This window comes from Hevea brasiliensis, chromosome 16 (genome assembly GCF_030052815.1).
Source record: "Hevea brasiliensis isolate MT/VB/25A 57/8 chromosome 16, ASM3005281v1, whole genome shotgun sequence".
Lineage (NCBI taxonomy): Eukaryota > Viridiplantae > Streptophyta > Magnoliopsida > Malpighiales > Euphorbiaceae > Hevea > Hevea brasiliensis.
The window spans coordinates 66,315,979-66,458,234 of record NC_079508.1 but is presented as its reverse complement, the minus strand read 5'-3'; the positions used below and the strand labels follow the sequence as shown (position 1 = coordinate 66,458,234).

Here is a 142,256-nt window from a genome sequence, read left to right as displayed (position 1 = left end):
AATATAGATTACCCAATCAAAATCCACAAAATATCCCAAATATTACAACCCTTACTCCAGAATCAAAAGTAAACTACTCACTATCCATAATGCTTACAAGATATGATGAGTTTAAATGGAAATAAAGCTTTAATCTAGGCTAAGAAGTAAGTAATTAAACACTAGAAGTGTAGAAAAGTGTAAAGAAAGAAAGAAATCTGCAAATCTTAGTTGAAAATGGTGTGGAAGGTGAAATGACTCCTCAAATTCTGCTTAGCCTCCTCCTTTCTTCCTTTGCTCCTTGCCTCCCCCTTCTAAAATGAGAAAATGGGACTATTTATATCATTTTTCTGACATGGAGCCCTAAAATAGTATGTTCTAGGAGGAATACATTAAGGGAATCTTCTGCCAGCTCATTAATGAGCTCTTTTTGGGACTGCATAAGTTATGCAGTCCCTTATGCACATTTCGGCTGATTCTGGGTTACTTATGCGAAGCTGCATGACTTGGTGCATAGGTTATGCACAATTTCGTGAATCTGCATAAGGGAGGTGAGAATGTGCATAAGCTGTGCAGTCTCCTTATGCACATTTCGGCTGGTTCTGGAACAGTGTTCTTCCTCCTTATGCAGAACTGCATAGCTTATGCGGCAAGTTATGCACGCTTAAATCAATGCATATTTCAGCTTGAAAACTTGTTTTTGGCATCTTTTCTGTAGAAGACACTCCTCAATGGCAAAATTCTCTTTAGTCCTTCAAAACACCATTTTTTCCTACAAAACAAAGCAAAAATTAATCCAAAGTTGACAATTATGAAAAACTAACTAAATAACTAATGAAATTAGCTAAAAATGACTAATAACCAAATAAAATGATTGTGAAATTAGACCTAAATGACTATGCAAAATATGTGCATCAAATACCCCAAACTCAAGCTTTTGCTTGTCCTCAAGCAAACTTTAAAATGTGATGCAAAGTTTTTAGGGGTGCCTTATCCAAAGAGTTATGAAAATCACTCATTAAGGTAACTTAACACACCTTTAGCCATACCAACAATCCATATACCCATCCTTCAAAATGCAAAGAATTTAATGCTTATCCAAGCTTTCACCGCTTAGCCATCAAGTCAATTATCATTCAAATCCCCAAACCAACTAGTCAAAAGAGAGAGTCATGCTCAAAAGGAATTCTAGGACAATTGATAACCAAAGTATCTCAACATGGAATGATAGAATTGAATGAATAGATGAATAGTTTTCCAATCCCATAGGCAAATTCCCTACTCCTATCTCCACTAATGTAGCAAGTACTATCAAGAGATCAAAGGTCTTTTTAGGGATGTAGTGGGGCCATGGGGTTCAAAATGAGACTAAGAAGAAAGATAGGTAAAAAGGATTCAAAGCATGAGAATATTTTCAATTTTGAAACATAAGGTACACTTTATTATATATATATATTTTTTATATGGGAGAGAAGAATACACAATGAGGACTGTCAAGTGCTAGCATAGTTTACAAAACACATAAAATGGAGGGACATTTTGATACTTTAACTTGTATTTTGTATTTTCTTTTGATGATTGTCCCTAAAATTGCCACCCCCAAACTCATTTCTTTTGATACTTTGGGTGGATTTCTTTCATTTTGAATGGCAATAGTGAAAAGCACATATACTAGCACTTTTACAAGGTGACAAGTATTTCTTCTCCCTTTTATTGTATTTTTTTCTTTTCTTTTCTTTTTCTCTCTTTTTTTTTTTTTTTTTTTTTTTATGTACCTAATATTGTAAATAATTATTCTCATGAAAAGGGTTGGAGTGTTTGGTTCATTGGCTAGGTAACAATAAGGATTTCAAGAAAAATTAGAGGTAAAAAGGCTCAAAGGGGTTTGCAAGGGTCAATTTTAATTAGGAAAAGGGCCAAAGGTTTAAAATGAGAAGGTTTAAATCAATGAATGCCTAATCATCTCTCTTTTCAAGTACAAGCTGGTATTTCGCCTTGAAAGGTTTAGAAAATTTGTTCTAGGATTGGTGAGACATCATTTGACTACCTTATATCCAATAATTCCTCTAAACACTTCCATCTCCAAATGACTAATTGGGTGGCTTTTTGGCTAAGAAGATATAGGCAAGAGATAGACACTTCAAAACTTTGCACCTCTTAGGAAACTTTCAATCCACAAACCCAACTAAAGGTAAGTCAAATCACTCTCATAGGCAACTTTTCAATACTCAAGGGATTTGGCAAAAGATTTTAATGCATGATGCATGATTCCTAAAATGAGTAATGCATGAACTAAATGGAGGAAGTCTATTTGTATGCAATTTGTATAATTTCTAAGTGATGTATAATGTGTGTGTAGATGTGTTATGTATATATATGTATGGATGTATATGTAAAATATTTACAATATATGTAAATGAAATGGGATGAGATGTTCCTATACTCAAAATGTAAAAATGAAGCAAAAATCAAAATGAATGTGCACCCCAAACTCAAAATTGACATTGTCCTCAATGTCTCAAGTAGTGCATTATCAAAATTCAAAGTAAAGAGAAATTACCAGAATTGTGAAATTTAAGAGCAAAAGGAAAGAGTTACCCGTATAGAGCATTCAAGGTAAAGGGATGCATAAGAAGTCGCATGTGTTATGCGGAGTTAAGTGTCCCTGCACATGTGCATAGGTAAGGTGCATAAGCCATGCAAGGTCGCATAAGAGGCAATAGATGTGGCATAGGCTATGCAGATGCTTGCATAAGGGAAATACAACCTGCGCTCTGCAGTATAGCAAAGGGTTGCACAAAGCTATGCAAAGGTTATGCATGAGGAAATTCATAGTCAGGCAGGTATACAAAACCGCTGCATGGGAATTGGCAAGGGGAAATGTACAACCAAAGCAGAAAAGTATGGGAATATAGACAGAGTATGGGCAAATATGTACAAAAAGGCAATAAGTGCAATAAAAATCAAAGAAGACGAATGTAATAGCTATTCAATAAAACTTCAAAGGAAACAGAATTTAAAAGAAACTAATTCAGAGCAAATCAACAAAATCCAAAACAAAGTATAAATGTTTGAACATATTTACAAAGAAAAGGTCCTACAAGATTGAACAAAAGTAAACTAAACACTAATCTATGTCTATTGTTTTTCCTTTGTCCAAGGATGTTGCTATAATGGTCACCGTCGAAATGATGGTGCAGGAGGAGGTGATGGAGGTGGGGGTGGCATGCCCAGAAAATCATGAGTTGCTTCACCATTTCCTTCGCTTCTTCTCGCTTGTCCTCGGTTTCCATGACAAGGTCAAACAGCTTGCTCATGACGATCCTTTAGTGTATCAAGACCACTGTCAAGCTTCCTATCCACAAAGTAGATATCATCACTAAGCCTGTCGAGGTAGGTGAATAAGGCTTTAGTGTTGAATGGAGGAGGTGCTGTGGATGAGGTAGGTTCAGCTGTAGGAGGAATGGGCTGAGCAGAGGTAGCTGGAGTGTCCTGAGTAGGCTGAGGGGGTGGGGTAGGGGTAGTAGGGAGCTGTGGGGCTGGTGTGAAAGGTTGGGTTTCTGGTTGTGCAATAGGCTCGGGCTGCAGGTGGTGGCCATGTCATCAAAATATGATAAATGGAACCTGCTTTGGTTAAGTGTGCAGATCAAAATAGGAAGTGTCCTCAAGTCGGGATTGAGTGCTCACAGATTAAAGCCAAAATGTTTGGCTATGACAGTTGATGAGTCCACCCAAAACAATATCACCAATGGATTTGGTGGCAATATGCAGACATGTTCGCAAAAGAAGTAACCTGAGACACCTTAACTTTGTGAAATGCACACCATAACATAAAAGTTCAGATTTGCCCACAAAGACTGTAACTAGTCCCTCCGCCTAATATGGTGCTAGCCATCAACCTATGAATAAACCTAAGTGCAGGGTCAAGGATTTGGGATGTTTTGGACCTACCAGCAGAGAAGGTTTGGGGTTGATTTGTTATGATTCTCCAAAATTGGGCAGGATTCCAGATGCCTTTATTGGCTACCTCTACTCCAAAGATGTGGTACTCTAAAGAACCCATCAATTGCAAAACCAAAAATGCTATGAAATTGATCCAATGACAGCTCTATGTTGCCCCAAGCATCTAAATGTCATAATTGGCTTATGGTCTACATCATGCAAGTTGAGGGTAGCAGAGAATGAAGAAATAAACTCCAAAACTAGAATTGATAAACTACCTCTTGCTTATGCACAAAATCTCACCAACACATACCGTCAAGAAATGCAACTACATTATCAAATAAACCCAGAGATTGTAGAGCATCAGCAGATATATACCTAGTAGGTTGTACTTTCCTATCCTTGAGTCTTTTGAAAGCGGCTTTTTGAATTGTATCAGGGAGAGGCCAAGGCAGTTTGGATACAAATGGGGTTGCTGAAACTGTCCTTCTACTGGAAGAAGGTGTAGAGGCTGGAGCCTTTGGTTTTTTAGGAGGTGGTTCCGAAAAAGGGGTGGCAGGGTCTTAGCGATTTGACAGAGGAGGAGCAGAGGGCATGGGTCGCACGGATTTGGACCTAATTTTGCGTTTGTATGTGGTTGATGGAGGTGGTGGTGGGGTCGTTTGTGGTGGAGGATTGGAAGGGGGATGTATCGAAGACAATGGAGTGACTTCAAGAGGAGAGGCGGGGCGGGAATGGGGAGGGGAATCCATGGTCGATTGGAGAAGAGATGGAAATGTAGGGGGATTTAGGGTTTTTGTGATTAGAGCGCTGGAGAAGATGGGAGAGAGACGGCGAGAATGCCGGAAAGAAATGGAGGATGAAGGGCGGTCGTGGGGTTCAAGAGTCGGGAAGTGGAGGTGGTGGTAATGGCTTTTTCTTAAAATGAATTTGAATCGGGTTGTAGGAGATTGCATAAGGAGAAAATGATTTATGCATAACTTGTGCGTGTTTCAAAAAGGATTTATATTTCAGAAAAGTGCTTATGCACAAGTGCATAGGTTATGCACTGTCCTTATGCATGTTTCGGTGACCCTGAAATGGTGAGGAGCGAAGTCATGCGGGAGTGCATAAGTTATGCACTCCCCTTATGCATCTCTCGCAATAATTGTTTTTCGTAAACTTGTCATGCAGATGTGCATAAGCTATGCACTCGCTTATGCACTCGCGCAATTTTGGGATTCGAAATTTTGGTTATGCGTATGCATAGGCTATGCACATTCCTTATGCAGTCTCGCAACTTTTGGGATTTTCTGCTTCAGTTATGCAGAGTGCATAGGCTATGCACTCGCTTATGCACTCTTCTGCTGAATTGATTTTTTTGGAGATCTTGGTTATGCAGAGGTGCATAGGCTATGCACCTTCCTTATGCACCCCTGCAAGGATGATTTTTCTGGTTTTTGGTCATGCGTATGCATAGGTTATGCACTCGCTTATGCAACCTTCTACGAATTGAGCCGTGGATTTTGGTTATGCGTATGCATAGCTTATGCACCTTCCTTATGCAAACTTCGGCAGAGAGAGAAAATGAAGGATTTGAAGTTATGCAATTGTGCATAGGTCATGCACTCACCTTATGCAAGTTTTGACAGATATGAATTTTGACAAAATGAGGTTATGCAGGGTTGCATAAGCTATGCACTCTCCTTATGCACTTGCAATAAAGGTGAAAATGGCAAGAATTTTGGTCATGCAGATTGCATAAGCTATGCAGCTTGCTTATGCACAAGTTTAACAAGATCAAGAATGCAATAGAACATGGATTGCAAGTGTGAAAGATACCTGAATGATGAAATATAATTCTATGAAGCACAAACCATGAGAAATTTTCACCAAAAACACATCAATATATTCAAAATTCATCAAAAGTGCATCACATAAGCATGTAAAAATGGATCCTACATAAAAGACCTTTGAGAGCTATGCCATTTTGACTCAAATTCTGCAAATCAACATTTAGCACATAAAACTCCATAAAAATCAGATAAAGTTGCATCAAACCACAAATGAGAAATGAAATCTCCAAGATTTGCCAAGAAAATTCAACATTTCTACTTTGAATCCTACAACCCAAAGAAGCTCAAAACTGCAAAAATGACTCACTTACCACCATAATATCATTATAAGCACAAATATTAGAAAATTACCCACCCAACCTCACCAAAAACACATGTAATCATGCAGATTTTATTGTTCTCGCTCGCATAAACCAGATAGCAATTTCAGCAGCTTCACCAACCTTTCTCCATTGATATACATCCAACCTCATCAAAAATACAAGTCATTGGCTGCAGACACCCCTTTTGTCGCAGATTTTATTTTTCCTCTGCATGAAGTTGATTGCAGCTCCTGCTCAGATTTTGCATGAATAGCTTTTCATTTCTTTTGATGGAGTTAATTTGTCAAGTTAAGAATTACTTCCCAATAGTTCACCAAATTCTTCTTCATTGAATTACATCTACAAGAGACAAAATTTAACAATGTCAAAAATTGAATTTGGGGAGATTTAAGATAAAAACAAAATTAATGAAAATGAAAGTAAATCAACAAAAGCAAAATAAAAGGACTTGGGATGCCTCCCAAGAGGGCTAATTTATAGTCCTTAGCTGGACTTTTCATGAATTTCACTCAAAAGAGGTGAGGGATTGGAGAGCTTGTAATGCTTGCTCCTAGTATTGGGTCTCCGCTATGTAATGCTTCAATCTATGCCCATTGACCTTAAAATTCCCAGATTTTTCACTCCAAATTTCTATTGCTCCATAAGGGAAAACCTTAGAAACTCTATATGGACCACCCACCTTGACTTGAGTTTTCCAGTGAACAATTTCAATCTTGAGTTGAACAACAAAACCGAATCACCTTCTTTGAATTCCTTTTTCCTCAGATGCTTATCATGCCAAACTTTAGTTCTTTCTTTGTAAATACTGCACTTTCATAAGCATCCATCCTCAATTCCTCAAGCTCATTAAGTTGTAACAACCTTTTCTCACCAAATTGCTTAAGATCAAAATTCAAGGTCCGAATGGCCCAATATGCTCTATGTTCTAGCTCCACAGTAAATGACAAGACTTACCATACACCAACCTAAAGGAGTAGTTCCTATAGGGGTTTTGTAGGCACCCTATATGCCCATAAAGCATCATCTAGTTTGATAGACCAATCTTTCCTAGAATTGTTCACGCTTTTCTCCAAAATATGCTTGAGCTCTCTGTTAGAAATTTCAACTTGTCCTGAAGTTTGAGGATGGTATGGGGTAGCTATCTTGTGCACTACACCATACTTCCTCATTAAGCTCTCAAATTGCTTATTACAAAAATGGGAACCCCCATCACTAATTATAGCCCTAGGAGCTCCAAATCGCCAAGACAAATTTTTTCAAAAATTTTACTACCACTCTAGCATCATTAGTTGGAGTTGCAATAGCTTCCACCCACTTCGACACATAGTCAACCCCAACTAAGATGTATCTATTACCATATGAAGGAGGGAATGGCCCCATAAAATCTATTCCCCAAGCATCAAATAATTCCACTTCAAGAATATTATTTAGGGCATTTGATCTCTTTTGACAAATTTCCACTCCTTTGACATTTATCACAATCCAACACAAATTTCCTCACATCCTTAAAAAGATTTGGCCAAAAGAAACCAGCTTGCAAAATTTTACTAGCTGCCTTAGAGATGCCAAAATGTCCTCCATAATCGTAAGCATGGCAATGATGCAAAATACTGGATTTCCTCTTCAGGAATACATCTTCTAATTAGACCATCACAACATCTCCTAAAGAGTAAAGGATCATCCCATCTATAAAACTTCACTTCATGCAAGAACTTTTTCTTTTGTTGCCATGTCATACCTAGAGGTAAAACTCCACAAGATAGATAATTCACAAAGTCTCAGATACCAAGGTAGTTTAGCAACAAGAGAGAAAAGTTGTTCATCCAAGAAAAACTCATCAATAGGATTTCATCCAATTCTTCACCATCCAATTTCAACCTACTAAGATTATCAAGAACTACATTTTCAGCTCCTTCTTATCTCTAATCTCCAAATCAAACTCTTGTAGCATCGTAATCCACCTAATGAGCCTTGGTTTGGCCTCCTTTTACTGAGCAAATACCGATGGCCGCATGATCTCAAAATATAACCACCTTTGAGTCAATAATGTAAGGTCCGAACTTTTCCAATGCAAAGACAATTGCCAAAAATTCCTTTTCGCTTGTTGCATAATTTGTTTGAGCCTCATCCAGTTGTTCTACTAGCATAATAAATAGCATAAGCCTTTTTGTCCTTTCTTTGACCAAGAATGTCCCCAATTGCATAGTTGCTAGCATCACACATAATTTCAAAAGGTAGGCTCCAATCGTGTGGTTGCATGATTGGTGCAAGGATGAGAGCTTGCTTCAACTCGCAAAAGGCATCCAAACACTCTTGGTCAAATTCAAATGGTGTGTCATTACTTAACAAATTAGACAAAGGTTTAGCTATTTTAGAAAAATCCTTAATAAAGCGCTCAGAGAACCCGGCATGTCCTAGGAAACTTCGAATTCCCTTGACATTGGTAGGAGGAGCCATCTTCTCTATCACTTCAACTTTGGCTTTATCAACCTCTATTCCTCCGTTAGACACCAAATGTCCAAGCACTATCCCTTCCTCGAACCATGAAATGACACTTTTCCCGCTTTAACACAAGGTCAGATTCGCACATCGCCGCAAAATTTTAGAAAGGTTAGCCAAGCATATATCAAAAGAAGATCCATAAACAGAAAAATCGCCCATAAAAACCTCCATTATGTCTTCAATGAAATCGAGAAGATTGCCATCATGCACCTCAAAAGTGGTGGTGCATTACACAACCCAAATGGCATCCTTCTATAAGCAAAGGTTCCATATGGGCAAGTAAAAGTGGTTTTCTTGATCATTTGGATGGATAGGGATTTGAAAAAAACCTGAATATCCATCTAAATAGCAAAAGTAAGAATGCCTAGCTAGTCTTTCCAACATTTGATCAATGAAGGGAAGTGGACAATGATCTTTACTAGTGGCAACATTTAATTTTCTGAAATCTATGCACATTCGCCAACAAGTCACAGTTATAGTGGGAATTAATTAATAATTTTCATTTATGACCACCGCTATTCCACCCTTCTTTGGGACAACATGTACCGGGCTTACCTGGCATCATTCGAGATGGGATATATGATCCTGCATCAAGCAACTTCAAAATTTCCTTTTAACAACTTCTTTCATATTTGGGTTCAACCTCCTTTGATGTTCAATAGATGGTTTACAATTTTCTTCCAAACCGATTCTATGCATGCAAAAATGTGGGCTTATTCCTTTAATGTCATCTATGGTGTATCCCAAAACTTTACTAAATTTTCTCAACACTCTTAACAACTTATCAGCCTCTAAAGTACTCAAGTTTGCATTTACAATTACTGGATAAGTGTTATTAGTGCCAAGAAATTCATACCTGAGCTGAGAAGGAAGTTGCTTAAGTTCTACCTTAGGTGCATCTTCTTCCTTGAATGATGATTGCTTAAATTCAGCTTTTTCCTTTTGTGTGAGTTGAAAACCGGAGCAGAAATGAATGGTGGACTTCCTCTAAGTGTTGAGTATATGCAGCTACATGAGGGTTGTCATAGTCTATGCCTCCTCCATGAACCAAACAATTTTCAAGTGGATCTTCCGATATTTCTTTCTCAAGTGTTCTTCAACCACCATCAATAATATCAACTCTCAAGCAAGTATCACTTGTAATGATGCTTTTTCATAGTGTTATTGATATTGAAAATTAATCGCTCTTCACCAACTCTAAGAGTAAGCTTTTCTCCTTTCACATCAATCAATGCTCTCATTGTAGCTAGAAAGGGTCTCCCAAGATAATTGGAATATTAGAATCTTCCTCCATGTCCAAGATGACAAAGTCAACACGTAAATAGAACTTTCCATCCTTCAGGGCACATTCTCCAAAATCCCTTCAGATACTTGATTGTTCACACCTAATCAAGAGAAATGTGGGTTGGCTTTAGATCTCCCATGTTGAGCTTTTCATAGATAGAAAGGGGCATAAGGCTAACGCTGGCCCCTAAATCACATAGAGCTTTTGTAGAACAAGACTCTCCAATGTGGCATGGAATTGAAAACTCCTGATCCTTAAGCTTTGGAGGAAGTTTCCTCCGAGGATAGCACTACATTCTTCTCACAAAGCTACAGCTTCATCATCTTCAAGTTTTCTCTTATTTGAGAGAATTTCTTTCAAGAATTTTGCATAAGAGGGCATTTGTGAAAGAGCATCAACAAAAGGCACATTTATGTAAAGTTTCTTCAAAACCTCTAAGAACTTCCCAAATTGCCTATCAAGCTTGGCTTTGTGAAATCTTTAAGGAAAGGGAAGTTGTGGCTTGTAGGGCTCAGGAGGTATATACTTCTCTTCTTTTTCTTCAAATTTCTCCTTACATTTTTCTGCACTCTCTTGTTTTCCACTCTCATCGCCTTTCTCATTTTCTCTCTTCTCACTGCTTTCACTCTTCTCATCATTTATAACTTTACCACTTCTTAAAGTAATAGCTTGACAATGCTCTCTTGGATTTTCTCGTTGACTTGGAAGCTTTCCAAAAGATTTGGCACTTGAGGAAGATGCTTGTTGTGCAACTGGTTTTCCAAAGATTCTGCTGTGTGTTTGCATTTGTTCCACCTTTGCTTTCACCTCTCTCATCTCCTCATCATGCTTATTTTGGTTGGCAAGAATCATGCAATAAAGCTTCAGTGGTGGAATTTCGTTCTTCTTTGCTTTGGTGGAGGGTTCATATTTTTCTCACAAAATTAGGCAATGGTTGCCTATTTTGCTGATATGGAACTTGACTTTGTCGTTGTGGTTGAAAATTCGATTTTGAACTTGATTTTGCTGATTGCCCCATGAAAAGTTGGGATGATTCCTCCAATTTGGATTGTAAGTTTGAGAATAAGGATTCCCATTTGCTTGTTTCCATAATTACCAACATATGCCGCTTGTTCTCCATAATCTACTCCACACCGTAGTTTCTCTGCATAAGCCACTTGTTGTGAACTTCCACCGATGATGTTGAACTAACCAACATACTCAAATCTTCCATCTTCTTAGCAAGGACATTTGTAAGTGCATCAAACTTTGCATTAATCATGTTGAATGGATCAAGATCATACATCCCAAAGAAAGAAATTTGCCTTTCTCGAGTTGGAGCTGGTCCTCTTGGACTACTCCAAAGATGAGTATTCTTTGCAATTTTCTCTAATAACTCATAAGCTTCATCTTCATGCTTTATAATAAATTCTCCTCCTGCTTGAGCATCAATAATTCCTCCGATTGCAGGAGTGACATTTGTGTAGAAATTCGATTTATCATCCATTTTGGAATGGCATGATGTGGGCACAATCTTTCCAATTCCTTCCATCTCATCCATGATTCATAGAGAGTTTCATCTTCTCTTGGTCCGAAAGATGTCATTTGATTCTCACTCTTGAGTTTTTCCAGTGGAAAATATTGTGCAAGAAATGCATCGCTTAGTTGCTCCCAATTTGTAATGGAGTTGTGAGGTAAAGAATCAAGCCAATCCAATGCTCTATCTTTCAAAGAGAATGGAAATAGCTTCAATCTTGCTGCATCATCGACACTCCAGTTGTTTTTGCATGTCGCAAATCATAGCAAATTTCTTCAAGTGTGTGTGTGGATTTTCGTAAGGATGTCCTCCAAATTGAGAGTTTTGGATCATTTGAAGAACTCCAAAATCCATCTTGTAGCTGCTTGCATCAATCCTTGGTCTTGCTATGCTCTCTCTCAAGTCATCAAAACGAGGAAAAGCATGATCCATCATACTTCCCTAGGCACGCTTGCATTAACAACTTCTTCTCCTTGGGCTTCATTTTCATTGTTTTGACCATTTCCAAAGATTACCAACACCAATTCTAATTCTTTCATCACCATATTTGCTTCAATTTCGGTTTCTCTCAAGCTTCCTTCCTTCTTCTGGTTTCTTTCTTGTTTGCCTTGCAAAATTTCTCAATTTAAGGATTGAAAAGTAAGTTTGTGTCACTTGAGCTTCTAGCTCTTCTCATAAAAGATTAAAGTACCTGAAAAAGAACAAACAAACACAAAATGAAAAGATAACAAAGATAAAACTAAAAACAACTAAAATAATCAAGAATTCAATCTTAAACAAACAACTCCCCGGCACCGGCGCCAAAAACTTGATGCGTCCCAACCGCAAGTGCACGGTCGCATAAGTAGTATAGAAAATATCGATCCCACGAGGAGTTGTGTTAATGATTGAATTTTCGATATAAAAGTTGACTAAATTGAAGTATTTATGAGATTAAAATGATGAATTAATGGGTAATGGAGTGTGAAATCTAATTGTGCAAAATTAATATTCTATTCAACAATGTATTAATTAAACTAAAATTGCATCAAATAGAAATAAGCAAGTTCAAATATGGCAATATTTAAATTGGCAAATGATTAAATTCGATTAGAAATTAACAATGGTAAAAAGGCGATTCCGGAGTTCGGGATTTCATATTCGAGCTATTTTGGGATTTTAAATTGGTTATCCAATCTTGTGAAACTAATGGGTTTTAAGGAGATTAATTCTTAAATCCTTTGAATTCCCTTTCGAGTGAGACAAAGAGTGCCTTAATCAAACTAATCCTACTTTCGTGGAGTTAGAATTAATTAAGACCCATTAAGTTCTTTAATTAATCTATGAATCCTCTTAATCCTTAGCCTATTTCTAGGTCTAAGTTAATTAAGTCCAATTTCCGATTATCTATCACAAGGCCTTCTCCTTTCTGCTTCAACCATGGATTAAGAACATTACTCAATGGGATCCTACATTAAGCATGTCATTAAGCATACAAGAAATGAATAAAACTCATTAAGACCACAAAATATAGATTACCCAATCAAAATCCACAAAATATCCCAAATATTACAACCCTTACTCCAGAATCAAAAGTAAACTACTCACTATCCATAATGCTTACAAGATATGATGAGTTTAAATGGAAATAAAGCTTTAATCTAGGCTAAGAAGTAAGTAATTAAACACTAGAAGTGTAGAAAAGTGTAAAGAAAGAAAGAAATCTGCAAATCTTAGTTGAAAATGGTGTGGAAGGTGAAATGACTCTCAAATTCCGCTTAGCCTCCTCCTTTCTTCCTTTGCTCCTTGCCTCCCCTTCTAAAATGAGAAAATGGGACTATTTATATCATTTTTCGACATGGAGCCCTAAAATAGTATGTTCTAGGAGGAATACATTAAGGAATCTTCACAACCATTAATGAGCTCTTTTGGGATCAGATAAGTGGATCGCATAAGTTATGCAATCCCTTATGCACATTTCACCGATTCTCGGGTTACTTATGCGGTCGCATGACTTGGTGCATAGGTTATGCACAATTTCGTGAATCTGCATAAGGGAGGTGAGAATGTGCATAAGCCGTGCGCTCCTTATGCACATTTCGCCGGTTCTGAACAGTGTTCTTCCTCCTTATGCAGAATCGCATAGCTTATGCGCAAGTTATGCATTGGTCAATGCATATTTCAGCTTGAAAACTTGTTTTTGGCATCTTTTTGCTGTAGAAGACACTCCTCAATGGCAAAATTCTCTTTAGTCCTTCAAAAACACCATTTTTTCCTACAATACAAAGCAAAAATTACAAATTAATCCAAAGTTGACAATTATGGAAAACTAACTAAATAACTAATGAAATTAGCTAAAAATGACTAATAACCAAATAAAATGATTGTGAAATTAGACCTAAATGACTATGCAAAATATGTGCATCATGACCCTCCATCTCCCTCAAAATAAATCTTGACCTTTCACGGGGAGCGCCCGATTCCTATAAATACCTGCATGAAAAAAACTGTTCAGAGGACGGACGGACAAAAAGAGAGGCTATTATTATAGCGGAAGAACTCTGAAAAATTCATTCAGTTTGTTATTCCGCTACTCTGAGGTGTTGATTGGAAAAACTTTTGAAACTAGTTTTCTGAAGTGTTTCTTGAAAAGGATTCTGAATACTGGAACTCTACATTTCCAGTTTGTTCATTGTCTGGTCACACCCTCACTTTCAGCCCTTTATCATCTCTGTTTTCATTCTCACTGTCTAAGCTAAACTTCATTCCACTCGGCTTTTATCTTAATCTGATTATATTTTAGCTAAGCTCCCTTCACTTCCCGACGAACATCAGCTCTCAGGCTAATCAGTCCACTGTCTTATCTCTATTTGCCACCCCGTAGCTATTTCAGTAGGTTTGGCTCCTCACAGGTAAGAGCTCATATTGCTGTTTTACTAAGTGTTTACATTTATTTTTCGCACTTTCTTTGTTCTTCTTACGTATGTGATTTTCTCCAAGTTCATTTTGTGCAAAAGGACCCAAAAGAATGTTACTCTCGAGTTATCTCTTTAGTGATTAGTCCGTCATTTTATTAATCTTCGTCATTTCTGAATGCAAGTTCTCTAACTCCTAATAGCGTGTAAATGGTCAGGTAAGACGTAGGTAACTGCAACTTAAGGATCTCTTTTAAAAGAGAGAACCTGAATAACGCATCAGGAAGATAGCCAAACTATTAGGCTGATGTAAACAGCAATTCGACAAAGATGTCATAAAGTGGAATAAAACCAAAATAAACAAAACAGAATAGATCGGTCATTAATAGATATTGGTAAAATGAATACATGGAAGGTCGGTAAATCAAGTCTAGTTTTCCCCATTTAGCCAAAAGGTATCGAGAAGCCTTATCCCCAGCATCTTTGAATGCCAGAATCCTTAGCTTTAGGCTCTTATGTCATGTAGCTGAAATTAAAATCCGGGAGATTGGAAAAGTCCCTTTCAGGCTCCTGTTAATCTAAAAGAGATCGGAGGAGAGTTCTTATCCGGTCTCAAACTCAAAATTTTAATGACTATTAAATAGAGATCGGAGGAGGGTTCTTATCCGGTCTCCACTCAAAGTTTTAATAAATGACCATTAAAAAGAGATCGGAGGAGAGTTCTTATCCGGTCTCAACTCGAAAATTTTAATAAACATTAAAAAGAGATCGGAGGAGAGTTCTTACCCGGTCTCAACCAAAATTTTAATAAACGTCTAGAGTAGATCGGAGGAGGGTTCTTATCCGATCTCCCTCCAAAATTTTAATAAATAAGTTAAAAGAGATCGGAGGAGAGTTCTTATCCGATTCTCACATCAAACCTTAATCTGTACGTAAAATAATCCCAAAACCAAGATGATTCGCGACACCAACTCACTAAGGTTGTCTCATTTACTTGTGTATCTGGGTGATCCAAATTCAGTGAGAAATCAAATGTTCCTTTAGCCAAAAGGATTAACATTCCCATTCAAGCCCTCCTAACTAATTTATAAAGAACGCAAAATTAAATCTACTTACCCTTATTAAGGGACGAGGTGGGGTGCCTAACACCTTCCCCACCCGTTTACGGACGCCGAACCTAGAATCTCTGTTTTGAAGTGGTTTCATTTTTAATTTATCTTCCCAAATGGTTTTCTTTAGTTTCCCTCAAAACTAAGGTGGCGACTCCTCACTTTTCCCACTTCGGTGAGTGATCGTCCAGGCGACCGCAAAATCCCTTGCGACAAAAGTGACACAAGCTGAGATGAGAATTGTTACCTCATTGAAGTGCAGCCAATTTAATTAAGTAAAATTTGGACAGCTGCTGCACTTATTGCAAAAGAAACAGTGCAATGGAATCCATTAAATCAATTAAACTCAAAAAGTTGGAATAAAGAGGTTAAGCTCAAAAATATAGCCATCAAGTGTAAATTCCGAAGGAGCATATCAAAGCAAGTGAGCAATGTACTAAAGATATAAAAGAAAAATGTATTTTATGAGGAACTAAAAAAAAAAAACTGAATAAGTAAATGGTTCAAGTAAAATAAAAATAACACAAGCAAAATATTAACTAAATAAGTTCAAAATACTAAGTAATTAAGAAATGAAATTAAAGACATGAAATGTAAATGGAGAATAAAAGCTGGTCAGTCAGGTATGAGAAGTCCTTTGCCCTTGTCATCTTGTGGAGGTGGTGGTGCTTGTGGTGGCTGCTGTGGAGAGATGATGCTCAAAATCAGTGCCTGGTTTGTTTCGATCTTCTCCAGCTTAGCTCGCATGACTTTCAACTCGTCTTGCATTTCAGCACTTCTATCCAAATATATGTCAGCTAAATCTTGTAGTGTCTGAAAAGAGACATCCGTCATTTGCCGAAAAGAATAGATTTCATCACTGAGATTCTCCATGAATGACAAAAGAGTTGCTATGGATGGTCCAGAAGCTGTTGATGAAGCAGGTTGAGCAGCTGGTGGAGCTCGGCTTGCAGGTTGTGTAAAAGGCTGCTCAAATGGTCGCTCGAGATCTTGAGGAGGAGCTAATTGCGTGGGAGAACCAGTGGTGGTTAATGTCAGAATCTCATACAGCTTGGTAGTCTCATTTTTGATACAAAATTTTTGGTTGGCCAAATGAGGTCCATCTAAAAATAACAAACCCGTTGGAAGAGCAGGACACTTGTGCATTTGAGGATTAAAGCCAAAATAATGGGCAATGGGTGTGACCAATCCTCCAAAGACAATGTTACCAGTACCCCTAGTGGTCTGGCGGATCACATGACGGCAGAAATAATAACCGAGGAAGCTTTTTGCGCTTTTGCACACCACAAAAAGAATAGATCATACTGTGACATTGTGCCAACACTAGATCCTCTGCCTAAAATTGTATTTGCAATTAGTCGCTGAAGCAATCTCAAGGCATGATTCTCAATCTTGGAGGCCTTACTGTGTCCTGGTTTGAAGGTACCTGCTGAAGGTGCAATTCGCTTCCAAAATTCACACGCATTATAGTCCCATTGGGTAGTAGGTATTTTGAACAGACCATCAGGTGGAAAGCCAAATATATGGTGAAAATTATCCATAGACAGCACCCTATCTTGACCAAGGCATCTAAAATGGATTGTCAAGTCATTATCCAAGGTAATTTTATGCTCATTAGTGGACAGGGAGGCCATAAATTCCTGCACTAAAATGGGGTAGACCAGTTCCTGTATATGTGCAAATCGCACCCAACCTAAAGCATCTAACAGAGTCTGCATTTCATCATATATCTTCAAGGATTTAAGTGTAGACACATCCAAATACCGAGTTTGAACCATTTGTCGGGCTATAACTCTTGCCTTATTTTTCTTCATGTCGGCAGTAGGTAATATCCAGTGTGTAGCAGTAGGCAAAGAAGAGGGGAATGCAAGGTTACCTTTAGATGTACCGGGGCGCTTAACCGCCGACTTCGGGATGCCACGTCGGACAGCAGGTGTGGCTGGCATTGGAGGCGGGATTGGGGGTTGTTGTGTGGCCGGTTCGGGTCGCTTCCTCTTGACGCCGCCAGTTGATTTGTGAGGTTTAATCTTTTCGCCTTTTTCTTCTTGAATGTGGCGATTGGAGCGTCAGTAGAATGGGCCGGCGATGGGTCGGCGTGCATGGGCGGGGTGCCTTGGGGCTGCGGCGGCTGTGAGGAGTGGGGGGGTGAGTTTTCGAAGGATAATGGGGATTCAGACATGGCGAAATGGAGGGGCGTGATTGGAAAAGGAGAAATATGGGAAGAATGGTGGGTGGTGGAGGCGACGGTGAAGATGAAGGTGACGGCAGGATGGGAGGGTTGTGTCGGGGGTGATGTCGAGAGGAAGAGGAAGGTAATGGGTTATCGGGTTAGGGGCTTTAGGTTTTGGGTTGTGGGCTTGGGTGTAGGCTTTGGGTTTTAGTCGGTTGGGTTTTAGGTTTAATTTCGGGCTTGGGCTTATGGGGTACGGTTTTTAGGGCTTTGGGTTTGCTGCTGGCCCATTCCGGTGAAGGGAGTTTTTATCCTGCAAAACAAACAGGCGACACAAGTTAGAACATAAGGATAGGGGGGTTGCGTCGGAAGTTGTGCAACAATCTGCCCAAAAGTGTGCCCAGCGGACATAAGCGGTGACACAAGCAAACCCGGTTATGTCGCAGGTTGTGTAGTCTGCTGCCCAATTTGACCAAATTTCATAGCACCTAAAAATTTGAAACAAATTAGATTTCAAATGATTAAACCTTCATAACATGAATTCTAATTGTTCAATTTGTCATGTTCATCAAATACTCATAAAAAATAATTTTTCAAAGCACCAATTCACACATCCAAATTCAAATAATTTTCCTTTTAAACCAAGATGTCAAGGTTTGGAAAAATTTTCTCTTAAAATTAAGAAAAAGGGCAATGAATCCAGCAATATGCACCAGCAAATACTCAACAAAAGAAAGATAAAAATTATAAGTAAACAAATTTGAAACTAAAATTTAAAGCTAACACAAAAACAAATATATTTTTTTTTTATGCTCATTTGCTTGCAATTAATTGCATCCCATCTGCACAAGGAAATTAGAACAATGTTAAACTCTGAATAAGGAGTATAGAAAAACTTAAAACAAATATATATATGAAAGAAATGAAAAATTATGAGTTATGTACAAAAATGCTAAGTTTAGGTCTTTAGCTTGACCATACTCACTCAAGATTTTATGGAGAATGAGAGAGATAGCAAGTTGCTATCTTCTCAATTGGCTCACCAACTGAATAGTGCCTCAATCTTTGCCCATTTACCTTGAAATTACCAGATTTTTTACCAAAAATTTCCACAGCACCATGAGGTAAAACTTTCACAATTTTAAATGGACCTGACCACCTTGATTTTAATTTTCCTGGAAAATATTTTAACCTTGAATTGAATAAGAGAACCAAATCTCCTTCTTTAAAGTCCTTTTTCTTGATATGCTTATCATGCCATTTTTTAGTTCTTTTTTTATAGATCCTAGCATTTTCATAAGTATCAAGTCTCAATTCTTCTAATTCATCAAGTTGCAAAAGTCTTATGTGTCCAGCAGCTTGTAAATCAAAATTAATTGCTCTTATGGCCCAATAAGCTTTATGTTCTAACTCTACGGGCAAATGGCATGATTTCCCAAAAACTAACCTATAAGGTGTAGTTCCTATGGGGGTTTTAAATGCTGTTCTATATGCCCAAAGAGTGTCATCTAATTTAAGGGACCAATCTTTTCTGGACTTGTTGACAGTTTTCTCCAAGATTTGCTTGATTTCTCTATTTGTGATTTCTACTTGGCCATTTGTTTGAGGGTGATATGGTGTGGCAATCCTATGCTTTACCCCATATTTTCTCATCAATTTTTCAAATTGGTGGTTGCAAAAATGGCTACTACCATCACTGATTATGGCACGTGGGGCACCAAATCTAGTTAAAACAAATTTTTTCAGAAATTTCACCACAACTTTTGCATCATTGGTAGGTGTAGCAATAGCTTCTACCCATTTAGATACATAATCCACCCCTACCAAGATATATTTATTTCCATAAGAAGATGGAAATGGCCCCATGAAATCAATTCCCCACACATCAAACAATTCAACTTCTAATATGGACTGTTGGGGCATCTCATCTCTCTTGGAAATATTGCCTACCCTTTGGCACCTATCACATTTGCTTACAAAATCTCTCACATGTTTAAACATATTAGGCCAATAGAAACCTGATGTCAAGACCTTTTCAACAGTTTTTGAGACACTAAAATGACCACCATATTCAGAGGAATGACAATGGTAAATAACATCATGTATTTCTTCCTCTGGTATACATCTCCTAATTATTCCATCATTACATCTCCTAAACAAAAGAGGTTCTTCCCAAGAATAAAATTTAACATCATGCAAGAATCTTTTCTTTTGCTGCCAAGATAAATCAGGTGGCAAGACACCACAAGATAAGAAATTCACAATATCAGCAAACCATGGAAGTGCAGATTTCAACACATACAACTGTTCATTCATGAAAAACTCATCAATTGGCACAATTTCATCATCTTTATTTTCAGTTTTTATCCTAGAAAGGTGATCAGCCACCACATTCTCAACACCTTTTTTATCTCTTATTTCCAAATCAAATTCTAGAAGTAACAAAATCCATCTAATCAACCTAGATTTAGCTTCTTTCTTGCTCATTAAATACCTTATTGCTGCATGATCAGTGAAAACTATTACCTTTGAGTTGACCAAATAAGAACGAAATTTATTGAGTGCAAATACTACCGCAAGGAACTCCTTTTCAGTTGTGGCATAATTGACTTGAGCTTCATCAAGGGTTCGACTTGCATAGTAAATGGCATAAGGTTTTCTATCTTTTCGCTGGCCAAGGACAGCTCCAACAGCGAACTCGCTTGCATCACACATGATTTCGAATGGTAAAGTCCAATCCGGGGGTTGCATGATAGGAGCTGTTGTTAATGCCGTTTTTAACCTGCAAAAAGCAACCATACAATCTTGATTAAAATCAAATTTAACATCATGATTCAAAAGATTTGTTAAGGGTTTAGCAAGTTTAGAAAAATCCTGAATAAATCGCCGGTAAAACCCGGCATGTCCAAGAAAACTCCGCACTCCTTTGACAGTGGTTGGAGGGGGCATTTTTTCAATAATTTCTATTTTAGCTCTATCCACTTCAATTCCCCTATTTGAGATCAAATGCCCTAAAACGATCCCCTCTTGGACCATAAAGTGGCATTTCTCCCAATTCAACACCAAATCATTATCAGCACATCTCTGCAAGATTTTAGACAAATTAGTCAAGCATGAATCAAAATTAGTGCCATATACTGAAAAGTCATCCATGAAGACCTCCATAATTTCTTCAATAAAATCAGAAAAAATGGCCATCATGCACCTTTGAAATGTGCCAGGCGCATTACACAATCCGAATGGCATCCTTCGATAGGCAAAGGTGCCATAGGGACAGGTAAAGGTAGTTTTTTCTTGGTCATCAGGATGGATTGGAATTTGAAAGAAACCAGAATATCCATCTAAGTAACAAAAGAATGAATGCTTGGCTAATCTTTCTAACATTTGATCCATAAAAGGAAGGGGAAAATGGTCTTTTCTTGTAGCATTGTTCAACTTTCTATAGTCTATGCACATTCTCCAACTCAATAGATTCTAGTGGGTATCAATTCATTATTCTCATTTTTAACAACTGTCACCCCACCTTTTTTTGGTACAACATGCATAGGACTCACCCACTCACTGTCAGAAATGGGGTAAATAATTCCAACAGCTAGTAATTTTAGGATTTCCTTTTTCACAACATCCTTCATTGTAGGATTCAATCTTCTTTGGTGTTCAATGGAAGGTTTACTATTTGGCTCTAGGAAAATCCTATGCATACAAACTGTTGGGCTAATTCCCTTTATATCATCAATTGCATAACCCAAAACTCTTCTATATTCTCTCAAAACTCTCAACAATTTTTCTTTCTCAATATCAGTCAAAGATGCATTAATTATGACAGGATATGTTCTATTTGGTCCAAGAAAATCATACCTGAGGTTGGAAGGAAGAGGTTTAAGATCTACCTTTGGGGCATCCTCTACCTTTAATGATGGTTGTTTGATCTCCAAATTTTGCACTTCTTCAAGTTGAAAAATTGTGGCTTCAGGATGTGGTGGAGAGCTCTCCAAGTGTTGTGCAAAAGTAGCTATGTTGTGATTATCATCATCAATGCTCCCACCATGGACTAAGCAATTTTCAAGTGGGTCTTATGGATAGCTTTTTCTGAAATGCTCTTGAACAATCTCATCAATAATGTCTATCCGCAAACAAGACTCAACTTCTTTATGTTTCCTTTTCATGGCTGGATTGATGTTGAATATCATTTGATCATCTCCCACTCTAAGTGTCAATTTCTCACCCTTTACATCAATTAATGCACCAGCTGTTGCCAAAAAGGGTCTTCCCAATAAGATAGGAACTTTTGTGTCTTCTTCCATATCTAGAATGACAAAGTCCACCGGAATGTAGAATTTCCCAACCTTGATAGGCACATTTTCTAGAATGCCTTCTGGATACTTAATTGAACGGTCAGCCAATGAAAGATACATATTTGTGGGCTTTAACTCTCCCATATTCAACTTCTCATAAATTGAAAGTGGCATTAGGCTTACACTAGCTCCAAGGTCACATAAGGCATTTGCCACACAATTATCACCAATATGACAAGGAATGGAAAACACACCCGGATCTTTGAGTTTGGGAGGTAACTTCTTCTGAATTATAGCACTGCATTGCTCTCCCAAGTTGATGGTGTCATAATCTTCTAGCCTTCTCTTGTTGGAAAGAATCTCCTTCAAAAACTTGGCATAACTTGGCATTTGGAATAGTGCCTCAGTGAATGGCACATTGATATACAACTTCTTTAGCACTTCAAGAAATTTGCCAAATTGTTTGTCTAGCTTATGCTTGATGAATCTTTGAGGGTAGGGAAGGGTGGGCTTGTAAGGTTCAGGTGGGATGTATGGTTTCTCTCCCTCATCTTGCTCACTTTTGCTTTCTTCTTCTTTTTCATTTTTCTTGCTCTCAACTGAATTTTCTTCTTTTGTGCTCTCTTTTTCTTCTCTCTTGTTTTCACTCTCTTGACCAACTTTCTTACCACTTCTCAAGGTTACAACCTTACATTGTTCATGAGGGTTTTGTGGTTGGCTAGGTAGTTTGCCATAGGAATTGCTTCCCGATGAGCTTGCTTGTTGAGCCAATTGAGTCTCCAACATGCGGTTGTGGACTTGTAATTGATCCATGGTTTGTCTCATGTGTTGCATTTCTTCCTCCAATTTGCTATTCATCTTACTTTGTTCAGCAAAAAATTTCTCCATCATGCTTTCCAAGGTTGGCTTCGGTTCATGAGGTGGAAGGGATTGTTGTGCTCTTGCTTGATATCCAGGTTGTGGCTGCCTTGGGGGCTGAAATTGAGGCTGAAATTGAGGCTTATTCTGCTGCATAAACTGCTGGTTATGAGCATAGTTTGAGCTTTGACCTTGTTGAGCAAAAGTTGCTTGTGGCCTCCATGTTGAGTTATTCACATTAGAGTAAGAATTTCCCATAGGTTTCTGTTGATAATCTCCTGCATAAGCAGCTTGTTCTTGCAAATAATCATCACCATAAGAAGAGTAATCAACTCCACAACTTTGAGTTCCATCTGTGAAGGCAACTTGTTGCATAGTTGTAGGAGTTGAGGTTGTTGCCTTTGTGCAAAAATCACTAAGAAGCTGAGTCAACTGATCAAATCTTGCATTCATGTAGCTAACTGAATCAAGTTCATAAATCCCAGCCTTCTTTGGCTCAAGTGCTCTAGGATTTCCCCACAAATGGGTGTTATGAGCAATCTTCTCTAATAGATCATAGCATTCTTCACTTGTCATTCTCATGAAATCTCCTCCTGCTTGTGAATCAATTGTGTTTCTTATGGCTGGAGTAACTCTGGTGTAGAAATTCTGAACAATCATCCATTTGGGTATTTCATGATGAGGACATTGCCTTTCAAGCTCCTTAAATCTCATCCAAGATTCATACAAAGTTTCATCATCCCTTGGTTTAAAAGCTACCATCAAATTCCTCAAATGAGTGGTCTTCCCAGGTGGGAAAAATTGAGATAGAAAAGCTTGAGATAGCTGCTCCCAAGTAGCTATAGTAGCTTGTGGAAGTGAGTCATACCACTCCAATGCTGAATCCCGAAGAGAGAATGGAAATAAGGTGAGCCGAATCACTTCATCTGAAACTCCAGGTTGTCTTTGTGTACCACATATCATCAAAAATTTCTTCAAATGAGAATGAGGATTTTCAAGTGGACTACCTCCAAATTGTGAATTCTGAACCATTTGAATGAGACCAGTCTTTAACTCAAATTGATTAGCTCCAACAATAGGTCTGTTATCTCTCACATCTGCACATCTAGGAAAAGCATAATCTAACATGGATCTTCTTTGAGGATCATTTTGATTAACCACTTCATTTTGCCCGTTTTGCTCATTTCCTCCATTGTTTCCACCAATAGCTCTATTTTGATTCTCCATATTTTCAATTGTCTCCTCTTGCTCAAATATTTGTTGTTCTTCTTTTTCTGCTTCTTTTCTTCTTTTGTATTCCTTTTTGTTGGCTCGATAGAATTTTTCAATTTCAGGATTGAACAACAATTCAGTGTCACTTGTGCTTTTCGATCGTCTCATAAACAAGAAAAATACCTGAAAAACACAAGGAACAATAGTGAAAATAAAAGAAAATAAAAATTCTAATTAGCTTAAAACAATTAAAATCCAACTTAAAAACAAACAATTCTCCGGCAACGGCGCTAAAAACTTGATACGGTGTGTCCGCAAGTGCACGGGTCACAGTAGTATAGTTTTAAAAATGATATTGATCCCACAGGAAATTGTGCTTAAATTGGAAATAAAAGTATAAGCTAATTAGAATGACAAAAATTAAAGATGAAAAATGAAATTTGGAATTAAAATTGGTATTTGAGGAATTAAAACTAAATCAAACAATTAACTAAAATTAATTAAACTAGATTACCAAAAATTAATTTGAAATTTCTATTTATGAAATTTGAGAGGAATTAAATCTAAATTCAATAAAAATTAAAGTGATTCTAGAGATTGGATTTTTCAATATTGTTTGCATGTGGTTTATCCCTAATTTAGCTAAACACATGAGAATTGTAATTTTGAGGGAAATCAATTCTTAAATTTTTGAAACCTTTTTCAAGCATCTCAAAGTTGGTTTTCATTAAATCAAACCCTGTTTTCACGGTATTTCAAACCTAACAAAAACCCAATTAATCCTCTAATTGATTTTGGAAAGTCCCCTTAATTCTCTTAGCTTATTTCTAACACCAAGAAAATAAAGTTTATTGCAAGATTATCTATCCCTAATATTCACTTTTCAGTCCATCTATTAAGGATTAAAGCTTAACTTAATGAGGGCCCATTCATCAAGCAAGGCAACAAGCTCACAAGCAATAAATCAAAATGTAACAAATCCCATTTAAATGGCTAAATCAGTTCAAAACCACAATACAAATCAATATTTACAAACCCATCTCTAGAATCTCAATCAACTACTCACAAATCATTGTTTAAAGACAAACCCAAATGTATAAATGAAGAAATAATGGAAATGTAAGCTAAGGGGTAGAAAAACCCAGAAAAATGCAGAAGGATCTGCTGCAGAAAAGTGCAGAAACGTGATCCTTGCTGCTGCTGGAAAAATGCAGAACGTGCTCCCTCCTTCTCTCTTTCTAATCTTGCCAAAAATGCCTCCCTTGCTCTCTATGGAAAGAAAATGATAAAATGAGACTTTATATAGGTGAGGGGACTGCCCTAGAATGGGTAAAAGGGGGAAGGTTCCAGAGAAAGTGAGGTAAAAAGCTGGAGTAACGGAAATGCCACGTCAACCATTTCCAGTAAAAACGACATAAGCTGGATTGGTTATGTCGCGGGTTGTGTCGCTGGTTGTGTCGCTCTCGGCCATTTTTTGCTCAACTTCAAAAATTTTTGCAATTCAACTCTAATCTCCTCCAAATGGCTACTCTGATCAAAATACATCAAATTTCTCCAAATTTAACCTACAAAACAAATAAATTCCAAAAATTAAACTAAGAAATGTGAAAATTATAAAATTGACTAAATATATGCTAATATCTATAATAATAGCTATGAACAAGGGTAAATTATGTGCAAAAATTACTCCTAAAAGATGATATAAAATGCATGCATCAATCCCATGGTAAGATCAAGATGCAGAGCTTCAGAGTCCTGAGCCGTTCATCAAAGAAAACTCCTTTTACCTTTCTTAAGAGAAGCTTTTGCTCACTCAAGAATGGCATTAATGGTCATGAAGATCTTGACAACTTGGTGAGTCATCGATCACCAGAAACTGCACCTTCTGCTTGAAGATTCTTGCCTAAAATTATAGTAAATGCAGGAGGCTATATATATATGCAGCTGCGGTGACTTGTAATTACTGTTTCTTTTCAGGTGCTGGTTGAAGAAAGAGCTCACTCAAGAACTGTGATTCTTAACAGACCACATGTTTTTAATGCTCTCACCACTCCAATGGCATCTTTGTTCTAAATTTCCCTCCATTGCTTTTGGATCTTTGTTTCTAAATTGTTTCTTGAAGCAAAACTATTCTTTTAAAGATTTCATCAAATCTTTTTCTTTCAGTTTTAAATGTAATGGCTTACAATAGATCATACATTGAGATAATGTATAGTACTATAGCACTTTAACATATGGTCATCGATGATTATTAAAAATTAATAGCAAAATATTCAATTTAATTGATGTACTTATTGAAAAAATTCAATTTTATCTATTTTTAATTTTTTATTCAAATTAACTTAAAAATTTTAATTTAAACTCAATTTAGTTTAAAAATTAAAATTTATGAACTAAATTTCTTGATTTAAATAAAAAAAATTAAGAAGTTCAATTTCTTAATTTTAGAACTAAGTTTTTAATTTCTTAATTTAAGCAAAAAATTAAATAAAGAAAATAAGAGGACATCAAATATTTACAATATTGATAAATGCTGAAATTATATATCGATAGCAAATGTCTTAATAAGGCCAGAACGAAGAATGACTATTTTTTTTTTTTTTTGAACAAAGAGAATTACTATAATTAATACCAACACTAAGAGATATAATTAACAAAATTAAAAGGAACAGCTAAAATTAACACCGATAATTTGGCCAAGATTATAATGCTTTATCTATTTGTCTCCCCTTTCATGGTCTGGATCACTTTTTTTTTTTTTAATTTTTTTTAAGCTATCATATATTGCTTTTTCAAAGAGTGCGGATTATATAGTCGTGTACATGAAGAACTTCAATTTTCATGTGATCAGGGGGTTCGGCTTAGTAAATTATATAAATCCTGGGAAGAAGATCCCCTTGTTGGTTTTGTTATGATGAAGGTAAGCACTGGATTTTTTTTTTTTTTTTTTTTAATATTCATCTGGTTTATGTTTATTAGTACTAAATGGCCAAAGCAACCGTTATAACCTAATGAGTACTGTCTTCAGTTTTTGAAGGGAAATGGCAGAGCATTTTGTGCCGGAGGTGATGATGTTGTTAAACTATATGAGCTAATCACTGAAGGTTGGAGACAATTTAATATTTCTAGGAATTTTTTTCCCTACTATTTCCCTCGGCATTTCCTTTCTGATGAGTATTGATCATAAGGGACATAATTTACTGTTATACAAGCATGTAAGTTGGTGCTTATTGATGGATGCTGAACATATCTTTCTATAATTTTTTGCTTTACAGGAAGATTGGAAGAATGTAAAGATTTTTCCAGGACATTTTATAGCTTCATGCATCTTTTAGGCACATATTTGAAACCACATGAGAGTATTGTATCAAATTAAAGCTCAACTCGTTTGTTACCCTATTTTGAGATGATATACACAAAAAATTTTGCATTGGGTACTATGTAGATTGCTATATTGGATGGTATTACAATGGGTGGAGGTGCTGGGATTTCAGTCCATGGTTCATATCGAGTTGCAACTGGAAAAACTGTTCCTATCAGAAATCCAAGCAATTTTTCTTCTCATTCTTTTGCCATGGAAGCTGTCTGATTCTAATGTTGAGTTTTCTAGCAATAATTGGGGTTACATTTTCATCTTTTCTTGGACTTTAGTTAATTGTCACCATACTTAAAATTCTATAGTTTTCTATAAATTTATGTGTTTTTCAAGATAATTGCAGGTTTTTGCTGTTCCTGAAATCCTCATTGGCCTTCATCCAGATGCTGGAGCTTCTTACTATATTTCACATCTACCTGGATACTTAGGTATATGTATAAATGTTCTTTTGTTTCTCATTTAAGCATGGTCATTTTTTGCTGCAGGGGAATACCTGGGTCTTACTTATGATGGGTTTAGTGGAGAAGAAATGATTGCTTGCGGATCGGCTACCGACTTTTCACCAAGTGCAGTAAGCTCTTCTTCAAATCTTACCTCTTCCTATACAGTTTATCAATCTGTTTCAGCTAAGTGATATGATTCTCAACAGAAGCTTCGTTTCATGGAAGAGCAACTTGATAAAATTGCCACAGATGATTTTTCTGCCATGGATGCTTTTCTGGCTTGTTATGGCCGCATTGGAAATCTAAAGAAAACAAGTGTTCTTCCCAGGTAAATTTAAACTTATATAAGGCTCAAAATGATTATCTAATGGAAGACAATTAATTATTACTTTGCCTCTGCTGCTTCCAGGATCGGCCTGATAAACGAATGTTTTGGCCATAGCACGATTGAGGAAATTATCAATGCTTTGGTATGTTTTAATTCTTTTTGATTACTTAATATGAAAAGCTGGGATGTTAAAATTCTAACTCTTGCTGTAATAATTGGTGAGAATAACAAGAAAATACTGCTAGCAGAAGTGTTTGAAACTACACTAATTAGGCACATGCAGGCTGCAGCATTTTTTTTTCCTTCTGTGTGTGCTTCCTGATGATGAATAGCTTCTCAGGAAGTGAAGCTGCAAGAACAAAGATGAGTGGTGCATTTCAACACTTAAAAGACCGAGACAAGTTCCACATCTGAGCTTGAAAATGTCTTTAAGATCTGTACGTACATTTATGTTTCTCATCAGTGTACATCATTAACATGGGCTCATGATCTAATAGATAGCTTGGTCACGTACCGTATTCATATTTAGATAAGAGAAGGTAGATTTCATATACACTTGAACAATGCCTTGCCCGTGAGTACTGGATGACACTTCAGGCAATTTCTAGACAGATCTCCAATGACTTCTGCTTGGTAAAATTGAGACCCTCGCCATTGAATTAGGACAATTATATGTAAGAACTGCACAAGTAATGAATATTTTGTTTTCCTCTGATAATTAATTAATTAGGGAGTTCGAGCACGATTAGTCGATAAATCCTTTGCACCAAAGGTACGTTTACTTGTTTATTAATCTCCTGGATTCATAATAATGTATAAATTAACAGATTCCATTTCTGTGTTGTAATTTTCTGGAACCAAGTGCAGTGGGATTCTCCTTGTTTAGAACAAGTCTCTGAAGACATGGTGGATGCATACTTTTCACCTCCTAATAAATAAAAGCCTGGCCTAGAGCAAACCTCTTAAGTTAAGAGAAGCCTTTGCTTAAATTATATTTATGTATATGCCATTATGCACAAACCATCTTCTGCTTAGAGTTGCTGCATTGAAACCTGTGTTTCTTGCAAGAAACGGAATCCAAATTGCTGCCAAATATATTATAACTAGTTTTCCTTTGATTTTCCCGATTATTTATCTCCAATCCAAATTAAAAAAAATACTTAATTTAATATATGAAAATTGATCTATGATATTATTTTATTACAAGTATTGATAAAATAAATAAATACAGGGTATAGAAAGGAAATTGAGCACAAATTATATATTATAAATATTTTATGATTGTGTTGTGTGTGAATTCAAATCTACAACTTCCTAATAAAGGTGTGAAATCTTGCTGCAGTATTTATTATTTTAATTTAAAAAGAAGATGTTTTGCCTTTAAATTTGAAATTAAAAATGAAAAAAGAAACGTTTCTTCTACAGATTGCTTTCTGAAATATATTCATTAGTTGTTGTAGCATAATGGCAAACATTGCTTGCTCAATTCTCATTTGTGAATTGTGATTTATAAGTTTCACACGCATATATATATATATATAAATTAGTCATTTTACTTGCGTATACATCAAATTCAAGATTCATATTGATCCAAGTAGGATAACAAGATTCAAGTCTTTCACATGGCGTATTCTTATTCTTTAAAATTCTTCCTATCAAAATATGCATCACATGTATCAACAACTTAATCAGATACATAAAGATGATTCTTCTATTTTTGCAAGTGCAAAAATATATTTTTCTTACGATTCTTTTAGCCATATCAAAAATAATATATGCTTTTAATTAAAATGAAAATAACTATTATGATATTTGAGAAAAAAAAAATCACATACTGCAATGGTAAGCAATCGGTATTTTATGTCCATTATATAATAATGTTATCATAAAACTAAGTATTCTGATAGCTTTTAAGTTTCTTTTATGTTATTCAACAATCTCATGTTTCTGCTAGTCAAATTCAAACAATATCATGTTTCATAAAACTATAATCACACGAGTTTCAGGACAAAAGAAACAAAATATGATCCCAAAAATTGAAAAAAAAAAAAAAATATGAAACACACAAGAGTGCTTATATATACTTGTCCAACCCCAGCATGAGCTACAGTTTCTGCGTAAGGCAAACAATTTGTGCTAAAAAATATTGAATCATAGAGAGAAAAATGCAAAGTCTAAAAGCTTTCTATAATTGTCTTAAAAAATCTCGATTTATCTCCTACACTAAAACTCTCTCCACCATCAACAATGCTACTGCTCGCTCCAATGACCTTGACATTAATGAGGTGAGTTCTCATGAGCTGATTTAAACTCTGCTAATCTAGCTAGCTCAACGGATTCGCCTAAAATTTTCAAGAACATACATATATTTATCATTTTTTCTTTTTACATGAACAAAGTAATACTCTTATTTTATGTAATATAGATTTTTTTTAACCATTTGTTTTAATTTCCAGATACTCGTTGAGGAGAATGCCAATTCACGTACAGTAATTCTCAATAGACCACGAGTCTTGAATGCTTTTGATAACAATATGGTTAGTTGAGCTCTTGATTTCGAAGTTATTTTTCTATATATATTATTATTATTTGATATTTATTATTAAGGCAATAGTTTATTATTTGATATTCAGCTTGATTGTGTTACATCTTAATTAAATATACTGCAAATAATACATTAATCAACTAATTAAATCAAGATTTCGTCATCTGTAATCAGATAGTTCGCCTTAAGGAACTGTATAGGTCTTGGGAAAGAGATCCTGACGTCAGTTTTGTTGTGTTGAAGGTAAATATACACACACTACAAAATTTTTTTTATTATGATTAATAATTATTATCATATTGGTGCTGTTTCGATGTGAAAAAGGAGAAAAAGTAATTGTTAGTAACACGAGATACGGACTTGCTTAATTAGCCAACATTTTGTGTGTTTTGAAGGGCAATGGAAGGGCATTTTGTGCAGGTGGAGATGTTGTTAGTGCATACCGATTAATTAGTCAAGGTGATATTAGTTTAGCCCTTTGATTTCTATTTCACTATCATTAGATTTGTTCATGTCCTTTGAGCCGAGATGAGCCAGATTGTCTCAATTAAGGTTGACATCACCCATGGGTCCAAACTCGGCTTGGAAGGCTTGGCATATGAAGCATTTGAGTTGTTTCTCGATGCAATTTGCGTTGGAGTAAGTGATGAATAAATTATGGTTTGTTAATGCAGGAAAGGAGAAAGAATGTAAAGAATATTTTAGGACATTATATAGTTTCATGTACCTCCTAGGCACATACTCGAAGCCACATGTGAGTGTTTTCTTCACATCTCTATATATAAGAGTTAAACAAAAGCGACCTTATTAACCTAATTTCGATTCAAATTTCTGTCCATTAATTTGCATGAAGGTGGCAATCTTGGATGGCATTACAATGGGTGGAGGTGCAGGGATTTCTATCCATGGAGCTTATCGAATTGCAACTAATAAGACTGTAATACACATAGACACAGCTCTGCTTCCTGAGTTAATTATTTTCTTGAATATAATTTCAGCCTTATATTAATTGTTGCACAGGTTTTTGCTATGCCTGAAATTCATATCGGCTTCCATCCTGATGTTGGTTCTTCTTATTATCTTTCACGTCTGCCTGGTCACTTCAGTTCGTAACTTCTTCGAGAGCTATACATATAAAAAAAAAAAAAAATTTTATTTATTTATTTTTCTTTTTGTATATGTAAGGGAATATCTGGCTTTAACAGGAGATACTCTGAGTGGAGAAGAAATGTTTGCTTGTGGACTTGCAACTCACTATTCTACCGCTGCAGTTTATTTTCTTTGCTCACTATTGTTTATCAGTTATATTTTTTAGGTAATTAATAATTAATTAACATCAAATTTTCATTTTAACAGAGGGTTTCTTCAATGGAAGAGCAACTTGGCATGTTAATTACGGTTGATTTTTCTGACATCCGAACTTTTCTAGCAAAATACGCCAACTATGCATTTCCAAGTGAAAAAAGCGTTCTTCATAGGTATATTTATATATGATAAACAACATTACTTTCGTTCACTTATATTATTAATTTGTTGTGTATTTTGATGATTCTAGGCTTGAGATGGTGAATAAATGTTTTGGCCACGGTACAGTTGAGGAAATTGAAAATGCTTTGGTAAGAGTTTTGCTCCAAGAGAATGAATTAATAGGGGAAAAAAAACTAAAGTCAAGCAATTGTCAATTAGTGACACTAGCTTTCATTAGAAAACCAAATTAATTAACGTTAGTTGTCAGGAAAATGAAACAGTTAAATCAAATGATGAGTGGTGCATATCAACACTCAAAAAACTAAAAGAGGCACCGCCACTGAGTTTGAAGATCTCCTTCAGATCTGTAAGTTTTAATTGCACCAAATATATCTTTATGTATGATATGTCACTGATTAATTAATCTTACTCCACAATGAGATTCTTAATTACGTCCTAACTATATAATTAATCAATTGTACGTATCTCATAGATACAAGAAGGAAGATATCAAGCACTTTCACAATGTCTTGCCCGTGAGTACCGAATGACAGTCAAGGCAATTTCCAGGCAGATTTCTGGTGACTTATGCGAGGTATCGAACAATATATAGCACTTTCTTCAAGAAATTTTTTTTTTTAGGTGTATCTATAGAGAATTCAAGATCATACGAGGATGAGCTTAACAACCATTAGATCAACTCGTTCTCATATGAGCTCGATATTATATTAGATATACTCTTTTTTCTTTGGAGCTCTCTTTAATGTCTCTTCTTTCCCTTCCTGCTTAGGGAATTCGGAGCCGATTGGTGGACAAATGTTTTGCACCGAAGGTAAATGCTCATTTCTTCTAAATTTTATACTATTAACACATGATTTTTTTTTCACCATTTAACTATTATCTTGATGGGAAAATTTTAATTATTTAAAATATTTTTATAGTGGGATCCGCCCTGCTTGGAACAAGTATCTCAAGACATGGTGAACGCATACTTTTCACCTCTTCCTACAAACGAGCTTGACCTGGAGTTACCTTGTTGCTAGTGAAGCCTTTGCGTAGATCATAATGCAGGTATAATAAATGCTTTCATATTAATGTTGACTCTGATTGATTTCTTGCCCTAGACGGCATGTTCTTGGCCAAGGTCAAGATTACTATTATATGACGCCCAAATCATTGAAGAATTTCAAGAAATTATTAAGAGAATGAACTACTGGCTTCTTCTCTAGGATTGGATGAATTGACGTGTAATTTTTATATTTCATCCTTGAATTTTACCTCGTATTTTACTTTTGTCTTTTAAATTTAATTTATTATTAAAAAATTTATAAATTTTAATTTTATTTCACAAAGAATCCCTCTAACCTGTAATAGTAGGTTTCTATATTAAAAAATCTCTCTATGTTACTGTGTAACATCTATATATGTAGTTTTAGCCCTCATTTTCAAGAAGCACATTATTGTGATAGCATTGATATATTTGTGATAAATTTAGATGGTGGTTAAAATGGTCAGTGTTTTTTGAGTGTGAGAGGAAATGAGGTAAAAGGTATTTCATTATTTTTTTAACCTGGAAATCTACTATATATATATATATATATATATATATATATATATATATCTTATTAGAGGGATTTTTATAAAATAAAATTAAATTTTAGTGATTTTTTAATGATAAATTAAAGTTAAGAAACGAAAATGAAATAAAGAACAAAATTAAAGTAGAAAGTATAAAAATTACTCATGAATTGACAGAATATTGTGAATTGCATATGAGTTTGTGTGACAATCATTATAGCATATAGATAATGGTACCATTATCGTTGAAAGATTATTAGGTACATTTGGTACATATATATCATCTCTTATAATTATATGGGACTCACTCTTCACATTATAAGGAGGACTCACTTTTATGTGCACCGAAAGTATTCTATAATCTTTCATTATCGTTTACTTTGTTGGATAAGGTCGCACATGCATAATCGGCGAAAAACATTAGCGTATCTTTCCACTTTCTTTTCAATCTAGTTCGAAATTGGATTCCTAATTTGTGACTGTTGGATTTCCGCTTTGCAATCCACAGGTGCACCTACAGTTTCTGTTTGCATGGGCCTAGAAAAAGAGCCACTTTAGAGATGTCTTCTTCAAAGTGTTGGAGCAATAAAACCCGGGTTTCTTGCTTGAAACCAAAAATCCGATTTGGAATGGATTATTATAAATATTGTCTATATTTATTGTATATACTCGTAATTTAATTTTATTTATATGTAATTTTAAAAAAATTTGTATGTTGATTAATTAAAACTAGCATAAATTTTCCTTCAAAGCAAATGTATAATACAATAAAACTAAGAGGGTCAAACGTAAAACTATGCAAACAATAAAAAAAAAAACACACACTTTTATTATATTTTAGTTGTTTATCAATAATATCTGTCATTTTATCTAAGCAAAATTGAAAATATCTGTCATATTAGGTATAATATTTTTTGCTTCCAAATTGTTTTTATTATATATAATTTTTAAAAAAATTTAAATTAGTCATGATAATAAAATAAAAATTTTCAACTTTGTGATATTTAATTTTAAATATTTATTGCTTTTTAGTGAACAGTAAAAATTAAAATAGCTTAAAGATTGTAATATATCAATTAATTTAAAAAGAGACCAACAGTCACGTTATTTGATTTAAATCAAATTTTCATAGAGGGTTAAAAAACTTTAAAAACACTTTTACAATCAAGCTAACATTGTCAAAAAAAAAAAAAAAAAAAAAAAGGCTACAATTGTAAAAATTTCAAAAAAATTAATTTTTTTTACCAATAAGTCTTTAGATTACATAGTATTAATAAAATTATTTGTAAATTGGGATATCTATAAGTATTTTTCGAAATAGAATTTGTAATAAGATTAAGATTTTAATATATTAATTATTATTTATTATAAAATAAAAAATATAAAATAATTTGACCATTTCATAAATTCTTCCATTCATATTTTTATATTTAATAATTAATTATTAAAAAAATAAAGAATTTGATTAATGATTGGATGATTATATATATATATATATTAAAAAATTTAATAAATTGAAATATTTATAACAAAAAAGTACATACCTGATGAAAATTTAAATTACATAATTTTAAAATATATTGTTATAATCATATATTTTATATTAATTTTATTATTAAATATAAATTTAAGTACTTATATATTTGAATAAGTAGAGAATAATCTAAAACTTATTTAAGTTGATAATAATTTGAAATTAATGAGCATTTAAATTTGATATTATGATGTTTTATTATATTTTAATATAGAATTAATTTTTTTTATTTCAAGTGCTTTATTATCCAAATAAAGTTCAAATGATTTTTGTGAATAGTATTTTTAATTTTTTAATAAATTTATAAATTTTAATATTTTAATGACAAAAAATCTAAATTTTATTTGAAAATGGGACCAATTAATAAAAAAAATTAGGAACTTTTTTAATTTTATTCAAATTTATTATTTGTTTAATTTTATCAAGATTGTAAAATTAGTGTTAATTTTATTCTATTTATCAAATTAGTCAAAATTTAAATGAAATTCTAATAATTTTTCCAATAAAATTATTTTTTAATTTATTACACACAAAAATTATTTAAGAATATAAAAATGTTTTATTTTTATTTTTACTGAAAATAAAATAAATAAATTTTTGTATATATAAATAAATTCTAAGTTTGGTTAAAACTATATATATTTTTATAAATATCAGTAATTTTTTAATAAAAAAAAAAGTTATAAATTTACCAGTAAAGGGGTTGTTATACTTATATTGGATTAGAAATTTAAATCCTTGATTTTAATATTTAGTTAAAACTTATCCGTTATTATAAAAAAATATTACAAATTTTTTTTTAAAAAATATTTATCATTAAATAAGATTAAAATTTCATATATATTGATATAAATGAAAATTTTTTATTTAATTAAATAGTTAATTTTTATAATAATTTTATAATTATGTTAATTATATAATATACATATATAATTAAAATAAAATTTAACATTATAAGTTTGTAATTATGTAGAATAATTAAAAAAATAAATTAGTAGAAGTGAGATTTAGTGTTTAAAGTTTCTTTATTAATTTTATTTTAATAAATTAAATAATTTTTAATGAATTAACAATACTAGGATTAAGATTATAGAATTATTATATTAATGAATTATAATAGAATTCTTTTTATAAGTATAATTATTATTATTAAAATAATATTAAAATATTAATTTATATTAATTATTGTAACAATATAAATTGAAATTATTTAAAAATTTAGTAACGAATATACCATCGTTAAAATTTATTAGTGACGCATGGCATAGGTATGGATGAACCTCTTGTCAATAAAAATATTAGTGATTTTTGTTACTAAATGTTACTAGTGATGAAATTATGTGAATTAACTACGTATCTTTATCTTTAAAATATATTATTAGTGCTCAGTTTATATATTTATTATTATAAATACGTCTTTATTAATACTTTTGATAATTTCAATATTTCCCCTTTACACTTTTATGTATACCAACTAGCTAGTCTTTCAATTTTTGGAGTAATATTTGGGTAGGACTTTGTCTTTCATTTTTTAGAGTAATATTTGGGTTGAACTTTGGCACTTGTAGAAACCATTCCTGAAACCAATCGACATCAGTCCTTTTTTATGATAATTTTACAAAGTTTCGAAAGATCCCTCAAATTTCCTATGGAAGGTCTATAAATCATTTTCGCATCATCGTAAGTTTTACTCATCCAATTATTTTCCAAGTAAGACCTAGAAGTATTGCACGAATTTTAGGCAAATAAAAGAAAATCCACATGCTATAATCACAAAAATTGAAAAAAAGGGGTGATATGAAACACACAAGAGTGCTTGTATACACTTGTCTAACCCCAAGAAGCATAAGGAACAATTTCTATATAAGGCAAACAATCTGTGCTAAAAAGTATTGAATCGTAGAGAGACAAATGCAAATTATATATATATATATATATATATATATATATATATATATATATCAATATCAATAATTTTCTTATAGAAAAAAGTTATACTTTTTATCCATCAAGGGATTGTTATAGTTAAATTGGATTAAAAATTCAAATTTTTAACTTTAATATTTAATTAAAATTTATCGTTATTATTAAAAAAAAGCTATAAATTTATGAAAAAAAATATTTATCATTAAATAAGATTAAAATTTCATATCTATCTATATAAACGGAAACTTTTTATTTAATTAAATATTTAATTTTTATAATAATTTTATAATTATGTTAAGTAAATAGTATATATACATATATAATTGAAATTTAACATTATAAGTTTGTAATTATGCAAAATAATAAAAAAAATAAATTAGTATAACTAAGATTCAATGTTTAAAGTTTCTTTTTTTATTTTATTTTAATTAATTATATACTTTTTAATGAATTAATAACCCTAGGATTAAGATTATAGAATTATTATATTAGAAATTATAACAAAAAAAATTGAATAAGTACAATTATTATTATGATTAAAATAATATTAAAATTTTAATTTATATTAATTATTATAATAATATAAATTAAAATTATTTAAAAATTTAGTGACGAATACACCGTGGCTAAAATTTATTAATGACGCATTGGTATGGATGAACGTCTTATTGATAAAAGTATTAGTGACTTTTGTTGCTAAATGTTATTGGAAATGAAATTATATAAATTAACGGAAATTATATGAATTAACGGCATATCTTTATCATTAAGACATATTATTAGTGCTTAATTTATATATCTGCTATTATAGATATGTTTTATTGATATTTTTGGCAATCCCAATATTTTTCTTCGCACTTTTATATTGTCACGATTCAAATTATAGGTCGGACCGGTATTAAGACTTGAGTCAGTATAAGGCCCCCAAAGCCCGTAGTAAGCCTAATTAATTTTAGTCTAACTATAAAGCTAATACATATAGCCAATTTTTAAAAAATTAACCGGATAGAGTCCGATCATAAACTGGACTACCCAACGGAGAGTTTTAGCTCAGCCGACCTGTGATAATAAAATATATAAATTTAAGGAGTTCTGCTCACCCTTACAATTCTCAACATAACAATCATGTCAAATGGGAGCTTAGCTCCCTCATCTAAGATATATATTCATCCCATTCAATTATACATATATAAATATAAGTTCACAATTTTAAAACAAATAATCTTTTATAGTCCCACGCCAAATATAATATTTCTAATATATGCGGAGTCTAAATATTTAATCAATACAATTAAATACTAATATTTGCTGTTAGTAAACCTGCGAGAAAAGAAACAGATTAATCACAAAGAAAGAGAACCTCCTGTTACTAATGTATCCCTAATGATGAAATGCAACATATATCAACACATTCAATAAAGTTCAAATAATATTCTTACAAAAAATAATTTGGAGCACTCACACACTCGTGTATCACATCAATCAAATATATATATATATATATATATATATATATATATATATATATATATATATATATATATATATATATATATATATATGAGAGCTGATCCCCTACACAACTCTCTTAATTTCAACCTCTATCAGTGAGATCAACTCGAATCGGACTTTTTCTTAATAATCCAAATACGGGGGTCAGTGAGATCAACTCAGTGAGATCAACTCAAAACCGTACTCACCCCGACTTATTACAAAAAGGATCGAGCACTAAGCAAGATTAGTTCAAGTCGATTTGCCCATCCTACCCATATCCAGTACCACACCTCAAGCACGCCGATACACGCACACAGCTCCAAATTATCCTATGACGAGACCCTCATCAATTTTATCAAATAATAATACAACATAAAGCGTGCCTATAATAGCTATATATATATATAATTATAAGTGAATGTATGAGCATACCTTATATATATATATAATAATATTGAAAGTATAAACAAAATCAATATCTACTCACAGTACACCGGAAACTACTATAGCGGCTGAGTGGAAGAAGATAGTTAATCCTAATTACCTAAATAATTATATTATGAATTTATTAATATCAACACAAAATAATTATTTAAAAATTTAGGGTGTTACGTGTATAAACTACTAGTCCTTTAATTTCTGGAGCAATGTTTGAGTAAGACTTGGTCTTTCATCTTTTAGAGTAATATTTGGGTAGGACTTTGGCACTTGGTAGAAACTACTCCTGACACCAATCAACATCAGTCCTTTTCGATTGATAATTTTACAAAGTTTTGAAAGATGCCTCATTTCCTATGGAAGGTCTATAAATCATTTTTCACATCATCGTAAGTTTTACTCATCCAATTATTTTCCAAGTGAGACCTAGAAATATTGCACAAATTTCAGGCAAAGAAAAGAAAATCCACATGCTATAATAAAAAAAATTGATAAAAAAAAGGGTGATATGAAACACACATGAGCGATTATATATACTTGTCCAACCCCAAGAAGTATAAGGAACAATTTCTGTATAAGGCAAACAATCTGTGCTAAAAAATATTGAATCATAAGGAGAAAAATGCAAAATCTAAAAGCTTTTTAAGACTGTCTTAAAAAATCTCGATTTATCTCTTACGCTAAAATCCTCTCCACCATCAACAATGTTACTGCTTTCTCTCATAACCTTAACATTAATAATGCGGCGAGTTTGGTTAAAACTATATATATATTTTTATCAATATCACTAATTTTCATATAGAAAAAAGTTATAGTTTTACCAATAAAGGGGTTGTTATACTTAAATTGGATTAAAAATTTAAGTTCTTAATTTTGATATTTAGTTAAAATTTATCTGTTATTATTAAAAAAAAGTTATAAATTTATATAAAAAAAATATAATTAATAAGATTTAAATCTCATATGTATCGATATAAATGCAAATTTTTTATTTAATTAAATATTTAATTTTTATAATAATTTTATAATTGTGTTAAGTATATATATATATATATATATATATATATAAAATTTAACATTATAAGTTTGTAATTATGTAAAATAATTAAAAAATAAATTAGTAAAAATAATTAAGATTTAATGTTTAAAATTTCTTTTTTGATTTTATTTTAATAAATTATATAATTTTTAATGAATTAATATTACTGGGATTGAGATAATAGAATTATTATATTAGAAATTATAACAAACTTTTTTTATAAGTATAATAATTATTATTAAAATAGTATTAAATTTTTAATTTATATTAATTATTATAATAATATAAATTGAAATTATTTAGGGATTTAGTGACAAATATACAGTTGCTAAAATTTATTAATGATGCATTGATATGAATGAACGTCTTATCAATAAAAGTATTAGTGACTTTTGTTGATAATTTTGACATTTTTAATATTTTTCTTCGCATTTATATATATATTAATTAATTTTTTAATTTTTGAAATAATATTTGAGTAGGACTTTGTCTATCATTTTTTAGAGTAATATTTGGGTAGGACTTGGACGCTTGGTAGCCACTCTTGACACCGATCAACATAAGTCATTTTCGATTGATAATTTTACAAAGTTTCGAAACATTTCTGAAATTTCCCATGGAAGGCCTATAAATAATTTTTGCATCAGCGTAAGTTTTACTCATCCAATTATTTTCCAAGTGAGACCTAGAAATATTGCACGAATTTCAAGCAAATAAAAGAAAATCCACATGCTATAATCACAAAAAATGAGAAAAAAGGGTGATATGAAACACACAAGAGTGCTTATATATACTTGTTCAACCCCAAGAAGCATAAGGACTAATTTATGTATGAGGCAAACAATCTGTGCTAAAATATATTGAATCATAGAGAGAAAAATGCAAAGTCTAAAAGCCTTTTACAGCTGTCTTAAAAAATTTCAATTTATCTCCCACCATCAACAGTGTTACTGCTCTCTCTGATAACCTTGACATTAACAATGCAGTGATTTTGGTTAAAATTATATTTTATTTTATCAGTATCAATAATTTTCTTATAGAAAAAAAGTTTTAGTTTTACTAATAAAGGGGTGTTATACTAAAATTGGATTAAAAATTTAAATTCTTAATTTTAATATTTAGTTAAAAATTATCCATTATATATTATTAAAAAAAGGCTACAAATTTATATAAAAAATATTTATCATTAAATAAAATTAAAATTTCATATTTATCGATGTAAATGCAAACTTTTTATTTAATAAAATAGTTAATTTTTATAATAAATTTATAATTATGTTAAGTAAATAGTATATATATATATATATAAAACTAAAATTTAACATTACAAGTTTGTAATTATGTAAAATAATTAAAAAAATAAATTAGTAGAAGTAAGATTAAGCATTTAAATTTCTTTTTTGATTTTATTTTAATAATTTATTTAATTTTTAATGAATTAATAATACTAGGATTAAGATTGAATTATTATATTAAACATTATAACAAAATTTTTTTATATGTATAATAATAATAATAATTATTAAAATAATATTAAAATTTTAATTTATATTAATTATTATAATAATATAAATTGAAATTATTTAGGGATTTAGTGATGAATATACCGTCGCTAAAATTTATTAGTGACGCATTGGTATGGATGAACATCTTATCGATAAAAGTATTAACGACTTTTGTTGCTAAATATTATTAACGATGAAATTATATGAATTAACAGCAAATTTTTATCATTAAAATATATTATTAGTGCTTAATTTATATATCTATTACTATAGATATGTTTTTATTGATATTTTTGACAATTTCAATATTTTCCTTTGCACTTATTTTTATACTAATCAGTCTTTTATTTTTTGGAGTAATATTTGGGTAGGACTTTGTCTTTCATTTTGTAGAGTAATATTTGGGCAGGACTTTGGCACTTGGTGAAAACCACTCCTGACACCAGTCAACGCCAGTCCTTTTTTATTGATAATTTTACAAAGTAACGAAAGATGCCTGAAATTTCCTATGGAAGGTCTATAAATCATTTTCACATCAGCGTAAGTTTTACTCATCCAATTATTTTCCAAGTGAGACCTAGAAATATTACACGAATTTCAGGCAAAGAAAAAGAAAATCTGCATGCTATAATCACAAAAATTGAAAAAAAAGGGTGATATGAAACACACAAGAGTGCTTATATATACTTGTCCAACCCCAAGAAGCACAAAGAATAATTTCTGTAAGAAGCAAACAATCAGTGCTAAAAAGTATTAAATTATAGAGAGAAAAATGCAAAGTCTTAAAGCTTTTTACGACTGTCTTAAAAAATCTCGATTTATCTCCTACGCTAGAGTCCTCTCCACCATCAACAATTTTACTGCTCTCTGTGATAACCTTCACATTAATGCGGTGAGTTTGTTTATAATGCTCTTATTTTATGCAATAATTTTTTTTTATGTTTAATATAATTTTGAATTAAGTATTGATTTTAATTTCCAGATACTCGTTGAGGAGGATGGCATTTCACGTATAGTAATTCTCAATAGACCTCGCGTCTTGAATGCTCTTAATAACAGTATGGTTAGTTGAAATCTTAATTTAGATAATTATTTTTTATATTCTTAATAATAATATTATTATTTGATATTTATTATTAGGATGATAATTTATTAATTGAGCATCTATTTCGTAGTTTAAAGGAACAAAAAGGATTTGATATTTAGCTTGATTGCGTTATATTTTAAGTAAACATACTGCAAATGATGCATTAATTAACTAACTAAATCAAGATTTCATCATGTGTTATCAGATAGTTTGCCTTAAGGAATTGTATCAGTCTTGGGAAACCCATCCTGACGTTAGTTTTGTTGTGTTGAAGGTAAATAATATACACACATTGTTGCAAGCTAACTGTCGACTTTCATTGCTATATTTATTAGAGAACTTTTATCCAGCCAATTTTTAATTTTTATAGAATTTAATTTAAAATTTTCATTTTAAATTTAATTTAACTAAAAATTAAAAATTTTTAACAAAATTTCATAATTTTTAGATTTAAATAAAAAAATTAAGACATTTAATTTCTTGATTTTATAATTAAAATTTTTAATTTCATTTTTTTAATTAAAATAATTGAAATTGAATTTATAAATTAATTTAAGCAAAAAATTAAAAAGTTGGGTATTAAGTTTTTTTTTTTTTTTTTTTTTTTAAACTATTACCTTATTGTTGCCTTAGGAAGAAAAAAGTACTTGTTAGTTACAAGGGATGGAATTGCTTAATTAGGCAACATAATGTGTGTTTTGAAGGGCAATGGAAGGGCATTTTGTGCAGGTGGAGATGTTGTTAGTGTATACCGATTAATTAGTCAAGGTGAGATTAATTTTAATTAGCCTTTGATTTTTATTTCAATATCATTGGATTTGTTCGTGTTTTTTGAGCCGAGATGGGCCGGATTGTCTCAATTAAGGCTAACTTGGCTTGGAAGGTTGGGCATATGAAGCATTTGAGTTGTTTCTTGATGCAATTTGCATTAAAGTAATGAATAAATTATGGTTTATTAATGCAGGGAAGGAGGAAGAATGTAAAGAATATTTTAGGACATTATATAGTTTCATGTACGTCCTAGGCACATATTCGAAGCCGCATGTGAGTGTTTTCTTCACATCTCTATATATAAGAGTTGAACAAAAGCGACTGTATTAACCTGATTTCGCTTCAAATTTCTGTCCATTAACTTGCATGAAGGTGGCAATCTTGGATGGCATTACAATGGGTGGAGGTGCAGGGATTTCTATCCATGGAGCTTATCGAATTGCAACTAATAAGACTGTAATATACATAGATACATACATCTCTTCTTCTTCTTGAATTAACTATTTTCTTGCATATAATTTCAACTTTATATTAATTGTTGCACAGATTTTTGCTATGCCCGAAGTTCATATCGGCTTCCATCCTGATGTTGGGTCTTCTTATTTTCTTTCACGTCTGCCTGGTCACTTGGGTTCGTAACTTCTTGGAGAGCTCTATATATCAGAAAAAACAAAAAAAAATATATTTTTTTTATTTTTCATTTTTTGAAATTAAAATTCTATTAATAAAATCAATAAAAATTTAATATTACATCGTGTACATGTCTACTTTTCATTAATTATACTACCTATTAATCCAATTACGCTCAATAGAACTCTTAAATTAACTATTTACAGTAAATATTTTAGTTAATCCATCCGTTTAGACATAATTTAATATATTTATTAGAATTTTGAGTTATAAATACAACAAGTCAACAGATTAAAAATGCTAAGTGAAAAAATTTGGTAAAAAAAAATCACTATTTATTTATTTTTCTTTTTGTATACGTAGGGGAATATTTGGCATTAACAGGAGATACTCTGAGCGGAGAAGAAATGCTTGCTTGTGGACTTGCAACTCACTATTTAACCACTGCAGTTCGTTTTCTTTGCTCACTATTGTTTATATTTTTTACGTAATTAATAATTAATTAACATTAGTTTTCATTTTAACAGAGGCTTTCTTCGATGGAAGAGCAACTTGGCATGTTAATTGCGGATGATTTTTCGGATATTGAAACTTTTCTAGCAAAATACGCAGACTCTGCAATTCCAAGTGAAAAAAGTGTTCTTCATAGGTGTATTCATATATGAAAAACAACATTATTTTGGAATCTATATATCAGTAATAATCATGCTTCCTATTTCAAATTTCTTTTCATTCATTTTTATATTATTAATTTGGTGTGTATTTTGATGATTATAGGCTTGAGTTGGTGAATAAATGTTTTGGCCATGGCACAGTTGAGGAAATTGTGAATGCTTTGGTAAGAGTTCTCCTCCAAGGGAATAAATTAATAGGGAAAAAAACACTAAGTCAAGCAATTGTCAATTAAGAAAAGCTATTAAAAGATTTAAATCTTGATAGTTTTTTTAGTCTAATTGTCAATATAAAAATTTTTCTCAAAATTGAGTGAAATAAGTGACACATGCTTTGATTAAATGATGAAATTAATTAACATTACTTGTTAGGAAAATGAAACCGCCAAATCAAATGATGAGTGGTGCATATCAACACTCAAAAAACTAAGAGAGGTTTCACCGCTGAGCTTGAAGATCTCCTTAAAATCTGTAAGCCTTAATTGCACCAATATTTCTTTCTGTATTAGATGTCATTGATTAATTAATTCTATTTACAATGCGATTATTAATTATATGCTAACTATAATTAATCAATTGTACATATCTGATAGATACAAGAAGGAAGATACCAAACACTTTCACAATGCCTTGCTCGCGAGTACCGGATGACAGTCAAAGCAATTTCCAGGCAGATCTCCAATGACTTTTGCGAGGTATTAGAATAGGCAATATATAGCACTTTCGTAAAATATAGATTTTTTTTTTCTTTGGAGTTCTCTTTAATGTCTTTTTTTTTTTTTTTTCCTGTCCTGCTTAGGGAATTCGAAGCCGATTGGTGGACAAATGTTTTACACCAAAGGTATTTGCTCATTTCTTCTAAATTTTGTACTAATAACACAAGATTTTTATTTACTATTGAGCTATCATATCTTGATGGAGAAATTTTAATTATTTAAAATATTTTGTAGTGGGATCCGCCATGCTTAGAACAAGTGTCCCAAGACATGGTGAATGCATACTTTGCACCTCTTCCTATAAATGAGCCTGACCTCGAGTTACCTTGCTGCTAGAGAAGCCTTTGCTTGGATCATAATGCAGGTGTATATACATAAATATAAACGCTTTCATATTACTCGTGTTGAGTCGACATGTTCTTGGCCAAGGTCAAGATTACTGTTATATGATGCCCAAATCATTCTCCATGGAAAAGAAAAGAATTTCAAGAAATTATTAAGAGCACAAACTACTAACGTCTTCTCTAGGATTGATTTCACTTGAAATCTTGATTATAATATGTGGGAGTTTTGTCTCTATATATAAACTAAATTTTGCTGCTAAGACTAGGAGAATTGATAGAATGTTGTGAATTGCATGTGAGGTTGTAACATTATCATAGCGTATAGGCAATGGTGTTATCGTCTACTTTATTGGATGAAGGTCCCACGCGCATAGTCAGAAGATAACGTTCTCGTTTTCTTCTCATCTTCTAACTTTCTTTAATTTATCAGCCTATTCCGACATTCGATTCCCTAGCTTGTGGTGTTGGATTTCTGCTTTTTCAATCCGCAGGTGCGCCTAAGATTCCTGTTTGGATGGGCCTAAAAAAGAACCACTTTGTAGAGATGTCTTCTTCAAAGTTTTGGTGATAGTGAAAGATACCGGAAGCATCACTAGTAGTGCTTTAGCCAATGCTTCTTTACCATACACATACATGTGCGTATGAACACACTCGTGTGCATGTCATAATTGATTAGATTTCTTATATTTGTTTCAATATCCTCATTGGCAAGAAAAAGATGATAAATAAGAGTTCTCATACCATATCCAACAAGTAAAGGATAGCTATCAATTTCCTCTTTGAATGCTATCAAAAAGATAAAAATTTAAACCATGTTCCACAAAAGGAAGAAAACTAGCAAAACCAAACCATTAAACAACTGGTGAATCTAAATCAATTCACAGGGGGTGGAGAGAAATAAGTCCATTATTGGGGTGAAGCTACCCATATGGAAAACACAAGAAACTAAAAGGGGTCTGTAAATGTGGTCTGAATTTATTATAATAAATTCCTTACTTTTCCTTTATAATTAGACAAAAGACCCAAGCCAAGTACAGACTGGCTTGGTCAAATCATGTTATCGCTTGATATGCTTGAATATTGTCTTCTTCATATGCATAATTAATGCAAAACTGTTAGGGCCCTGTTATGCTTTTTCTGATTACAAGTTCTTGAAGATAAGGAGATATTGATGCTTGCAGCTTGCTTTTTATCAATGAGAGGTGTCATCCCAAGATTTGAAATTTGAGCAAAGTCAGGATATTTGCCTGAAAATGGCCCTTGAAGAAGCTATAATTTGACTAGAAAAAACGCTTTTTTTGTGTCCAAACGTGAACCCTCCATTGGGACAACCCTCCATGAATTGAAATGCGATAAAGGCATGAAAATTGTCAAGTGTGTCGGTGTGCCAATGCCACCATACGTACATTTAGATTTTTGAGGGCAATTATAGAAGATGAGAACAGTGTACTTATGCACACTATAGAAACAGTGATTGACTACTGCCACATTATTTGTGGTCATTTTTCTAGCATAAAATTAGCAGCCTAATTTGACAAAAGGGTTTTCATTTTTAGCCGCATGGCCTTATTCTGTTCCTTAAAAAAAAAAAAAAAAAAAATACAGATTTTATGGTTATCAAGTTATGTGCATATGTGGCTAGCTAGCTAGCAAGCGACATTACACCAACTTTGAAAACGAAATATGAGCTGAACACTAAGTATTTTGAAATGCTCTGACACTATAAGAATCTATCAATAAAACACCGGATTTTATCAATGGATTTCAATTTGTTGCTAGCTATCAATGGATTTTAAAATTTATTGATAAATTATTAACAAATTATAAATTCATTAATAAATTATTAATGAATTTCAAATTCATTAATAAATTATTAATGAATTTCAAATTCATCGGTAATTTAATTCATTCAAAATTTGTGAGACATAAAAAAAATTAGGGTTTAAATTATTAAGGGATTTGAAATCCGTTCATAATTTAAATGTCAATTTTTTTTCTCACATAAATGACTAATGTATTTTAAAATTAATTGATAATTTACAAATGAATTTTTTAAATTACTAATGAATTTTAAAATTTATTTATAAATTTTAGAAAAAAAAATCATGCATTTCTTTTTTAAAAGCTTGCCTTTTATTCAATCACCAATAGATTACCAATAACGCCTTTTATTCAAAATCCATTTGTAATGGAATTTTTAGTAATTATTGGAGGAAATTTTTTTAAAAATTTAGCAACAAATTTGTAATTCATTGTTAAATTGTGTATATATACCTATAAACACCATTTTTTTTTTCTGATTTCATTATTCTCTCCCATTTCAATCTTTCTTTCTTTTTTCTCATTTATTTTTCTTTTCCACTGATTTTCTTTTCTCTTCTCTAAGTCATTTCTTCCATTCTTTTTTATTTTCTTTTATTCTTTCCCTCTATCCCTTTTTTTTCCTTCTCTCATCTTTTCTCTCTCTTTTTTTCACTTCTCTCATCATTTTCTTCTGCTTTCTCTCTGTCTTTTTTTTTTTTTTTAATCTTTTCTCTCATTTTTCTTCTTTCTTTTTCTTATTTTCTTCATTTTTTTATATTTTCTTCATTTTCTTTTTTTTTTCTCTCTTTTAATTTTTACTTTATATCTTCTATTTTCATTGATATAATTTCCCCTTGTTATTTTTTCTCATCTTTATTTTTTCTTTTTTAAATGTCACTTCTTCTCTCATTATAATGTACTTACAAGAATTATTAATGATAAAATAAAAATAAATTTATAATAACAAAATAATTTGAAAGATAAAATACTCACAATTAATAATAAAATTTATTATTTTAATTGAAAATAGTTTTTTCTTAATTATCAATGAATTTTAAATCTATTGATAAATTTACCAACGTAATATTTGATTTTTTTTTAATTTTTCAATTGATTTATATGATTATTAACAGACTTTAATCCATTAGTAAAAAAATTATCAATGAGTTTCACTGTAACTAATCTCGTCCATTGGTAAACCAATAGATTTCATATGATTACCAACGAAAAAAAAATCTGTTGATAATCCGAAAAATAGTTGTTCTCTGAGCAACGCTCTAAATAGACGCAAAGGGCTAGTCCTGCAATTAAATATATCTTGCCAAAAGCCGGTTTTAGCTTGGTTCAATTCGTGGTTCAATCAAGTTTGAATAGGATTTAAGGGCCGACTTCCCATAATTTTTTTTTGTTTTATTTTGATTTGGATTAAGGCAATTCAATGGTAAAAAAATATTTTTTTTAATAAATAAATTGACAGGTCAAATTGAATTCAACTGTCTATTTCAATTTTAATCCGATTCAATTCAAGATTTAAGGGAAGAAAAACTAAGACTAATTCTAAAATAATTTTGGTTCAATTGTAACTATTAAGACGTTATTCTAATTCCAAATTTGATTGAGTCGATTTTGAGAGTTCAAAATAATTGGGAAAATTTTTTAATATTTATGTGAAAGAACTACACTCATATTAATGATCCAAACCAACACAAACAAAAAAAAAAATTTGAGACAATTAATCTGCTAATCCTTCTTAATTACTAGCAAGTCCTTCATTCATTTTATAATGTTTAACTCTACACAACAGACACTTTACATTTACATATCATCGACGGCTAGCACTATAGGACCCATTGAATCATTATTAATCAATTCTAATTAAAGAGTAACACAAACACGGAATTGAGTGAAGACACTAACAGGAACCATCTAACTTGTACGTATCAAATTTCTATGTAGTCATCAGTTGAGTGCATGCATCAGGACCATTTCATTACTTAGAAGAAGGGATGAGGGCGACTCCCCAGATAATTAATAAAAGGAAATGTTACCCCTGAAATGAATTAAGTCGAGGAGCCTTTGGGCTCCCACATTAGTTGTTGACGTGTATGTATAGGTTTATAAGCATTGCCTTATGTTCCCGTGTGCACTTATGTTTCACGAAAGAAAAGCTAAAACTCGAGGGGGTGAGGCGAGTGACCGGTGTGGTCTAGTGGTTGAGGTTTGCGAGTTAGCGGGCGTGCCCTTTAGGGGTGCTCAGTGAGGCTGAGCCTTCGGGCACCCACATCAGTTATGGACGTGTGTGTGTGGGTTCATAAGTGTTGCCAAGGCTCATCTTAGTCAGCAATTGCCTAGGAGAGAGTGTTGATACAGTAAGTCTTATGTTTCCGTGTGTGCGTGTGTTTCATGAAAGAAAAAAATTAAGTCGAGCAATGAGTTTTTGGCAATTTTTGGTTTTCTATGTTCACTTTACGATTTATCGAAGACTAATCTTTTTAAAATTCGCAGCTGCTTTTCGTAATAATATCTTATCTAAAGATCGAACTTGAATTCTTAATGATTCTTGTCATTATGCCCAACACTTATTGATTGAATTTTTAGTAATTCATTAATATTTAAAATAGAAAAATTCTTATCTAAATTCGATTCATCATGAACTCAAAATATAAAATGTATGATGAGACTTACCTATTTAATAAGTGAGATTCACATGTTTGTATCTTTAGCTTATAATAAACCCAATTTAAATAAGAAAAATCCTTTAAAACAATATAAAATATGTGGTAAAATATCCGTCCAGATTGTCGCCCAATCATCTATATCTTCGCATGATATATCTTAGCATAATAGAGAGGCACGCGTTCTTACAAAATTTTTAGTGAATTAATGAAAATTTTAAAAGTAAATTATAAAATAAACATTTAATTACTGATTTACTAATAACATGTTATAAACTTACAGTATCCTTGATGTTCTTTTAATTTTTGATTAATTTTTCAACATATTATGAAGAGGACAATAATATAATATAGAACTGAAATAAAATTTAAGGTTTATAATATTATGGAATTTATTTTCTCCAAGAAAAATTTTGGGTATCTTATCTATGACTCTTGCCTAAAAATGATTCAATCCTTGTTGATGATGTTCAATGAGCTATAGTAACACAAATTAAAGTATTTAACACCAAAATATAATATATGTTATTAACTTATTATATAGTATTTTGGTATTTAAAAAAAAAGATTTAAATATTGAAATTATTAGATATATCTTACAATCAAATAATTAAGCCATAGTTATTTGAATAATTCCTTAAAATAAACTATAGACTATTTGATTAGAGGAATAAAGAAGGATATCGACCTCTAGTAGTGTACAAAATATGCAATGCATTCGAGTCACCGTTGAGGAAAGCAGGAGGAAAGTGGGAGACTAGCTCCCAAACCGTCCCCACCGTCCAGCGAAGTTCATGCAAATGCCAGTGGGTGGTCCTGCACAGACTTCCAAGTTTCGAACTGCCAAGTGCCAACCACCGAAAGCCCACAACAAAAAAAAAAAAAAAATCCAGAGAGCCAGAGCATAATAATCTACTATTTACGTACCTAACCAGTCAAATGACGCACGAGGAAAAAAAGAATATGCGAACCATTCTTGTAGTCTTGTACACGCTACAAACCAATATATAGTACATAAATCCGAGATTTCCTTGTAGAAACCTGTGCTTAATTGCATGAGCGTCAAGGAACAATCCCCGGTTATTAAGGATATTGTTGTTTCTTCTCATTAAACTATTGTTATATATTGCTTTCCGAGTTTCGTGAATTCTGTTTGTTTCGCTTCTCTCTGAATTTTTTTGATTCCTTTAACGAAACCCAACCTTATTTCATGGAGGTTCAAAGCACTAGATTTTGGTAAGTGCTTTTGCAATCTATTTTGTCCCCTAGATAGGTTCTTACTTGCTCTTTTTGTTTGTGTATAAAAGAAGTTTGTTCGGAAGGAAGTTATGGCCGTCTGGGTTTGTTTAGTGGGCATGGAACCTTTGAGATTGAAAGGTTAGTGATTAAAGCAGGTGTCTTATTTCTATATTCTCTGAGGGGTCTAAAAGAAAAGAAAAGTGAAGAAGTGAGCTTTTTGAAAACTTCTCTTACTTTTCTTTTAAGTATTGAATCTGAAGTACTCAATACGTTGGAGAGTTTTCTATTGGATATGAAGCTGCAATCTTTATGGTATCACTTGACTATATGCACAGATTAGTTTATAGCCTTTGAAGTTGCTTCATAAAGAGACTTTTTTTTTCTTGCTTTTTTTTTTTCAAAGTGAAAACTTTGCTTCAGACAGCAAGAAAAGTATTTTCCAATCTATAAAGCTAGTCATCTAATACACTGCTTTTTAGTTGTTTTTAATACATATCACATCTCCTATTTTGAGTTGCTTAGTCCAGCTAGCATCCAATATGTTTGCTCAATGACTTCTTGAACGACATGGCAGGAATCACTGGAGTCACTGAAGTTTTGATGCGATAGATCGATTGATCATACAAGAAGTAGCCCAAGGAAGAGACAGTTCCTGATTCGATTGTAATATTTGGATACAAATTTAAGAAATGAATAGTGGGTTTTATTCTGGTTGGAAGCATGGTTCTTTGCTGGATTATTTGGAGGAAGACCAACAGCTGAAACCGGTGGTATCGCTTCCAGCAATCCCTCAACCACAAACCCCAAAAGAGCCTATGGAGTTCTTATCTAGATCTTGGAGTCTTTCCGCTTCAGAAATTTCAAAAGCTCTGGCTCAGAAACAGAGACAATTTTTCACTGACATCCAACCCAGTATGTTCTCAGCAGATACAGTTGCAGCACCACAGTTAGTAAGTTACCTTTTTAAAATTCTTTGTCTATGTTCAGATTTTCTTAAATCCTTTGTGCAATAAGCAGAAAAGAATACCCTGGTCTTTTACTCTGTGATTCTTAACTTGCTTAGTTACTCAATTATGAAAATCACAATCATTATAGCATCCCCATAGCTTAATTTTTCAAATTCAATTCCTATTAATTTAATTATGTTGCTTACTTTGCAGACAAGGAAGATAATAAATTCGTTAAATTCAAGAAAGACAGGATCAATAGGAAAGTGGTTCCACCACAAGGAGCTTAGCAGCAGCACAGTGAAGAAGAAAGATAAGGCACGCATGGAAAATGCGCGTATGCATTCTGCTATATCAGTTGCTGGACTAGCTGCAGCCTTGGCTGCTGTGGCAGCCGAAGGAAACTCTAGTGACTCTGGATCTAAAATGAGTATGGCTTTGGCCTCAGCTACAGAACTCTTGGCATCACATTGCATAGAATTAGCAGAATCAGCCGGAGCGGATCATGATCGTGTGGCTTCTGTTGTGAGATCAGCTGTAGACATTCAGAGTCCAGGTGATCTAATGACCCTTACTGCAGCAGCTGCAACAGGTACTTCATTGAAATGATCACTGGACCTCATATTTCTTTAATCTCTGATCATTGATTAATAACGGCTTTGCACTTGTTTAGCTTTGAGGGGAGAAGCAGCACTAAAAGCAAGGTTGCCGAAAGAAGCAAGAAAAAATGCATCTATAAGTCCTTACGAGAGAGGAATGGCAGAAACTCATTGGGGTTCTGCTAACATTGGTGAAGTAGAAGAACTGGCTCCCTGCGTCGGTGAAGTATTGCAACACACAAGAAAAGGTTTGTACTTTCTTTGTTGTTGCCTTGGGACTTAGCTTGAAATGTATGGAAATATTAAGGAATAAAATTGCTGCTGTGTAATTTAGCTGCCAAGGCTAAATCAGTTCGTTCTTGGAATTGCCAGGAGTGTTGCGATGGAAACACATTTCAGTCTACATCAACAAGAAATTACAGGTCATAATTAAGATCAAAAGCAAACACGTTGGAGGAGCCTTCTCCAAGAAACACAAATGTAAGCAATTCTGTTCAACTGTGTAAATTTTGCTGTGTTTCCAGCCTTTTCCATCACAAATATCTATTATTTACTTTGTTTTTCAATTTTCCTTGTCACAATCTAAAGTTTGAATGTGTTCTGCTGATTTTAGGCGTTGTTTATGGGGTCTGCGATGAGACTACAGCATGGCCATATAGAAAAGAAAGGGAAAGTTCTGAAGAAGTATATTTTGGCCTTAAAACTGCGCAGGGTCTTCTAGAGTTCAAGTGCAAGAGCAAGATCCATAAGCAAAGATGGGTTGATCGGATTCAAAATCTTCTTCATCAAGTCAACTGTGTTGAAGAAACTGAACGTTCTCTGGAATTTCTAAGCTTAAGCAATAGCGTATAGCGTGATTCATTTTTTTCCAAGACCGGGAAAAGGGACACATTAACGTTTACTAAGGATCTATAATATGTCAACACGGTCTACATATGAAAATTTTCTTCCCCTTTACACATATAATATAAGGAATTAAACCCAATATTTGATCTTATGTGTTGTTACTGGAAAATGGAATTGGTCCTCTAGCATCAGATTGCTATTTTGGGCTTTTGGAGGAAGCCCCTGGTGCAAAAATTTAGCATACCAGAAGAATAACAATCAAATCATAATGGACCTCACAGCAATAGCATACTGCATATTCATGTGTCGATTTCAGTTTCAATCAAAGCAAACTCACCCACTAGTCAATTTGTGTGTAAATACACATTATTGTCTATAAGGCAGTCTGTTATATTACAAATTTCTTTAACACAAAACGAACTCCACAAACCCTTAATTCAATTGCTGGGTTTTTATGCATTGTAAGATGAATGTATAGTTGCTATCCGACGCAACCTCCTTTGGGATATCACAGAAGAAACAAAAGAGAAGGTGAAACCTCATAGACAAAAGGCACTGTTGAAAAATTCCGACATGGATTCTTGAACAGTGCAAACTAAAGTTGCAAATGCAATGAAGGTGGACAAAGTAAGAAATAGATAGCAATGAATGATAATTTCAGTAAGCCAATCAAAAATGAAAAGTTGAATTTTACTAGATGACTTTCACTTGTCGGCTATGTACAAACATATTTCTACAAAGTGGTGCCAATAATTGACTGAAAAGCTGTAATGAATAATTGAATGTACATGCAAAATTCAACTATTTTCACTGCTTTGCTCCATTGGTTCACCTCAAAATATTCGTCTTGTTTTCCTCTAAAGGCAACAGCCGCAATTCAGAGTATGACTTTATAGCTTTTGCAAGGCATTGCTTCTCAAGGTTCTCTGATTTCTGCACAAAACTCTGCAAATTATCTCTATGAGAAACTCTCTCAACCTGCAAAAGTTAGTGAATTTGCAGAATCGGTAAGCATATCATCCAAACAGTTCCAGAAATGTACGAGATCAGCAGATACATAGAACAAAACGGGCCAAACACAAAGTCAAAGACATTCTAATAAGAGTTAATGCAACTTAATCCAGCAGTCTCCTGGTTTTCAGTCTGATTTCATTCCTAAACCGTACAGATGATTTGAGGCCCAAGTATCATAAACCAACGTCCCCCTACTCCAGACCAACATGCTACTAAAATTTGTCAGTTAGGATTTCATTTGATGGCCTTTTATTATAGAAATGCACAACAAATCTATATTCTATTAATGGATTTATTGATTTTTGATAAACAAATGATAATTGATTTTAAGAAATTGCAATAATATCATAGTTAAGGAAGCATAAGCCAAGTCAGTGGCAGCTCATGTTAAGAAATTTGGGCATCTGCATATGAGCTACTTTATTTGCAGAAGAGGGCAGGTGGATGACTATTTCTTTCTTCATAACTTATGTTACTTCTTACTATACTGTCCCGTACTATTCAGCTCCATGCTGCAGTAAAGGAAATAAACAGTGCATAATGCAAACAACAGTGAACAAGAATATTCACCACTAAGTACAATCAACTAAAATATCCGTGTCAGAACATGAAAAATTTAAATGAATCTAAAATTATTACCATCTGCTCAATAATAGGCCCTGCGTCAAGTTCTTCAGTCACCAAGTGACCAGTCGCTCCAATTAATTTCACACCCGAATCAAAAGCCTGCCAACATTGTCTAACAAATCAAAACATGTGTTGGAATCATGGTTAAAAGGGGATCATTCGGCATCACATGAATGAGGTAGAAACTAACCTGTTCAGATGGATGGCCACCCCTAAACGATGGCAAAAGGCATCACATGAATAAGGTGGAAACTAACCTGTTCAGATGGATGGCCACCCCTAAACGATGGCAAAAGGCCATGGTGAATGTTAATTATATATTTCCCATAGCCACGCAAAAAGTAGCCGGATAATATCTGTGGTAAAAAATAAACCTTTGTAAGTGAGAAATTATTCCATGCAAATAAGAACTCACCATAATCAATAGTTATAATGAAACATACAATGATAACCCTTTAAAATTGGACGGTGCTTTATAATTAATATATGATAATGAAAGTCCTGATATGAACATCCATTCATTTGCAGGTTAAAAGTAACCAGAAGAAGCTTGTTTCTTCTATCAGCTTGACCTTTTTAATATAAAACCAATAACTACCAAATCTTCATTGATATTGACAAGAAGCAAACTGATTAAATTTACCTGCATATAGCTCGCAAGTACTAAAAAATCAGTATCCTTCACCAAATCCAATATCTCCTTTTCTCTCTTATTTTCTTTGTTTAAAGCGCAAATAATGATAAGGAATACAGTTCCTATCAAGAAAGCGAATCACGTGTGTGTTTGGGCCTCTTTCATGATTACTGTTATAGAAAATAAGAAGAACCCACCATCAGGATCCATAAAACCAAATAGATTACTTAAGAGGGTGGCTATCTAAATCTTCACCTGATTACACAAGTTATCGCCATTGGAAATCGTCCATCCGGCCACCTATGTAACAAATCAGTTAGGCAATGCTCCTGCAACAAGAAGAAAAATGTAGTTTTGAAACAAGCTAAGAAATACAACCATTGTTGTTAAAAATGTGATGCGTCCTACCGCAAGTGCACGGGTCGTACAAGTAGTATAGAAAAGAGATATCCCACAAGGAGTTGTGTTAATGATTAAATTTTTGATATAAAAAATTGAGTAAATTGAAATATTTTTTTGAAATTAAAGTGATGAATTGATGGGTAATGGAGTATGAAATCTAAATATGCAAAAATTAATATTCTATTCAACAATGTATTAATTAAACTAAAATTGCATCAAATTGAAATAAGCAAGTTCAAATATGGCAATATTCAAAATGGCAAGTAATTAAATTCGATTAGAAATTAACAATGGTAAAAAGGCGATTCCGGAGTTCGGGATTTCATATTCGAGCTATTTTGGGATTTTAAATTGGTTATCCAATCTTATGAAACTTATGGGTTTTAAGGAGATTAATTCTTAAATCCTTTGAATTCCCTTTCGAGTGAGACAAAGAGTGCCTTAATCAAACTAATCCTACTTTCATGGAGTTAGAATTAATTAAGACCTATTAAGTTCTTTAATTAATCTGTGAATCCTCTTAATCCTTAGCCTATTTCTAGGTCTAAGTTAATTAAGTCCAATTTCTAGATTATCTATCACAAGGCCTTCTCCTTTCGGTGCTTCAACCATGGATTAAGAACATCACTTAATGAGATCCTACACTAAGCATGTCATTAAGCGTACAAGAAATGAATAAAACTCATTAAGACCACAAAATATGGATTACCCAATCAAAATCCACAAAATATCTCAAATATTACAACCCTTACTCCAGAATCAAAAGTAAACTACTCACTATCCATAATGCTTACAAGATATATTGAGTTTAAATGGAAATAAAGCTTTAATCTAAGCTAGGGAATAAGAAATTAAACACTAGAAATGTAGAAAAATGTAAGGAAAGAAAGAAATCTGCAAATCTTGGTTGAAAATGGTGTGGAAGGTGAAAGTGACTCCTCAAATTCTGCCTCTACTCTCCTTTCCTTTTTTTGCTCCTTGTCTCCTCTCTCTAAAATGGGAAAATGAGACTATTTATAGCATTTTTCTGACATGGAGCCCTAAAATGGTATGTTCTAGGAGGAATTATTTGAGGGAATCTCCTGCCAGCTCATTAATGAACTCTTTATGGGACTGCATAAGTGGATTGCATAAGTTATGCAGTCCCTTATGCGATTTTCACTGTTCTGAGTCACTTATGCGAAATCGCATGACTTGGTGCATAGGTTATGCACAATTCCGTGAAGGTGCATAAGGGAGGCGAGAATGTGCATAAGCTATCTGATCTCCTTATGCACATTTCGGTGGTTGGAATGATGATCTTTCTCCTTATGCAGAATCTGCATGGCTTATGCGGCAAGTTATGCAGTTTGGTCAATGCATATTTCACTTGAAAACTGTTTTGACATCTTTGGTAGAAGACACTCCTCAATGGCAAAATTCTCTTCAGTCCTTCAAAAACACCATTTTTCCTACAAAACAAAGTAAAAATTACAAATTAATGCAAAATTGACAACTATGAAAAACTAACTAATTAACTAATGAAATTAGCTAAAAATGACTAATAATCAAATAAAAATGGTTATAAAATTAGACCTAAATGACTATGCAAACTGTATGCATCAAATACCCCCAAACTCAAGCTTTTGCTTGTCTTCAAGCAAACTTTAGAATGTGATGCAAAGTTTTTAGGGGTGCCTTATCCAAAGAGCTATGAAAATTACCAATTGAAGTAACTTAACACACCTTCAGCCATACCAGCAATCCATATACCCATCCTTCAAAATGCAAAGAATTTAATGCTTATCCAAGCTTTCACCGCTTAGCCATCAAGTCAATTATCATTCAAAATCCCCAAACCAACCAATCAAAAGAGAGAGAGTCATGCTCAAAAGGAATTTTAGAACAATCAATAGTCAAAGTGTCTCTATATGGAATGATGGAATTGAATGAATGAATGAATAGTTTTCCAATCCCATAGGCAAATTTCCTACTCCTATCTCCACTAATGTAGCAAGTACTATCAAGAGATCAAAGGTCTTTTTAGGGATGTAATGGGGCCATGGGATTCAAAAAGAGGCTAAGAAGAAAGATGGGTAAAAAGTAGTCAAAGCATGAGAATATTTTCAATTTTGAAACATAAGGTACACTTTATTAAATCTTTTTCTCTTTTTTTTATATATAGGAGAAAGAAATACACAATGAGGATTGTCAAGTGCTAGCATATTTTACAAGACACATAAAATGGAGGGACATTTTGATACATTAGACTTGTATTTTGCATTTTCTTTTGATGCTTGTCCCTAGAATTTGCCACCCCCAAACTCATTTCTTTTAATACTTTGGGTGGATTTCTTTCATTTTGAATGACAATGGTGAAAAGCACATATACTAGCACTTTTTACAAGATGACAAGCATTTCTTCTCCCTTTTATTGTATATTTTTTTTCTTCTTTTTTTTATTTTTATTTTCTATTATTTTTAGAAAGTGTACCTAATATTCAATATTATTCTCATGAAAAGGGTTGGAGTGTTTGGTTCATTGGCTAGGTAGCAATAAGGGTTTCAAGAAAGATTAGGAATAAAAAGGTTCAAAGGGATTTGCAAGGGTTAATTTTAATTAGGAAAAAGGCCAAAGGTTTAAAATGAGAAGGTTTAAATCAAAGAATGCCTAATCATCTCTCTTTTCAAGTACAAGCTGGTATTTCGCCTTGAAAGGTTTAGAAAATTTGTTCTATGATTGGTGAGACATCATTTGACTACCTTATATCCAATAACTCCCTCTAAACACTTCCTTCTCCAAATGACTAGTTGGGTGGCTTTTTGGCTAAGAAGATATAGGCAAGGGATAGACACTTCAAAACCTTGCACCTTTTAGGAAACTTTCAATCCACAAACCCAACTAAAGGGTGAGTCAAATCACTCTCATAGGTAACTTTTCAAAACTCAAGGGATTTGGCAAAAGATTTTAATGCATGGTGCATGATTCCTAAAATGAGTAATGCATTAACTAAATGGAGGAAGTCTATTTGTATGCAATGTGTACAATTGTGTGCAATGTGATGTATAATGTGTATGTAAATGTGTAATGTGTGTGTATGTATGGATGTATATGTAAAATATTTACAATATATGTAAATGGAATGGGATGAGATGCTCCTATACTCAAAATGTCAAAAATAAAGCCAAGAATCAAAATGTGCACCCCCAAACTCAAAATTGGACATTGTCCTCAATGTCTCATGCAATGCATTATCAGAAGACAAAGCAGATAATAATTACCAGGAATTGTAAAGATTAAGAGCAAAAAGAAAGAGTTACCTGGTATGGAGCAGATGAGAATTCAAGATAAAGGGATGGATAAGAAGCTGCACAGGTTATGCAGAGTTAAGTGCTGTCCAGAACATGTGCATAAGTAGGGTGCATAAGCCGTGCGGTTCTGCATAAGTGGCAATATAGGTTGCATAGGCTATGTAGGACATTTACATAAGGGGAATACAGCCTGTGCAGTTATGCATAAGTAGCAGAAGGGGTTGCACAGGCTGTGTAAAATTTTTGCATAAGGAAATTCATAGCTTGTGCAGTGTATACAAAAGTTGCTGCATGAGGATTGGCAAGGGGAAATGTACAACCAGCAGTAGAAGCATTAAAATATATGCAGAGTATGGGCAAATATGTACAAAAGGGTAATAAGTGCAATGAAAATCAAAGAAGACTAATGTAATAGCTATCCAATAAAACTTCAAGAAACACAGAATTTAAAACAAACTAATTCAAAAGAAACATAATTCAAAGCAAACTATAAATGTATGAACATATTTACAAAGAAAAGGTCCTACAAGATTGAACAAAAGTAAAACAGAAGCTAATCTAGTTCTATTGTTTTGCCCTTGTCCAAAGATGTTGCTAAGGGGCTGGTGGCTTCTGCCGGCTGTCGAAATGATGGTGCTGGAGGAGGTGATGGAGGTGGGGGTGGCATGCCCAGAAAGATCATGAGTTGCTTCACCATTTCCTTCAATTCTTTCTGCTTGTCCCTGGTTTCCATGACAAGGTCAAATAGGTGATCATGACGATCCTTGAGTGTATCAAGACCAGTGTCAAGCTTCCTATCCACAAAGTATATATCATCACTAAGCCTGTCAAGATAGGTGAATAAGGCTTTAGTGTTGAATGCAGGAGGGGCTGTGGATGAGGAAGGTTCAGCTGTAGGAGGTATGGGCTGAGCAGAAGCTGCTGGGGTCTCCTGTGCAGGCTGAGGGGGTGGGGTAGGTGTAGTAGGGTCTTTGTGGGGTGATGAGAAAGGTTGTGTTTAGGTTGTGCAATGGGCTCGAGCCACTGCAGTTGGGCAGTATCAAAATATGACAAATTGAACCCTGTTTTGGTTAAGTGTGCAGTATCAAAATATAAAGTGTCCACAAGTGCTGGTATTGAGTGCTCTGCAGGATTAAAACCAAAATGCTTGGCTATGACAGTGATGAGCCCACCCAAAACAATGTCACCTATGGATTTGGTGGCAATATGCAGCACATGCTCACAAAAGAAATAACCAGGAGAAACCTTAACTTTGTGAAATGCACACCATAACATAAATAGTTCAGATTTCCCCACGACTGTAACTAGTCCCTCTGCCCAATATGGTGCTAGCAATCAGCCTATGAATAAACCTAAGTGCAGGGTCAAGTATTTGGGATATTTTTGATCTTCCAGCAGAGAAAGTTTGAGGTTGGTTTGTGATGATTCTCCAAAATTGGGCAGCATTCCAAATGCCCTTGTTGGCTACCTCTACCCCAGTACGTGGTACTCGAAATAACCCATCAATTGCAAAACCAAAAATGCTATGAAATTGGTCCAATGACAGCTCTCTATTTTGCCCCAAGCATCTAAATTTCATAATTGGCTTATGGTCTACATCATGCAATTTAAGGGTAGCAGAGAATGAAGAAATAAACTCCAAAACTAGAGTTGGATAAACTATCTCCTGCTTATGCACAAATTCCATCCAACCCATACCATCAAGATATGTAACTACATTGTCAAATAAACCAAGAGATTGTAAAGAATCAGCAGATATATACCTAGTGGGTTGTACCCTTCTATCATTGAGTCTCTTAAAAGCTGCCTTTTGAATTGTATTAGAAAGAGGCCAAGGTAGCTTTGATACATGTGAAGCTACCGAAATTGTCTTTTTGCTGGAGGAGGGTGTGGAGGCTGGAGCTTTTGGCTTTTTGGGTGGTGGTTCCGATAATGGGGTGGGTGGTTCTTTGCGTTTGGATAGAGGAGGGGCAGAGGACATGGGTCGCACAGATTTTGACCGGATTTTTCATTTGTACGTGGTTGGGGGAGGTGGTGGGGGTGTCGCTTGTGGAGGGGAATTAGGGTTAGGAGGTATTGTTGACAATGGTGAAATCTGGAGAGGAGAAGCTGGACGGGAATGGGGAGGTGACTCCATTGCCGAGAGAGAGAATGGAGAGATAATGGCGGAAATGAAAATGTAGGGGGGGGTTTAGGGTTTACGTAGTGAAAGTGCTCGTGGAGAAGAAGGGAGAGAGACGGTGAAAATGCCAAAAGAAATGGAGGTTGAAGGACGGTCGTGGGTAGAAGAGTCGGAAAGTGGAGGTGGGAATTTTGTTTGCCGAAAAGGAATTTGATTTGAATCGGGTTTGTAAAAGACTGCATAAGTGAAAAATGATTTATGCATAACCTGTGCACTCTTTTATACATGTTTCAGAATGATTTGAACTTCAGAGAAATAGCTTATGCACAAGTGCATAGGTCATGCACTGTCCTTATGCATTGTTCGGCAAGTATTAAAATCTTAGGTTGGTGGTCATGCAGTTGTGCATAAGTCATGCACCTTCCTTATGCATGTTTCGGTGACCCTTGAAATTTTGAGGAGTGAAGTCATGTGGGAGTGCATAAGTTATGCACTCCCCTTATGCACCTCTCGGCAGAATTGGTTTTTCAGAAAATCGGGTCATGCAGAAGTGCATAGGTCATGCACTCTGCTCATGCACTCTTCGGCTATTTTTGGAATTTGGGTTGGTGGTCATGCAGATGTGCAAAAGCTATGCACTCTGCTTATGCACTCTTCGGTGAGTTTTGAGATCCAGAGTATGAGGTCATGCAGAAGTGCATAAGCTATGCACTCTGCTTATGCATGTCTCGGCAGCTTTTGGAATTCAGAGTCTTTGGTTATGCAGAAGTGCATAAGTCATGCACTCTGCTTATGCACCCCTCGGCAAGTTTGGTTTTTCTGGGTTTCTGGTCATGCAGAAGTGCATAAGCTATGCACTCTGCTTATGCACCCCTCGGCAGGTTTGGAGATTCAGAGTCTTTGGTTATGCAGAAGTGCATAAGTTATGCACTCTGCTTATGCAGACTTCGGCAGAGAGAGAAAATGAAGAATTTGAAGTTATGCAAATGTGCATAGGTCATGTACTCTGCTTATGCAGGTTTCAAAAGATGTGAAATTTGACAAAATTAGGCTATGCAGAGTTGCATAAGCTATGCACTCTCCTTATGCACTTGCAATAAAGGTAAAAAATGGCAAAAATTGTTGTTATGCAGGATTGCATAAGCTATGCAGTTGCTTATGCACAATTCAACAAGATTAAGTTTGCAATAGAACATGAATTGCAACTGTGAAAAATACCCTAAAATGAGGAAATATAATTCTATGAAGCATAAACCATGAGAAATTTTCACCAAAAATACATCAATATATACAAAGTTCATCAAAAATGCATCATACAAGCATGTAAAAATGGATCCTACATAAAAGACCTTTGAGAACTATGCCATTTTGACTCAAATTCTGAAATCAACATTTAGCACATTAAAACTCAATAAAATCTGCATGAAGTTGCATCTATTCACAAGTGATGACCTCTCCAAGTTTTGCCAAGAAAATGCAGCATTTCTACCTTGAATCCTACAACCCAAAGAAGCTCAAAACTGCAAAAATTGACTCACTTACCACCATATTAAGATTAAAAGCACACATACTTAAAAGTCACACACCTAACCTCACCAAAAACACAAGGCATTTGCTGCAGACACCCTTTTTGCTGCAGATTCCATTTTTTTTTTGCTCTGCATAAACCAGATAGCAGCCCAAGGACAGAATCTATCTGCTGCAGATTGCACTTTGCCTCTGCATAAACCAGATTGCAGCTCCTGCACAGGTTATGCAGCAAAAACCAATCAGTTCTTTTGAAGGACAAAATTTTCAAGTTAAGAATCACTTCCCCAACAGTTCACCAGCCTTTCTTCATTGAATTACATCTACAAGGGACAAGATTTAACAATGTCAAAAATTGAATTTGGGGAGATTCAGGATAAAAACAAAATCAATGAAAATGAAAGTAAATTAGCAAAAGCAAAATAAAAGGACTTGGGATGCCTCCCAAGAGGGCTAATTTATAGTCCTTGGTTGGACTCTTCATGCATTTCACTGAAAAGAGGTGAGGGATTGGAGAGCTTGTAACAGCTTGCTCCTATTATTGGGTCTCCAGTTATGTAATGTTTCAATCTATGCCCATCAACTTTAAAATTCCCAGATTTTTCACTCCAAATTTCAATTGCTCCATAAGGGAAAACCTTAGAAACTCTATATGGACCAGTCCACCTTGACTTGAGTTTTCCAGGGAACAATTTCAATCTTGAGTTGAACAACAAAACTAAATCACCTTCTTTGAATTCCTTTTTCCTCAGATGCTTATCATGCCAAACTTTAGTTCTTTCTTTGTAAATACGGGCACTTTCATAAGCATCCATCCTCAATTCCTCAAGCTCATTAAGTTGTAACAACCTTTTCTCACCAGCTTGCTTAAGATCAAAATTCAAGGTTTGAATGGCCCAATATGCTCTATGTTCTAGCTCCACAGGTAAATGACAAGACTTACCATACACCAACCTAAAGGGAGTAGTTCCTATAGGGGTTTTGTAGGCAGTCCTATATGCCTATAAAGCATCATCTAGTTTGATAGACCAATCTTTCCGAGAATTGTTCACTGTTTTCTCCAAAATATGCTTGAGCTCTCTGTTAGAAATTTCAACTTGTCCTGAAGTTTGAGGGTGGTATGGGGTAGCTATCTTGTGCACTACACCATACTTCCTCATTAGGCTCTCAAATTGCTTATTACAAAAATGGGAACCCCCATCACTAATTATAGCCCTAGGAGCTCCAAATCTGCTCAAGACAAATTTCTTCAAGAATTTCACTACCACTCTAGCATCATTAGTTGGAGTTGCAATAGCTTCCACCCACTTTGACACATAGTCAACCCCAACTAAGATGTATCTATTACCATATGAAGGAGGGAATGGCCCCATAAAATCTATTCCCCAAACATCAAATAATTCCACTTCAAGAATATTATTTAGGGGCATTTGATCTCTTTTTGACAAATTTCCACCCCTTTGACATTTATCACAATCCGACACAAATTTTCTCACATCCTTAAAAAGATTTGGCCAAAAGAAACCAGCTTGCAAAATTTTACTAGCTGTTTTAGAGATTCCAAAATGTCCTCCATAATCAGAAGCATGGCAATGATGCATAATACTCTGTACCTCCTCTTCAGGAATACATCTTCTAATTAGACCATCACAACATCTCCTAAAGAGTAAAGGATCATCCCATCTATAAAATTTCACCTCATGCAAAAACTTTTTCTTTTGTTGCCATGTCATACCTAGAGGTAAAACTCCACAAGATAGATAATTCACAAAGTTTGCATACCAAGGTAGTTTAGCAACAAGAGAGAAAAGTTGTTCATCCAAGAAAAACTCATCAATAGGGATTTCATCCAATTATTCACCATCCAATTTCAACCTACTAAGATTATCAGCAACTACATTTTCAGCTCCCTTCTTATCTCTAATCTCCAAATCAAACTCTTGTAGCATCAGAATCCACCTAATGAGCCTAGGCTTAGCCTCCTTTTTACGGAGCAAATACCTGATGGCTGCATGATCTGAAAATATGACCACCTTTGAGTCAATAATGTAAGGTCTGAATTTTTCCAATGCAAAGACAACTGCTAGAAATTCCTTTTCAGTTGTTGCATAATTTGTTTGAGCCTCATCCAGTGTTCTACTAGCATAATAAATAGCATAAGCCTTTTTGTCATTTCTTTGACCAAGAACAGCCCCAATTGCATAGTTGCTAGCATCACACATAATTTCAAAAGGTAGGCTCCAATCAGGTGGTTGCATGATTGGTGCAGTGATAAGAGCTTGCTTCAACATGCAAAAGGCATCCAAACACTCTTGGTCAAATACAAATGGTGTGTCATTACTTAACAAATTAGACAAATGTTTAGCTATTTTAGAAAAATCCTTGATAAAGCGTCTGTAGAACCCGGCGTGTCCTAGAAAACTTCGAATTCCCTTGACATTGGTAGGAGGAGCCATCTTCTCTATCACTTCAACTTTGGCTTTATCAACCTCTATTCCTCTGTTAGACACCAAATGTCCAAGTACTATCCCTTCCTGAACCATGAAATGACACTTTTCCCAGTTTAACACAAGGTCAGTATCTGCACATCGCTGCAAAATTTTAGAAAGGTTAACCAAGCATATGTCAAATGAAGATCCATAAACAGAAAAATCGTCCATAAAAACCTCCATTATGTCTTCAATGAAATCTGAGAAGATTGCCATCATGCACCTTTGAAAAGTGGCTGGTGCATTACACAACCCAAATGGCATCCTTCTATAAGTAAAGGTTCCATATGGACAAGTAAAAGTGGTTTTCTCTTGATCATTTGGATGGATAGGGATTTGAAAAAAACCTGAATATCCATCTAAATAGCAAAAGTAAGAATGTCTAGCCAATCTTTCTAACATCTGATCAATGAAGGGAAGTGGAAAATGATCTTTTCTAGTGGCAACATTTAATTTTCTGTAATCTATGCACATTCGCCAACTAGTCACATTGCTACGTGGGAATTAATTCATTATTTTCATTTTTGACAACTGTCATTCCACCCTTTTTTGGGACAACATGTACTGGGCTCACCCAAGTACTGTCTGAGATGGGATATATGATCCATGCATCAAGCAACTTCAAAATTTCCTTTTTAACAACTTCTTTCATATTTGGGTTCAACCTCCTCTGATGTTCGATAGATGGCTTACAATTTTCTTCCAAAATGATTCTATGCATGCAAAAGTGTGGGCTTATTCCCTTAATGTCATCTATGGTGTATCCTAAGACTTTTCTGAATTGCCTCAACACTCTTAACAACTTATCAGCCTCTAAAGTACTCAAATTTGCATTTACAATTACTGGATAAGTGTTATTAGTGCCAAGAAATTCATACCTGAGCTGAGAAGGAAGTTGCTTAAGTTCTACCTTAGGTGCATCTTCTTTCTCGAATGATGGTTGCTTAGTTTCTGCTTTTTCCTTTTGTGTGAGTTGAAAAACTGGAGCAGAAATGAATGGTGGACTACCCTCTAAGTGTTGAGCATATGCAGCTACATGAGGGTTGTCATAGTCTATGCCTCCTCCATGAACCAAACAATTTTCAAGTGGATCTTCTGGATATTTCTTTCTGAAGTGTTCTTCAACCAGCTCATCAATAATATCAACTCTCAAGCAAGTATCAGCTTCAGAATGATGCTTCTTCATAGTGTTATTAATATTGAAAACCAATTGCTCTTCACCAACCCTAAGAGTCAATTTTTCTCCCTTGACATCAATCAACGCTCCTGCTGTAGCTAGAAAGGGTCTTCCCAAGATGATTGGCATATTAAAATCTTCCTCCATGTCCAAGATGACAAAGTCAACAGGTATGTAGAACTTCCCAACCTTCAGAGGCACATTCTCCAAAATCCCTTCAGATACTTAATTGATCTCACATTAATCAAGAGAAATATGGGTTGGCTTAAGATCTCCCATGTTGAGCTTCTCATAGATGGAAAGGGGCATAAGGCTAACACTAGCCCCTAAATCACATAGAGCTTTTGTAGAACAAGACTCTCCAATGTGGCATGGAATTGAAAAACTCCCTGGATCCTTGAGCTTTGGAGGAAGTTTCCTTTGGAGGATAGCACTACATTCTTCTGACAAAGTTCTGATCTCATGATCTTCAAGTTTCCTCTTGTTTGAAAGAATTTCTTTCAAGAATTTTGCATAAGAGGGCATTTGTGAAAGAGCATCTACAAAAGGCACATTTATGTAAAGCTTCTTCAAAACCTCTAAGAACTTCCCAAATTGCTTATCAAGCTTGGCTTTGTGAAATCTCTGTGGAAAGGGAAGTTGTGGCTTGTAGGGTTCAGGAGGTATATATTTCTCTTCCTTCTCTTCAATTTTTTCTTTACAATTTTCTGCACTCTCTTGTTTTTCACTCTCATCAGTATTTTTCTCATTTTCTCTCTTCTCACTGTTTTCACTCTTCTCATCATTTATAACTTTCCCACTTCTTAAAGTAATAGCTTGACACTGCTCTCTTGGGTTTTCTGGTTGACTTGGAAGCTTTCCAAAAGACTTGGCACTTGAGGAAGATGCTTATTGTGCAATCTGATTTTCCAGCATTCTGTTATGTGTCTGCATCTGTTCCAGCCGTACTTTCATCTCTCTCATCTCCTCATCATGCTTATTTTGGTTGGCAAGAATTTGTTGCAATAAAGCTTCAGTGATGGAATTTCGTTCTTGCTGTTTTGGTGGAGGGTTCATATTTTTCTGCTGAAAATTAGGCAATGGTTGCCTATTTTGCTGATATGGAACTTGACTTTGCTGTTGTGGTTGAAAATTCTGATTTGGAACTTGACTTTGCTGATTTCCCCATGAAAAGTTGGGATGATTCCTCCAATTTGGATTGTAAGTTTGAGAGTAAGGATTCCCCATTTGCTTGTTTCCATAATTACCAACATATGCTGCTTGTTCTCCATAATCTACTCCACAGCTGGTAGTTTCCTCTGCATAAGCCACTTGTTGTGAACTTTCAGCTGATGATGATGAACTAACCAACATACTCAAATCTTCCATCTTCTTAGCAAGGACATTTGTAAGTTCATCAAACTTTGCATTAATCATGTTGAATGGATCAAGATCATACATTCCAGCAGCTTACCTTTTTTGAGTTGGAGCTGGTCCTCTTGGACTACTCCAAAGATGAGTATTCTTTGCAATTTTCTCCAATAGCTCATAAGCTTCATCTTCATGCTTCATAATAAATTCCCCTCCTTTTTGAGCATCAATAATCCCTCTAATTGCAGGAGTGACATTTGTGTAGAAATTCTGATTTATCATCCATTTTGGAATGGCATGATGTGGGCATAATCTCTCTAATTCCTTCCATCTCATCCATGACTCATAAAGAGTTTCATCTTCTCTTGGTCTAAAAGCTATCATTTGATTCCTCAACTCTTGAGTTTTTCCAGGTGGAAAATATTGTGCAAGAAATGCATCAGTGAGTTGCTCCCAATTTGTAATGGAGTTGTGAGGTAAAGAATCAAGCCAATCCAATGCTCTATCTTTCAAAGAGAACAGGAATAACTTCAATCTTGCTGCATCATCAGACACTCCAGGTTGTTTTTGCATGTCACAGATCATAGCAAATTTCTTCAGATGTGTGTGTGGATTTTCAGAAGGATGTCCTCCAAATTGAGAATTTTGAATCATTTGAAGAACTCCAAAATCAATCTTGTAACTATTTGCACCGATTCTTGGTCTTGCTATACTTTCTCTCAAGTCATCAAAATGAGGAAAAGCATGATCCATCATACTTCCCCTAGGCACGTTTGCATTAACAACTTCTTTCCCTTGGGCTGCATTTTCATTGTTTTGATCATTTCCAGCATTAACACCAATTCTCATTCTTTCATCAGCCATGTTTGCTTCAATTTCGGTTTCTCTCAAATCTTCCTTTCTTTTTCTGGTTTCTTTCTTGCTGGCCTTACAAAATTTCTCAATTTCAGGATTGAACAATAAGGATGTGTCACTTGTGCTTTTAGCTCTTCTCATAAAAGGTTAAAAGTACCTGAAAAAGAACAAACAAACACAAAATGAAAATATAACAAAAATAAAACTATAAACAACTAAAATAATCAAGAATTCAATCTTAAACAAACAACTCCCCGGCAACGGCGCCAAAAACTTGATGCGTCCCTACCGCAAGTGCACGGGTCATACAAGTAGTATAGAAAAGATATCGATCCCACGAGGAGTTGTGTTAATGATTGAATTTTTGATATAAAAAATTGAGTAAATTGAAATATTTTTTTGAAATTAAAGTGATGAATTGATGGGTAATGGAGTATGAAATTTAAATATGCAAAAATTAATATTCTATTCAACAATGTATTAATTAAACTAAAATTGCATCAAATTGAAATAAGCAAGTTCAAATATGGCAATATTCAAAATGGCAAGTAATTAAATTCGATTAGAAATTAACAATGGTAAAAAGGCGATTCCGGAGTTCGGGATTTCATATTCGAGCTATTTTGGGATTTTAAATTGGTTATCCAATCTTATGAAACTTATGGGTTTTAAGGAGATTAATTCTTAAATCCTTTGAATTCCCTTTCGAGTGAGACAAAGAGTGCCTTAATCAAACTAATCCTACTTTCGTGGAGTTAGAATTAATTAAGACCCATTAAGTTCTTTAATTAATCTGTGAATCCTCTTAATCCTTAGCCTATTTCTAGGTCTAAGTTAATTAAGTCCAATTTCTTGATTATCTATCACAAGGCCTTCTCCTTTCGGTGCTTCAACCATGGATTAAGAACATCACTTAATGGGATCCTACACTAAGCATGTCATTAAGCGTACAAGAAATGAATAAAACTCATTAAGACCACAAAATATGGATTACCCAATCAAAATCCACAAAATATCTCAAATATTACAACCCTTACTCCAGAATCAAAAGTAAACTACTCACTATCCATAATGCTTACAAGATATATTGAGTTTAAATGGAAATAAAGCTTTAATCTAAGCTAGGGAATAAGAAATTAAACACTAGAAATGTAGAAAAATGTAAGGAAAGAAAGAAATCTGCAAATCTTGGTTGAAAATGGTGTGGAAGGTGAAAGTGACTCCTCAAATTCTGCCTCTACTCTCCTTTCCTTTTTTGCTCCTTGTCTCCTCTCTCTAAAATGGGAAAATGAGACTATTTATAGCATTTTTCTGACATGGAGCCCTAAAATGGTATGTTCTAGGAGAAATTATTTGAGGGAATCTCCTGCCAGCTCATTAATGAACTCTTTATGGGACTGCATAAGTGGACTGCATAAGTTATGCAGTCCCTTATGCAGTTTTATTATGTTTATGATTCACTTATGCGAAACTGCATGACTTGGTGCATAGGTTATGCACAATTCCGTGAAGGTGCATAAGGGAGGCGAGAATGTGCATAAGCTATGCAGTCTCCTTATGCACATTTCGGCTGGTTCTGGAACAGTATCTTTCTCCTTATGCAGATCTGCATGGCTTATGCGGCAAGTTATGCACAATTTGGTCAATACATATTTTAGCTTGAAAACCTGTTTTTGACATCTTTGGCTGTAGAAGACACTCCTCAATGGCAAAATTCTCTTCAGTCCTTCAAAAACACCATTTTTCCTACAAAACAAAGTAAAAATTATAAATTAATGCAAAATTGACAACTATGAAAAACTAACTAATTAACTAATGAAATTAGCTAAAAATGACTAATAATCAAATAAAAATGATTATAAAATTAGACCTAAATGACTATACAAACTGTATGCATCAAAATGATAATCTTATTAAGTTACAAAAAGACCAGTTTTGCCTGTTTGGAAACAAGAACAGCAACTTTGAATTTGGGGTCTAGATCAGGCACCCGAACAACGAATGTCTTTGCATTGAACATTTTTGATAGCTTGAGGAAGTCCTCATCCATTTGAGCCCGTGGCCATTTAACTCGGTCAAAAACAAACTCACTGCCACATTGCCCACAAATCAAGTACATTATAAACATCCACGTGCTTATATAGTACATAGATCAAACACGAAACACAAGCTCCATTTGAGCAAAGAATTTAATGTAACACACATAATGATATGACATAAAAACATTGACAAAAAGAGAAAATTAAGTCTAAATTAAAAAACTTACATTCTAGAATAGAAGACATTCTTGTTTTCGGGCGCGAAAACATCAGCCCCAAGATTATTTTCACCTCTCGAGCAATGCATTCCGATAGCTTGGCAACAATACCAACCGCATCCTTCATCAAAAAAACCATTTCTTTTTCAATAAAATTCATTTCCCTTAAAAGGATATAGAAATTTCTGAGCGAGAAGAGAGGATATCGAGATCTACAGGGCATTGAAAAGCGTGGAGGCCATGAGTGAGCCAGGGAGAGGAAGAGGAATGGAAGGACTCCCCAGGCAATTTCAGGGACTTGAAGGACCAACTTGCAAATCCAAAAACTTGAGGAATGCTTGAGCAGACCCTTCGTGGTATCAGGCTCATCCCTTTAGCGCTCTTCGTGAACTGTAGAACTACGAGCACCCACCCAAATTTGGCGGCCATATCTTTTGGTGGTCGTTGAAGCTCACATCGCTATCACATCCTACGACAATTTCCTAGGCCATGTATGTGACTAACGATGTTGTTGTTCGCCGCCAAAAAGCAAAACGAGGACGTTTTTATAATTACAGAGTAAAATCGCGGATGCATTTGTCATGAAAACGGGTGCTCTCGCATTGCTCTGTCAACTGTTTTTTTATAATTTATAAAACAAATCTTAAATATGAAAGTAAATATAAATTTTATTTTTAAAATATAATTAAAAATTATAAAATTAAAATTATTTTTATAAATTTTTTTATTATTTTATTAAAACTAAGTATTTTTTATTATTTTATTAAAACTAAATATATATTATTTTATCAATAATTATCATTAAATAATAAAAATAATTCTCATCTTATAAATAAAACATAAAATGAAAATAAAGTATTAAAATGAAATTAATGATACTAGTAACTCTCATTACTATATAATTTAAATTAATTTCTATATAGATATATTTTAATTTCTTTTTAAATAATAAAAAAATAATTAATCTTGCAGTGAGGATTATATTGAATCTGATAATATATATATATATATATATATATATATATATATTAAATAAAATACGTTAAATAAACACATCTATTTCCCACAATTTTAAGTGAATTTCATATAATCGTAATTATAAAATACGTTATTTTCAAAAAATATACTCACAAATTTATCGTTTAAACCGAGCTTGTTGGTAAAAAAAAATTGTAAAAGAACCCAGAAAATGGTTGTGTCAATGGAAAATTTTCATTAATTAATTTCCACATGGCAAGATATAAGTGGCAAACAGAACTCACAGGACCAATCGCATGGTAGAAAATCTAGAATCCAGATCCTCAGTTCTCACACAGTAGTGTAGAAAACTAGAAATCGCCATTGAAGTGCAAGCAACGGATCTCCCAGTCCTTCGTCTACAATTATTGCAGCTACTCTCTCTCTATCGATCGCTCCAAGCTGCACCAGCCAAAGAAAGAGAACATAAAAGAAAAATGCCTGTAAGTTTTCTTCTCTCTTGTTATCCAACTGTGGATTCAGATCTCATGACCAAAATATTTGAATTGACTTTTCGGTTATGATCTGATGGGGATTCAGTACCGGAGAATCATAGAGGTGGAGCCGCCGAGTCCGTTAAGATATATTATCGGCGCAGCGATAATGATGATTGGAGTGGTCTTACCCGTCGGTTACCTGATGTTTCGTACCAAGCGTGTCCCTGCTTCTTCCTCTTACACCAAACAGACGTAGGTGTGCCTTTGGCTATTTCCTCTCTTTCTTCTAATATAATACTATTTTTCCTTTAATATGTTCTGATTTTCGCTATGAAATCTATGATGCCTGTTCTGTTTCTTTGGATTAGAGTTTCATGTCCTGATTAGTTGTTAAATTACTCGTTAATCATTAGCTAAAGATGGGCATTTTCTCCTTCAGACTTGAACTCTGGTAAGAAGTGGCCAGATGCATTGTCTAATTAGTGGCTAGCTGCACCCGGTGCTCTGTTTAATTCTAAAGGTGGAAGCTGTAATGGTCCGTTTGGCAATTCTAGCTTATTTAGCAGCCCTTAGCTGTTCTATTCTAATAGCTGGCTAACTGTTATACAGTAGCTGTTGTTTTATTAACCGTTATGCTTGGTTTAAATTATACTGTTGTAAAAATAGTGGTGTCATATCTTTTTATAATGGTCAGAACACTTTAAAAATGGTTGCCAATAGAGCCTAAATTTTGGGGAAAACAAAAAAAATGGCCTCACAATGTCTATAGTTTATTGGATTCTAATATAATTTTAGGTCCCAATTTTTTTGCATTTTATATTGCATTCTTTATACAGCTAATGCAAACTTCAACCCAAATTTCTCTTCTTCTTTTTAATGAAAATCTGTCACTTATAACTACTGGTTGGGATAATTCTGTAGTTCCATTAATGGAATCACATAATCATGCTTAGAAATTTGGATGTCTTTGTAGTTGCCAGAGATGTGGGAAAAGGAAGGGAAAATCTAGTATTTACTTATTTTACAGAAGATTAATGACAAAACCGTAACTTCTTCTTTGCTGGGTTTGAGGGAATGTGAAAGTTTTTATTGTGATTGTTATTGTTATCATTATTATTATTTAAAAAAAAAAAAAATCCAGGCAACTAATGTTGGATGGTTTTTGACCTTCTCAGGAACAAAGTTTTGATATAGAGGATTGGGCAAGAGACACTTCGATTGGATACAATTCTTAGCCGATTGAGTTTGAAGCAAATGCAAAAACAATGTGGTCTTGACTGATGTGAAAATATAAATGTAAATGCGCTGAAACTGCAATTTTGTTATATTTGCTGTTGGATTTCTAATTTGAGTTTATAAATATGTGGTTTGATTTAAAACTGAAATTTTGTTTTAGCTGGGAATTCTAATTCAAGTTCGTAACATGTAATGTGTGGTTTGATTGGATAATTTGATCTTTAGTTTTGATCAAATGGAGGATCTATTCTGATATTCATTGTGAATCTGCTTTCGTTTGTTGATATTAATTTTTGTTAGTCGTGATTTTCCGGCCATTTTGGTTTTGATTACTTTTGATAATTCTCTTATCATCTGTATGAGGATACTAGAATAGCACTCTATGTTTCTCTTCCTTCTATTGGTGGGAAGATTTCGAGTGGCTGTCAACAAGGGCAATGGTCACTTAGCATGGTGCAACTGCAACATGCACTCTGGCAAGAATGTCTAGTGGACTATCATCAGGAACGCAGACTGTCTATATTCTACCAGGGACCTGTCTATATTCTACCAGGGACCTTTCTAGATGATTGATTCCCTTGTGATAGGCAAGCTGCCTTACATTTTTTCTTTATCCCTCCTCCTTGGTCTCCTTGTACTAGCATATTCATTTTTCCTATTTTAATGATTATTTTGAAAGCATTTTGTTAGTCATTTTCAGATTCTCATTGTTATACCACTTCCATAGTTAAAGTACAGAAAACAAACATCCCAATAGAACCTTAGTAACCAGTAGATCCTCAGGGGTGGTTGGTAGGAGGAGGTTAATAAGGAGTGATCATGCCCTTATAACTTTTAATCCCTTAGTAATGTTGTTTTGATATTATAAAATAATAGATTAAGTTTTGGGGGTTAAATGTTAAGTTTGGACATTAAGTTAACAAAACTTAAATTTTTTTTATCGATCTCTTATCAAATACGGTCAAGTGTTACACCTTAACAATTTTTTTTTTTTTGAAATTTTCAGGAGTAACTTATTATACCATGATAGAATAAAGGAGCCGTAAGTATAATCAAAGAACCAAGAGAATAGTGAACCCCATACCATAAATTAAAAAAAAAAATGCTTTTTTTAACTAAATGCAAAGCAACTTGAGTAACTTGTATACATATTGTGTCCCATATATTTTGGTTTATAAATTTATAATAAATCAAGTTTGGAGAAGAAAATTATGCAGCACAAGGGCACTTAATTCAACCGATGAGTGTATGCGATAATAGCCGCCAGGCTTCAATTATATTGCACAATAGTAAAGGCATATGATATTCCTTGTGGAATGTGCTGACAATTTGCAAACTATAATTTAATAATATATAATTTAACATAAATGTATGAAAAATATATTTTTAATTACCAAACAATGGAAAATCTGTTTTCATCCCGTTTCAACCCAATTCCTAACAGAGCAGGGACCGAGACAGTGAAAATGTGAAATCCAATCACGCTCTGCCGCCATTCCAAGCTAATGAAAAATTAAGGTGGTGCTTAAACATTTGATAACAGAACTGGAGAAATTATTAAGTGATTATGGAATATGTGTTCTTTTTCTTATATGTATATAAGATTCATCCATTACATCTTAAAAGATAATTGTAAATTTTATAAATATAAATTGTATTATATTTTAGTGCAATGTGAGATATTTGGTAAATTTTTCATGAAAGTGGATTTGTTAGTTTTTTCTGTTAAGGAAGTAACTGGACAGTGAACAACTTTATGCAGACCATTATGGCCCTAATCCCATTAATCAAACTCCCGCCAATCCTGGTGCGCATTTTAAGCAGACTACGCACCTCGCTCAAAGTAAAACTGTGAAAATGCAACTCCTAGTCTCCTATAAATGAATCACGAGTTGGCGCGCATTTGCAAGATTTTTCAATCCTTTTCGCCGAAGCAAAATGGAAGACGATGGAGGAGAGAGATCAAGCATCGTGATTGGCCTAATAGAAAACAGGGCCAAAGAGGTACTCTCTTTCCTTTCGGTTTCCGGGAAAATGCTAGAAAGTAAAGGAAAAATCTGTAAAATATGTGTTTTGATTGGGAATCTTACCGTTTTGGCTTACGTTTGAATTGACATATTAAAATGTAAACATCTGCTTTATCTCATCTCCTTAATTTTTCCTCTATCTATGGTTATTCTTACTATTTGAATTCTCGAATTGCATTTTGAATCTTAAATGTGGATGCGCTTAAGATGCTTATTTATAGGCATAATTCTACTGTATTTTCATATTATTTAAGTTATTACATATTTTTTTTCGTGATGGTGCAGCTTTTAGGCTCGGAAATGAGTTTTTCATATTTAGTCAAGGACTTGCAAATTGTTTTCTTTCTTTTATTTTCTTTTTCTTTTTTTTTTTTTTTGAAAATGCTTTATAGTTTTCTTATTTTGCTACATAAACGAATTTCAGGAGTATTTCAATTTTCAATATCTAGTGCTGATTTGCTACAAATAATAATAGAAATAAAGTTCTCTCTTTACTAATTTAAAGAAAATAATTCACTCATGAGCCAAGAAGAAGGATCCGGTTGGTACACAATTTTTGGATTCTAAAACAAAGAGTAGTGTTTAAAAGATTTAGCTATGCATAAGCAATTCTGATCGTTATATAACATAGAATTTGAAGTTATTGAACTCTTAAAAGAATCTGAATATCTTTAGTAGACCTGGTTTGATATAAATAGGTTTTGCAAGCTGAAGTTGTGGATGCTTTATATTCAATGGAGTTGATTTCGTCCAACTTACAGGTGGGAATGGCTGCTTTTGACTTGAGGTCAGCATCACTGCATCTTTCTCAATATATTGAAACTAGCAGCTCCTATCAGAATACAAAAACTTTGTTGCAATTCTATGATCCTATGGTGATTATCGCTCCTCCAAACAAAGTGGCTCCTGATGGAATGGTTGGAGTTTCTGAACTAGTGGATCGATTTTATGCTTTTGTCAAGAAGGTGATGTCCTTAAGGAATTGGAATTCTGGGTTGGCATTTGTCTCTATTTGTGTATGCATGCATACCTTAAACACATGCTTTGTTTGTAAGTATTTCCCTACCAAGTTTACCATTGCTAACTTTTTGTAGGTTGTGATGGCCCGTGGTTGCTTTGATGATACGAAGGTTGTACCAAAAACTTCAATTTTTCACTGATGTTTTATTTCTAGGTGCTGACACGTAAATCTCTTTGGTGGTAATGCCTTTTCTGTTACTCATTCCAGGGTGCTGTACTGATTAGAGATTTAGCAGCCAAGGAACCTTCAGCACTTGGCCTGGATACTTACTACAAGCAATATTATCTCTGCCTGGCTGCTGCTGCAGCTACAATAAAGTGGTATTCGCAGAAGTTAGCTTTCAGCATATTTGCAGTAATTAAAATTTTAATTTTGAATGTAGTTCATTTAGTTTGTTCATCATTAGTTGGGCCAGAGACTCAAGTTAGAAACAAATTGCATTTGAATCTAGAGGCACAGCTAAAGTGCTCATTAAAAATGTTCTGAATAGTTCTCAGGAGTTATTATATCGGAAGAAATATTTTTCATTTTAGAAGTAAGTTCACGTTGGGAAACTAAACATACTTCAATATGTCATACCTTATGCAGGTCACCGTGTTTATTTGTGCAGCTGCATTTTGTCTCTTGAATATATGTCACTTTGGTTCACCTAGTCCAGGAGACTTGGCATAACCTAATTGAAAAAGCAATCTCATGATAGATGTATTTTTAATTGAACATATGCAGATCACATGCTTAATCATTTGACTGCCATAAAAATGATGAATTTACAGGGTTAGAATGGTTAGTTCTCTAAGTATAATTATCAAAGCTTGAAAAAATTGATTAATGCTATTTTTCAGCATTATTTCATATTTGTTAGACATAGGCGCTCAGGTATATTTTAATAGTGCATATTAGAAACTAGATATTGTAATAGGAAAAGGTGCACAAACTACAAACTTGAGGTGAACCTTTATAAATATACTTGAATTAGAATATTGCCTATTGTCATGTCTTTGTTGTTTCAGAATGCTCAGCTGTAATGATGTAATGTTCTTGTTGGTACAGGTGAGGGAGAAAAACAAACCGAAAAATTCTAAATTCCATTTGGTTTTGAATCTGTGTGAACCTGAAAGTGAATGGAAAATCAATTTTCAGATTCGAGGGTTAAATATGTATCATATCTAATGGGAAACAAGAAATCATCTAATGCTGCATATCTGCTTCTGAAAATCATTTCCTGTACATAGTGCAGACATGTGACATTGCAGTAAGCAGAGGCAAAATTCACATTGTGGATGATTATTGTACTCGAAAGTCAAGGATCATAAAATCCTTGATTGTCCTTTATGGTTTCCTTAAAAAGTTATGAAGTCATATGGCTGTTTCCATATTTCTTTTAACCTTTTTCATCTTTAAGTATCCTTACAATAATCATACATTTATAATTTATGTTTTCTTGAAGTTTGTGAAGACTAACTTGCTTACGATTATTTATTTATTTATTTACTATTTGATTCTAAAGCAGAAGTTCCAACTGTGTCGTACACAGGACAGAAGCTGAGAGAGGGGTCATTGTTACAAGCCATTCATTGTTGGTATGTACTCGGTAATTTTTGTGCTTTTGGCAGCCAGTTGAAAAATTAATAGATGCTTTGGTTGCTCTATCACCGCGATTTGCCTATGTTGATATAATGCTTATGTGATCAAATCTCAGATATGTAGATTGCCCATCAGCCTAGGCAAAGTGAAACCGTTAAGAAATATTAACTTTTTTTTCCTCAACCTTATAGATCTTCAATATCATATTGCTTTTTTGTGTTTGATAAACTTTTGCATACCTATTTTTATGTAGTTAAGCATGCTCGTGATGGATCTATAATCCAGTAACACCCATTTTTGAGCATATTTACATAATGATGGAATTAATAATAGCCAACTTATGCCATGGTATTCTGGATATTGTGTCAACTAACTGATACATGGAAGTCAGATCTGACCAATATTACTTCAAGCCAATCTTGCGTTCAGTTATCGTTAATCTCAAATATAGTCAGTCCTTCCAAGATAAACTGTGGTAATTTCACTAAAAAAAATAACGTGCAAACCTTAAATTGGTGGTGCAAATAGTCCAAACAATTTTGAAATCCTTCCTTATGATTAACAATTGGTGTAGTTCTTTCAAGATTTTGTTAGACATGTAAGCTAAACGGACATATAACTTCATTTATTCTTCTCTATAGATCTTCACCCCCATGTATGCTTACAATTTACGTAGCAAAGGCTTCTGACTTTTAGTTGTGGAACTCTTGCTATTCCAGGTAACTTTTAATGGATCATTTGACCACATGAACATTGATGCGACTAGGTAAGCTCTCTTTTCCCCCCACCCCAAAAGGCTAATTTCCAATGTATTATTGGTCATGTTTTGGTGACGATACTTTCAATTTGTTTGAAAATTGTGTTTTGTTTAGGAAATTTGTAGTAGAAACCTAAGCCATAGTACTCTAAAATTTTATCGCAGTGTTCAGAATTTGGAAATCATTGAGCCACTTCATTCTCCCCTTTGGGGCGCAACCAACAAGAAAAGAAGTCTGTTCCATATGCTTAAGACGACAAAAACCATAGGAGGGTATGAATAATCATATAACTCGGTGGATCCACCACGCAATAGCATAAATTGGAGCTTAAATATGGGAGCAAAAGTTGGACCCTTCATAGTATTCAGATGTTTTACATTTTTTTATTGGTTAATTTTCATTTCCTCCTATAAGAATTTAGAATGTGATGTTGAGTTGGAATTTTTTTTTTTCCTCAGGGCTAGGCTTCTACGTGCCAATCTGTTGCAGCCTTTAAAAGATATGGAAACTATCAATACTCGTCTGGATTGCCTGGTTAGTGCTGGATTTGGCTGTCTCAGATTTCTAGATTCTAGAATGGAGCTAAGGCAGAATTTTACCTTTCGATAAGATGCACCTTCTCTAGAAGCATTTACAGTTTCATCACAATAGCCGTAAGCATTATCTTTTTTTAAGTCTATAATATACTTCACAGAGTGAGAAACCACAGAGGAAGGGGTCATGGTAATCGTCATCAAAGAATTAACAAGAAATATAAGAAGAAGAAGAAGAAGAAGAAGAAGAAGAAGAAGAAGAAGAAGAAGAAGAAGGGAATATAAGGGAGAGAGAGAGCCAAAAAACATGTGTATTTCGCTTTACTATAATTTAAGTTTGTTCATGAAATTAGTTAATTTAGAAAGCAGATCTTTAACCTTGTGTATGTATATTGAAGAGATGGTTAAATCATAAACCAAAGTTGCATCAAAGTTTGATATTTAAGTTCAGGCCACAAATTCATAGGTTTCATGATGCCAATCTTGGTTGAATTCTTTTCTTTGGTTGTACAAATTATTTCAAACATTTCCAGCAAGATTCCTGAAATAAATTTATTGTTAATATTTAATTTGGTAAAAGATGAGATCATCTCATGCTTGCAATTTAAATTTGGTTCATGCTTTATTTCATTGAATTGCATAGAGGGACATCTTGCTGTACCTCTTAGCCTTATCTTATAAGGAATTTCTTTTCATTTGATTTCAGGATGAACTGATGAGCAATGAACAACTTTTTTTTGGACTCTCTCAGGTTCTGCGTAAGTTTCCAAAAGAGACTGGTAAGTGAAGAGCTAAAAAAGAAGTAGATCCCAAATCCCATATTGGGGGGGAAATTTTCTGGAAGTTCAAGTCTATTTGATTTAATAGCTAACATCAATCTTGTTCATGCTCTTCATTCAGATAGAGTTCTTTGTCATTTCTGCTTCAAGCCAAAGAAAGTTACGAATGAGGTCTTAGGTACTGATAATGCTAGAAGGAGCCAAGTGTTGATATCAAGTATTATTCTTCTTAAAACTGCTTTAGATGCCTTGCCTTTACTCTCAAAGGTGCATTTTTTATCTTTTGCAAGCTCCGTATGATTTTCCCCAAACTCAATATGTTTTCAAGTAATGGTGTTTTAAGAATTTCAGGTGCTTAAAGATGCAAAAAGTTTTCTTCTTGCAAATATTTACAAGACGGTATGTGAAAATGAGAAATATGCTTCCATCAGAAAGAGGTATATCTCAGTGCTTATTGCTGAATTGTGTATCAATGCTTCCTTAGATATAGCTAGTGTTTAAGCAATTCTAGAAGTTGAAGTATTGAGTTTCTTGATTCTCGTTGGTCAAATATTTTCAACTAGAATATGGATTTTTTTTTTTTTCAAAAAAAGGACATATTATGGCCAAAATATCCCATGTCTAAGCTGAAATGAAATGTAGGTCTACTGTCATTTAGCCCATTCAATTGTTTAACGCTTCGGAATAGTGTATATTTGTTAGAACAAAAATAAATGCAGAAAAATAAAGAACATTTTTATTGAATAGAAATAAACAATCCGTACAACTCATTTTATTCAAAGACTATTAAATGTGCTATTTATATAGCAAAAGTCTAACTAAATAAAATAAAATCCCACATAAATCTCAACACTTAGTCAAGATTATATCATTATTTTAAAAATTGAAATGCAACAACCTTAAAAACTATTATTCCTAAAATCTTGAAGGATATTATGAAGACTAAATCAATCCTGTTTGAATTAAGTTCTAACAATATTGGCATTTACATGGTAATCTTGTTCTTGTAAATAAAATTCAATAGTAAAGAAATTTAGCTCTTTTTTTAATGCAATAATAAAGTGCATGAACATCCTCACTTTATGGCTACACTGTAGACGGGTGAGGGGTGTTACCGTGCATCTCCTTATAATGATGACTATGCTCTGGTTTGTTCATGATTGACTGCCAATTCTCATAGGGAGAACTTTCCACTGTCTATCCTATTCAATTTGGTTGTTTATGCTCCTGGCCTCATGGGGCCTGCATCCTATGCTCTATATATGCATTCAGAGAGTAAAATGGACCTATATGGTGGGAAATAAAAGGAAATGATAATAGGGTTGTGGAGATTTAGATAATAGTGATGTAATTGAAGTCTTACACAATGGAGAGTTCTCTCTATTTATTCAGTTTGTGATTGAAAGACTATTATTTGACATTGATGTAGTTTAGATGGAATTTAATTTACACCTTAGAAATACTTTTAGGGGAAATCTTCTTGTTGTAGGGCTATTATGAGCAACAAAATATGATGTCAATGATGCACCATCCTGTTTACCTTGCGCTCACATCCAATCTTATTAAAATTAACTATGGTATAGTTCACTCATTTCCTGAAAATGTTCTTCCTTTTTATTCCTCCCTTAAGAATTGGTGAGGTGATAGAAGAAGATGTGCTTCATGCAAGGGTTCCTTTTGTTGCCCGAACACAGCAGTGTTTTGCTGTCAAGGCTGGAATTGACGGACTTTTGGATATTGCACGGAGAACATTTTGTGATACTAGTGAAGGTTTCTACTTTCTACCATCCTTTTCCGCTTTTTCTTTTGAAATTTATTTTTGTGTCTGTTGATATTCTTTTTGTTTTTGTCATTACCTTTTCAAATATGCAGCTATACATAATCTTGCAAACAAATACCGTGAAGAATTCAAGCTGCCAAACCTAAAACTTCCTTTCAATAATAGACAAGGCTTTTACTTTAGCATTCCACTGAAGGACATCCAGGGAAAGCTCCCAAGCAAGTTCATTCAGGTTGCAAATAACATCCTTTCTCTACTTATTTATAATGAAAATGTCCTCAGTAGTTGTTAATTCATATGCCTGTGGAACATGAATCAGGTCCTGAAACATGGAAACAATGTACATTGCTCTACTTTGGAACTTGCTTCTGTGAGTATCATCTTCATTTGGAGTTAATTTCAATCTGACTTGGCATGAAATTTACTAATTCTACATTTATAAGAGGTGGTGATAGTACTTATTTCATTTGACATCAACTTAATATACTGCATATTGAATTGGGTCTGCATATGTACTGCCTCTTACTGTTGATGGAATGAACTTAGATCACAAGCTGCTCTTTGACTGGCTTATTGATGACCCACATATTACTAATTAATTTTATGCTTATTTGCCATTATTCCATTTGATATCAACTTAATATACTGCAAATTGAATTGGGTCTGCATGTATACTGCCTCTTCCTGTTGATGGAATGAACTTAGATCACAAGCTGCTCTTTGACTGGCTTATTGATGACCCAAGTATTTCTAATTAATTTTATGCTCATTTGCCATTATCTTAGGATGGCTGATGGCGTAACATGTTTTGGTGTACAAAAATAACTGGTGTGAAAATAATGCAAATATATAATTGAGTCCAAGAAACCAAATTCTTTCTGACTGTTTAATCTTAGATGAACATCTAGTGCTGCAATTTTATTGAGATCAGTTTGGAAGTTACCATGGTGAAATTGGGTATATATATATATATATATGTATGATAATCTCCAGCTTGTAACTAGATTCTTATTTTGTAAATATATAAATAAATACAAATCTTAATATTGGTTGACGTCCATGTTGTATAGTTGGTTCATTGCTTGTTTCTTCTCAAACTATTCATTCTTACCTTTCCCCTGCTAGAAGTTAGAACAACAATCATGAATTAAACTTTAAAATCAATGTTGTTAATAAGCATGATTGTAAAGTTATGGTAAAGATTGATATGCTATCGCATGATTGTAATGTGCCTGTTTTCATCATTTGTTCATATTTCTGACTGGATGTAAATACCCTTATTGTTAGTTGTACATTCAATTAAACTGGCTGTATCCTGGGAAAATTTTCATCATTTTGAGATCCATTGCGTTAAACGTGCAGCTGAATGTCAGGAATAAGTCGGCAGCTGAAGAGTGCTATATAAGAACAGAAGTTTGCCTTGAAGGTTGTAACAGATAGACTATGATAATTTTGGTACATTTGGGTGTTATAAACTTCAAATGCATGCTTATCCTTTCTTCATCTTTGGATACAACATTATATATCCCTCTGGTTTTATTAAATTCCTTAATTTCTTTAACACAATTGACCACTTGAAACTTGCTTTCTTGATATTAAGTAACAATAAGTTAGCATATGGAAGGTCACTTGCTGGATAGATCTAATTTAGTTTAATTGATAGGAAAACATTTTGTAACTACTCTTGGCTGTCTTGTGATCATTTATATTTCTGGAGTTCAAAAAGGGAAGGGAAACTTTAGGCCTTGACTAGTGGTTGGAGGTGGAACTAAGATAGTTTGTGACTATTGTTTTTAACAGGGTTTATCAATTTGCAATGATACAAGGTTCTCTTCTTAATTAGGCTTAATTATAGTTTTTTATGAATATTCTGTCTTTGAACTATTAAAAAACCCTTTTTCACAAATTTCTAGTAAATTTTACAATTTTAAAATTTTGTAATCTCATGTTTAGGAAAATAAAAATAAAAATTACTACAGTATGTTGCATTTCACAGGGAGTCTAGTGCCTCATGCACCTAGACATGGCCTGTTACAGGTTTGAAGCAGAACAAATCAAATCCAAATTTGACTAGAACCTTCTTGAACCAGATCGGATCGATTTTTGACCGGTTTGGTCTGGTTTAGAGTCAAAACTGGATGTTCACTTTTTTTAAAAATTTTAACTGTCGAATTATCAAACCGGATGAATTGAATCAGAACTGAGGGGTACCCTTCAGTCTGATCTTAGGTCCCCAGCCCTTGGGACCAAAACCACCGGTCTGCTCAGGCTTACATGCACCTACACTAACAATTATTCAACTGATAATTGGGTAATTGTTTGGACAATTTTTCTAGGCATTATATACAGTCATTATGCTTGCCAAATAGTCTTTTAAATCATTTCTGTGGCCACTTTATTTTTCAGCTCTATTAGATGCTATAAGAGAGCATGTCTCCACGCTTGCCCTGCTTGCAGAGGTTCTATGCCTTCTGGATATGATTGTTAATTCATTTGCTCATGTAATATCAACTAAGCTTGTTGATCGATATTCTAGACCAGAATTCACAAGTACGCAATTTTCCTGTTCTTTAGAATACACCTTGTGATTTCCTTATGTGATTAGGCATGTCTGATAAGTTGCTGTACCATAGATAATGGTCCATTCGCAATTGAAGCTGGAAGACATCCTGTCCTGGAAAGTATTCACAATGACTTTGTTGTAAGTAACTTTATCTTTGGGGCATTTTGTTGCTTTTGCGGTTTTGCCTGTTCTTTCTTATGTAGAACTGTGCAGTCAATTATTTTGCTGATTTATTGCTTCATGGTCTGGAAAGTGATTAACATGTAACAACTCATTTTGCAGCCCAACAATCTCTTTATTTCAGAAGCGTCAAACATGGTCATTGTCATGGGCCCGAACATGTGAGTAATGCTGCCATTTGAAGTTGCTTCTGGACTGGATATGAAGTCCTTTTATGCACTGTAACACTTGTAACACTTCTTCTGAACATGTATTTGATGGTCTTTTGAATAAAATGAACATAAGTTTGATCCCTTTCCAAATTTTTGTTATTATTGTTATTTTTATTTTAAATATCCCCTGTTAAATTCAGAGCATGAAAAGCGGAAAAATACCCTAGTAGAAACGACCTGGATAATCTGTTCTTCAAATGATACCGTGCACACGGTAATTTTGTGTGCCCTTCAAATTGTTGAGTTTTTGAAGTGAAACAATAAAAGTAATGAGAATAGTTCTGAGATATCCATTATTGGCAATGGTCTCATTGAAGTATCCTAAAAGATTTTGCGGCAGAAATGCTAGCATTTCTTTTTTGGTCCATTTGGTGGCCCATTGCACCATCTTTAGCCACAGAATAGGGACCATCTCATAATTTTGATGGTATTAGGCATATTTTTCGCTTGAGTTTAGCTATTCATGATTTCATGCAGGAGTGGAAAGAGCACTTATCTTCAACAAGTTTGTCTTATTGTTATTCTGGCTCATATCGGTTGTTATGTTCCTGCTCGCTTCTCAACCATAAGGGTAGTTGATCGTATATTTACAAGGATGGGTTCTGTGGATAATCTTGAATCAAACTCCAGTACGGTACAATTTCTAGACTTAAGTCTTGAAAATGGTTAGCCCTTTTGTATTTTTGAAAAATACATTCTACAATTGAAATACAGTTTTGATTGTAGGAAACCATGTCATGCTGTTGTTTTTACTTTGGGTGCTACAGTTTATGACAGAGATGAAGGAGACAGCTTTTGTCATGCAAAATCTGTCCCAGAGGTGACATATCATCTGCTCTTACCAACAGAAATGTGAAATATATATTCACAACTTTACTTTGTTAATAGAAGCCTGATAATTATGGATGAGCTTGGGAGAGCTACTTCTTCTTCTGATGGATTTGCAATTGCCTGGAGCTGCTGTGAGCATCTGCTATCACTCAAAGCGTAATCACTTCTCACATTCTATCGTTATCACGCCTATATATGAACACTGTTTAGTTGATATCTAGTCAGCATGCTACTGCTATGTAATAGCGGTGAAGAAGTGGCTAATTCCTGATTATTTTATGACATATGATACCTGTGTTGAATTTTACAATAAATGCTAATTGTAATATCATGAATTAGCATCTTATTATTTTTCTACCTGACCAACATCTTAATAGACATTAATTATTTCTTTTTCTTTTCTAAGTATGATTTTCTACTTGATTCTTAGGCTGCAACCTTCGGCGCATGTATGAAGACATGACAAAATTTTGCTTGCAGGAATTTGCTTACTTCTTCGATCTTTTCAGGTATACAATATTTGCTACTCATATGGAGAACCTATCAGAACTAGCAACCATCTACCCAAGGGTCAAGCTTCTTCACTTTGATGTTGCCATTAAAAACAACCGTTTAGATTTCAAGGTAGTATTTCTAATTATGCACTACCCTAAACTTGATCTTTGGCTGATGTTTATTGATTGAAACTTTGATTCACTTAGTTTCAACTCAAGGATGGACCAAGACATGTACCACATTATGGCCTTCTGTTGGCAGAAGTGGCTGGCTTACCAAGTTCAGTGATTGAAACGGCTAGAAGCATCACGTCAAAGATCAAAGAAAAGGTCATTTCTGTTAAGCAGTCAATATGGGTTCATGCTTAATGTTAGTTAAAAGGTCACAAAACTTGATTCATGATCTTTGTTTAAGCATCTTAGCTCATTATAGAAGTAGGAAATCACAGCTTCAGATTCATACGCAACGGACATCAACACGACTGTCAAGCTTTTGTTCTCCCATAGGTTTTCACAGAAGGGTTTTGATGCCCTGAGCTTTTAGGAAGCTTCTTCTCTATTCAGGCATAGATAGTGCTCAGTTTCATCATCTACATGTCTATTGTGCAGCTAACCGTGCATTTCCTGTTTTCATCACTTTCCTGAATGAATAAATCTGGCAATATGTAACTTGACAGATGATAATTTGGCATTTTGAATTTTTCCAGGAAATAAAGCAGATGGAAGTAAACTGCCAACTGTATCATCAACTGCAGATGCTGTATCGTGTTGCCCAACGATTGATATGCTTAAAGTATTCCAGCCAAGATGAAGAATCTATTCGGCAAGCATTACATAATCTCAAGGAGAACTACATGAACGGAATGCTCTGAAGGTTGGTATTACCACTAGACTACCAAATGGCACAGAGATGAATATCTGAAAAGTAATCTCAACGCTTCTCAATCATTTTCGTTTGAGTGGTTAGCGCTTACCATCATTTGTAAACCATGATGAACGTGTACAATCCAATGAGCAGCAATAAGAAGTCAAGGAAACGATCTTAAAGTTGAAGCAACTTTGATCAAGTAAATCAGCAGAAGTATAATTAGTCATTTTATCATGGCAAATAATTATCAACTTGAACACCGCCTATTTACCAAGTAATTTAGCTGCAATATATCTAAATCAACTCCAAATAAACTGAAATTTGCCAAATTGGAGTCAAACCTTCAATTCATTTGAAAATATGAATAGAAAGTACAGAACTAAGTGTCAATACGCCATTGGTAAATTACTTGAAAATTTTGAAATAGCCACCTCTTTGACAACCACTTACATAATGCAAAATCGAGAAGCTCAACATTTTAACCTAGACTGTCAGGTTTCCAAAACAGTGAAGTCCAAGCATTTCAACATCCATAATTTCAAGCTCAAAATGATAACTACTTTGTCCTCTAGACAAAATCCATGAAGAAACAATTTCAAGCACATCAATGAACTCAACGGTAGCGACGAAGGGAGAGAGTGTTGTTTCTCTTCCAGGTTGCCCTGCGAGAAGGGCGATTCTTGTGGTGCAAATGTCCCTTTCCTCGTAGACCCCTGTATTTCTTCCCGGCAGAAGTGAGGCCCCTGAGCTCCCTGTGCTTGTGAACAGGATTGCAGAGCCAGTTGATCCTTGGGTCATTCCGGACAGCATTATGTGCAACATCAACCATAATTACCTCAAAATACTTGTAAGTAGAATCCTGTACCAAAGAAATACAGGACCACTGAAGAAAATTGTACATTTGAAGCAGGACATGAGTACATTTAAAGTTAGCCCACAAACCTCATTAATCCAGTATGAATTAAGAACCCTAAGACCTCCCAATTTTCTACCAGCACGCTCCTCTGCAACAGACCTCTTGCTCCGCTGAAACTTCAGTTGAGTCACACCCTGGTTGGTCGGTTTACCATAGACAATACCCTTGGGAACAGGCCTCTTCCTACCACCACGTCTAACACGGACACGATAAATCACATAGCCCTGGAAGAATTCACTTTGTCATTATAAGTGCAAATCACCATAGCATCATGCACACTAAAGGACAAGACTAACAAGAATAGCTTTGAAGGCTATCAAGTCCGTGTTAGACGTGATAATGAAAAGATAAAGATATCATTAATTCAAAACACCAACAAGATCATAAATGTATCGAATCGAGACAACATTCAACAAAATACTACAGAGATTATTTTGAATATCCCTCAGGAATAGCTTCAAAACACTTCGAGAGAATAGCAAAAGTAATCTTCATAAAAGACAAGAGGCTTGTAACCAGAAAGAATTATAACACAAAAACGCTTTCCCATTAAGAAGCTAATAAAAGAAAAAAATTGTCCAGCTTCCAAAAAACAAAATAGGCAAGAGCTTGCCAAAACATAACAACAAAATGAAAAGGAAATTACCTACAAAAAAAAGGCACAAATAAAAAGTAACTCAGAACCCTTTTTATTTCAATGAACTAAAGCGCAACCATTACAAAAGCCCACAAACGCTAACCTTTCATAACCTGGATATGAAACACAGAATCTTGGAGCAATAATTATTGACACACCAGCATCTTGCAAATCTAACAAATAAAATCGCAAACTACAGCGAGAAAACCCAATCACATCACATTTTGCAATAGGTTCCAGATTTTCATCAAAATTGTTCAAAAAGCCAATACCACACACAAACAAAAGCAAACAAGCTTAGAGAACAGAGAGAGATTGAGAGTATACAGCATGCAAAATCATTAGAACATTAAGCAATTTTGCAGTACAAGAAAACGCAAAGCTGCTTATGAAAGAAAATATATATACGCGCAAAAAGGAGACTCAGGAAATCTCATATCAAAAAAAGTAAAAAAGCTACAATGATGTTGTTAAAGATAGCACTGGCACAATTTTTTTAATATTTGTTTTATTATTTTATTATTTCTGATGAATACTGAAAATTTGCTTTTTGGAACAAATTTTTGTAATTAAGAAGGGGCCAAATGCAATATCGGTTTTATTATCAAAACAGCATTTTTAAATAAAAAGCTTAAATAACGCAACCTTAATGCTTTGCAAATCAATGATCAAACAAGACTTTAATAATTATTTTTGGGCGTACAAACTAAAATCAGTGAATCTTTATAAGAAGTAACAGAACCAAAGAAAAACCAAGCCTGAGAGAAACGACGTATTAAGCTCAAGAGAGAGCAACAAAAAAAGCCGCTCTGAGAACTGATTTGCAAGACTCATTAGAGCGCTTTGCGCTTGGCTGAGAAAAAACTGGTTTTTATAAACTGGAGACTCGAAATCGCACTGCCATCAATAGTCCTTAATCAAACCCTCACCTATCCGATACCGAACGATGTCGTTTCAAAACTTGTTACTTTATTTATTTATTTTCTGGAACACTCACTTAGAAGCTGTTTTGGAATCTTGGGACATTAAATTGACGAGCAACAATATCGGATTTGAATAATCAAGTTATAGCGTTTTTTTACTTGTTTACTCGAGATCGGCCGAATTTTGGAAAATTGGTTCCTGTAATAAAACGACTCCAACTCTTGGAAAGATGAATGGTTGGAGCGATCTAGACAAAGCACTTATTCCAACGTTATTGAAGGCGATGTTTTCCTGATTTTCTTCGCGTTCTCTCAACTCAGTACTTTCTGAATGGCGGGTTGCAGCTCAGCTCTCTCGAACAAGACCTCCAGCTTGCCCAACCACTCGGTGTCCTTTCTCTCAGCTCCCTCCATCGGACTTTACCATTCTTGAGGCCCGCTCTCCTCATCATCTCTCATATTGAGCTCCTCTCACGAGTCGCTTTTCTAATCACACTAGCCACCCTCTCTCCAAGCTCCTCGTTCTCACGCACTTTCCATCATCCCATAATATCCCTTTTCGCTTAGCGAGACTCCGGACGCTCTCCCAAAGTCAAAACAATTGACCCTCGCTATGTTCTCTCTTGTGCCGAATCCGAAAGAGCCTCTTTGGTTAATCTCTCAATGTATGCCTAAAATGACTTCCGTTTTATTTCACCAGAATAGGTGAAACGTGTTATTTTAATTGATCAAAACTGGCTCCAAAATTCCTACTGGTTCTAAGTAAACCCATTCCTATTCCGCCTCATAATGCGGTCTCGGTTCGGAGTTGCGGGCGGAGTTGCTTGCTAATATGTGATCTTGATAAATGGTGTGGATCTCGCAATGAGTCCACGAATGAGAGGCTGGTATTTTGTCAATTTGCGGGGTTGGTTGCGGAGAAACTAGGCTTTGATTGAGACCGGAGGATTTTCATGACTCAGCAGAAGGAAAAATGAACAAATACTTGAAGATTAGCTTAGGATTTTGAGGCGGACGTGTATTGGGATATGACTGTAATTGAGCTCCGCAGGCGGAATCAGCATTTTTGGCAATAGTGGAGAGGAATTTCATTGGTGTTTCTATGGCTGACAATGATTCTTAGTTATCAGATTAATTGTTTTCTCCTATGCGAGGAAGGCGGGGATGATCCCATCAGAATCCGGCTCAAATTGAGGTATCTATGTTCTTGATTTTGTATGATCGAATGCAGTTGTGTGGGTTAATTTAACAATGTGTATCAATAAAATGGGTCAATTTTTATTTCATTTCAATAGGGTCACAAGTGTTATTTTTGTAGAGATCAAAGTCCAGTAGAAAATTTTAACTGATTTCTATGTAAAAAATCCGACAAATTCTATTAAAATCTAATAATAACAATCTCAAAATTGAGTGTTTTGTATAATTCAAATTGAAGTGTAGTGATCTTGATAAAATTTAGTGCTAAGTTCAATGACAATGGATGATGGTAAGCTGGTATTTTGTGCATTTGAAGGGTTCAGCTGGTCGAAAATAGGCTTTTGGTGATGCATGCCAACTTGGCTCCGGCAACTTGATAAATGAACAAATACTTTGGAGTTATGCATGCTGCTTTCTGAATTCACGTGTATAAACTGTGGACTGTAATTTGTGGTAGATATATGAAGAAGCATTTTTGGCTATAGTTCTTAATACTATCATTGGTGCTGTAACTGGGTGGCTGGAAATCTTCATATGATTGGCAAGTTAGTTGTTTTGTGAGCAGGGTGTCAGTAGTCATTGTTGACACAGAGATTTTCAAGATAAAATCCTTTTTTGTTAACTTTTTGGGTTATTCTATTTAATACTAAGATTTCAGGTTCGTAGTGAGAACAATAATAACATAAAATGAACTGGAAAGGTGCTAAGAAACTAAAACTTAGAATGTTAGGTGGAAAAGAGTTCATGAAGCATTAGGTTTTTTATTAGGACGAATTGGATATAGATGGAACGAAATGATGGGTTGGGATTTTGAAAAATCATAATTATGAAAAGTTTTCTTGCTGCTGATTCTCGCATAGGGTTTGAAGATAAAATAAACATGGATATCTCACACGAATCAACTTCTAGGTTTTGAAATGAGGGGTTGGGATTTTGAAAAATCATACTTGCGAAAATTTTTCTTGCTACTGATTCTCACATAGGGTTGGAAGATAAAATAAACATGGATATCTCACACCATAGATGTTTTATTATCAACTTCTAGGTTGGATGTGTCTTTGTAGCTACTAGCTAGTGTAGATACTGGCAAAATTTACTTGATTGTATCCAGTATTTTAAGTTGTGGTTTGTAAAAATGCCTTACTATTTTAGAAAATTGACATTGTCATATCTGCATTATTTTTTATATGCTCTTCAATATCGACTCCTTTCCCATAGTTAGATTTTTCACTTCATATATATATTTTTCTGTTTTCACTTTGCAGGCCCTGTCTGCTTATATTATACACTCCTGAATATCAGCTTCTTTCCTTTTAGTTAGATTTTTCAGTCCACATTCTTTCGTCTCCCTCTCTCCCCTCCCCTCCCCCCAACCCTCTTTCTCATGCAGGCACTTTGTACAGTGAGCATTGCTGGCTGGATTTGCAGATTAGTGGTTAGCATAGTTTAGTTGCTTTGCTTTTGCTCAAACATGAGAACTTGAAAATTTTCCTTGTTCTACTTGTTTATTTCAAGTGCAAAGCTTGTCATGTGAGAACTTTCATGATTGAAAGCAATTAAATGTATCATGGCCTAAGAGAGTGATGCCAGAGAGAACATTTATTGTTGTTGTAGTGATTTCAGGTTGTTGAAGCTAGAGATAGAGTTCTGTTTCTTCTATTTTGCTAGTTGTATTGCAGCAGCTCTGTCAAAATAAACATTGATGTTATAGTAATCTAATATTTATTAAGTTACCTACGTAGTTTAATATGGAATTTGACTTTCAATTGTTATTGTCCATTTCTACAAAAAGAAAATGAAAATTGTTGTGGGTTTAGATTTTGGTGTTGATAGTGGTAACGAAGCAAAAGGAAAGTGTGAAGGTGACTTTTGTGGGCCAACTCAGTCGTACCCTTTAACATTCCCAGCACCCTTTTTCCCGATCCTTCCCGAGGGCGAAGGGGGTGTTGCTTGAGTGCTAATACATGCTGTTGTCGACTTAAACTTTTTTCAGCAATCAATTGCAATACTTATTTTTGCCAAGGAGGCTAAACATCCTGAAGTGTACTGGTAACCATTATAGGACGAGAGACGTCAATAAAGCAAAACATACATTCATGTGAGGTGTTAGTTACCAGGTGTAAATTGAGGTATGGATGCAAGATGGTCCGTTCTGTTTTTTTTTCTTTTTATTTTATTTTTATTTTTTACATGGTGTCGCTTATTAAGTCTTTGTCTTTTTATATCACTTTATTGTAATTAAAAAAAAAAAAAAAGTTGACAAAATAAACTTCGAGTAAAAATTCCCGTGGATGCTAATGTGAAATCAGCTTCTTAAAAAGCATCCTAAACATAGCAAATACGAATAAGGTGATCTAATAAGAAAAAAATTTGTTAGATATGATAGTTCACTGTGGTAAAATATATTAAATCTTATAACTGTTTTTTTTTTTCTATACTTCATAGTTATTCATTTAATTTTTATACATAATCACCTTTATAATTCATTTATTCAATTTTATAGTTATATTTATTCATTCAATCACCTTTCTTCTGTATTTGTAATGACTGATCTATCATTCACCATGGTGACATTAAGGATTTTTTAAAAAAGAAAAGACGAACAAAGCTTTTTTCAGAGAAAGAATAAGCGCATAACAAATAATAAAGAAGGAAAAATGTTCTATTATATTATATTTATCATAATATAAATATCTTCAGATACTCAAGACTTGAAATTGAAACGTTATTCTAAGCCGTATGTTTAGGAAGCATCAATCATTTCATTTTCAGGTACAACAGTTACTCGCATCAACACGTGTCCCACCTATGCCCTTTGACCAAAGTGGCAGCAGCAAAAGCCTTTGCTCGATCCCTCTCGGGCTGCAGCTTCCGCAAAATCCCTATCTATGCTTGCGGTCTCTGTCCCTTTCCCTTTCTCTTGACCCTCTTGAATGCTTCGCATCCTCTTCCCACTCTGCTGGCGGTGGGGGCGAGGGGTCGTACCTCGATGGCTTCCTCTTGAAATGCCTTTCATCATCACTCGACTCGTAGTCCATGGCTGCAGCACTGCTATTCTTCTTGCCTCCACCACCAGCGGACACAGATGTGACCTTCACAGAGGACGATTCATGGTATCCATTAGCTGATGACGAAGATTTGTGATGAGCAGATGTTGCTGAGGGACCACCAGCTACCGCCGCAGGGGCTTCACCTGAGGAAGACAGCTTGCGCTTCTTTGTGGTGAGCTCTTCTTCTGGAAAGCTAATGCGGGAGAAAACACTTGCTTTCTGTTTGCGGTCTGTTATTGTTGATGAAGCTGGTTTAGCAGTGGTCTCAAATAAAGCTTTTGCAGAGGGTTCAGAACGGTGGTGGTGACGATGGTGGTGCTCGCGTTCACCTCTGTCTCGGTCTTGGTCATGGCCGTCATAATCGTAATCACGATCTCTGTCACGGTCGCTTCTCTCGTGGTCAGATTTTCTTTTGAGAGGGCGAGGTGGCAGAGGTTCAAGGTTACGAGCTGAGCGCTCAGGGGAGGACCTCTCAGGTCGATGATGGTTGTGAAGATAAGGATCGCCGCTCAATGATTGCGGAATAGACTTCTGCGCCAACAAACATTAAAGGAAAGCTATTAGAGTAGGAGCAGCAGCATTCAAGATACAGCCTAATGTTGCATTCATCACATCCACAATTATAACCCAAGCTCCACAGCACCTGCTACTCTAAACATAAGCCCATCTCTTGCACGTCCTATAGAGCCTACATGTACTTCATGATTTTGTTCCTTTTTTTAATTATTTTTTTGAAAAGCTAATCACCTACTATTTCATAAAATTTCTCCCATGAAATGGAAAAAGAGAAGCAGTTACATGCTCACTCAGTCTTCAATACATAACGTTTTCACTTTTTTTGAACACTTGAAACCAGTAATCGCACATTCAAATTATTTACAATTAATTTTACCCCACAGATCTTTGAAAATCTGAAATCATTTAGCAAGAGAAAAAAACAATTAAATTACCCCTCGTGAAAACCAGCAGGGAGTAATGATGATATTCTATTTATTAGGGACGATGAATATCTTAATCGAGTGGAGTGGTGCAACAGTTTATAGAGAGAGAGAGAGAGAGAGAGAGAGAGAGAGAGAGAGAGAGAGAGAGAGCATATCATTGATGAAACAAAGATACATGGGCCTTAGCCCACTAATACAGAAAAGCCTAGCTGAAACCCTGAACCAAGACAAGGCCGTGGCCCACCATGAATAAGCGCATCTGGGGACCCCCACATGTAAAATGTACTTGACCAAAAAAAAAAAAAAAAAAAAAGAGGGAGAAAAGCACAGGGATTCTCAAGGCTGTATATCTCCAGCGGACGCTTCCATTCGCTTCTCCCACCCCAATGCCTAAAGGTTTTTGGGGAGGAAGAGAATGAGAAAGGGTGATGGATGGGGGACCAATTGTATACAGAGGCTGCAAAGGCAACTATGGAATTTCTAACTTAATTATGAAAAAAGGATAGAAATTTAGTGGGGACATAAACATTTCTAAAATGTATGAAAAAAAAAAAGTTAAAGTAATGCATCCCTAACTGCATGAAGAGCCAATTTTATATTCCCATTTTTTCTTCCCAGAAAGAAGTAAAAATATCTCATCTTGCTAAATTTTGCTTCAAAACACAGAAGGCACCTGCTGCAGCACACAGAAATACGCGAGAAATGGAAATTTAAATAATAAAAATGACATACAGATTTCACTGAAGAAATATCACCCCCGCTGCTCACTTCTCTCCCAAATTCCCGATCTCTAGGAAACTCCCTGATGGAGAAACAAATTAAGCTATTCAGTCATGTAATAAAGCAATCATTATTAACATCTGCAGAGCTATAATCGGGAACAAAAAGCTTTATTACCTTTCAGCTCGCCTCTCATTTTCACGCCGCCTCCTCAAATCAGCTTTCCGAGCCTCAAATTCCTCCCTGCTCATTGCTGGAGGTCCAGCATTCATACCCATTCCAAATTCTGCAAGATCCCTATGAAAGATAGAATCATAGAAAACCTTGTTAGATTTCAGAAATATCATAGAGGACAAATAGAAAATCACAAAAAAAAAAAAAAAAAATTACACATACCTCTGCGGGGGTACAACTGGCATCATATAACCTTGTGCAGCAAAAGGGTCTGGAGGTATCATGCCCCCAAATGGCACATCCAAAGGGCCCATTCCATAACTCATGAAGGGCATGGGACTGACATAAGGATTCATATAACCTTCCATACCAGGCTGCATGCCACCCCAATAAGGATTATAGGGGGCGGGGCCAAGAGGCATCATATAACTTTCAGCTGTGAGATCTTGAGATACTTTCCACAAATCTGTGAAGCATTTCCAGATCAGTTAATTATATAAATGCTTAATAAATGAACAAGCCTACCATTAGCAGAGGCAAAAACTAAAGGAATTCAAAAGACTCACCGTTTGGAGGCATGCGAACCTTCTTCTTTTTCTTTTTCTTCCCTGACAAATAACAGATCAAATTTACCTTATCATGTGAAATTGCCCTTAAGAATGGAAGGCAGAGCCACAGAGGGAATGGATACTATCATGTTTTTTTACACAAGAATAGCAGATGGCACCTCCCTTCTCAAATACCAATGAACAGATTATCCTTACCTGCCTCACCAGGGACCAGCTTCTGCTGCACTTCCTCCTCAGCCAGTGGAGCACTACCTTGTGATGCTAGCTCCTTCACACTCATTGATTCAAGGGTAGCCTCAGATACATCAGCTGCTTTGGCAGTCCTCGGTTTCTCAGGGAACTGCTGTAGGATAACAACAGGCTTCTCCTCATGCACTGGTTCCTTCCTATTTGGATTTGGGGTTTCTGCATTATCAGGAGAAGGCTTCTGCTCTTCCTTAGATGCAGCAGACTGTGTGGGTGATGGAATCTTAGGCTGGGGATTGCGAGCAGACTCCATATCTGAAATTAAAAAGGAAAAATGATATTATTCATACATATAATATTACGCATAATGTGAATTCGTATCAACGCATGTACAAAAGCCAACCTTGAACTTGAAAGGTGCTTCCGGCATTTTCAGCACTACTGTTACCAGATTCCAAAATACGGTTGATTGTATCCCTAAGTGTCTTATTTGGAAGAAGATCATCTGCAAGAATGTTTGTCGCCCCACATACACACTTTGCCTTTGAGATGATATAATCTCTTATACCTGGGTTGAGTTACACAAAAGGTAAGTGGATGGAGATTGGAGGAACATGTTAAGCTGCTGAGATGATGAAACCACATGATGTTCCACAGTAAAGCAAGCAAGTTCAAATCTCAGAAACTTATTATACAAAAAAAAAAAGGATATTTAAATAAGTATGCCAAATTTCTGAAATGAAGTGTTGTAGTAAAAAATTTTAAATTACTATTGGCATCTTGATTTGCATTAGAAGAAAGAGAATAATATGAAAACAGATGACAAAAATTACAAAAAAAAAAAACTTATACTTATCACAAAAGCTCAACTTACACTTATCACAAAAGCTCTTGAAACAACATTTGCTTGTTAGTACAGCATCTTTCATAACTTCCTTGCATAAAGGGCAGTGAAGCTCTGGTGGGAGATCACCAACAGACCGTGTAGAAGGTAAGCCTTCAATTTCCTTCTCAAAAGCAGCCCTGTGTAAGTTTAAGAGTTAAGGGTAACTCACAATGGATGGCATATACAGGAGGACAAATCATAGTCAACTTACTCATTAGGCTTCAAAACAGCAACTGCACCACTAGGTAATGCATATGAACCATCAGGGGTTGCCATCAGCATTGACTTTGGAATGCCAGTAGGAGGTTTTACTCTCTTGATATCATAGTTTGGATCACCATTTGTAGGACAATGCTGAATAAAATGCCCTGAAAAAATGCGAGTTAAAATTGGCACAAGTATACACCAAGAAGAAGCATTTGTTTTTACAAGTAGGGGAAAACCATCTTTTAAATATATACACATACCTGGTACCTTGCACCTGTGGCATACGTAGCCCTGTGGAGGTGTTTTCTTCTCCAACCCTAATCGACCTCAACAAAAGAATCATTTATTTAATTTAATATACAAACATTGTAATTTATAAGTGATTTTAGACGTGCATAAATTGCCCCAAAAAGGAAAATAGACACCTCTCATGATGAACATTAAAATTAGTAGAGAATACACACGGCAACACAAACACACGGAGAAAAAGTTGTTCTTAGCTATATGTAAATTCACCAAATGAAGGCAATAGAATAATAAGAGATGAGGCATAAGAGAATCACCAAAGCCACGTCCACCCATTCTTCCACCCATACCCCTTCCAAAGCCTCTACCAGGGCCAAATCCATCAGCACCTTGACTACAAATTCGGGTGGAAATTTAACAAGACTATAAAATTAATTTCCAAACACAATAACAATCAAAATATTATCAAAATACAACAGAAGCACACTAACCGTTGCCAGTCCAAGGCTGGAGTATCAATCAAAGCCTTAATCTTGCTGTCTTCATCAGCCTTATTTGTAGGGGGCGCATCAGGAACCGCATTGCTAGACTGAACTAGTGGTGCTTCAGGAATTGCATATAAGTCATTTCCAAACTCATCCCATTCTGTGTCTTCAGTCTATAATGTCAAATTGTTACACAACCTTGATAAATTGCTATAGTGGAAACTAGTTATATACTTATATTGCAACATAATTCGATTGAAATGCAAGGAAAAGTTAACGGCATCGAAGCTTACATCTTTCATGGCAGATAAATCGGCGGCCATAAAAGTACTCTTCTCTAGTGAGGTATCCTCCACCTTATTTTCCATCTTTGGCCTGCAAAATGTAACAAGACCAAACTCATGGCAAGCCCTAAGAATTTGAATCACCAGTACAATACCATCAAGATTAAACTAAAGATGGAGAGTTTATTATCAGAGAAATAACACTCACACAATAGGAAGAACAGATTTTTCTACATGCTAACCAAATATTTCATGCTCCAAACTTTGTATGAATTAAAGAAACTTGGTCGAGTGAATGCAAAATTAAAGGTTTGAGATAGTACTCTTGCTCAGTAACAATAGGCATGCGAGGTCTTCCTGGAACCCGACGAATTAACACAGAGGTATTTTTTGGGATTAACATTGCTTCATCAAGATATTCTGAAATTGCAAAACAGAGAACAACAAAACCTATAAACATTGCAACGATAATAAATAAGGAAACCAAACTTAATTTATCAAAACACAATTCTGATGGTGCTGCCAGAAACTTATTCCTACTTTCCTAGTAATGAAATGTCATACTAAACAAATAAACCCCGGAAACCATAAGCCAAGCAATTTGGTTCCTCCATGTGTAGTCATGCAAGTTCCCTCATGCACAGTCCTTCAAACTGACTAGGCTGAAGAAAAGGCTAGCGTAAATACCATATATATATATATATATATATATTCCCTTTTTTTTAGATTTTCTAAAAAATACAGAAAGTCCCCCCTAAATATTAAAGGACGAGCAATTAGTTCAGCGAGACAGAGGCAAGCCCTGAATCCAGTGCTCTAAGTTTAACCATCAGCTCAAGGCAAAAAACCGAATTCTTATGCCTAAAGATGAATTGAAATAAAATCAAGTAAAACAACTATTAATAAGTTTCAATGCTGGATCGATTAAACCTAGATAGAAGGACACCAACCTTCATTAGTTTGGGCGTTAGTGACCACAAGGTCGAAGTCGGTGCCCCTGCCCAAGTGCTTTGATTCAAAAATTTTTTCTTTCAAAGTACCGACCGAAATAAATGGACCGTCCATTGGGATTGAATCGTAGTCTCTTGCACTCTTAAACTTGTAATATACAGCCATTGATTTTTTTACGAAATTTTATAAAAATTGAAATGAAAAGAATAGCACACAAAAAACCTAGTAGAAATTATTAGCAATCAAAGGCCCGCCAAACAAAAAAAATAGGCCTGATATTGAACTCAACTCAAAAACAAAAATATAACAGTACAAAGTTGAACTATTTTTTTTCTCTATCTTCTTCAAGTACTCAAGAAAGATCAATCAAACCAACTAATGAAGAACTCTTCAAAGCTTCCTTCTTATTCAAAGTCATGGAAGTCCAAACAATCAAAAATTGCTTTGCTCTATGCAGAAGAAAGACCAAAAAGAGCTTTACAGCAGCAATAGGTGCTTGAAATTCATAGCACCCAAACAATTCATTCGACTCCGGGCAATCCCAGGGTTTTTCAATGAGAATTCGCAGATCGCATCAACACGCGGAGAAAACCCCAATCTTCAATTTGGAGGGGCCAAAACAAGGGAATCAAATAAAACACCACCGATCCAAATCTTCAATAAACAATCCGATAAGCCAACACCTGCCAGAGAAAAATCCTCGCTCGCCGATTGAATAATCTCGATTAGACAGGTAGAGAGATAGCGATCTTGAAGACGCTCCTTTCAGCGATGAAAAAAACGAAACATGTCCGTCCAGAAAACAGAGAAAATGGAGAGATTCAAATAAGTTGCTGGAAGAATTTCAAGTGCCTGAGCAAGAACAGCGAGTGGCAATCATCGTGAGCTAGGGTTTGTAGAGCTGAAAAGGACGAGAGAGAGAGAGAGAGAGAGAGAGAGAGAGAGAGAGAGAGAGGAGTCTTCCAGGTGGTTAAGAAATTGGTGAAAATACAAAGATGAAAAAGAGGAAAGCTAGAGTCCTTATATATATAGAAAGATAATGGCGTGTTTGCGGTGCACGGGGCTTATGGCTTTGTTCACCAATCGCTGCTGTCGCTGTTAATTGACGCGTTGTCTACATGTTTGGAATAACGCATCATGTCATGTGGGCGACGGTTTAGGGCAATATCCACAGCTTATGGGCCGACCAATGCATTGGACTGCCTTGTCTATTTTCCTTTCCAATTTTTATATTATATAGATTTTTTTTTGTCTATATTGATAAACATAAAATAAAACCGTAGATTTTTCTTAATTTTCTTACAGGAAAATCCCTTTTTTTATAATTTTATTAATTTCTGAATCGATTCTATCTCAAATTTATCGTGCTATAGTTATTATTAAATAAATTTATAATAATTTATTTAAAATAAAAATAGAAGATGCAGTGAATAAAAATAAAACATAGAAGAAGCTTTTTGAATTACATTTTTTAGAAATTTTATCCATCCAATATCAAATATGTTTCTACGAAACAAATATGTTCTTTTTTATTTTAATTTTATAATTATATTAAAGATAATATAATTCTGCAATAATCATTTATAAAATAAAAAATTGATCAGTATTTCTATGTTGCCTTCGTTAATGTTATCATTCCTGTTTTTAGTTTTTTTTATTTGAATAAGAATATGTAATCTGTTCGGTTTTATATTTTATATTTTTATTTTTCTCACTTATCAAGTAATATTTTCTAAAATATAAAACCCAAAATTGAAAATCACGAAGAACGGTTTTCTTATTAAGAGGTTATCATCCTTCCACTAACAATAACTAGCCACCGTAAATACACGTTGTTCAAAAAATTTTGCAGCCTCTGCTTTATGCATGGCATTCTGCTCTTCCTCTGAATCAGCAGCCATCACTTGCAACAAACTAATAAAAACCTTCCAGAAAATAAATAATAGTTTTTTATTTTCAAAAAAAAAAATTCACAATGGCACCTCACTAAAAGAGAATGTTACAAGTGGAGTTATCACACGTTAATCTAGGAAACAAAATCATGAAAATTAGGAAGCATTAAATTTTACTTGTTTCACGGGAGATTTTTTTTTTTATTTAAAATTTATAAAAAATTTTGTTAAACAGAAAATAATTTTGTAATCAAATGAAAAAACTGATCTGGACAATTTCTAAAGTCTAAATATTATCTGTTTCATCAGGAGTAACAAGAAAGATCGCTAGATAAAATTTCTACAGTTATACCTTACACGTCATTGAACACTAACTCAATTCACTTGGACTATGCAAATCCAAGAAACCAACTCAAATTCCTTTGTTTCCATTGATTTGACTATATTTAAATTAAATAACTGCAATACTACAATGATTAATTAAGAGCTATTGTGGGGTTTCCTAAAGAGAAAGGAAAAGGAAAAGAACACGAAAAATTCACACATCGGTCAATATTAACGAGGATACAATCACAACATATGCCAGAAAAAAGAAAAGGGCTATCTGAACGAAGAACTTCGGATTTTCTCTCATGTTCGGAGATGTCACTGCCCTGAAAATCAGAAACCATTCACACTATTAGTCCTTTGAATACAGAAAATTTTATTTCTTAGCCCTTCAAATGAAGGAAATGTGAGGAAAAGAAATGAAAAAGTAACTCTAGAACATCACACTTGGAAAAGACAGAAAATGACTGTATCTCTTTCTGTAAACAGATGTTACCTAGCAATACGCTGAGAAAAACGTTGAAAGGGTAAACTCTGGATAAAAACGATGCCTGGTCCTGTTAGAGTTGCTGTTACCAAATTGTCACCCTGCAATTTCACAACATACTAAGAACAGCTACTTCTTACGCTATAAGATAAATATTCAAGATCAAACCCAACTCTCCTCATAGGTATTAGTCATGCTTAAGCATCAAGGTGATCTTTGGACTCATATTCTGGCTAAGGCAGACCAAAGCTATGAAATCGTAAACTACGTTAATGATCTTTTAATACAAGGACACAATGTTCTATATATAATGCAACAATCTTTGATCGTTGAAATAAAGGAATCCAACCAAGAGAAAAATAGATGAGAGAAAGGGGAGTTAGTTTGGCATGTAAGTTTGAATAGAGTAAAAAATAACAGGCAACTTACACCGAAGACTGCCCTTCTCATGGGACCATTGTATTTGATTTGTACATTAACTGTGGTATTAAGGGCCACAACGCAAGACATGTCAACAGATAGTACCTCACCCACCTCAAGATTTTTCTGCATAACTAGCAAAATTAAAAGCCATAAACTTCCATAGTTAGTGTAAGAAGAGAGAGATCCACAGGGGCATATTTAGTGGGGAAAAAAAAGAGAAACAACATAGAAGGCTTGATCTAATTTGAACAATACAAAAGATGCGATGGAGGAATATATTAACATTGAAAGTAAGCCACTGAAGCCAGTAGGCCAAGTAAACAAGTAGAGATTAACACTAAACTTGCCAAGTCATAATTAAAATCAAACCCATCTACACAGTTCTCAAAGGAAAACCCATTCCTCTTTCATTTACAATCTCACAGAAAAAAGGGCAGAGCCAAATAGTCAAACTCTTAGAAGGCCCTAATATAAGTTATCTAATGACATCAGAAGATGCATACCAGATCCTCCAGCAAGAATAAATGCAAGCCCCTGTCCGGATAGCTTCTGTCTCAAAAATCCCTATAATGGCATTAACATGTCCATCAAATGGAAAATAAAGACACATCAGAAACTTAAAAATAGAAATTAATGGGAAAAGGTTTATAACAGAACAATAACAACTGCTTGAAGGTCTAGGTCTAATTTCAGGCAGCCAATAAAGCAAAATAGGAAAATATTAACAAAAAAACATGCACAGGGTACAGAGATCATTTAACAACCAGCAACTTCTCACCTCTGCACTAGCAATGACATTTCGTGCCCTCTGATCAGCTGTATTGCTTACCTTTACATCATTCACAGAGCAAAGGAAAGCATCTGGCTACATAAAAGTTTGACAAAGTCACATAAAAATTGCAGTTGGTAAAAGTTAAGGAAAAGTCCAAAGGTAATTCAACAGTGTAAATCATACAACAGCAGAAGAAAACCAAAGAGCATTTGAAAGTTCCTCACTGCAAAATGGGGATAAACAGGTATAGAAAACTCTCAGCAAAAGAAGGGAACAAATGAAGAATGCAAGTTAGGTCTACCTGGCATAAGATCTCTCCACCAAACATTGCCAAATCAATCTACAAAATAAACAAAAGCCACATAAATATCTAATTAATAATTTAGCATATTTAAAAACAAATTTGGCATCGCATGTTTGACTACAACAAAAGGTTCAATGGATAAATTATTTAAAGAATCTGCCACATTTTGAAGCACTAACTGGGAGAATTCTTGCAAGAGAAGGTGCAGCAATTCCAACAAATCCATCACTTGGACCAGCATTACGAAGGACTATACTGGTGACAGTCTTCCCAAAAAGCCACTGCCACAGACCCACTTCATTTTCAGGGATGAAGATGTTCTCCATTTCTACAGAGCCAGACATGAAGCACATAGAACCTACAATATCACTGCACATTAGTTCCATCAATAATAACCGTGTAATAGGAAAAATGTTTTATGATAAAAACTCAAAAAATAGACCAAACAAAATATTAGTCAGCTAAAAAAGTAACACAGAATTGCATAAGCCATAAAAAAATCCTCTTTTTGTTCAATTTACCTGGCTTTGCAATAACCTTTTCTTGTGGTTTCAACATTATCTGACCAAGAGAGAATTAATACCAAGAAAGAAAATTAAGAGCAGAGAATCTTAGAACAAAAAAAGAAAAAATCAGCATGTAGCCTGGGCTGGTTATCGCACAGACCTGAACCACTTGTGCCTCACCACCCAAAATCTGGAAAGGTATCACAGCATCTTGCTGACTCTACAGTAATTTATCACTCATGAGATTAATAGCATTCAATATCACAAAATCTACTGACTTACAAGCAGACTCCATTAACAGATGAATGAAGCAAAACCAGGAGGCAAAAATTCACAACACAATCACAGTTAACTAAATATTGACCTAGAGGTACCCACTGAAAACTAGCTTAATTAATCAAAAAACACAATTCATATTATCTTCCTTTGCTTACTTGCAAATAAGGGGAAATTCCATAAATATTCAAATTTAGGATATCAAAACACATAAAAGTGCCACACCACTGTGTACCACAAAGACACCTTAATGAGCTTATTAATTGTTCACAAGTAACGTATGATGTTAAAAATCAAAATGCACTTATTAATGAATCCAAAATTCCAAATTAACAAATGGTGTTTGACTCTATAATATTTACTATCAAGACCTGTTAATTAAGCTAAGGTTAATTTGACTTTACACTAAAGTTCAATATTGCAAGAGGAAGAATTATCAGGCATGGTTAAGGCCACCTCAAGTTTATTATTAGAAAAAAGGTGCAAGTATGCTTGCCCTTCATGAAGGAAGCAGGTAGAAACCCATAAACATGTTCCCATGTCCATAATGAGGAGGATTGTCCCTTATCGCTGATGGTTGTTGTGATGGGAAAGTACCAGATGACAATCGTGAATACCCGCTGACACCAGTGCACCAAGATATGCCCTCTTAAAATAAAGATTCCAGCACCAACGTGGATGCATATCAATTCAAACTTTGCACAGAGCAAAACAAACCATGAGAGCTATTCTATTGTTTTGCATACAAATGTCTGACTTGAGGGGTTTGTCACTAACCAGATGCCTGCCTGGGTCCACAGTTACGCCAGGCTGAATGGGAGCTTGGTGTTTGAGGCACATACTAGACAATATCCCCACAATACAAGAGCATCCTGCTTAAGCAGATGAATCAAGGATAGGAATAAGTGGGTGGTTATCCCACTAAAGTGCCATCTGCCAACTGCACAAGAGGGAGGCACATATGTGCATAGTGTTTATGCTCCATGGGTATTCTCCTAACAATACAGCACAATATATTGCAAATCCTAACACCCCATTCAGGACACCCTTTCTCAAAGTTCATTATGGCCGCACATTCTCATGTGCGTATTTCTAATCTAATCTACCATATTTTTCATTCCCTTTTTCTTTTTGCTTTTCCTTTGCACCAGTTTTACAATTTTACTCCCAATCACAAAAGTCCAACTCCAACCCCATACATATTATGTGTGTATTTATCCAACTTCAACTTACATTACATATCATTGCCCAGCTAAATTTAATCACAGTATCATTGATTTATTTGTTTCCCTCAAATTGCTCACAATTTTAATTCTTCCTTGCTCTGTCATCTAGTTTTCAAACAGCTAGAAAATACAAATATCAGGCATTCCATCCTCCACATATATCTAAACTCCTAGACCCGATAGACCATTGACACAAAAATCATGTTCAATTAATGAAAATATACTACATTTAGCAAAATAAGCAACAAACTCATCTCCACCAAATTTAACCCTAACCAGTAACCACCAAACTAAATAAGAACACGATCTCCAACAATGCACACAAAGCAACACAGATCAAACAACGAAACCACACCAAAACCCTACATCAACGGAGCACTTTCTGTAAAGGAAACCACTGAACTCAATTTTCTTTTCCTCATCTCAAATTTCCAAGAAACTAAACACAGGGAAGCTATACAAATAAACGCACTTACAAATATACGAATATATAATCGTGTACAGAGAGTGACAAGGTGAGTCAGAGTACCTGATAAACGTAAGGTTGAAACGGAGTGGAGAAAAACGGCGCGGCCATGGGGAGCAAACGCAGAGGATTGTAGCCGTGAAGGAACGAAGATCGAGAAAGAACTTAAAACGATTTAATTTCGAGGATTTTTATGGGTAGAATAGTTCCATTTTTGATGATCGGATCAAGAATTGGGAAATTGAATAAAAACTTCACACAAGTTTGAAGGACTCCACTTTTTTATTATTATTATTTTTTTTTTTTTTTTTACAATGTGTATTATTTTTTGGGGACCATACAATGGGATTGGTTTTGGAGTTGGGAGAAATGGAACCGAAATAAATGAATAAATGCCAAGTTACCGTTATACCCTTGATTGGTGGTACTAGTCTTTGAAAATTAGCTGACTTGCTGCTTGTTTGCAGTCAGTGGCTTGTTTGTCAAATCACACTGGAGGAGTGCTGATTTGCTGTGAAATTTATTGTGGGGATTACACGTGGAATAATGGATGATGTGGCGTATTCTTATTGGGTTAAGCGTCAATCTCGACGTGTTTGAGTTTGACAATTGGAGGTTTTGCCAGCCCTCAGGTATCCCAATAATCTACTTGTAGTGGCAAACTTTCCCTTTTCTCTGGGCCAGCGCAAGAGATTGTGCCTCTCACGTGCCAGAAATACGCGGAAAGGATAAAAGAGAAACGACACCGTTTATCTCTTTCTGTGCAAAAGGATGACCGGCGATTCTAGCATCCTGTGAAAGATTAAAGGCTTATTTGATTTAATAATTAAATGTAATTAATAATTATTGATTAATTAAATTTAATTATAAAATATTTAATATAAATTAAAAAATTATATTTAATTATTATTATTGATATATGAAATAATTAATAAGAGTATATATTATATAATTTATTTTATTATTAAAATAAATATATAATTATAATTTATTATATTATATCATTTATTTTATGATTAAATTAAATATATAATTATTAAATTAATATATTATATTATTTATTATATTATTAAAATAAATATATAATTATTAATATATTATATTATATTATTTATTTTATTATTAAAATAATAAAATAATTAAATTTTTTAAAAAATAATTAAATAACTTAAAAAATATTAATGAAATAATAAAGTAATTATTATTGTTGATAAAGAAGAAAACTTACAATTGATTTTAAGTTTTTAAATATAAATAAATATTTTATATTTTATTTTATTAGTAAAAAATATTTTAATGAAGTTAAAATTTGTTAGTTAAGGAGTTAAAATTATAAATGAAAAAGATAAAATTATTAATAATATAAATTTTTAAATTAAATAAAAAAGAATAATATAATCAAAATAAAAAAAATTAAATTAACTATCAGCCAATGAAAAATAATTTTAAAAATAGAACTAATAAACTATAGCTAGTGGGTATCATATAAAATTTTATGCAACTTTTCAAGAAATTTTTACCATTTCAAATTATGTACAAATCATGACGTGCCTAAACTTAGCCTTCAAAACCCCTGTTACAAATCACGACCGCTGTGGCTACCCTACTAGGGGTGGCCACGGTCCAGTTTTGAATCAGAATCGAATAAAAATTGATTTGATCAAAATCGAATTAAAATTGGTCAAAATCGAAACTGATTTTGAAATGGACAGAAAACGTCCTTCTACGGTTTTGTTCAGGTTCATATTTTTTGAGAATCGTGAACCGGAGGTTCTGAACCGGATTGAACCGATGATTTCAAACCGAATTAAATCGACGATTTAAATATAAAAAAATTCAATAAATACGTTACCTCACTCCTAATTTATTTATATATATCATTAATTCTCTACATAATTATTCTCTGCATTTTCTTCAATTCTTAATATTTTTTCAATTTTTCTCAAATTCTCTAAATAATTATTTTCTACACTCATTTTAATTTCCAATACTCTCTCAATTTTCCTACTTTATTATTTTATATACTTACTGAAATTTTCAATACTATCTCAATTATTTTGTTATTACTTTAAATCCTTAATAAAATTTCCAATACCGTCTATTTTAATTTGTTTTCTCTTTTATACTTTTTAATTATTAATTATTATATAATTTTTAAAAAAAGCAAGTAATAGAACTAGAAATTTTTATTCCTCTAAATTCTAAAGGAATATTTAGGCAAAATTAAGTTCATACACTTTTTGCTAATTTCTTTAAAAAAAATTAATTTCATCTCTAGTTTTTTAATCAGGTTCAAGTCTTTATTTATTAAATTTTTCTTAAAGATAAATTATTTTCTTTCTTTTTTTTTATTTTATTTTGATTGAAAGATTTCTAAGAAAAATTAAAATATTTTTACAAATATAACTTAAATTTTGAATCAATAAAATTTCTCTAATTTTTTTTGTCTAAGCTACCTTTAAATCATCTCTAAACCACTTTCAAATCGTCCTCCAAACTGTCTTGAACAGTTTTTTTTCGAACCGCCCTTCAAACTGTTTTAAACCGGAGCTCAAACCGGAACACGCGGTTCAGGAACCGTTTTCCAAACCGTCTCTTGGCGGTTTGGTTCAGGTTTTTTATTTCATTGAACCTAAACCGACGGTTCAAGAATTGTAACTGGCGGTTCCTGAACGGTGGCCACCCCTAACCCTACTGCTGGGCTTGATCTTACTCAGAAAGAGTCACCCGGAGCTGCCAAATTATGTAAAACTCTTGGTCAAAAAGATTGATTATGTTTCTCAAGTGTTGATTCTGTGATACAAGCAAAAAAGGCATCCAGGGCCTATATCTTATGGTCACTTTACATTTGTACAAATTAGTCTAACCTGCTTAGTGATATATCATCAGTATATAAATATACAGAACATAAGAAACTGTTCTATTGACATGAAAATTTTTGCAGGGTCATTTGCAAAGTTTAATTTGTTGCCAAAGGTTTGTCTACAACTTTAAACTTAGTTCTCTGATTATTTTGGAAATAAGTTTTTCTATAATGCATATATAGGCTGCACCTGCATATGTGTTTTATAAGCTTCTGCAAATATAACAATTGCTATAACCATGGCTTCTGTGCAAAGTTCATGTGGATTTTTCAGAATTTATTTCTAAATGGTGTAATTTTTTGTTTTTCGTTTTATCATTCACCACTATTGTTTATTGCTATTATTTGTTACTATTAGGGTATGTGCTGAAGGACCTTTACAATTCTAAACTCTGCATATTTGTCCGGAGGAACACAATTAAAGAAATCAAAAGCCATCCATTGTTTTTGAAGAACTTGCCTGAGAATTGAAAAAGGCAGCTCAAGCCATGCCCTGTACAGGAGAGAAAATAACACCTTTTCCTTCCTAACTAATGAAGAACTCATAAAGATTGTGGACGAGGCCCAAATTCCTCCTCTACTACATAAGAAAATGGTGATTGGATGAGGATGACACAGAAGATGAAGGAGAAGATTTGCCTTTGGGATATCCACAGGATGCGACTGTGCTTGTATAAAACTACATCGGAACTGGTAAAGGAGCTCCAACACTACTCCAACACCATCTTCAATTATCATGTCCACCAAATTGGCATCTTTTTACTGCGACTCCAACTCCTTTATCTTTTCTCAAAGCTATTGGCTCACTGTCATAAACAGTACGCGACTTTGAATTGCCAAGGATTTCCCCAGCTGCTGTGCTTCCAAAAATCTTTGTCTTACAACTCATTAGCATCAGATGTCTGATATGTATTTTACAATTTATCAGGATGACAATTGAGGATAACTATGTAGCCAGTTGATAATATATCTATACATGTCTTATAAATTCATTTGTAAATATGTTATAATTTTTAATTTTGATTTAGGTGCATGGAAAACTTCTGAAGATGTGCATATCATTTTTTTTTTAATTTTTTATATTTACAAGCGACCACATATTTATCTAACCTTTTTCCTGTTTATAAATGTTATTTGACCGTCTAAAAAAAAAAAAAGGGAATTTTCCGAGAGGGACCAAGCAAGACGCGAAAGGATAGAGAATAAAAGGAGCCGTTAAAACGAAAGAGAGAAAAGTCAGAAGTGAGACAACAGACAGTTACCGCGCGTCTCGCCAACCTCTGGCTGCCCTCCTTTCATACGTAACCTTCTTTTCTTTTCTAGCATTCTCCTTTTCCTTTCTCCTATTTTCCATTCATCATCGTCAAACTAATATTATCCCTTCACTTCCTTCAGTTTCTCTCTTTCTCCTTCCAACTAATTTCAGGTATTCTTTCCTCTTATCTCCCTTCAATTTTCTGATTAATTTCTCTCTCTGCTTTTGCCTACTTCTCAAATTCACTCTCTGGTTCTATACTTCTAAAAGTATTGCTTAACTATGTTAACTTTGGAATAGAGAGTACTTCATTTCTTTTTTTGAAAATTTAAATACCCCTTCAAGTATAGTCCGCATAAAGTTTCTGCTTTGAACAAAATTTTGCGTGTTGGACCACTGTGACATGGAGCTGCCGGTTCAAATTATGAGATTAGCCTTTTTGCTTAGAGCGTGCACTGTGCCTTTCTTTTGAGCTATCGTTTCCCTTTACTTTTTTTTTTCTTTTTCTGCGTTAGGTGAACATGGTTTCATTTTTGTCAATCAAGTAATATTTCAAGTGATAGAATGGAGGCATTTTGATGAGATAGTAATAAAAATTCTGCTTGTCAAGCATTGCACATGTGCTATAATTCTTTGTTTTTGGGGCAACGAAATGGTTGAAATTTAGGAATTTTCAAGCCTCATTTTACTAAGGGAAATCTTATCTGGTAGTGACTTTTCTTGGAGCTATTAATATTTGTTCATTGGCGAAACAAATTGTTCTAGCATAGGATGAGATGATACAAATATTCCGGCACATTGCTGTTGTGATAATGAGAGAAATATTACGGCATTGCGTGTGGAATAGAATTGATTGGAGAAAACTACTGTTGGCTAGTGCCATAACCACAGCGGTTGGAATTTTGGGTCCAAGTTATGTAGTTCCTTATCCAATGAACACGTGGCTCCTTTCTTCGTCTATAATAGTTTCATCACCCATATCCTTGAATGGTAGTTTGCAGTCTAGAGAGAGTGTAACCCAGGCAAAAGTTGAACAATTTCATCTTGTTCCAACTGCTCCTATTCTTTCAGTGAATTCGACAGTGATACCATCCAAGGCAGCTAGAGTAAAAGTCTCTGGAAAGAGAAATTCTGTAGCCAGAAGGAGAAGAAAGAAGAGTAAGGTAAATAATGATGCAAAGGTTGTACCTCCTGTGCCACCTCGCATTCCAGCACCGCGTCAGTTGCAGGTAGAGTTATTGTGAATTCAACCTTGGATTTTGTTTTATTCTGAATTATAATAAGGGAGCTGTTAGCAATGATCTGTTTTCTGTGCTGCTATAAATTCAGAGATACATCTGGTCCTTGTCTCCAAATGATGCCCTCTTGTATGCTAAAAAAGAGATTGAGCATGCCCCAGTGGTTAGTGATGATCCTTATCTGTATGCCCCTATTTTTCGGAATATTTCAGTTTTCAAAAGGTATATTCCATAACGGTTCTCCTACTTTTGCTTCATTATGCCTATTGACAGTTTATGATTCTTATGAAATATGTATATGCGTTATGATCAATCGACTATAAAAGGTTTAGATGAAGAAAGATGCCATTTAATTTGGTGGCTTCCTTGAAATTCAAAATGAGGATATTGCAGTAGTCTAGTAGATGAACACTCATAAAGAGAAAAAATAAAAAGAAATGAAAAGAAATGAAATGATGCATTTGTAAGATGGTACAGTAATTTAGCAAAGAACAACTCAAAATTGAGCTGAATGGCCAAAAAAAAAGAAATCTATGTACCCTTCTCCATGTAGTTTGGTTGTTCATTATGTTGAGTGGATAGAGTCTTTGAGCAAATGTCTGTATATGTGTTTATTGAGATGAATATTCCTTCAATTTCAGCATGATATCCTCTACAAATTTTTCTGAGGTAGGACTTTTCCCTTTAAACTAACTGTTACCCAGGCAAGTTCATTTTCTAACAACTTTGGCATTCAAAGATCAATGCTTTATGGTTACATTACTGTTTGACACCATCTTTATTGAGTATTCTGTTACTCAAAACTCAGGGCATAGAGACTTGTGAACTCCTCATGCCAAATTATACAAGGGAACATGTCACATTTGTTAGTTGCTCCTGGGGACTAGGTCCAGCTTGGCAGTCTGCATTGGATTCAGAAATCCACTTGAGAGTTTGTATATACTTTTGCCTAATTTAGAAATGTCAAGTGACTAGTCAGTGTAAGTGAGGGATGTAATGCCTGCCTTCTTAAAAAGTAGCTTCCTTTGTAATAGAAGACTTGAAAACAATGCCTTTCTATACCTCTCAAGTACACTTGAAATGGCAGCCAATTGAGGAAATTATTTTCCTACACCAAAGAATATTTTACACTGAAGACTTTGCTTCTGAAGTTCTGAGCTTTATTAGGGAGCTTTGTTTTCTAAACCACAGCAACCGGCCTCCCCAAAATCCTCCTAGCCTCATTTGGAAGTTTTAAACTTATATTCCTATAACCCTGGCTTCATAAGATATGCCTATTTAACCCACAAGATTGCGTCCTATTAGCTGCTTCAAGCTGGGTTAATTTTTTTTTCCTCCACTCCACATAGTCTCTCTTTTGTTTGTTCAGCAGTTGCTTTCCAAGCCATGAGCCACTAGTGTCTGCTTTTCACTCGTATCAGGTCCAGGCCATAGGAACTTCCTACAAAGATTCTCTGCTTTGTGTTGAATAGTTATTTACTCTGTTATACATACCTATTTCATGGTAACAAATCAAAAGAAACTTTCAGGTCCATAATGCAATCCTCCTTATGATTTAGCCAATGAGCCTTTGGAAATCACTAGTTAAATATTCCTGTAAATATTTGAAAGGTTTTATTAGTTTTTTATTATTATTTTCAAGTTTTGGCATGTATTAAACTGGTAGAGATGGGGATTTTTCATCTTTGATAATTACTTACTCAGGGGTCATTTCCCAAGTCATTTAACTTGGTGATTATTCTGTGAATAGAACAGCATTACCTCAAACCTTGACTTAAATTAACATCATCTTTTGGATGAGTGAATATGATGCTTGTTATCTTTCCCCAAAAAACTGGCTTGTTCAAGTTGCATATGAGAATTGCTTGGGCTAGAGGTTTCTCTATGCATAGGCATTTACAATAAGCAGTGAATAAGGGGAAAAGACAGAATTAATGCGGTACCTTACCAGATTCATTAAATAGTTTCATAAATTTCATGTTTGTCTGGAATTTCTTCAACTATTACCCCTTGTTTGAATCGAGAATTTTACGAGAATTCAATTTAATTGATTTTTTTTTTTTATCAATTCTCATGTTTGTATCGAAAGAATTCAATTTTTTTTAACTTAAAAAAAAAATTCTTTTCAAAGAAATAGAAATCATGCATGATTGTGTGAGAATTCAATTGAATTCTTTTCTTGCAAATGATTTATTTCAGATGAAGCCTTACTAAATACATTATTAGTAGGTTGGCATTGCCTTATTATTGTTGCTCTTGATGCCATTGTCTCCATAGTGCCAGGTTTTAGCTGTTCTGAATGACTTATTTAATTTGGGCTCAAAAGGCTTTGACTTCACATTTTTAGCACATTACAAACTCTGTGCATTCTAATGTCAATGATTGTAACGAAAATGATATATTTAGAAGTGAATTCTACCTGAATTTCAGGAGCTATGAGTTAATGGAGCTGATACTTAAAGTTTACATCTATCCTGATGGGAAAAGGCCCATCTTTCATCAACCGCATCTCCAGGGAATTTATGCTTCTGAAGGATGGTTTATGAAGTTCATGGAGGAAAACAGACAGTTTCTCACAAGGGATCCAGAAAAGGCTCATTTATTTTATCTTCCATACAGTGCACGCCAGCTGGGGATGGCACTTTATGTGCCTAACTCACATAATTTGAGACCATTGTCAATCTTCATGAGAGATTATGCAAATATGCTTGCTGCAAAGTATCCCTTTTGGAACCGCACACATGGGAGAGATCATTTTCTTGTTGCCTGCCATGACTGGGTATGATTTTCTTTATCCTCTCTGAGCAATAGTTTGGATGAGCCTGTTTGCCTTATGATTAGAGACCCCAGCCGAAACATGTGATAATGTGCTTATCGGAGGTTGTTTTACTGATACCTACCTTACCTGAGGTTGATTGCACATATATACATGGGAGCAAAGGGGGATAGATTTTATGAAGTTTCGTTTTTGAGATTTAATTTTATGTAATTTCACTTTGGGAAATCTGGAATCCAATTTTCTTGAATATCATTCAAGTCTTGTTTGCTCACCAAAATTTCCTATGTTCTGTTTTATCGTTTTGCAGGGTCCATACACATTGACTATGCACACTGAACTAACAAAAAATACCATAAAAGCTCTATGCAATGCTGATGCATCCGAAGGTATTTTTGATACTAGCAAGGATGTTTCTCTACCTGAAACGACAATAAAGACTCCTAGGAGACCTCTTAGAAATGTTGGTGGTGGGATAAGAGTATCAGAGCGTCCAATCCTTGCCTTCTTTGCTGGAAATATGCATGGTAGGGTCCGCCCAAAGCTTCTAGAATACTGGAAAAATAAAGATGAAGACCTGAGAATTTATGGGCCTCTACCCATTAGAATATCTCGAAAGATGAGTTATGTTCAACACATGAAATCCAGTAGATATTGTATATGCCCAATGGGCTATGAAGTGAACAGCCCTCGGATTGTTGAGGCCATATATTACGAGTGTGTTCCAGTTATCATTGCAGATAATTTTGTCCTCCCTCTTAGTGATGTGTTAGATTGGAGTGCTTTCTCTGTTGTTGTGGCTGAGAAGGATATTCCCAAACTGAAAGAGATTCTGTTGGCTATCCCATTGAGAAGATATCTTACAATGCTAACTAATTTAAAGATGCTTCAGAAACATTTTCTTTGGAACCCAAGACCCCTCAGATATGATTTGTTCCACATGATTCTGCATTCCATCTGGCTTAGTAGGTTGAACCAGATTCAAATTCCAGAGTCGTAGTAAAGTCCTTAAATTTACTAGCAAAACGTGGTTGATTTTGGATGATGAGTTGAAAAGAGCTGAAGCTCGTAGCAGGCTAGTTGGAATTTTGGACCTGATACAACCATCATTTGTTTCCCTGGAGCTGGTTTGATGTATAGACATTTAAGAAGGGATAATCCATGATGCAGGTAAGTTGTGATTTAGTATCTTTATTATCATCTAGTTACAATTATATGAAATTTCTTTTGCTGAATGGCCTGTGACAATGATACCTTCAACATCTTCACTTGCAATAAATGGGACCTGGTGCTGCAAAAAAGTACCAATGATTGCTGCGAACTTTTCCAGTTTTGTTCATATTGTTGTATTGTCACCAATCAAAGGACCACGTTAAATTTGTAGGGTTCCATTCATCCAGTGATGACTCTTTCTATTGTTGCAAATCACAGCCACACCGTCTCTGCCTTCACGTTTAGATTGAGATTTTATTTGTCTTCTTGAATTATTACATACATTTTCTATTGCAGGGAAAGAGAAAGACAACAATGTGGTCGACATAACAACGTACTGCATTAAAAAACGACTAATCGACTACGGAATTTTCCCTATTTTCTAAAATATCTGTATTATCATACTGCATATAGAGAGATCCAAACTCCTGTTTTTCCCTGTTCTTTGGGCAATGCCTGTCCATTAAACTCGAGGCTCCCACCTAAGATAGACTTTTATTTTTGGTTTAAAAGTACTAGCAAGTTGAAATGTAGAGACAAACCCTTGTCCTGAACATAGATGCGACCCTTTTCTTGTGTACTATTATTGCATTAAAAGTCTTGATTAACATTAGGTGATTAGCCTAAGTCATCAGGAAAACAACAAGACCGGTCAAAAACAACAGGTTGGCCTCCGGATTGAACTCTGAAACAGCTCAAGTCAGCCACAGTTTCAAACTCAAAGTGCATTGTTATTGGGTCATTAGACCGGATATTACTGGGTTATTATCTGAAGTTTATGTAATATCTTTTCAATATTAAATATTTGATAAATTTAATATAAATTCAATTTTATAATTTAATAATCTTTAAATTAAATATTTATATCAAAGTTGGTATATAATCAATTAAGGTATATCATTGGAAATTCTATATTAAAAGAAAATATGAAATGAAAAGGTAATATGTCAGGATTTATCACTTGGAAGAAATGATTGGTGCTCTCTAATATAATATGATGGGACTTTTTGTGCAAAGAAGTGAAGAAAACAGAAGGCACATAGTGATGAAGCAAAATTGAATCCAGTGGCTATGAACAAACTGCAAGTTCGCTTCATTTGGTTGCAATTGACTTGTAGTTGCAGAAAATATCTTTAGAATTGAATGGTTATGTTCTTGTGGTTTTTTACTGTCAAAAATATAGTCCACCCGTCCATTTAAGCAATCGAGGAGAGTGAAATGTCCAAATTGACCTCGTGAAAATATTGAAACCTTAACTCACCCCATGTTCCCTCCTTCCCATCCACAGTCTATCTCTCCCTCTCATCATTATTTTAGTAGCTTTCTGTGTAATAATTTGCGTGATGTTTTGATATTTTTAAATTGTGTTTGAATATGAATATGTTTAAGTAAGTGGTTGTTTATTGAACAATATCAACTTTATAATAGTAATATTGCACATAAATAGGTCAGCCGAAGAACACCCCAAAAAAAAAAATCTAATTTATGAACAAAATTCAAGCTTCTTGCAACAGTTTAATCCTCATAATTTTAATAAATACAACATTTTAATCTTTGTAATTTTAATAAACACAACACTTAAAATTAAAATTAAAAGTATAAATAACTATATTTAATAAATATATTTTATACATTATATATTGATTATATCATATTTTATTTTTAAAATATTTATAAATAAAATAATAAATATTTGTAATATAATGAGATATAATAATTAATATAAATATTTTTACAAATGAGTCTATTTAACGAGTCAATTTATGAGTCTACGAGTCTTAATAAATTGAACACTATGAAAATTAAATTTAACTCATTTATTAAGCAAATATAAAAATTGAGTTTAAAATACTAAAGGGGTCAAATTTTTATTGAATTAAATATTAAATAACTCACAAACGAATCGGCTCATTTACAGCCATAATTATACCATTTATCATAGATGAAAAAGTAATTTTTCCTTAACCAAGTAACTTACTGCAACAGAAGTTTTTTTTTCCCCCCTATGTTGACTTATTCAACTTGTCTTTTGTTTTTCTTAAAAAAAAAAAAACTATTAATTTGGTAATAACAAATCAAAATATCAAATCCTAGCAATTCCAACAGACTTGACATGTTAATAAATATTATTGTACAATTCTTATTTTTGCTCCAACGTTAATTTCTTAATAATAAATTTAAAAATTTTAATATATTTTTATTTTTATTTCACTTTCTCTATTGGATATTAAATTAAAAATTTTGTGTATTTTTTTTTTTAATAACGGTATTTTTATTTTTTAATAGTGCTTATAGTATCATCAATCAAAGGCCATATATCATGCCATCTTCTTTCTTTCACTAATCCATTTCGAAACCAAGAAATATGGATTATGGTGATAGAGATTTTGATTTTTATTATTTTAAATTCATATTAATTGTTTGAGCCATTTTATAGAATAATAATTTAATTTAAAATGTTCCGTATTAAAATGTAATAAAAAAAATAATACTTTTACTTTCGTATTTAAAAAATAAATAAAATAAAAATGTATGTTATGTTAAATCATAGATGATTTAAGAAACCTTTATCGCTGATCAGACACATTATGGAGATCTCTTGAGGGATATTTTTTTTATATATAATGGAAATAAAAAAAAAATTAGTGGAATAAGAGAATATTGAAAATCAATTTGCAATTTTTTTTTTCTTAGAATAGCATTCAATCTACAATATTAGGATTAATATTATTACTATTTTAAAATATAGGTAAATTAAAGGATGCATTCAATACATTAAAAAGCAATGTATTTATTACTCACTAAAATTAATTATATATTAAATTTAGAAGTGTGAAATCTATAATTTTGTAAGTGATGGTGAAACAGAACATTTAATAATTTGCGTAAAATATGTCTTTGATAATATTGCACTAAAATGTATCTGGTAACAAAATTTATATTAGCAGATGATATATTATAGCAAATCTAAATCAAGATATATATATATATATATATATATATATATATATGAACTCAAACATATATTAATTCGAAAATGAGCAAACTTTTATTAAAATTATACATGTAAATCAGTATTTAACAAATTAATGAGAAGAAAGAAGACTCATTCCAATTTGATACACACAATGCTCAGCTCTTCTCGGTTAGCCATGGATCCTCATCAAGTTCAAGAAACTTGTTTACCCATTCCAAGCCGTAGGATCCTTCCGTGGAGAAGTCGAAGAACTCGTTGACATCGAAGCTAAGCTCCGGAATAGCAGCTCCTTGTCTGCCCTCTTCCATCATTTCATGAGCAGCAGCAGCAGTGTCACATGTCTTCTTGGGGATGCTCTCCTGCGGAATTGAAGACTCTGGTTTTTTCTCCTTCTTATTAATTTTTTTGCTCAAATGAGAATTCCAGTAGTTCTTTATTTCATTGTCCGTTCGTCCTGGAAGTCTCCCAGCAATCAATGACCACCTGCACCATGTAAATAAAAATTACATCAATTATATGTTCCTAAATTATATTTGTAATTTCTAACTTTGTTTTTTCGTTTCTTGATGAACTAACCTATTGCCGAGTAGTTTATGAAGTCTAAGAATCAAGTCCTCTTCTTCATCTGAAATGTTGCCTCTCTTGATGTTGGGTCTCAAATAGTTCAACCATCTCAATCTGCAACTCTTCCCGCATCGGTTTAAACCTGAAGAAGCATACCAGACAACAAAACATGTAAACCCATCAGCCTAACCCATACACAAACTGGATTCTATTTCTTTACAGCTCCAAGAAAATAGAATTAATATTAATGCAGTTTAACCTGCTTTCATTGCAACTGTTTTCCATCTCTTGGCACCATGAACTTCAATATACTCTGCCAGTTTTCTATCTTCCTCAGCTGTCCATGCTCCTCTGTTCATGACCATCTTACTATTAGTAGAAGCCAAACTGTTCATGGGTGCCATGAGCATTCAAGGGAAGAGAGAGAGAGAGAGAGAAAGCGAAAGAGAGAGACAGAGAGAGTTACTGAGGCAAGTTAGCTGTTAATTAGAGTTATTAATGAGATATAACTGTACTAAGTCGCAAAAATTCAAAAGTTGCTGCACGATAAAAGTTAGCGAGGCAATATATAGCAGAAAGAGAGAGGAGAGTTCAAATGAAAATTGAGATGCATGCGATCCGTCATAGAATTGAAGGGTCGGTACTCTCATCTATCTACCCGTCCTCGAGAGTCCAAGAAAGAAAGGAGAACCCAACTACCAGTTACAACAGCAGGTACACTGTGTGAGAATGGGAAGTAGCGTAGAAGCTAGCTATCTAGTAAAACAAAATTATTATTAGAAATTAACTTTGAACGCAAACACAATCTTAAAAATGACTGTAGTTTCATTAATTCAACCAACTGCTGTCATTATGTACTAAATTATCAGTATCATAGTCCTTTGAAAATAGTTATTTTCCGTAGTACTGTTGTTTTTCCACATAATTCAATAACATTGAATGAGATCAATATAAAAGTAATTATAATCAGTCACCCTCATCCTTCCAAAGTTCAGCATTTTTCCTGTCAATTTGTGAGGATGAGAAAATTGAATTTACAAGAGCAAATTTTTAGCTAAATTTAATTTATCATAAATTTAAAATATAAATATATGATATATGAATTTATATATTTAATAAGTAAATTTTATTATATATTTTAATATTAAATTTATAATAAATTAAATTTAGATAAAAATTATTCACCTTTTGACCGTTAATCAGAAAAGCAACATGATCTAATTAATATGTAAAGGCTAACAAGAAGGTATGAAAAAAAAAAGGGTTAAAAATGGTATACTTTCCAAGCATGTTCTTTGCCCATAATTATTTGGTTGACAATGTTAAAAATCTTTAATATATATAAAATCACTTTAAAAAGGCAATACACTTTGCTAAGGAATTCTAGAAGTAATATCTATTTTTATTTATTTATTTATTTTAACAATTTGCATTGATGACATGTTTTACTTTTTTTTTTTCTTTTTGTTATAAAATATATGGTACCATGGGTATATTGTCGGGTCGGTGGAAGCTGTGTACTGTTTGGCATTCAATTTCAATATTAAAAAAGTAATTTAAAAAAAAAAATATTATTGAAAATTAATTGAAATTTAGTTTATTCATTTAATATTTTATAATCAAAATATATTAAATTTAACTTTTAATTTTTTAATTAATAAAAAAATATATTTCTCAATAATAAATCTAACAATAATATATAATTATACTCTTATTACACATTTAAAAAAAAAAAGAAATTTGATGGATAATATATTTTTAAGTATTACACAACTTGAACATAGATTATTATTATGGTGAGGAGGCGGCTGCCATGGGTTCTTATCGGGGGATGAAAGTGTACTCATTAATTATTCTAATTATGAGTTAATGGGGTAGTTTTAATAAGAAAAAAAAAATTATTGTTCTGTCTTCCAAATTTTGGGTTAATAATAAAACTTGGAATAATGCTTATTTTACTGTGTTCTGTCTCCTGTGTGCCTCAATTAACAGAAAATGCATGTGAAAAGTTAAAGCAATTTCCTTCCAGTTGTTACAGATTTACAGGCACTAGCATATGGGTTGATTTACTAGTCTCATTCTAAAGGCTAACTAATCATTGATTACCTGATTCGGAGGAGAAATCCTAAATGGACAGGGAGATGCCATCAAGCGTTATTGAATTCACAACCTGAAACAACAGTAGTAATTTGCAACAGCTCTACAGTTTTTGTCCACTCATTTAATAGTCCATTATGATAGAAACAGTTCTTCTTCAGTCCTCCTTTTCCCATAACTCTGGGGCTTTTCTTGGGGTCAGTTTTCGCCTCAGCACTCAAAATTCTGGCATTATTAGAGCTAAATTATTGCAGGGTCACTACACCATACATGGTTTTTTCCCCCCACCAACATCAACAACCCAAGACTCAACCTTTCCCAATTACTTTGACACTTGTTCTCAATCTCACCCTTAATCCATCATTTTCCTCTATGCCTCCAATCAAATTGATTCCCTCAACGTTCCTATCATTGCATAGCCTTTATCAATCTCCAGGCTCCAGCAACCTTTACCACAATTTTACAGTATATCGAGCCATATATACGTAACCTCTAATGTCCATAACCATAGACAACCTTGCCTTTTTCCAGGAGGCAGATTTAGTTTTTCTCTATTAAATTAAGCAAATTAAATTTAAAATTACGCATGCATATCTAAAATTGCACATAATTAAAATATGTAAAACTCTAATTTTTCGGTGTCATTTTTTTATGAGTTTTGAGAAACTCTATCGTCATTGACATGTACAAAATTAGCAATAATTGGAATTCCCTTTTTTTCTTTTTCTTTTTTTAATTTTGAGCAAAATTATAAATTCTTATATTTTTACCTACGTTAAGCTTTCTTTCTAACAAGTTCTACGTTTAAAATATGGTAATAATATCAAACCATATAAAAATTAACTTAATAATCATTAAATTAAATATTTATATCAAAATATATATATAATTAATTAATATATATATAATGTATGAATTTATATATAAATATTTATAATAAATGATAAATTTATTCTCATATAATCTCCAAATTATGGTAGCTACATGCAAATATGAGTGCACATATTAAATAGATTTAAGAAAAAATTGATGCAGGTGAAAATGTGGCCGGTGATAAAACAGTATCTGGATATATAGGAAAAATATTGCTTAAAGAAGGAGATCACTATTGGTGGCCAAAGTTTCAACCTCTATAATCAATATATGCAAGTTAATGGAGAAAATATTATTAATTTATAAAATATTATTAGATATATTCGATATAACTTTTGCGTGTACACTAAAAATATTTTATAACCTTCCTAAAAAAAAAAAAAACTTAAAAGCTCTTATTTCTCTCACATTTTGTCTGTACATGGTGGCCGCTCCAATTTTTTTCTCAAAAATTTTCCTCTGAAATTCACATGATGGCTAGAAAGAATTTATTCTTTGTCAGTTGGCTCAACGACGTCTTTTTCAGTTGTCTCCCTCAAATATGAAATATGTATTTAATAGTATTAAAATTAAAAATTCAATTGCGTGATGAAATTAAAAAAAAGTAAAATGGTCATAAAGATTTTTTAATTAAAAGTGATGAAAAAGAAATATACATTTAGCCTAACTTTAAAGTTTATATTAGATTTGGGTGTGAATTTAATTGTTCCTCTTAATGTGATTATCAATCCAATGAAATTTTCTATCCATCAAATCTCACCTAATAATTTGACATGATGGTTTACCAGGTTTTTTTAATAGTCCTTAAACTGACTAATGAAGAAGTTCGAACAATAGACAAAGCAAAGCAAGGGGGGGGGGGGGGGGGGAGATGAATGCTTAATAATTAAATTTGGAATTGAATTCACACCTAACATTGATATTTTAAGGCATAATTCAATTTATGCAGCCAAGACAGTCAAGTTTAATAAACCAAAAAATTAGACTTTATCTCCTCTATTTCTCTTTCTCTCTCTACATATATATTGGGCGGTGGTTAATTTAGATAATCTCTCTAATGCTTAAGTGAAAATAAGAGACTGAAGAATAAAAATAGAAAATAAATAAAAACAAGATTAAATTGTGTTGTAACACCTCTAATTTTTTTAAATTAATTAATTTATGGATAGATATTAATATTTTATTTTATTTAAATTTTGAAAAATTATTTAAAATTTTTTAAATTTTTGAAATCGGGTTTGATTTTTCAAAAATATAAAACTTTTATGATTTTAAAAATTTATTTAAAGACCACATGGCAAAACTAAAAATATATTTAGGCTCTATGAATTTTTCTGAGTTTTCTGAAATTTTTTCGAAATTTTTGAACATCATTTTCGGTCCCAAGGTAAAATAAAAATTTAATTTTGGGTATCTTGAATCGAACCGGATCAGATTGGACCAATCAATCTGGTCGGTCCTCTTTCTCTTCTTCTTTTCTTCCTCTGCGCGCCTGACTCCCTCTCTTTCCCTTTCCTTTTTCTCTCTCCTCTCTCCTCCCCTTGCCGCCCCACCATCGCCCCTCCCTCCCCAGCTTGCCAGCGCACCTCTAGGAAGCCCCCACCGCCGACTGCCGCTCTAGTGGCTGGAAAACCTAGCCTGCTGTCCCTTTAACGCGTCGCGCGATGCTTCGGCTTCCTGGGCCTATTCTGGCCGATCCGGCCATCGATTGAATCAAGCATTGTCCCAAAACACATCTACACCTCGAGAGCTTTCCATAAACACCAATAACACAAAAATTCATCTAGCGGTTTGTCCAAATTTTGCTCAAAAAGTTTTAGTCCATTTTGATTTTTGGGCTAGATTTCTCGAAAATCGTAAATCCCACAAAAAATCCGAGAGTACCGAAGTGCTCCACTCGTCGAGAGCTTCGCGGCAATATCCATTTCAAATTTTTTCGACACAGTTTTCTGGTGGGTCCTGCGAAATTTCACAGTGTTTTTCCGAGCATTAAATGAGTTTAGAAAATTTCGTAAAAATTATATACTAACTCCCGTATTGTAGGCTTCGAGTAGGTACATTCAATTCGCAGAAATTCGATAATTGCTTGGGTCTGTAATTTCAGACCCGGCAGATAGATTACCGGGAAAGTTTTAGAACCGGGTTGAGAGTATAGGCTACTCCATCATTTTCAGACGTCCTGGACGCATCTCTAGGTTCGGAATTGGCATAGATAAACCTGAACCCTACTTTTTCTTAATTATCTAGTGCCTGATTTCAATTAAAAATCTATAAAATATTTGTGGTAGGTTAGAAAAATATAATTCCTTTTGCATTAGCTTAATAATATTGCTAAGGACCGCGGGGTAAAGTTTTAAAATTTTTAGGGCTCATTTGGATAGTTTTTGCAAAAAAATGGTAATTATAGGGACTAAATTATAATTTTTTAAATTATGGTTGTTGACTATTGGATGGGCCCAGGAGGGGCCATGTGATGTGATTGAATTGTGGATATATGACTTGTGGATATAGAAGTACATTTTTGGACCCTTTTACAGGTTGAGTAGGTCATAGGTATAAGGGAGACTCTATCGGATTTTCTGTACGATTTAGAGTATCTTTGATCTTTTCCAAACTTGTATTGAGTCAAATATATTAAATAATTATAATGAAATTTGTCAGGTGAGCAGGAACAGCCTTCCTCTTCCGTCCAGCCGCCACAGTGACTTTGATTTAAGTCTGTGAGTAAAATATTAATTTTAATTATAATTTCAATATTATTATATGTTCAAACATTCCCATGCATTATTTACAAATATATATCTATGTAGTTAAATACTAGGTACATTTTATAATGTATTATTAATTGATGAAGTGTCATGGTTATTGTTTATGGTAATTTGGAGTAGTGTGTGTGCGTGTGTTGGCGTGCGTGTGGTGTGTAGTATTGGATATAGATAGGACGGGTAGACGCTGCTTGAGAGACACTCGCTGGGACTCGGTCCTTTATGGATAAGTCGGGGTAGGCACGGCTTGAGAGACACTCGCTGGCCTCCCGTATTTGGTTTATTAAGCGAAAATCTGACTTGAGAGACACTTGCTGGCAGAGGTTGGATTAAGAGAGCTGTATAGGGAATCAGCTCCCATATATGTACTGTTTGAACATTATTGGGTGTGTGAGTGCTCCAAATTGCCTTTTTACTGTTATGATATGATTTGCATGAAATTTATGATGATATTGCATTTAACTCCTTAAGATGCATTAGCTTTAGATAGCTATAGAAATTGTGGTTAAAATTGGTATTTTACTCTCTGAGTTGAACATTCACTCCTGTTCATCTTATTTTTTCAGGCTACATGAGGATTACTTGTTATGACTAACCTGCTATTCTTCTTCGCAAGTCAATTAGTAATATTTAATGTATTTTGTATAATTTAATCAAATTTTAGATTCCGCATGTGTTATGAGTGTTTTAATTAGTTTGAGACTGTAATATATTGTTATATTAAATCTGTAAACCTATTAAATGCATGCATGACTGGATTGTATGAGAAAGCTGAGCTCCCATTAGATTTTATGATATTATGAGTATGTGGAGGGTGAGCTGAGCTCCCCAAATTATTATATATTTTATTTACAGGTCGGGCGAGTCAAAAACTCCTCGTTATATGGTTCATTTTATAGTCGGACTCTGTCTGGTTGAATTCTTAAAATTGAGCCCAAATGGGCCTTAGGATTGAGTTGAGGAATAGTTAGGCTTACTGGCCTTTGAGGTTTTAAGCTGACCCAGGTATTAGTGTCGGTCCGGTCCATAGGTTGGGTCGTAACATGTGCATACCTAACAGCTCATATATATATATATATATATATATATATATATAAAGTAAGTTAAACTCCAATTAAAATAAGAGTTTAAGCTGAGATAATACTTGGTTTCTAGATATATCGGATGTTTTTTTGTTGAACTAAGAAGCCCTCTTGAACTAGAATTTTAATTTGAGTATTTTAAAATTCTATTCCGATAAAAGGAGATACTCAGTTCCTAGAAATATTGAATGTTTTTTCGTTGAACTAAGAACTCCCCATGGGCCAGAATTCTAACTTGAGTATTTTGAAATCCTATCCGGATAAGGGGATTGGTTTCCCATGTCCGAACAGGCATATGGACAATCAACTTCATCTGGATGAGCACTCGAGCAAGCAATTGACTTAACTTATGAGGTCCACGTGGACGAGTAGTATCAATTCACAAAATATTATAGATCATTTAAATTAAAATCAAAGGCATAAAAAAAAAATACCAAATTTATGAACGGATCCATTTATCAATTTAAAATTTCAAATTATAGTCAATAAAATAAGAAATTAATGAACAGATCCATTTGCTAGGTTGTTCAGTCTTTGTCTTTGATTTAAAAATTAATTAAATTACTTGCAAATGGATCCATCATACCTCAAATCAACGAATCTAAATATATTTTTTTTTTATTTCTTTATTTCACATTCTATGAATAAACAAATAGAGAATTGCCGATTACTGCAAAGAATATATCTTGAATATTTGGCTCCATCTATCAACATCCAGTTTGTTAGCATGTAATTTTTAATTATTTATTTTAACCTGAAAGCATGACTTTGAGAGATAAGTGGGAATGTGATAGATATTGACTTGTGGGTAAGTGATTTTTTTTTTTTTTTTGGGAGAGTTGATAGTTACTTGTTCAAATTGCTATTCAAATTGCTTGAAGAATAGTCCCCAGTCCCTGGTGTGCTAAAGGCATAGTTTTTATTTGTCAAAAAAGCTAGAGTGAAAGAGTCCAAAACTATGTCTATCATTTTTCTATTCATAGGAAAATAAAAATCTTAAATATATGTATTCGCATACAGAACTAAATCCAAAACTACACAATATAACTATGAACTACAAAGATTAATAAGAGTGATTATTAAGTTTTCTTCTTAATTTTATGGCTTTAGATTTGACTTTCATAACTAATATAACAACATTCAAAAGTTGAATTCATATCAATATATACTGAGTCCAATATTACGTAATTTTAATATTCATGTGCTTCGGGTTTCTTTCTTTAAAAATTGAACGAAGGAAGTCCACCTTCAAAAACTATGGACTTTCTGTTTAAATTTTAATGCATTCTAAACGTAACCCTAAAATTCTTTTGACGCCTTTAGCTACCTAATCTCATGACGTACGTCAATATTCTATCAATGTGTTTTTTTTTTTTTTTTTTAATTCAATTTGGTATTTTTGTTCAAATCTAATTTGGAATTTTTGTTCAAATCTAACCACATAATGACTCATTTCTATTTCTACTAAGCATATTGATCTAGTAAATCTTAAATAGTAAATTTAAATAATTCATATTTTATTTCTACTATGATTGATTAATTATTCCTGTGATATATATATATATATATATATATATATATATATATATATATATATATATATATATATATATATAGTTTTATTGTATAATTTAAATAGCTGAATTGTATGGGTTGGACACTTGCATTCCTTAACCAACCCAATTAACACCTTAGTGGATGGACTTCGATAGATTTGGCCACCCAACCACCAGACAACTTGAATTACAAATTTCATTTGTTTATTCTTTTGAGATTTTGTGACATTTCATGACAACATTATTATTAATAAAATTAGATAACTTGCTTGTATTTCATTTTTGTTTTTAAATTTAACCACGTCAATTATCGTAATTTTTTAGAGCAACCCAAATAATAGCACAAACCATCATATCCATCTACTGCACTTCCAGTTCCTTGAGGTCATCTAGCCATTCTCAAAGGATTGCTCGTATAGAAGGAAGTCGGACATGAAGGAATTACAAGAATGAAGAATCACAACATCAAGAAGAAAAATACAGCACTGCCGGAGACACACGACAGAGCGCAAACTTTTGCCTATAAAATTTATCATGCTTATTTACAAGGCAAGAAAAATAAAACTCCACACAGCAAAACCTGCAAGCCATCAAGAAAAATATACTTTTCTCTTTTTTTCAACGTTTTATTGTTTCGAGCATTTTATATTTTTTTGAGATAAATTTTAACCATTGTAGAACTTATATAGTTACACATTATAACACCTCAACTTAAAATGTAATATAAAAATTCTTTAACTTTTAAATTTTATACAGTAAAATTTATCCAATCTCTAATTATCAATTTTCTAATTAGATATTCATCTAGACAGTTTTAAAGTAACACTGAGTCAATGTTTCTTTTTCCTCTCTCATGGTATGTATAAATTAAATTATTTTTTTCTTTGTAGAGAGAATATTTTTCACTTGTAAAGAAAATAATTTTATACTTTATATAAAAAAAAAAATGAGAAATATTAACTAAGCAGAGCTATTCATGTTAATATCTAACTGAAAAATCAATATTTAAAAATTAAAAAAATTTTATTTTATAAAATTTAAAAATTAAAAAAATTTTATATTACATTTTAAAATTAAAAAATTATAATATTATAACTATATAAGTTAAAAAATAGTGATTAAAATTATCATATTTTTTCCCTCGTATTTCTTTCATTCTTATTTACACTCTATGAAACAGCCCAAAAGCCTTCCTCGATATACTGAATAGAGCAGACATGAACAAAACCATCACAATCTTCTTTGAAGCCAGTATCCTAAGGTTTATTCTCAGACCGTGCTTCCTCATTAACCTCACTGTTGTAGCACCCAATGCAATGAACCAAGAACCGATAGCACACAACACCATCTTCATCGTCTCTGAGGGCCCACATACACTTTCCACCTCACTTGAGACCTCCACATATGACCATTTAGGACCGCGATCACTGTTCTGGGCTTGATTCAGCCCTAGATTCTTATTCAGCCAGCTTGACAACCAGACAAGTAATTTTGCTAGCCATGCAACCTCATCATCAGAAATGGGGCGCTTCATCCAGTCACCCTTATATTTTACATCAGCCAATGCCTGGTTGCCAACCCTTCTGGGCTTGAATATTTCATCTCGTAATTGCTCACGCTGTTTTTTTTGGGGTGTAAATGAAATTGGTTTTACAGTACAACCACCAAACAAGCAGCTCACCTGTGCCTTCAAAGAATCTATAAGCTGCAGGTTGTGTGCAATGTTATCACTAAAATTAGCTTGTAACTCAGCTTCCGCGCGCAATATAAACAACTGGAATAACAAAAATTCATATCATTATTAATAAAAATAAAAATGAGACAAATGAATAAATCAAATCACATATAAAAAATAAGATGGGACCAATGCACCCAACACAAATGCAAATTAAGGTTATCAAAAACAAAGTATATACACCTGAAGGAGTTGTTGTCCACCATCTTCCCCATCACTAAAAAGTCTTAAATCTTTGTTCCAATTCTCATGCAAGAAAGATCCATCAGCATCACTCTCACTTAAACCATCCTCCCAGTCCTAGCACCATAAACAAATAAAAGAAGAAACACTCAATAAAGTGAGTTTTATTCTCAGATCTCTAGCAATATATAAGGGACATACTGACATAGCCACATTAGCAAGATTCACTGTAGGACTCATTAATCTTTAAATAACCAAAATAGCGCATGGCATGTGTGGTTCAGAACTGAAGAGACATTCCATTTATCAATAATTTTCAAAGTAAACATGTAATTAACTTCTAAAGCTTGATCAGACCCTCAATTGTTTACTGAAAATTAAACAAAAAGGAAAGGAAGCATAACAACAGCAGCAGCAGAGGTAAAAGTGCCCACATGCTGAGGCACAAACAAAAACACACACAAAGATCTACCTGCAACTGTTCACGAATCAAAGGGACACATCTATATAAGCTGTTAAGCATCAATTTGCCTGATCCAGCTTGTTTGGAATGAAAAACAGCATCCATGTTCTTTATTAGATCAGTCAACTCTTTGGATGATGTCAGTATTTTCATAACCTGTAAAGACAAAGTACTGAATGAATAGAACTGAACATGTAACATCAGAACAGCCTGACTTGAATTTCCAATGAAGGTCATCCCCTAAAAAGATAACTAACATTGAAGCTAAACTAATTCTCATGTGACCGTTAATATGAATATATAAAAGTATAAATGTGCAAATATCAAAAATGTACTTATCATGTATAGTTCACTAAATTTTAAATGCACAAGTCCGAAACACAGACTAGAAATTTTTACAGTGCCACTGGACCACTGGTTGTGCTCCATTACTATGTTTCCCATGCTGGTGGCAATTTCCACAGCAAACCAAGACCTGGAGAATATTTTGCTTATGCTTATACATTAAAAAATACTTAGCAACCTCCCAAGACAACAAAGATCATGAGAACTTAACATGTGTCTTATAATTACCCATTTTCTAAAGGAGGTGCCCAAGATTGCTTGTGTGATGGACTATTTCCCATGCAGGTGTAGTCTATCCATGCACATTTCGTAAAGTTGCAATAGCATCTCAACATTCTCATACAATAGTATTTGTAATCCATGTTCTATCAATTTTATTCAAAAAGCTAATCTAATCCTTTTCATAATCGAGTCACCTTAATCCCCAAAACGGTGATCAAAACATGGATGGTTTAACCAACAGACTATATAAACTATCATGAAGAGAATACTGCCCAAGGAAGTGGAACTTATCAGTTCTTACTTCTTACTCGAGTCAAATAACAAATGACTATTAACTATTAACTATAACTGAATTACATGAATCTGAATGAAAAATGCACATTGATTACATGCACCAGACAGTTTGAAGTCGCGGTTAGGTCCAAAAGCGTTCAATTTATCTCAAAATTGATTCTAATTGATACTATCATAAGAAAAGAGGTAAAACAAAGATGGAAGAATAGTCATCATCAATCAAAAAGGTATTAATATAGCCATGAAAAAGTAAGTATATGTGACATAAACACAAGGACATGGATTATAGTTCAGTCACAGACCTGCAATACCATCTGGACTATCAGCTCTGGATCAGTATGAAGAAACCTGTGCGCAAACCCAATGAAATGCATAATTAAAGAACTGTAGTACAAGTAATTAGATAACACATAATCCTGCCACAAAGATGAATACCCATCCTCCTCAATCCTCTCGTTTTCCTTCTTCAAATCCTTCCCCAACCCATCCACAATTGCATCAAGCTTTACAAAATCATCTAAACCAACCTTCCAAGGCTCCAAAAAACTAATCCAAACCAAAAACACCTGTGAAGCATTCTTTATAGAAGTACCCAGTGGACAAAAGAGAAATGTCCTCAAAACAAACCTATACACTGGTCTCTGAATCAACAAATTCCATGAGGCACCCACATACATAGAATCATTTACAGATGCAGCAAATTCCCTTGACTTCAAATGAAATGAACCTACAGAAGCCCTACTCCATTTTGGCCTCTCCATTCTGTCAGGGCCATCTTTGATCACAGTCGCACTCAAGTTCAAGTACTTAACCAGTAACTTCACTATCTCATCTAAATTAGGAGTTGGTGGAGTCTCACCTAAAACAGACCTGAGTGGAAATGACAATCCAAATGACTTGCAAACATTAAGAGGCAAAGGAGAGAAATCATTGTCAACCAACCAATAGTGCACCAATGTATCAACAAGAAACTCTGCTCTCAACAAAATTGACCCATCACTTCCATCTCCATAATGCAAAAGCGAGCTACGATTGGGCTGATGTGAATCCAAATCACGTATAGGCACAAAAGCAAGCAGATATGCATATAGAAGCCGCACATACAGATTATGCTCAAATTTCTGTTCATTTCCGCGATTAGAATGCGAAAACCTAGGAATTGACGAGGTCCAAGTCCAATTTTCTAGTTTTAACTTGCTGGTTCGTTTTGTAGGTTTATTGTTTAAATTCTCGCTATTGCCTTTGCAAATTGGGTAATAAGCGAACCAAAACATGAAATACTCAAAAACGTTTAACTGGACTTGGTAATAAATAGAGCCTTTAATTGATTCTTCCTTAATTTTATCTCTAAAAAGAGGGCAAAGATTGTTTAAGACCTGACAATCTCTCTCGCTTGATAGCATTAACCGGGCCCATTCCGGCAACCGCTCGATTGGGAAAACGTATTTCACCAGCGATTGACGATCAACAGCAAAGATTGACTGGAAAATGACGCCATTTGGTGAGAAGAGGCTGAAAACTCTAGAAGCGAGATCGGAGTCGTTTGATTGAAGGATGATATCGATCCAGCCACCGTTGGATGACGAGAGCTGGGGTCCATTAGGGGGCGATACAGCGTCCCCGAAACCGTATAGCTTGCAGATTAAGGTCGGGAAGGTGAGGGAGAAGAAGTGACGAGACTGATCGGGGGTGTGAGAGTGTAAGAAGGAATGGATGGAGGAGCAGACGGAGGAGATCTGAGCGGGGGTGGAGGAAGAGAGGATAGCGGAGGCAAGTTCTCGTGATTTAGAGAGGGAATTGACAGTGTATGAGTGAGGGTGCATGGTGTGTCAGCGGTGAGGGCGGGTATAGGGATTTGGAGTTCTAGGGTTTTGCTTGTTGCAGAGGAAGAGAAAAGGATAATAAAGGAGGGGTTTAGTTTTGAAAGTTTTAAATGAGAAGGGCAAATGGCGGGTTTTTAAGAGAGGTCGAGGGCCTGGGCCCACGTGGCGATACATTTGATGGTGACCGTGGGGCCTAGTTTTTAACTGAAATAATAATAAAGAAATAATAAATATATTCTTGACCTTCGAGGTAATCACGGCAAGTCTTCTGATCAGAGTGGTGGGAATTCCCGTCGCCCAAAATATATAATATTTCTTTATTTAATGAATTTATTTTTTATTAGTAATTCTTTATAGAGATTAGAGGGGTTAATATTTGTTTTATAACATATAAAATCTAATTACTTTCCATTTTTTTAAATAAAAAAAAAAGAAAAGATTGTCAAACGCAAAGTGAAAGTATTGAAAAGATAATGCTTCAACTTTTTTTTTTTTTGTCAATATAATGCTTCAACTTCAACCATCTTTTTTATAGTTAGTGCATTGCTGTAAAGGTAGAAAATGTGTTTTTACAAAACATATGAGCCTCGAATAATTTAAGATAAATATTAATTGAATTTATAATGAATTTAAATATTTAAAATAATAATTAAATTTAAATTTAAATAAAATAATTTTCACGTGTGGCCTGGTTATTTCATCCCTACGTCTAATAATGAAAGAGCCCCACTCAGATAATAATGCTATATCCTTGGTTAAACCATTAAAATTTATTAGATTAATTAAGACTAAAAATTATTAGTCGTATCAGGTATATATATATTATTTTTTATAATTATGTAAAATTTATTATCTTTATTATAAGAATGATCTATTTTTCTATGAGAGAGTGAATATTATTTTTTAATATTTCTAATATATCTAATAATTAATCAATTAAAACTCAAAAACTTTGATTTTCTGTTCTCATGATTTAAAAGGTCCGATTTTTTTTCGATACAGTAAATTCAAGTTTATATATGAAAAGAAATTTAATAACTATTAAATTAAATATTTATATTTAAACTCATATATTTTTTATATATATTTTATAAAATATTTAATTTAATCATTAAATAAATTCGAGTTTATATTATTTTTGTTTTCAGAAGCTCCTCAGTCCTTGGAGCCGAAATACACAGGAAGGTGGGTTGGGCCAATTTCAAAGGATGCATGAGAATTTGTAGCCTTGCTAGGGTTTATGGGTCAAACCATTGGGCCAGAGTCTCCATTTCAAAGTAGGTTCAAAAATTCTTAAGAAAGGACCCAGCCATTTAGTTAGAGGCGGGCACATCGTAGCTCGGGAGGGACCAATACAGTGTCCATGGTCAGTTGCCTACCACAAATTCACAGTACTGTTGTTGGCTTACATTAAGGAAGACAAAGTTTATACATAGTCTTTTGAATGACGGGTGGTGCCATGGTGGAGAGATTTTTCCTTTTTAATTGATGCTTTCACTATAAATGACTTTGGTATTACATTAAAATTAATCCAAATTGGATTCACTAGCTCATTTATCCATTTTAATGTGATGGACCCATCAATCTAATCCCATTTTTCAAACTTTTTTTATAATAAAATAGTTATTTTATTGGTGAAACATGTAAATAAATTAATAATTTAATTTTTCATGGTATTATGAATATTTTACGTGCCAAAGTTCTAATGACAATTCAAGTTCTCTTTCAAATTTTATTTTAAATTACACAAGTTAGATATTATTATCTACCTAAAATAGAAAATATATTATAATAATCTTAATAGTAAAAACAAAAACCAGGAATGGGGAATTAAGGAATAATTTGTAAAGCAATTAGGTCTAGCCGTTTATGTAAAATACAAAATGGACAACGTGACCAATTAAGATATGCACTCTTCGCGTTACTCCCCAACCAACTTGCAATAAAGAGAAAATTAAACACTAGATGCTCCTGTTAACTGTTACCTTGTTGAACACGTGCACATAAGCATAGAGTTTCTGTATTTTCTTGTATTAAATACGAGTGAGAACCGTCAGGCAAGGAGGTACACACCTCAAATATCACTACAAATTATTACAAATTTTATATTTTATAATTAATTTCCGTTATGTTGTCCCAAAATAGTCAAAGAGGGGGTGAATTGGACTTTAACAATTTTTCGGCCCTTACTTGTAGCCTAATGAAAAATTGTGACTTTGTTCAACTAGGTGTTTCTCTATGTAAAATAAAAGTAATATGTGCTTCAACAATATGTTCCTAAGTTTCAATTCAAGCCTCAATCAATTTATATGGCAATATCTAACAAAGCATTTATCATACAATATACAACCAATTTCTCAAGTCACTCAAAATGTCAACAAATTTATCAACTCAATCTATTTAACCAACATTCAATATCATGTATATGAGGAAAATTTAAAATTGCACAAAAGTAAGGAAGTAAGGGTTAGAGAAATCAAACACAAGGATTTTTATAGTGGTTCGGCTTAACTAGCCTACATCCACTCTCTCAAAGAACTCTCCTTGAGTCTTCTTTCCACTATTTGCTCTTTTGAAGGCAAGAGACCACTATTTGTCATCAACTTGTTCCATTCCTTGACTTGATATTGAATTTTCTTTTCCAAAAATCTGCTCATTATTATCATCACAAGCATTTTTCCTTCTAATAGAAGGGTTAGTCTCATCAAACAAAACATGAATAGTTTCCTCAATAACCAAAGTTCTTCTATTGAACACTCTATAGGCTTTACTCTTTGTTGAATACCCAAGAAAGATTCCTTCATCGGATTTAGCATCAAATTTCTTTAAGTTATCCTTCTTGTTATTTAAAATATAGCACTTACAACCAAATGCTTTGAAATATGAGATATTTGGTTTCCTTCCTTTCCATAGCTCATAGGGGGTCTTTTTCAAAATTGGTCTGATCAAAACTCTATTCAACACATAGCAAGATGTATTAACAGCTTCAGCCCAAAAGTATTTTGGCAAATTATTTTCACTCAACATAGTTCTAGTCATTTCTTGCAAAGTCCTATTTTTCCTTTCCACTACCCCATTTTGTTGTGGTGTTCTAGGAGCTGAAAAATTATGATTAATTCCATGTTTATCACAATATTTCTCAAACAAATGATTTTCAAATTCAGTTCCATGGTCACTTCTTATAGATGAGATGCAAAAGCCTTTTTCATTTTGAACCATTTTACTAAAAGAGGTGAATTTTTCAAAAGTTTCATCTTTATGAGCAAGGAAAAATGTCCATGTATATCTTGAATAGTCATCAACAATAACTAAAGCATATAACTTTCCACCAAGACTAGTAGGAGTTACGGGTCCAAATAAATCAAGATGAAGCAATTCTAATGGCCTAGTGGTAGACACAATATTTTTAGATTTAAAAGATGCTCTAGTATGCTTTCCTAGTGCACAAGCTCTACATTGAAATTCATTTTCATACTTAATCTTAGGAAGACCATTAACAAGTTCTTTCTTAGACAATTTTGAGAGTGTATGCATGCTTGCATGACCTAGTCTTCTATGCCACAAATAACTAGAGTTATCAAGAGATACTAGACATGTACCATGATTAGTTTCAAAATTATTCATGTCAAGCAAGTAAACATTATTGGATCTATTGGCAATGAACAATGTATCATTATCTAAGTTATTGATTGTACACAGAGAAGAAGTAAATTTTACCTCAAAACCTTTATCACAGAGTTGGCTTACACTTAGCAAGTTGTATTTCAAACCTTCAACAAGTGATACATCTTCAATACAAGGTTTGGTTCAAATTGTGCCATTTCCAATTATTTTTCCTTTCCCTTTATCTCCAAATTTTACATATCCTCCATCTTTCATTGTGATTTTTGAGAACTTGTCATTTTCACAGTCATGTGCTTTGAACAACCACTATCTATATACCATTTATCACTTTCCTTCATCCCTTTGCAACAAACCTGAAATTTAATCATTTAGCTTTAGGTACCCAAGCAACTTTGGGTCCTTGGGGGTTAGTGACCTTAGGTAAGGTTCCCTTTGGTACCCATACCTTCTTATTAAATGACCTTCTTTACCTTAAGCTAATCATTTCCTAAGTGCACAAGAGCTAATCATATGATCTCTTTTGTTGCAATAATAACATGTAACATTAGACAAGGAAGATGTAGATGCTTTAATGAAATGATTCTTGTACTTGTCATAGTTCATGAAACCATCAAAACCAATTCCATATTTCTCATTTGAAATTCTTTGGTTTCCAAGAAGTACATCTAGAGTTTCTTTTCCTTTTGTAAATTTTGCCAAATCATTTGTCAAAGACTCTACTTTAGTTTCAAGAACTTTATTTTTCTCAATGAACATTTCACAAGTATCTTTTGAGATTTTCAACTCTAAATCTAGTTCTTTAAACATGGCAATTTGTCCTTTGTAAAATTCATTTTCTTTATACACATTGGACATGGCAATATTTTGTGATCTCAATGATTCAATCTCTAAATTCATTTTAGTGCACTTTCTTTTGTAATTTCTATACTCATCATATACTCTAGCAAATGCAAGTTCAAGTTCTTCTACATTAGGAGATTCATAAGAGTTTACCTCATTGTCACTTTCTTCTTCCTTTTGTGAACTTTCGACTTTCTCTTCAAGTGCCATCATACAAAGGAGAGCAGCCTCTTTGTCACTTGATTCATCATTTGAAGATTCTTCATGTTGCTCCATACTACTTTCATAGCTTTCTTGCTCCTATCTTCTTTTCCTTTCTTCTTTTTGAGTAGTGGACATTTGGGGCTTGATATGTCAGTTTGTGACACTCATAACATACAATTTATTCTTTTGAATCTTTGAAATGTTTATCCTTGGGAGTATACTTTTTCAAGAATTTCTTGTATTTGCTTCCCCTACTACTAAATAAATCACTGTAGAAGATGATGAAAATTCATGCTGCTGCTTCCTTGGAAAAAATTTTGATGTGACGCCGTTTTGTCTAAAAAGAGATATTTTAATGGTAGAGAAAATGGATTGAATTTAACAAACATAAATTCTACCTTGAAAGAGAGGATAGATATATAGACAAATAAAAGGTGGCAATTGCATGCGTATTTTAGCTTGGAAGATACTGCAAGTATATATGGAATTAAGCCCGTACGAGGTTGGACCATAGTTGAAAGGAAATGTTATATGTCGTTTAGGCTCAAGAGTTGGAAATGCTCTCCCTCAACCATATTATTAGATTCTATAATTATCTTGTCTTCCAAGTCTTGCTGTGTGGGACATTTCATATTCCCTCTTCTTTGTCCTGCCTTTCTTCCCACACCTACCCTTAAATTGTTATAGCCTTGGCTCATATAAATAATAAAAAGAAATTTCTTATAATTTAAAAAAAAATTATTTGGCATATTGAAAGATATTTTTATCAATAATTAATCAGCCGAAGATGATATTAACTTCTCTTTGTCTTTTTTATTGTAATTTTTGAATTATTATATGATGATATTTCAATTTTTTTTTATATATAAAGAGGATGTTCTTTTTTTTCTTTTTCTTTTGATATTTTTCTTTCATTGTATTAAAGTGAATGTATAGAAGATATTTGATTTTGACATTTTCCTTTCATTGTATTCAAATGAATGTATAGAGAATATTTGATTTGACTTATAAGTCGATCAAATTAACTTATAAGTAAAAAGTTATAAGTATATTATTATTTGTTTGACTTATAAATTAAATAATTTATTTAAAATAAATTAGAAATTATAAGTAGGGTACTTATGATTTATTTATTTATTCTATAACTACTATTTAATTAAGTAAAAAATTATATTATCTTAATAATTTTTTAAAAATTAATACTATTATATTTTAATTAACTTATAAGTAAAAAGTTATAAGTATATTATTATTTGTTTGACTTATAAATTAAATAATTTATTTAAAAATTATAAGTAGGGTACTTATGATTTATTTATTTATTCTATAACTACTATTTAATTAAGTAAAAAATTATATTATCTTAATAATTTTTAAAAAATTAATACTATTATATTTTAACAACCACAATACTCAATAATAATTTTTTTTGTCATTCACTTTTTAATTAAACACTTAAATTATTCAAAAGTTAATTTTAAATAATTTTATTAACCAATTAACTACTTAATTTTAAATTAAATTATAAATTAAAAAAATTAAGCCCGAAGTTAAAAAATAAGTAGTCAATTTTTTTTTTAACTAAATAAGTAGTAAGTTAAACACTGAAATATATATATATATATATATATATATATATATATATATATATATATATATATTAAAATCCCTCAAAAAAATATCATTAATTTGATCCATTGCCACCAAATGATTCAAATGATTTTTTTTTTAAAGTTAATTTAACTTTTTATCTGACTCGAATTGAAACTCTCTATACCCAGAAGAAAATGTACAATATCTAATAAATTTTGGACAAGGAAAGCCTCGTAGTTGGGTTTGCCGCATGTTCACATTCCAGACAATTCAAATAAAGAAACATAGCTTCCACGTGTCTTTCCATCACCTTTTCTTATAAATAAGATCAAATAAGAAAGGAAAATAATTTCCTTCTTCTATTTATACTCTCTCTCTACTCTACTCTCTTCTCTTTCCCTTTTTCTCTATTAGAATACTACCTCTAATTTGAGTATTGAAGTGTTCTCATTTGGAACCTCCCTAGTGAACTCTGACTATTTTTTCATTGTCTGCGTATCCCTTATTGCTTAAACGACGAAAATGAATTTCATACTAATAAAGCAACATTTTTTTATTTCATCATTAAGTATCAATAAATGACATTTATTAGTAGGAATTTTAATGCATGTGATCTTTTTAGATGTTTAATTTGATTAAAATTTAATAAAATAAATTTAAATAGTATATAATTTAATTTTAGATGAGTTTTGATTTAAAAAATAATATTTTAATTGAGTTAAATTTGTGTGGCATTTATTATTTGAAATTATTTATATAAATACTTAATTAAGTATATATATATATATATAAATTTTAAACACTTTGTTTTAAATAAATATAATTTAAATATTTTAAAGGATTATTAAATTTTTAAAATATAAATTATTATTAAAAATATTTGTTTACTGAAGTTATTAATTAAAATATATAAAATTAAATAGACTTACATAGTATTTGATTAATTATAATAAGACTTGAAAAGGGTATGAATTTTTTAAGATAAATTTTAATTATATTTGAAGATGGATTCAACCAAGGATTAAAATTATTACTTAAATTTTATTTTAATTAAGGATAATCTACTTATTATCATTTCTAAATGTATCTCCTCAAAATTCATAAAATTTTAACATGAAAAACAATATATATTATAAAATTAAAAATATTATAAAATTATATATTATATATATTTTAATAGGATTGGTTAATCATTAATTTTATAAAATAAAACATATACTAAATTGGTTGAAATTATTTATTTTAACTTATTTTTTATTTTAATTTTTATAATTATTGATAAATATTTTTAAATTTTTTAAATAAAAATTTAATTGAATTGAGTTATCAATGGATATTATGTAGTTCAATTTTTTTTTTCTTTGTCTTTAAGCAGCAATGAACTGATGCACAGCAAGGCAAAGAGGAATGGAGTTGGCGGGCAGCTGGCCTCTCAGTACTTGCTATTGAGGTGTCTGCACATTTTATGGTCTTTAATGAGGAGCGACTTTGGACTAGAAATTTCCCCAACCACTCTTTTACTTTAGGAAGCCTTCAGGCCTTTAAATAATGCGTCCTGCAATGATCATCACAATACGTACCATGGCGACAAGACCCCCTTTCTATTAAATAAATAAAAAAACTGCAATTAGACTAATTGATTAGTGATCATAATCACACGAGGGAATCGACTCAAACCTTCTCTTAATTATAGTCATGATAAAGAAAAGGGCAAATCTCATGAGTTGGTAAAATCCTTTTATCAAAGAATTATATATCCCTGTTTGTAAAGGAATAAATTGCCAGATTAAACGAAGTCGTGTCATGTGTGCATCAAAAGCATGCAAATATCGTAATCATTTCATTGGAAAGAAACTTCCAACTCAAGAAGAAGACAGAACACGTCTTCAATTGCCATTTTTCTTCTACATTCTATTTATTTTGTTTCTTCTTTTTAAACTTTACGTGAACCATCATAATAAACATGAAGGGTGGAAAAGTAATCAAAAGTTGTAATTATATGGCATCTACTAGCTAGGCTTAATTTTTCTGCCATCTGTTCTTTAAAAATAACATTTGGTAAATTGAAGGGTCATCTACTAGCTAGGCTCAATCAATCTTTGATTTGATTGATTATTAATTAATTAATTCCCTTTAAATTCCTAATTAATTAATTGGATGATCCACAATTAATTATTCATAATTAAACTCCAACATAGGATGCTTCCAGTCGCATTCACAGCCGCACAGGGTCATTTTCTCTTGAATCATATATATATAATCTTTAGTAATGAGCAGCACCTTTTTTTTTTTTTTTTTATTGTGATGCTGGCGCCCAGTGATTGGTTTAACCTTAAAAAATATCAAGTGAATCTTTGAGTGATTATGAAAAGAAAAAAAAAATTTCTTTGAGTGATTGGATAATGAGAAAAAAAATGTAGCACTAGAGCAATATTATTAAATTTGGCCTGAAAATTAACTCGATAAAAGAACCAATTAATAGATTAATTGTTCAATTAATAAATTATTAAAAATTAATTAAAAATAACTCTTACTAATATAAATAAATAAATAAATATAATTAATAAAATTTTAAGTATTTAAAATAAAATTTTAATATTTATTCTTAAGTCATAGAATAATTTTCATCTTGTAT

General features: G+C 33.6%; 11 protein-coding genes, 4 non-coding genes and 2 pseudogenes across 23 annotated transcripts; 11 read left to right on the top strand and 6 right to left on the bottom strand.

Moving 5' to 3' along the window:
• Positions 1-11,358: 11,358 nt before the first annotated feature.
• Positions 11,359-11,464, top strand: LOC131175148 (small nucleolar RNA R71). Its single transcript, XR_009145310.1, has one exon. It is a non-coding gene; the product is annotated as a small nucleolar RNA R71 (small nucleolar RNA).
• Positions 11,465-23,378: 11,914 nt separating this feature from the next.
• LOC131175134 (small nucleolar RNA R71) lies at positions 23,379-23,485 on the top strand. Its single transcript, XR_009145295.1, has one exon. It is a non-coding gene; the product is annotated as a small nucleolar RNA R71 (small nucleolar RNA).
• A 3,228-nt stretch (positions 23,486-26,713) lies between these two features.
• LOC110643058 (3-hydroxyisobutyryl-CoA hydrolase-like protein 1, mitochondrial) lies at positions 26,714-29,055 on the top strand (annotated as a pseudogene).
• A 1,177-nt stretch (positions 29,056-30,232) lies between these two features.
• Positions 30,233-33,122, top strand: LOC110643057 (3-hydroxyisobutyryl-CoA hydrolase-like protein 2, mitochondrial). The gene is made up of 14 exons (XM_058138474.1): positions 30,233-30,352; positions 30,524-30,604; positions 30,787-30,855; positions 31,008-31,071; positions 31,287-31,366; positions 31,466-31,549; positions 31,633-31,721; positions 31,798-31,882; positions 31,969-32,090; positions 32,168-32,228; positions 32,348-32,446; positions 32,573-32,674; positions 32,870-32,911; positions 33,021-33,122. Exons 1-14 carry the CDS (start codon positions 30,233-30,235, stop codon positions 33,120-33,122), a joined length of 1,200 nt encoding a protein of 399 aa, XP_057994457.1.
• A 9,105-nt stretch (positions 33,123-42,227) lies between these two features.
• Positions 42,228-46,100, top strand: LOC110646099 (3-hydroxyisobutyryl-CoA hydrolase-like protein 2, mitochondrial). Its single transcript, XM_058137960.1, has 14 exons — positions 42,228-42,485; positions 42,576-42,656; positions 42,886-42,954; positions 43,385-43,448; positions 43,645-43,724; positions 43,824-43,907; positions 43,998-44,082; positions 44,445-44,530; positions 44,609-44,730; positions 44,859-44,919; positions 45,125-45,223; positions 45,346-45,447; positions 45,552-45,593; positions 45,703-46,100. Exons 1-14 carry the CDS (start codon positions 42,366-42,368, stop codon positions 45,802-45,804), a joined length of 1,197 nt encoding a protein of 398 aa, XP_057993943.1. The 5' UTR covers positions 42,228-42,365; the 3' UTR covers positions 45,805-46,100.
• A 3,744-nt stretch (positions 46,101-49,844) lies between these two features.
• LOC110646094 (VAN3-binding protein) lies at positions 49,845-54,070 on the top strand. Of its 4 annotated transcripts, none has more exons than XM_058137870.1 (7): positions 51,255-51,526; positions 51,601-51,667; positions 52,104-52,479; positions 52,690-53,068; positions 53,150-53,323; positions 53,448-53,555; positions 53,689-54,070. In XM_058137870.1, exons 3-7 carry the CDS (start codon positions 52,219-52,221, stop codon positions 53,925-53,927), a joined length of 1,161 nt encoding a protein of 386 aa, XP_057993853.1. In that variant the 5' UTR covers positions 51,255-51,526; positions 51,601-51,667; positions 52,104-52,218; the 3' UTR covers positions 53,928-54,070. The 4 variants fall into 4 exon arrangements, with proteins under 4 accessions (XP_057993854.1, XP_057993853.1, XP_021655121.2 ...); XM_021799429.2 differs by having other exon boundaries at positions 51,598-51,667; XM_058137871.1 differs by lacking the exons at positions 51,255-51,526; positions 51,601-51,667 and adding an exon at positions 49,845-49,984.
• Positions 54,071-54,592: 522 nt separating this feature from the next.
• On the bottom strand, positions 54,593-72,174 carry LOC110646095 (formyltetrahydrofolate deformylase 1, mitochondrial-like; annotated as a pseudogene).
• LOC131175178 (small nucleolar RNA R71) lies at positions 68,847-68,954 on the top strand. The gene has a single exon (XR_009145340.1). It is a non-coding gene; the product is annotated as a small nucleolar RNA R71 (small nucleolar RNA).
• Positions 72,175-72,909: 735 nt separating the features above from the next.
• On the top strand, positions 72,910-74,622 carry LOC110646076 (uncharacterized). 2 transcript variants are annotated; one of them, XM_021799400.2, is made up of 3 exons: positions 72,910-73,126; positions 73,224-73,372; positions 74,296-74,622. In XM_021799400.2, exons 1-3 carry the CDS (start codon positions 73,121-73,123, stop codon positions 74,312-74,314), a joined length of 174 nt encoding a protein of 57 aa, XP_021655092.1. In that variant the 5' UTR covers positions 72,910-73,120; the 3' UTR covers positions 74,315-74,622. The 2 variants fall into 2 exon arrangements, with proteins under 2 accessions (XP_021655092.1, XP_021655093.1); XM_021799401.2 differs by having other exon boundaries at positions 72,913-73,126; positions 73,224-73,376.
• Positions 74,623-76,140: 1,518 nt separating this feature from the next.
• On the top strand, positions 76,141-88,175 carry LOC110646077 (DNA mismatch repair protein MSH4). Its single transcript, XM_058138108.1, has 24 exons — positions 76,141-76,360; positions 77,145-77,348; positions 77,478-77,513; positions 77,612-77,724; positions 78,939-78,984; positions 79,708-79,754; positions 79,911-80,018; positions 80,205-80,280; positions 80,986-81,058; positions 81,180-81,325; positions 81,410-81,495; positions 82,689-82,828; positions 82,931-83,070; positions 83,158-83,208; positions 84,201-84,264; positions 85,245-85,388; positions 85,472-85,539; positions 85,684-85,742; positions 86,271-86,427; positions 86,561-86,613; positions 86,682-86,780; positions 87,134-87,248; positions 87,326-87,448; positions 87,826-88,175. The coding sequence occupies exons 1-24, from the start codon at positions 76,295-76,297 to the stop codon at positions 87,988-87,990; spliced, it is 2,379 nt and encodes a 792-aa protein (XP_057994091.1). The 5' UTR covers positions 76,141-76,294; the 3' UTR covers positions 87,991-88,175.
• A 140-nt stretch (positions 88,176-88,315) lies between these two features.
• On the bottom strand, positions 88,316-90,876 carry LOC110646079 (60S ribosomal protein L15-1). The gene is made up of 5 exons (XM_058138473.1): positions 90,787-90,876; positions 90,243-90,297; positions 89,643-89,835; positions 88,929-89,139; positions 88,316-88,845 (listed from the first exon to the last, which is right to left on the bottom strand). The coding sequence occupies exons 1-5, from the start codon at positions 90,874-90,876 to the stop codon at positions 88,600-88,602; spliced, it is 795 nt and encodes a 264-aa protein (XP_057994456.1). The 3' UTR covers positions 88,316-88,599.
• A 723-nt stretch (positions 90,877-91,599) lies between these two features.
• Positions 91,600-93,392, top strand: LOC110646078 (uncharacterized). Its single transcript, XR_009144768.1, has 2 exons — positions 91,600-91,657; positions 93,050-93,392. It is a non-coding gene; the product is annotated as an uncharacterized LOC110646078 (transcript).
• A 913-nt stretch (positions 93,393-94,305) lies between these two features.
• On the bottom strand, positions 94,306-101,394 carry LOC110646080 (E3 ubiquitin ligase PARAQUAT TOLERANCE 3). Of its 3 annotated transcripts, none has more exons than XM_021799414.2 (15): positions 100,358-101,394; positions 99,731-99,827; positions 99,417-99,498; positions 99,130-99,296; positions 98,956-99,032; positions 98,653-98,709; positions 98,397-98,553; positions 98,174-98,322; positions 97,703-97,867; positions 97,309-97,614; positions 97,111-97,152; positions 96,767-97,010; positions 96,548-96,667; positions 96,383-96,452; positions 94,306-95,240 (listed from the first exon to the last, which is right to left on the bottom strand). In XM_021799414.2, exons 1-15 carry the CDS (start codon positions 100,521-100,523, stop codon positions 94,542-94,544), a joined length of 2,598 nt encoding a protein of 865 aa, XP_021655106.2. In that variant the 5' UTR covers positions 100,524-101,394; the 3' UTR covers positions 94,306-94,541. The 3 variants fall into 3 exon arrangements, with proteins under 3 accessions (XP_021655106.2, XP_021655105.2, XP_021655104.2); XM_021799413.2 differs by having other exon boundaries at positions 94,306-95,237; positions 98,653-98,718; positions 100,358-101,362; XM_021799412.2 differs by having other exon boundaries at positions 98,653-98,718; positions 100,358-101,361.
• Positions 101,395-102,648: 1,254 nt separating this feature from the next.
• Positions 102,649-107,381, bottom strand: LOC110646093 (uncharacterized). Of its 2 annotated transcripts, XM_021799427.2 has the most exons (10): positions 107,101-107,381; positions 105,230-105,289; positions 105,085-105,124; positions 104,743-104,921; positions 104,561-104,599; positions 104,266-104,352; positions 103,991-104,051; positions 103,494-103,618; positions 103,074-103,165; positions 102,649-102,903 (listed from the first exon to the last, which is right to left on the bottom strand). In XM_021799427.2, exons 1-10 carry the CDS (start codon positions 107,146-107,148, stop codon positions 102,789-102,791), a joined length of 846 nt encoding a protein of 281 aa, XP_021655119.1. In that variant the 5' UTR covers positions 107,149-107,381; the 3' UTR covers positions 102,649-102,788. The 2 variants fall into 2 exon arrangements, with proteins under 2 accessions (XP_021655119.1, XP_021655120.1); XM_021799428.2 differs by lacking the exons at positions 105,085-105,124; positions 105,230-105,289 and having other exon boundaries at positions 107,101-107,380.
• A 3,771-nt stretch (positions 107,382-111,152) lies between these two features.
• LOC110646091 (probable glycosyltransferase At3g07620) lies at positions 111,153-117,218 on the top strand. 2 transcript variants are annotated; one of them, XR_002493094.2, is made up of 5 exons: positions 111,153-112,384; positions 112,485-112,615; positions 114,824-115,172; positions 115,480-116,339; positions 116,679-117,218. XR_002493094.2 is itself a non-coding variant. In XM_058137811.1 (4 exons), the coding sequence occupies exons 1-4, from the start codon at positions 111,932-111,934 to the stop codon at positions 116,167-116,169; spliced, it is 1,623 nt and encodes a 540-aa protein (XP_057993794.1). In that variant the 5' UTR covers positions 111,153-111,931; the 3' UTR covers positions 116,170-116,994. The 2 variants fall into 2 exon arrangements, 1 of the variants encoding a protein (XP_057993794.1); XM_058137811.1 differs by having other exon boundaries at positions 115,480-116,994.
• A 2,187-nt stretch (positions 117,219-119,405) lies between these two features.
• On the bottom strand, positions 119,406-120,601 carry LOC110646092 (transcription factor MYB1). Its single transcript, XM_021799424.2, has 3 exons — positions 120,182-120,601; positions 119,935-120,064; positions 119,406-119,841 (listed from the first exon to the last, which is right to left on the bottom strand). The coding sequence occupies exons 1-3, from the start codon at positions 120,330-120,332 to the stop codon at positions 119,514-119,516; spliced, it is 609 nt and encodes a 202-aa protein (XP_021655116.2). The 5' UTR covers positions 120,333-120,601; the 3' UTR covers positions 119,406-119,513.
• An 8,767-nt stretch (positions 120,602-129,368) lies between these two features.
• On the bottom strand, positions 129,369-133,479 carry LOC110646088 (uncharacterized). The gene is made up of 4 exons (XM_021799421.2): positions 131,840-133,479; positions 130,686-130,832; positions 130,214-130,330; positions 129,369-130,069 (listed from the first exon to the last, which is right to left on the bottom strand). Exons 1-4 carry the CDS (start codon positions 133,358-133,360, stop codon positions 129,458-129,460), a joined length of 2,397 nt encoding a protein of 798 aa, XP_021655113.2. The 5' UTR covers positions 133,361-133,479; the 3' UTR covers positions 129,369-129,457.
• Between the last annotated feature and the right edge of the window lie 8,777 nt (positions 133,480-142,256).

What these genes read in the sequence shown, in the direction of transcription:
- LOC110646079 (XM_058138473.1), bottom strand. Translation starts at nt 90,876, where the DNA reads ATGGAGGGAGCTGAGAGAAAGGACACCGAGTGGTTGGGCAAGCTGGAG. An exon ending in AGATTCACTGATTTTAGTTT is followed by an intron (nt 89,836 to 90,242) that starts GTACGCCCAAAA and finishes CTGTTCTCTAAG; the next exon opens with CTTGTTTGCTTTTGTTTGTG. An exon ending in ATTCATACTGGATTAATGAG is followed by an intron (nt 88,846 to 88,928) that starts GTTTGTGGGCTA and finishes TCTTTGGTACAG; the next exon opens with GATTCTACTTACAAGTATTT.
- LOC110646088 (XM_021799421.2), bottom strand. Translation starts at nt 133,360, where the DNA reads ATGCACCCTCACTCATACACTGTCAATTCCCTCTCTAAATCACGAGAA. An exon ending in TGATTCGTGAACAGTTGCAG is followed by an intron (nt 130,331 to 130,685) that starts GTAGATCTTTGT and finishes TTATGGTGCTAG; the next exon opens with GACTGGGAGGATGGTTTAAG. An exon ending in GTGGACAACAACTCCTTCAG is followed by an intron (nt 130,070 to 130,213) that starts GTGTATATACTT and finishes TTGTTATTCCAG; the next exon opens with TTGTTTATATTGCGCGCGGA.
- LOC110643057 (XM_058138474.1), top strand. Translation starts at nt 30,233, where the DNA reads ATGCAAAGTCTAAAAGCTTTCTATAATTGTCTTAAAAAATCTCGATTT. An exon ending in ATGCTTTTGATAACAATATG is followed by an intron (nt 30,605 to 30,786) that starts GTTAGTTGAGCT and finishes ATCTGTAATCAG; the next exon opens with ATAGTTCGCCTTAAGGAACT. An exon ending in TCAGTTTTGTTGTGTTGAAG is followed by an intron (nt 30,856 to 31,007) that starts GTAAATATACAC and finishes TGTGTTTTGAAG; the next exon opens with GGCAATGGAAGGGCATTTTG.
- LOC110646092 (XM_021799424.2), bottom strand. Translation starts at nt 120,332, where the DNA reads ATGCTCATGGCACCCATGAACAGTTTGGCTTCTACTAATAGTAAGATG. An exon ending in AACAGTTGCAATGAAAGCAG is followed by an intron (nt 120,065 to 120,181) that starts GTTAAACTGCAT and finishes ATGCTTCTTCAG; the next exon opens with GTTTAAACCGATGCGGGAAG. An exon ending in CATAAACTACTCGGCAATAG is followed by an intron (nt 119,842 to 119,934) that starts GTTAGTTCATCA and finishes TACATGGTGCAG; the next exon opens with GTGGTCATTGATTGCTGGGA.
- LOC110646080 (XM_021799412.2), bottom strand. Translation starts at nt 100,523, where the DNA reads ATGGCTGTATATTACAAGTTTAAGAGTGCAAGAGACTACGATTCAATC. An exon ending in TAACGCCCAAACTAATGAAG is followed by an intron (nt 99,828 to 100,357) that starts GTTGGTGTCCTT and finishes TTGCAATTTCAG; the next exon opens with AATATCTTGATGAAGCAATG. An exon ending in CCTATTGTTACTGAGCAAGA is followed by an intron (nt 99,499 to 99,730) that starts GTACTATCTCAA and finishes TACATTTTGCAG; the next exon opens with GCCAAAGATGGAAAATAAGG.
- LOC110646093 (XM_021799427.2), bottom strand. Translation starts at nt 107,148, where the DNA reads ATGGCCGCGCCGTTTTTCTCCACTCCGTTTCAACCTTACGTTTATCAG. An exon ending in GTGAGGCACAAGTGGTTCAG is followed by an intron (nt 105,125 to 105,229) that starts GTCTGTGCGATA and finishes TCTCTTGGTCAG; the next exon opens with ATAATGTTGAAACCACAAGA. An exon ending in AAAGGTTATTGCAAAGCCAG is followed by an intron (nt 104,922 to 105,084) that starts GTAAATTGAACA and finishes GTGATATTGTAG; the next exon opens with GTTCTATGTGCTTCATGTCT.
- LOC110646091 (XM_058137811.1), top strand. Translation starts at nt 111,932, where the DNA reads ATGATACAAATATTCCGGCACATTGCTGTTGTGATAATGAGAGAAATA. An exon ending in AATATTTCAGTTTTCAAAAG is followed by an intron (nt 112,616 to 114,823) that starts GTATATTCCATA and finishes CCTGAATTTCAG; the next exon opens with GAGCTATGAGTTAATGGAGC. An exon ending in TTGTTGCCTGCCATGACTGG is followed by an intron (nt 115,173 to 115,479) that starts GTATGATTTTCT and finishes ATCGTTTTGCAG; the next exon opens with GGTCCATACACATTGACTAT.
- LOC110646094 (XM_058137871.1), top strand. Translation starts at nt 52,219, where the DNA reads ATGAATAGTGGGTTTTATTCTGGTTGGAAGCATGGTTCTTTGCTGGAT. An exon ending in CAGTTGCAGCACCACAGTTA is followed by an intron (nt 52,480 to 52,689) that starts GTAAGTTACCTT and finishes CTTACTTTGCAG; the next exon opens with ACAAGGAAGATAATAAATTC. An exon ending in TACTGCAGCAGCTGCAACAG is followed by an intron (nt 53,069 to 53,149) that starts GTACTTCATTGA and finishes GCACTTGTTTAG; the next exon opens with CTTTGAGGGGAGAAGCAGCA.
- LOC110646099 (XM_058137960.1), top strand. Translation starts at nt 42,366, where the DNA reads ATGCAAAGTCTTAAAGCTTTTTACGACTGTCTTAAAAAATCTCGATTT. An exon ending in ATAACCTTCACATTAATGCG is followed by an intron (nt 42,486 to 42,575) that starts GTGAGTTTGTTT and finishes TTTAATTTCCAG; the next exon opens with ATACTCGTTGAGGAGGATGG. An exon ending in AGGAAATTGTGAATGCTTTG is followed by an intron (nt 44,920 to 45,124) that starts GTAAGAGTTCTC and finishes ATTACTTGTTAG; the next exon opens with GAAAATGAAACCGCCAAATC.
- LOC110646077 (XM_058138108.1), top strand. Translation starts at nt 76,295, where the DNA reads ATGGAAGACGATGGAGGAGAGAGATCAAGCATCGTGATTGGCCTAATA. An exon ending in GCTGCAGCTACAATAAAGTG is followed by an intron (nt 77,725 to 78,938) that starts GTATTCGCAGAA and finishes TGTCGTACACAG; the next exon opens with GACAGAAGCTGAGAGAGGGG. An exon ending in TTACAAGCCATTCATTGTTG is followed by an intron (nt 78,985 to 79,707) that starts GTATGTACTCGG and finishes TTGCTATTCCAG; the next exon opens with GTAACTTTTAATGGATCATT.